At 44.7% G+C, this 132,466-nt stretch overlaps 4 protein-coding genes, 4 long non-coding RNA genes and 2 pseudogenes across 39 annotated transcripts in view; 2 read left to right on the forward strand and 8 right to left on the reverse strand.

The window, feature by feature from the left end:
- LOC147823223 (uncharacterized) overlaps window positions 1-4,934 on the reverse strand; it is an 11,113-nt gene extending 6,179 nt beyond the window's left edge. The window contains exons 1-4 of one of the 12 annotated variants that reach the window (XM_087193800.1): window positions 4,729-4,934; window positions 4,566-4,614; window positions 3,570-3,745; window positions 1-56 (exon numbers count right to left, since the gene is read on the reverse strand). The exon at window positions 1-56 is cut by the window's left edge and continues 52 nt beyond it. The gene's annotated coding sequence lies outside the window, so the exon portion shown is untranslated. The other 11 variants (XM_087193795.1, XM_087193794.1, XM_087193793.1 and 8 more) reach the window with 11 other exon arrangements.
- A 7,743-nt stretch (window positions 4,935-12,677) lies between these two features.
- Window positions 12,678-28,582, reverse strand: LOC147823224 (uncharacterized). Of its 4 annotated transcripts, XM_087193806.1 has the most exons (6): window positions 26,832-28,582; window positions 20,803-21,018; window positions 19,222-20,688; window positions 17,757-17,975; window positions 15,533-15,656; window positions 12,678-13,461 (listed from the first exon to the last, which is right to left on the reverse strand). In XM_087193806.1, the coding sequence occupies exons 5-6, from the start codon at window positions 15,604-15,606 to the stop codon at window positions 12,813-12,815; spliced, it is 723 nt and encodes a 240-aa protein (XP_087049932.1). In that variant the 5' UTR covers window positions 15,607-15,656; window positions 17,757-17,975; window positions 19,222-20,688; window positions 20,803-21,018; window positions 26,832-28,582; the 3' UTR covers window positions 12,678-12,812. The 4 variants fall into 4 exon arrangements, with proteins under 4 accessions (XP_087049932.1, XP_087049933.1, XP_087049930.1 ...); XM_087193804.1 differs by lacking the exon at window positions 17,757-17,975 and having other exon boundaries at window positions 12,681-13,461; window positions 19,644-20,688; window positions 26,832-27,320; XM_087193805.1 differs by lacking the exons at window positions 17,757-17,975; window positions 26,832-28,582 and adding an exon at window positions 24,148-25,433 and having other exon boundaries at window positions 12,681-13,461; window positions 19,644-20,688.
- A 185-nt stretch (window positions 28,583-28,767) lies between these two features.
- On the reverse strand, window positions 28,768-43,045 carry LOC147823225 (uncharacterized). 7 transcript variants are annotated; one of them, XM_087193785.1, is made up of 7 exons: window positions 42,667-43,045; window positions 36,638-36,853; window positions 36,475-36,523; window positions 35,479-35,654; window positions 31,856-31,963; window positions 31,638-31,761; window positions 28,768-29,547 (listed from the first exon to the last, which is right to left on the reverse strand). In XM_087193785.1, exons 6-7 carry the CDS (start codon window positions 31,709-31,711, stop codon window positions 28,899-28,901), a joined length of 723 nt encoding a protein of 240 aa, XP_087049911.1. In that variant the 5' UTR covers window positions 31,712-31,761; window positions 31,856-31,963; window positions 35,479-35,654; window positions 36,475-36,523; window positions 36,638-36,853; window positions 42,667-43,045; the 3' UTR covers window positions 28,768-28,898. The 7 variants fall into 7 exon arrangements, with proteins under 7 accessions (XP_087049911.1, XP_087049908.1, XP_087049907.1 ...); XM_087193782.1 differs by adding an exon at window positions 33,594-33,812 and having other exon boundaries at window positions 35,479-36,523; XM_087193781.1 differs by adding an exon at window positions 33,422-33,812 and having other exon boundaries at window positions 35,479-36,523.
- A 1,557-nt stretch (window positions 43,046-44,602) lies between these two features.
- Window positions 44,603-51,723, reverse strand: LOC147823226 (uncharacterized). 6 transcript variants are annotated; one of them, XM_087193789.1, is made up of 4 exons: window positions 51,306-51,723; window positions 47,683-47,790; window positions 47,465-47,588; window positions 44,603-45,382 (listed from the first exon to the last, which is right to left on the reverse strand). In XM_087193789.1, exons 3-4 carry the CDS (start codon window positions 47,536-47,538, stop codon window positions 44,734-44,736), a joined length of 723 nt encoding a protein of 240 aa, XP_087049915.1. In that variant the 5' UTR covers window positions 47,539-47,588; window positions 47,683-47,790; window positions 51,306-51,723; the 3' UTR covers window positions 44,603-44,733. The 6 variants fall into 6 exon arrangements, with proteins under 6 accessions (XP_087049915.1, XP_087049916.1, XP_087049914.1 ...); XM_087193790.1 differs by lacking the exon at window positions 51,306-51,723 and adding an exon at window positions 49,421-49,586; XM_087193788.1 differs by lacking the exon at window positions 51,306-51,723 and adding an exon at window positions 49,249-49,573.
- A 2,033-nt stretch (window positions 51,724-53,756) lies between these two features.
- On the forward strand, window positions 53,757-58,833 carry LOC147823227 (uncharacterized). Its single transcript, XR_015444176.1, has 2 exons — window positions 53,757-55,831; window positions 57,658-58,833. It is a non-coding gene; the product is annotated as an uncharacterized LOC147823227 (long non-coding RNA).
- Window positions 53,924-71,344, reverse strand: LOC147823228 (uncharacterized). Its single transcript, XR_015444175.1, has 3 exons — window positions 69,278-71,344; window positions 66,531-66,714; window positions 53,924-58,174 (listed from the first exon to the last, which is right to left on the reverse strand). It is a non-coding gene; the product is annotated as an uncharacterized LOC147823228 (long non-coding RNA).
- Window positions 71,345-72,304: 960 nt separating this feature from the next.
- LOC147823229 (uncharacterized) lies at window positions 72,305-119,794 on the forward strand. Of its 6 annotated transcripts, XR_015444183.1 has the most exons (9): window positions 72,305-72,397; window positions 72,509-72,581; window positions 74,181-74,257; window positions 75,832-75,951; window positions 92,101-94,146; window positions 96,914-97,073; window positions 98,920-98,978; window positions 118,123-118,206; window positions 119,314-119,794. It is a non-coding gene; the product is annotated as an uncharacterized LOC147823229 (long non-coding RNA). The 6 variants fall into 6 exon arrangements; XR_015444182.1 differs by having other exon boundaries at window positions 118,123-119,794; XR_015444180.1 differs by lacking the exon at window positions 96,914-97,073 and having other exon boundaries at window positions 118,921-119,794.
- On the reverse strand, window positions 86,462-90,494 carry LOC147823230 (uncharacterized). The gene is made up of 2 exons (XR_015444184.1): window positions 90,261-90,494; window positions 86,462-90,215 (listed from the first exon to the last, which is right to left on the reverse strand). It is a non-coding gene; the product is annotated as an uncharacterized LOC147823230 (long non-coding RNA).
- Window positions 100,590-102,282, reverse strand: LOC147823231 (ubiquitin-conjugating enzyme E2 L3 pseudogene; annotated as a pseudogene). The gene has a single exon (XR_015444177.1). The product of XR_015444177.1 is annotated as a ubiquitin-conjugating enzyme E2 L3 pseudogene (transcript).
- Window positions 108,148-112,719, reverse strand: LOC147823232 (testis-expressed protein 2 pseudogene; annotated as a pseudogene).
- Window positions 119,795-132,466: the final 12,672 nt, after the last annotated feature.

Below are 132,466 nucleotides of genomic sequence, written 5' to 3' on the forward strand. Positions count from 1 at the left end.
ACGTTCAATCCTCAGAGTCCAGTAACAGATGTAAAATTGTGATCCCCGTCTTACTGCTGAGGAGAAAGAGCACAAAGAGATGCAGGACATATGCAAGTTCAATAAGCGACATAGACATAAATGGCAGTGCAGACTCCAGAGCCCTCACACACAGTGCTTCCTGCCCATCTTGCTACACGATGGGATTTATTCACATCAAGAGAACCAACAAGGGCGGGAGGTGTCGCTCAGGGTACAGCACTTGTATAGCACGCACAAGGCCCTAGGTCCCATCTGCAGTGACACAAAAGAAGAGTGTCAACGTGCAGATGACTCCCATCAATTACAATAATGCCTACCCATGACCTTTTCTGTGTCCTCTGAAAATGAAGCCTGAGTGACAGAAGCAGATGGAAACATGTGGAACCCTTGGTTCCTTGCCTCCTCTTGGCTTGAATAAAAACATCTTCAAGGTCAACTCTTTCATCCAAAAAGATGAAAAGAGAAATTTGAGCAAGGGTGTGGAGACATGGGCATCCTTGTGCACTGCTGTGGGAATTGTACAGGGATTCCTGGAAAACTTGACCTAGGAATCCACATGTGAGTCAGCAATGCTACTTCTGGGCATGCGCGAAGAAGAGGTCAAGGCTGGGTCTTGAGAACATGTTTCCATAGCGATGATCATGGCATTATGCACAGTCATTCAAAGGGGAAACAACCCAAATGTCCACTGATGGATGGGAGGATAAGCACATGTGGCCTCGACACAGCACACAAAGGGAGAAAACTCTGCCAATGCTACAACCTGCATGAACCCTGAAGACATCGTGCTGAGTGAGGTAAGCCATCAAAAGGCAAATACTGCAGGTTGCACTTATACAAGACACCTATAGGAGGCAGATTTCCTAGAAACAGAAAGTAGAATATGCATGCCAGGAGCTGGGAGGAGAGTGAATGGGAGGAAGTGGAGATGGAGTTTCAGTTGTGGAACACAAAAGAGTTCTAGAAACGGATGGGAATGATGAAATATACTGAGTGCTCCTGATCTCAACATGTCAAAAAGACTGAGACGATAAACTTCATGCCATGTATATTTTTCCATGGCAGAAAAGTCTCACTGGAGAAGGCTACAGTGGAAACTGCCTCCAGGGTCTTCACACTCAACTCTGTGCCCAACCCTGTTCTCCTGATCATTTTATCAGTGCATGTTCATACCATCCGGTGTTTCCATTCCCTGTGGGGAGCTGGTACGTGTGCGCAGTACACCTTAGTTCTTCTCTAGCCTCTTTTCCTCCCCTCCTCCCACCCCCCCACCCCCGATCTCCTGATCCCCATCCCTTTCCGTACATGTTTGCGGTACATGAGCTTTCCATTCCTTGTGCAGACATGGTCCGTGCACCTCACACCTCTTCATTCCCTTTCCATCCCCTTTCCCTCCTCTGCCTCGCCCCTCCCTCCATCTCCTGATCCTCCCCTCTTTGAGAAAGCTCTGGGATTGCTGAGTGGCTCCTTGCCTCCTTCCTGGGAATACTCACTTGCTTCCCTTCCTTGGCTGCTTCTTCAAGCACCACCTATATCTCACGGTGGGATGAGTCCCTCCTCACCACACCCGTCCTTCCTGTCTGCATTTCCCATGCAACCTTTTATCTCAGCCCGTGGCTTGCATTGTGTCCCCCAAAGAGACACATCAAAGTCACAGCCCCAGACCTTTAGAATAAGACTGAACATAGAGCCAGGGTCTTTACAGAGGTCCTCGAGCTCAAGGGAGGTGTAGAGGGGGCCTGAATCCAATGTGGCGGTGTCCTCAGAAGATGGGGACAGGACCTGTAGAGGAAGCTATGTGCAGCGCTGCTATGATGTGCACAAACCTTCCTGGGCATTGGGAAGAAGAGTAGCTCGCGTGGCCCGCCTCAAGGAAGATTCACGCTGGAAGGAAATGGAGACACGTAAGTGACACATGCAGATGGGCGAAACCGGCCTGAGAGGCAGCTGCACACACAGCCTGCAGGAGAGAAGATGCAGAGAGGATGCCACATGGGGCGGGGGTGGGGGACAGATAATCTTTGAGGAAAAATTGTCCTAATTTCACCCTAAGGAGGAGTCTGAGGCCTAGAAATGGGAGGAGGGGAGGTCACTGCGTGTGGAGACTTGCCCTGAATGCTGGGTGGCTCCTAGGGTGGGGCAGTGAAGAAAGGGAGAGGCAGGAGCAGCCACAGAAGCCTGTCCTAGAGAGCACTGAGGGGGCAGGAGTGGGTCATGGGAGGGGCGTGGCTGTAAGAGGAGGGCAGGGCCAGGGCTGCTGCAGGTGACAGCAGGAGCCAAGCTGATGGCCAAGCCGTCCGGGCAGGTGCATATCCCAGGCAGTCCTCTTATCAGCCAGCTCATCCTGAATAAGTTATAAGGAAGGGACAGTGTAAGTGGTACCCTGGCACCCTGAGTGGGTTTAAGTGACTGTGAGCATTTCTGTAGCGATCACATTAGGCACTGCCCTTGAGGTTGTGGGCACACTTGCTCACAGTGAGGAAGAAAGATCCATTACTCCAGGGCTTAGGGAGTGACAACACATCATGCACTTGATGGCCTCCCTGGGTAAACAGACAAGAATCTCCATGGCTGTTTGCAGGCTTGGGCAGATGCATGGAAAGATCTGGAAGGACAGCCCCTGGCAACCTGAAGGGGTCTCTGTGAGGGGCAGGGGGGTCTGGGGTGACGAGGCCTTGTCCCGTTCACAGTGTGTCTTTGTGCACCATTTATTTATGCTCACGAGTAAGGTTTCCATGGAGGAGGCCGAGAAAGACAGAGACACAGAGACAGACTCAGAGACTGAGAGAGACCCAGGGAGACAGAGACAAAGGCATGCACAGAACCTGAAAGACAGAAATTGGGAGGATGGACCGAGCCAGAGAGAGAGAGAGAGACAAAGGACAGGTGGAGAGAAAGGCACACACAGAGGCTGACAGAGGCAGAGAGGGGCAGAGGGAAGGGTGGGAGGGTATATATTTCCAGGAAAGCTGTTCCAAACCCTTTGCTACGTAAAAATCTCAGCTGCAGAAGACTGCGTGGAAATGGCTCCACTTCTGTGCAAACTAAGGAAAGGATACATGGCACAGGTGTCTGTAAAAGCACAGAAGAGACAAAGGGTCTATATGTGCAGACAACAAACATCACCTCTGGGATGTGGGACAGCGGATGGGGACACAGGTGGGGTCAACATCCTCTTGGTCCCAGGCCACGGCTAATGAAGAGGACATTCCATTCAGTGAAAGAAGCGAGGCAGCAAAGGTCCGGTCCTGGATGACTCCCCTTCTGGGGTCCCTGGAGAGGTAACTCCAGAGACAGACAGGAGAAGATGGTGCCCAGGGCCTGAGGACAGGGAGGAGGGGGAGGTGGCAGTTCATGGCCACCGTGTTTCCCATGGGGACAGTGAGAGAGTCTGGACATGGATGGTGATGACAGTCCCGTCTGCATGGCAACACACTAGGTGTCACTGAGCTGTACACTGAGAACTGGTTAGAAAGGCACATTTGATGCTTCGGGCCATTTCCCACAGTGAAGAGTCCATAAACATGAAGGACAGAGCATCCACTCACCAGCGTGCTGTCTTGCGGGACCCGGTGACAGGACGAGATGATGGCCTGCTCCCTGGGCCACCAGGGCTGACAGGCAGGGCTGCTCGCAGGGTCCTCACAGGCTCCTCTCGCTGGCGTCTTGGTCCAGGAACCAGGAGCTCACACGCACAGGATGGGCCTGCCTCTCAGCTCCAAGCCTTTCTGCGGCAGTTTCCATGGTCACCACACTCCACCCCTCCCCCATCCATCCAGTCCTGTGCTGCCAGCTCATCAGCACAATGACGCCCGTCATCCAGGTTGGCCCTGGCACTCACTGTGTGCCCTGTCTCTCTGCCATCATCCGGGTACAGCATATTCACCCATGGGTTATCAAGATCCATGTGACTGATTCTGACCAGTTTCCTCTCCCTTTATTTTTCGACCCTCCAAAGCAGGCCCTAACCCACCTCATGTGGAGACAAGGAAGGACAGTCTTAACAAAACCATGGCCCTGCTGGGGATTTAGCTCAGGGGTGCCGCCCCCTGCCTTGCAAGCACCAGGTCCTGAGTTCAATCCCAGGTACCAAAAAACAAAAACAGTGGCCCTGGATCAATGGGAGGATGAGCAGGAGGAGCCCCCAACTGCATGTGGTTTCCTTGAGAAAGGCCACTGAACACCAGCACACTCAGCCAGATGCTCTTGAACTTGGGCAAATGACCCCTTCCACTTGGGTCTTGAACTACTCTTACAGGAAGGAGGCCACATGGGGAAGACAAGGCAACAACCTGCGGGGCGGGTCCCTCAAGTGTGAAAAAGGGGCCTGCTCAGGGTGGGGACAGGAGTTGAGAAGGACCTTCTGCCAAGACAGGGCTGCCCGAAAGGACCAAAGGCCCAGCAGGCTTTCCTCAGCCGCACATGTCCCCCAGGCATCCAAATCCCAGGACATTCCTATTTGCCAGCCATTGCACAAGGAGGAATGAATCCCTTCCAAGAAGTGAGGGGAGATGTGTACAGAGATTTAAGGAGAAAGTCCATACCATGAGGTCAAGTGCTCCTCCGTATCTGGGCTTTTTCTCCTTCCTGGGCCTAGGGAGAGATAAAAGTGTTCTTGTAGTTAGAAATAACCACATGACTAGGCCTTGCCATTTGTGCATGACTCAAATAATAGCACTCATTCCAGGCCAGATTCTTGATACTCACTGTAGCACCTTCCATGCTTTGCTCTCCTTCAACATCAAATGCAGAGATCATGAGTTTCGAAGTAGAACTTCGAGAAGAGAGCGGCGTAGACTCTTTGCTGTCCGTTAGCACAGAATGGCTGCCAGTGCACATGTATGATAGTTAGTGTCCTCAGGCGGCCCGGTGCTTCCAGCCGATCTTCATCAGAAGTAGAAGTTGTATAACTCATAAGTCAATCTAAATTATGAAAACATGCAAATATCCCAAAAAACAAGCTAATGTTTCAGATGCATCAAAATTGAAATGCGAAGGCTGTGGAAAACATACAAATTCTTAATTTTGTCCGTTAGAGAATATTACACACTTAAGAGATATATATTGATTTTTATGATTTGCTTTGTGTCACTCAGCATAATGACCTGGAGATGAACTCAGATTGTTGCCTGTACCACCTTTGTGTTGTTTTCGCTTACGGCTTGGTATGTCTTATAGAAAACAGAGCTTTTCTGTTTTCTCTTAGTGGTACTGGGGAACAAACCCAGTGACACTCTGCCAGCGAGTTGCTACCTGGCCCCGTTTATTTAGTTTTTCATTTTGACACAGGGACTCCCTAAGTTACCCTGTCGGGCCTTGAAGTTGCCATCCATCCTACTGTGTAGCAGGGATTACAGATATGCACCATAAGCTTCTGACTAATGATCTTTTATCCACTCCCACAGATAAGGACAACTGGTTTTCTCCCATGATTTGGTCTTTACCCAGAGAGCTGCTGTGAACATCCATATGCAGTTTTCGTGTGTGTGCCTGCAAGTCTGGCCTCTGGCTACCTGTCCTGGGTGTGATCATCCTGAAGGCAAGCGTGCCACTGAAGAAGAGGTCTGGTCTGGGGAGCACTGGATCTGACAGAGCTGTATGCTGGGCAGCAGCATGTTCTTTATGGGGAGCCCAGGGAGCTCCTCACCCAAGACGTTGTGCAGCAAAAGTGCCTGGAGTACCAGCAGGTGGCCAACAGTGATCCTGTGCAATATGAGTTCCTGTGGGACCCAGAGCCCATGCTGAAACCAGTAGGATAAAGTCCTGGCCTTGTTGGCCCAGGTTCACAGGACCAACCTGGGTGCTTTCGCACCTCAGCATGTAGAGGCTGCTAGAGGAAGGAGAGAGAGCACCAGCCAAACTTCATTCACAGCTGCTTCCAGTTCAGGGCCTCTCCAAGTTCCGATACCTGGGGTAGTAGTTTCTACCAGACCTAGTCACGGCAGAGTGACAATGTTCACTTGTTGTTCCAAGATGGTATTTCCTTAGTTTGTTCCAAAAGAATGTTAGTTTTCAAAGAATGTAGGTCCTGTAATGAATCTGAAGAGAAACCAGAATGTGTCATCCATGCATTTTTTACTTCTATGAGTAATCCGGCAATGTACAATTTTGGAAGCTTTAATTTTTCTAATATCATTCATTTAGAAGAGCTTTGATACTCTGTCAATGCATGATGTCATTAAGGTTTTTCCTCCAAATTTGGAAACTGAGAGTTTGTTAATGTTTGCATACTTGTTGGCATCTATATCAGTACTGATTGGGTAATTCTGGACTAGCTTAAAATTTCCTTTGCATCCTCAAGGGGTATGGCCTTTGAATAGCCCTTTTCCACCCCAGAACAGTTGCGGCTAAGCCAGCCTTGTCTGAGGGCCAGGGTTTGATTTGTATGGAGATCCTAACTGAGCATGTAACCCTCCCTTGTAACCACACAGCGTGTAAGCCATGCTTCGAGGTTATCTTGGAAAAGGCACACTCGTGCTGTCCCTTCTGTCTCCTCCTGATCACTTTGTGTGCTCAGTACCACTGTGTACAGTCTCCAGTATGAAACTGTGGGAGCCAATTCAAAGGCACTATCCCAATGCATGCTGCTCTGGCTGGCAAGGATTCCACTTGTAGAAATCATGTGGCAAGAATGGGCCTCCCTGCCTAATCCTGGATCTTAGAGGAAAAACTTCCACTGTTTTCTATTGACTTTCGGACGAGGTTGGGTCCGCTTTCCAAAACATAATACCCACGTCCACAACTCAGAGGAGGAGAGGTCTAATTTGGCTCACGGTTTCAGAGGTTTCAGTCCAGGATCTACTGTCTCTAAGATGGAGACATCAGGGCCGAAGGTGTGGGAGAACCAAGCTGCTCACTTCATGGTGGCCAGGAAGCAGAGCACAGGGAAGAGCACCAGTGAGAGATGTCCCCTCCAAAGGGACGCTCCCAGGGACCCGCTGCCCACTGGGCCGACTTCCTAACAGCACGTGTAGCTGTGAACATCCGTGGAGTCATCTGTGCATGGTGTGGGGCCCCCGTGATCCAATCACCAGTCCAGGAGTCTCTTCATCCAGGGAAGTGGACAATTAAGTGGAACTTTCCAGCCCCACCCCTAAGAGTGTAATGAGGGTGGGCCTTCTGCGGTAGCCTTGTCTTCCCCTCCCCTCCCCTCCCCCTTCTCATCCTGCCCCCTCCCGCCACTCTCTTCTCCTCTCCTCTATTTTTTCACACAGGCTCTTGCTACTGGCCTTCATGTCAGCATGGAGCTCGGACTGGCCCAAAACTCTCAGTCACCCTGCCTCAGCCTCCCAAGTTCTGGGGCTACATGCTGCACTGGCACCGCTAAAGCTTCCTTGATGATATTTGTGTGCTGCTGCTGTCCCAGCTCATTCCCTCTTCAGCAGGTTTGTTTCACACATTTCCAATGAGCATTCTCTCTCCCTCTGGTCTCTCTGTTTGTAGTCTCTTCCTGTAGTGCTGTAGGACTCTAGTAACAGGCCCAATGCAGTCTTGTCATTTGTTCCGAACTAACTGAAAATATCATTCTGAGTTGTCCTTAGCAGCTTTTGCACAGAGCAGCTTACGGCCTTCCAACTTCTGTCCCACGGGCTCTGCTAAGCGCTCAGGTTCATCCTTGGCTCTGTGGCCCTTTCCATCTCTTTCCACAGCCTTGCCCACTTCAGCTTTCCTGCACAGCCACTAGCATCCCCTTGACTGCTTCTGACTCCACCCGCACTCTTCCCCATGGCTCTCACTGATGAGGGCGGCACAGCTCCATTTTGAGGGTGTTCTATCACCCTGGTTGCAAAGACCCTTGCAGTGTCCTGGGCCACGAAAAGAACCCTCTCTGGTCTCAGTTAATTTTGAAATCTATTTCCCTGATACTATAAAAGGTCTAAGACTAAAGCCCACGGTCTTCTATCTCAGTATTCTCAGTTGTTCCAAGAATCCAATGACTGATTTCACTGTCAAAGTCAAAATAAAGTCTCAGAGAGGAGCTTACTCCCTGCTCCACAGCTTCTTAAAGATGAAATTAGCACTAGAAATACACCAGGGGCTTTTTTTCATACCTTGTAAATGGTGAGACAACTTGGGAATCATTTATGAAGGACATCTAGTGGACAGGAATCAGAAGGCAGCTAAACATCCTCCAATACATAGACCTTTAGAGCCTGACACGTTGATAGCACACAGGTTGAAAAAGTCTGCACAGGCAAATAAAATGACACTGTCTGGGATGGGGCACAGACAGCAGGATTTTGGGGCTCCCCAGGTCATTAGAGCGTACATCATATAAATTAGGGAAACAGGGTATTCCTGCTCAACCTCTGTTATGTGATACAGATTTTATCTCTAGGACTCACAAGCTCATACACTTCTACCCAGTTTTCTAGTAAATGTTTTCTTTCTAGTCATTGGTAAAATATCATGATGTTCTGGATACCATTTTTCCATGTGGGCATGTGTGTGTGTGTGTGTGTGTGTGTTTGCATGTGTGTCTGAAGAAGACCGTCCTTACCCAGATGTTGTAGAGATGGTCTTATATATTTCCTTCTAAAAGTATCATCAGGGAGCTTATTTTATTCTGTGTGGTTTAAGCTATGGGGCTAAATTTATCTTTTCCTATGGATAATCACTTGGCCTAGCTGTTTAAAAGTTCTATTCCTGGCTGGGCCTTGAGGTGCACGCCTGTAATCCCAGCACTCAGGAGGCTGAAGCAGGAAGATCACCGAGAGTTCGAGGCCAGCCTGGACTACATAGTGAGCTCAGGGCCAGCCTGAACTACAAAGGGAGACCCTGCCACAAAACAAAACAAAACAAAGTGCTATTCTTTTTCCACATTTCAATGCCACGTGGGTCATAGGCCAAGCTGTCCCATGTTGGTAAATCTGTTTCCAGGAACTCTATTCCATCGTCCTCTTTGTGAATCTCTTTGCAATAAAACAGCTTTATTGAGATTTAATTGATAGGGAGGAAATTGCACATACTCAAAATATATTATTCGGTAAGGTTTAAGAAACAATCTTAACCATTTCAAGTATAGAGTTCTACAGAGTCACACTGCTGTGTGACTAGTCTCCGGAATGTTCTAGTGTCACAAAACTGAGTCTATTATCCATTAAAACTCCCCATCCCCCTGCTCCCAGCCCCTGACAACCTCCATGCTACTTGCTGGTTCTGACTTTGATCATTCTAGGTACTTCACACAAGTGGAATCACACAATACATGTGATTTTGTGACTGGTTTATTTCCCTTAGCCTGACGGGCTTGAGGTTCACCCTTGTAGCATGGGACAGGAAATCTTTCCCTTTAAGGATGAAAAATAAGTTACTTATTCATTTCTCCTTGAACATCTAAAATTATGCCACTATACACATGTCTCTTCCTGACAATAGTACAAAGTATCTGAGTAACCACAGCTTTACAGAAAGCTTGATATAATCAAAGTCCTCTCATACTTTTTGCATGACCACCTGGCTTGTCCATTGGTGCTGTTTTACACTTCTAAGTGAGATAAGATCTGCCCATCAAGCTTCATGAGAAACTGCAGTGACCACAAGTCTGTGTTCCCCATAATCCTGTTTCCTTGCTCCTGAACACACAGTTGGAGTCAATAGCCCAGCTATCTGGCTGCTATTAGTCCTCGTTATGTGAGCAGGAATGGCTGCATCCCCCCTCCAGCCAGCCCATAAACCCCCATGAAAAGACGCCAAACGCCTTGGGCTTCCAGACAGGTGCAGATAAGCATGGAGCCCTGGCCACCTCCCTGCTAAGGACTTGTGGCTACAAGATTGAAGGACACTGAGCCACAGCCAGAAGGGACCTCACTTTGGACACAACAGGAGTCAGAAATAACACTACTGTGGGAAGTCATGGCTGTTTCTCCATTTATCAGAGCAACTAATGGTCCCTAAATGAGCATGAAACTCTTGTGGACTTTTGGTTGGAACTGGAGTAGATGGAGGGGACTCACTAAACTTAGAACACAGGCCCGTTTCAGTGATGTACATAGCCTATACCTTTACTTACTGTCTTGTGAGAATTTCAACAAAGAAGATTTACTCCCACTTAAAGTCATATTTATTTTCCAAAAGCTTCTCTGGGGCTAGGGATCTACCTCAGCGGTGGAGTGCTTGCCTAGCATGTGTGAGACCACAGGCTCCATCCCCAGAGCTGAAAGAGTAAGACTGTCACTGATGTATCAGAATGGATAGAGTTTTCTTTGTAATTATTGAAGTATAATTTGTAAATTAAACAATTTAAGTAATTTCGGGTATAAGGTCTGAAGAGTTTTAGTAAATTTTGTAATGGTGGGACCGTGACCACACCCCTGCTACAGAACCTGCTTATCACCCCCTAAATTCCCTAGTGCCTCCCTGTGGTCACGCTCCACTCACTCTCACCACGGGAATCACAACACTGTTTTCTCTCTGTGGCGCTCCTTTTCTAGAAAATTCTTAAACATGGAGTCGTGACTATTTAGTCTTTTCCTGGATAATCATGTTGACAGTAAAAATTGTACTTTCCTTTCTTCCTTTGCATTTCTTTCACTTTAATTTCTTTCTCTTTCTGTTTAGAAGTTACGCTTACACTTTCCCATACATTTACTGAAAAGCTAAAGTTAATGAACGACTCAGAACAGACTCTAGAGACCTTAGCACTTATCAGCCCTCTCCCATCTTAAGCTTTTATATGCAACTCATAGATAGCCATTTAAAATTTCAATCCGGGCTGGTTTACCTTAGCAACAGGCTCATCATTTCAGTTGTTCATCATTTCTTCTTGATCTGGCTCCATTTTGGGTCCAATTGCATTCCTTCCCAAATTGGCTCCTTTGGAAAGCCCTTCATCTGGAGCGGCCTTCATTTTGTCCTCATGCTTGAGCAGTGGCTTAGTAACTAATGGACTCAGACTCAGCACTTGAGCATTAAGTTCATGTCTTTGAAGACATTTCTGTTTTTGTTTTCTCTCACTTTGCTGTTGGTTGAAAGTCTGTGGTCTGTCAGTCTAGTTGTACATCCTCTATCATTCATTTGTTGGTTTTTCTCCTCTGGTTTCCTCCAACAACTTCTCTTTGTACCTGAAAGTCCCTGCGTTTGCTTATGTGTCTATGTATGAGTCTATTTTTATTTAGCCTAGTGGAGACTTCCTATCCTTTCTCAACTTGAGGATTCATGTCTTTCAGGAATGCTGGAAAAACTTAAGCGCACTTCCATGATTGCCTTCTCACCGGCTATTTTTAGTGTACAGAAATTCCATGCACTATTGAATGGGCCTTCTCACTTTATCTTCCCCGCCTCTTACAAACTCTTTATCACTTCATCTATTGCTTTTTCATAATCTGTTTCAGGGTTCATAACTCTGCTTTAGGTTTGTAATCCAAGATTCCCGATTCTCTCAGCACCTGCGTCTATCCAGCTGTGTAACCATAACATAGCAGTTGATACTTTGGGGATCACATGGTTCATGGACATTGTCACTGTCAAATGTCCCCAGGAAGGGGAAGTAAATTCTCCAGCAGACCCTGACTTAAGGTAATGCATGAGACTGTGCAGTTTCTTGAGGTTCGTGATTTTGTCAGGGTCCTCTCAACACACCAGTAACTTCAGTGGCCTGGGTCACGGGCGACATCCAGACCACTGGGTCTCAGCAGGGACACGGTCACCCCTCAGAGGACACTTGGAAATGTCTGCTCATTTGCGTTTTTGCAGTTGGGGGAACGAATGCCACTACTGGCCTCTAGTGGGAAGAGGTTGCGGATGCTCCTAACATCCTCAATGCACAGCCCAGCCTCCCTGTTCCCAAACAACCCATCCCAAAATGTCCACAGTGCCAAGGTTGAGAAAACTTGATCTGCCCTGGAAAAGGAAAAGTGTGGTATGGGTTAATCTGAAAATGGAGTTAAAATCTCCATGGCCTTGTGCTCTGTAGGGAATGATTATTGTAAACACATTTTCTCGCTAGCACTGCCAGACACATAACTCCCCATGCAACCTCTTAGTACCACCAAGAGCTTAACTCCCTATCTCTGCTCCAAGCTTGAACACATTCTGGAATGTAATGTACTCCCTATGAGGCCCACTCTAAGTACGTGTCTTGCTTACCTGCTCCTCCTTGGCAGACCCTACCCCGAACTGATGCATACGCCAAATATGTTTCTTACCTTGAGTTTGACCTTGCTATAGACCAGTCAGTAGGAATGATTTTATGTATGTAACCAATCAACTGCCTGCTCTGCTTCTGTACTAGTTCCTGCTTGCAAATCCTATATAAACTGTAGAGAGACAGAAAGACAGGGCCTGGTTCTCTGAGGAATTATCCAACCAGGCCCATCGATGTAAATAAAGGTTGCTTTCTGCCTCCACGTCCCAGGTGCCTGTTGGTATTTCTCATTTGCTGTTACAAACTCACCAATGGGTGCATCTGGCAGACCTCTAAGCTCTGAGAACGGGTATTTTCTGTGTGCACACAGGAGCCTATTTCCACACTCGGAGCCAACCTGAAGTTGGTCCCTGTCACTGATGTGAGCTGGCACACACCAGCCAGCACACTTCCCTGCCTGTGGATTTTGGCAGCATGTGAACAGGAAGTGTTGGGCGGCAGACTTCCGGAAATGAAACCCTTCAAAGAAGAAATGGACGACAGCACAGAGGAGGCCAGGAACTTGAGACACACGCTGAGAATCAGAGGCAGAGATTTTATTTGTAGCGAGGACAGAGTTGCCTCAGTATGCCAATGAGGTGGCAATTTCCCCACACCCCCAGTGCTCAGGCCTTCCCCCACATCCCATCTCAGCTCTGAGCTTCCCTTAGGGCACATCTGCCGCTGCCATTGACTTGGGCTTTGTGAAGCTCATGGACCCGAACCACAGGATGCCACTGAGGAGGGAAAGAGTGGCAGTGACGATGCCTAGTGGGAACACATAGGGGAAGTGTTTCTTGGTCACAGCCTCTTTGCCCACAATAAGCGCTAATGGGAAATCAAGGGGGTTTTGGCCAGAAATGTCCATGACATAGTTGCAGCTCACAGCCAGAGCCACACAGCAAGAGTTGAGGCAATGAAGGAGGACCAAGCTTCTGTAACAGAGTCGCAGGAATTCTGGGTAGGTGGGCTTCAGCCTGCTGAGCAGGAAGGCCACTGTGCTGAGAATCAGGGCCACTGGCTGTACAAACTTCACCAACCCCATTAGATCTTTCACAAACTCAAACTCAACTGCCTGGGTCCACCCCCTGTGCATGTTAGCCACTACTAGCACATCAACCACTGTGCCAGAGTTGTTTCGCCTGAGAGAATCCTGAGCATCCCAAAGGCCAATGAAGGCAACAAGAGAAACCTGGCTGTTAAGTTCCCACATGCGCCAGGATACACTGCTCACTACGATGATACCCAACACCCAGGCAACGGAACTAAGCAGGAAGGCAGTCAGTGCACAGATGTGCTGCTTCACTCCAGGAAAACTGTAGAGGATGTTGCAGAGGCAGGAAGCCAGAGCAGGAACACCAAGGAAGGGAGAAAAAACAGAACATGAGTCATGGGGAGAGGGGGGTAAATATTTACATGCTGTTGCCCACGTATGAAATTTGTATTTAAAAGTTCTTCAGGGGCCGGGGATTTAGCTCAGTGGTTCTGGCACCTGACTTGCAAGCGCAAGGTCCCGAGTTTGATCCCTGGTAGCAAAAAAAAAACAAAACAAACAGAAAAGTTCTGCATACGTTCTGCTGTCCTAAATATTTTACTTGAGAAGAGAAAGAAGCCTAGCAGCTGTGTGTGGCAGAACACCTGTAATCCCAGCACTGAGGAGGCTAAGGCAGGAGGATCTAGAGTTCAAGGCAAGCTCGGGCTGCATAGTGATTTATAGCTGGTCTCATGTGCATACAGATACCTTGTCTCAAAGAAAGAAAAGAAAGTACAACTGAGAAAGGGAAAGACAGAGGAAGGAAGGAAAGAAGGGATGGAGGGAGAGAGAAGAGAGAAAACAGAGAAACAAGGGGAAGGGAGGGAGGGGAGTGGCAGAGGGGAGGAGAGAGGAGAGGAGAGGAGAGGAGAGGGAAGAGGAGGGAGGGGAGGGAAGAAGGAGGGAAAAAAGCCTAGGAATCCATGACAGCTGTGGGCGAATGAGTTGGTAGGTGATTTTGGAGGACAGTGTGGCAGAATCTTTCAAAAGCAGACATGTTCATGTCTTGTCTATCAATTCCCATCTTGAGAATTCATACTGAAATAAGAGTTTGTACAAATATATGGAGCAATGTTCATTTCAGGGTCCTTTGCAATAGAGAAAATTGGAAGAAACCAAAGTGTTGATAAATAGAGGGGTGTTCAAGTAAATTATGGCATCTTCACCATCATAGTGCAATAGTACATGGCCATTACGAAGAACGAGTTAACCCATATGAAATCTAGGAAGAAAAAATAGTATCCAAAATGAATAAAATGTAAAACCCAAAATGAATAAGAAAATGCATGGTGTGAGCATTTGTGTTAAAGGAAAACCATATCTGCTTTTCTTTATATATACAAGTAGATATGAACACATTTGTTAAAAGTTGAAAAGATGCACACAAAAGGAGTCATTCTAAGGAAATCAGTTTGGTAGAGAGGAGCTTTTCATTCTTATCTACATATATTTCCACAATTTGTTTCTCTATTTGCTTACTGGTTGGTTCGTCTTACAGTAGTGTGGATTGAAACAAGGGCCTCACTCATGGTAGGAAGTGCTCTGCCACTGAGATAAACCCTCAGCCTATCTGTAATGCTTTGTAATGAAAAGCACACATACTTTATAAGGAAAGGTGGCCTGAGCCTGACCTTATGGATCTATATGGGAAGTGTCACACACCACGCCCATTTACCTTTTTAACCCATTGCTTGCTCCAAACTCTACCTATTGGCTTCTTGTGGGTGCAACTTAAAACCATCCTGATGCACCTCATATGCAGCAAATATCTTGTATGAAGCAAAGCATACACTTCACATTTAGATTGGGAACTCAGTTATTTGTCTCCCCTGTCAATTCAAATGCATGGAAGTGTCAGGGGTAATAACAAATTACAGTTGGGGGGCCACCCCTGGGGTTGATTCCCAGAAAGGTGGTGGTAATGTCTGCCCAAGCATGTGGGGGATGTGGGCGCTGCCCGTGCAAATCATTCTAGGGGCCTCCAAAGTCCATCTCCTTCCCATGCAGTCTGCTGTCTCCAACCAGGCCCCAGTAAGCACCAGGCTTCCTTGGGATGTGCTTTCTCATGAGGGGAAGGCAGCTGGCTACTGTGAAAGTTGCCTTGTGAGACAGGGGTGGAAATGATGGCCAGGTTTGAGAATTCACTGTCCAGAGCACTTCCTTGCCAAAGGAGATCTGAGGGAATGGACCACAGGATCAGGCACTTTTGATGGAGAGAGGGCATCAGCAAGGAGAATGCTGCAGTTGTCAGGAAAATGTGCTAGTTTGGGGTGGATCTGGTGATGTCTGTGTAGGGACATGTTTTTCTCAAAGGCCAAGTAAGAGAACTACATGTAACTTCTCTACACATTTACCTAGGGGTGCGGAGGGTCACCGTCCACAACAGAAAGATGGAATGATAACTATCCTTTGCAGAAGTAGGAATCATTCTTCACGAAGAGGAAAATGTCCAACCAATAATGAAAAGTGATGAACCACCTACAGGAAGAGAAGTATTGTTAGGTAAAATTTGAGGTAGTAAACAAGGCCTACAACATCCTTGGCTCCCATAAAATAGTCACTACAGCTTTACCCTGTGTTTTGCATAACACAGGCCCTTGTGTCAGTGCTGTGTGCCTATTGGTACGTTTAATCCTCAGAGTCCAGTAACAGATGTAAAATTGTGATCCCCATGTTACTGCTGAGGAGAAAGAGCACAAAGAGGATTCAGGACATATGCAAGTTCAATAAGTGACATAGGCATAAATGGCAGTGCAGACTCCAGAGCCCTCACACACAGTGCTTCCTGCCCATCTTGCTACACGATGGGATTTATTCACATCAAGAGAACCAACAAGGGCGGGAGGTGTCTCTCAGGGTACAGCACTTGTGTAGCACGCACAAGGCCCTAGGTCCCATCTGCAGTGACACAAAAGAAGAGTGTCAACACGCAGATGACTCCCATCAATTATAATAATGCCTACCCATGACCTTTTCTGTGTCCTCTGAAAATGAAGCCTGAGTGACAGAAGCAGATGGAAACATGTAGAACCCTTGGTTCCTTGCCTCCTCTTGGCTTGAATTAAAACATCTTCAAGGTCAACTCTTTCATCCAAAAAGATGAAAAGAGAAATTTGAGCAAGGGTGTGGAGACACGGGCATCCTTGTGCACCGCTGTGGGAATTGTACAGTGATTCCTGGAAAACTTGACCTAGGAATCCACATGTGAGTCAGCAATGCTACTTCTGGGCATGCTCGAAAAAGAGGTCAAGGCTGGGTCTTGAGAACATGTTTCCATAGCGATGATCATGGCATTATGCACAGTCATTCAAAGGGGAAACAACCCAAATGTCCACTGATGGATGGGAGGATAAACAAATGTGGCCTCGACACAGCACACAAAGGGAGAAAACTCTGCCAATGCTACAACCTGCATGAACCCTGAAGACATCGTGCTGAGTGAGGTAAGCCATCAAAAGGCAAATACTGCAGGTTGCACTTATACAAGACACCTATAGGAGGCAGATTTCCTAGAAACAGAAAGTAGAATGTGCATGCCAGGAGCTGGGAGGAGAGTGAATGGGAGGAAGTGGAGATGGAGTTTCAGTTGTGGACCATAAAAGAGTTCTAGAAACGGATGGGAATGATGAAATATACTGAGTGCTCCTGATCTCAACATGTCAAAAAGACTGGGATGATAAACTTCATGCCATGTATATTTTTCCATGGCAGAAAAAGTTCTCAATTGGAGAATGGATACTTGGATAACTGTAACAGACCGTCCCAAAGTCTACTCAGCCTGGAACTGATGTTCCAGTGCATGTCTGCTGACCATCAATACGTGACAGTCGACTAACTGTCTGCTTCAACATCAGCCTCGGACTCTGAGTTGCCTCTCTAAGCTACTTAGTGCTAGACTAATAAACTGGTTTACTTTCCAACTGGTGTGCCTTCCCAGGTGTCCTTCACTGCAGTCAGCTCCTCAGTAAGGCCCTCGGTCTTACAGCAGTCTCACTGGACTACAGTGGAAACTGCCTCCAGGGTCTTCACACTCAACTCTGTGCCCAACCCTGTTCTCCTGATCATTTTATCAGTGCATGTTCATACCATCCGGTGTTTCCATTCCCTGTGGGGAGCTGGTACGTGTGCGCAGTACACCTTAGTTCTTCTCTAGCCTCTTTTCCTCCCCTCCTCCCACCCCCCCACCCCCGATCTCCTGATCCCCATCCCTTTCCGTACATGTTTGCGGTACATGAGCTTTCCATTCCTTGTGCAGACATGGTCCGTGCACCTCACACCTCTTCATTCCCTTTCCATCCCCTTTCCCTCCTCTGCCTCGCCCCTCCCTCCATCTCCTGATCCTCCCCTCTTTGAGAAAGCTCTGGGATTGCTGAGTGGCTCCTTGCCTCCTTCCTGGGAATACTCACTTGCTTCCCTTCCTTGGCTGCTTCTTCAAGCACCACCTATATCTCACGGTGGGATGAGTCCCTCCTCACCACACCCGTCCTTCCTGTCTGCATTTCCCATGCAACCTTTTATCTCAGCCCGTGGCTTGCATTGTGTCCCCCAAAGAGACACATCAAAGTCACAGCCCCAGACCTTTAGAATAAGACTGAACATAGAGCCAGGGTCTTTACAGAGGTCCTCGAGCTCAAGGGAGGTGTAGAGGGGGCCTGAATCCAATGTGGCGGTGTCCTCAGAAGATGGGGACAGGACCTGTAGAGGAAGCTTTGTGCAGCGCTGCTATGATGTGCACAAACCTTCCTGGGCATTGGGAAGAAGAGTAGCTCGCGTGGCCCGCCTCAAGGAAGATTCATGCTGGAAGGAAATGGAGACACGTAAGTGACACATGCAGATGGGCGAAACCGGCCTGAGAGGCAGCTGCACACACAGCCTGCAGGAGAGAAGATGCAGAGAGGATGCCACATGGGGCGGGGGTGGGGGACAGATAATCTTTGAGGAAAAATTGTCCTAATTTCACCCTAAGGAGGAGTCTGAGGCCTAGAAATGGGAGGAGGGGAGGTCACTGCGTGTGGAGACTTGCCCTGAATGCTGGGTGGCTCCTAGGGTGGGGCAGTGAAGAAAGGAAGAGGCAGGAGCAGCCACAGAAGCCTGTCCTAGAGAGCACTGAGGGGGCAGGAGTGGGTCATGGGAGGGGCGTGGCTGTAAGAGGAGGGCAGGGCCAGGGCTGCTGCAGGTGACAGCAGGAGCCAAGCTGATGGCCAAGCCGTCCGGGCAGGTGCATATCCCAGGCAGTCCTCTTATCAGCCAGCTCATCCTGAATAAGTTATAAGGAAGGGACAGTGTAAGTGGTACCCTGGCACCCTGAGTGGGTTTAAGTGACTGTGAGCATTTCTGTAGCGATCACATTAGGCACTGCCCTTGAGGCTGTGGGCACACTTGCTCACGGTGAGGAAGAAAGATCCATTACTCCAGGGCTTAGGGAGTGACAACACATCATGCACTTGATGGCCTCCCTGGGTAAACAGACAAGAATCTCCATGGCTGTTTGCAGGCTTGGGCAGATGCATGGAAAGATCTGGAAGGACAGCCCCTGGCAACCTGAAGGGGTCTCTGTGAGGGGCAGGGGGGTCTGGGGTGACGAGGCCTTGTCCCATTCACAGGGTGTCTTTGTGCACCATTTATTTATGCTCATGAGTAAGGTTTCCATGGAGGAGGCCGAGAAAGACAGAGACACAGAGACAGGCTCAGAGACTGAGAGAGACCCACGGAGACAGAGACAAAGGCACGCACAGAACCTGAAAGACAGAAATTGGGAGGATGGACCGAGCCAGAGAGAGAGAGAGAGAGAGACAAAGGACAGGTGGAGAGAAAGGCACACACAGAGGCTGACAGAGGCAGAGAGGGGCAGAGGGAAGGGTGGGAGGGTATATATTTCCAGGAAAGCTGTTCCAAACCCTTTGCTACGTAAAAATCTCAGCTGCAGAAGACTGCGTGGAAATGGCTCCACTTCTGTGCAAACTAAGGAAAGGATACATGGCACAGGTGTCTGTAAAAGCACAGAAGAGACAAAGGGTCTATATGTGCAGACAACAAACATCACCTCTGGGATGTGGGACAGCGGATGGGGACACAGGTGGGGTCAACATCCTCTTGGTCCCAGGCCACGGCTAATGAAGAGGACATTCCATTCAGTGAAAGAAGCGAGGCAGCAAAGGTCCGGTCCTGGATGACTCCCCTTCTGGGGTCCCTGGAGAGGTAACTCCAGAGACAGACAGGAGAAGATGGTGCCCAGGGCCTGAGGACAGGGAGGAGGGGGAGGTGGCAGTTCATGGCCACCGTGTTTCCCATGGGGACAGTGAGAGAGTCTGGACATGGATGGTGATGACAGTCCCGTCTGCATGGCAACACACTAGGTGTCACTGAGCTGTACACTGAGAACTGGTTAGAAAGGCACATTTGATGCTTCGGGCCATTTCCCACAGTGAAGAGTCCATAAACATGAAGGACAGAGCATCCACTCACCAGCGTGCTGTCTTGCGGGACCCGGTGACAGGACGAGATGATGGCCTGCTCCCTGGGCCACCAGGGCTGACAGGCAGGGCTGCTCGCAGGGTCCTCACAGGCTCCTCTCGCTGGCGTCTTGGTCCAGGAACCAGGAGCTCACACGCACAGGATGGGCCTGCCTCTCAGCTCCAAGCCTTTCTGCGGCAGTTTCCATGGTCACCACACTCCACCCCTCCCCCATCCATCCAGTCCTGTGCTGCCAGCTCATCAGCACAATGACGCCCGTCGTCCAGGTTGGCCCTGGCACTCACTGTGCGCCCTGTCTCTCTGCCATCATCCGGGTACAGCATATTCACCCATGGGTTATCAAGATCCATGTGACTGATTCTGACCAGTTTCCTCTCCCTTTATTTTTCGACCCTCCAAAGCAGGCCCTAACCCACCTCATGTGGAGACGAGGAAGGACAGTCTTAACAAAACCATGGCCCTGCTGGGGATTTAGCTCAGGGGTGCCGCCCCCTGCCTTGCAAGCACCAGGTCCTGAGTTCAATCCCAGGTACCAAAAAACAAAAACAGTGGCCCTGGATCAATGGGAGGATGAGCAGGAGGAGCCCCCAACTGCATGTGGTTTCCTTGAGAAAGGCCACTGAACACCAGCACACTCAGCCAGATGCTCTTGAACTTGGGCCAATGACCCCTTCCACTTGGGTCTTGAACTACTCTTACAGGAAGGAGGCCACATGGGGAGGACAAGGCAACAACCTGCGGGGCGGGTCCCTCAAGTGTGAAAAAGGGGCCTGCTCAGGGTGGGGACAGGAGTTGAGAAGGACCTTCTGCCAAGACAGGGCTGCCCGAAAGGACCAAAGGCCCAGCAGGCTTTCCTCAGCCGCACATGTCCCCCAGGCATCCAAATCCCAGGACATTCCTATTTGCCAGCCATTGCACAAGGAGGAATGAATCCCTTCCAAGAAGTGAGGGGAGATGTGTACAGAGATTTAAGGAGAAAGTCCATACCATGAGGTCAAGTGCTCCTCCGTATCTGGGCTTTTTCTCCTTCCTGGGCCTAGGGAGAGATAAAAGTGTTCTTGTAGTTAGAAATAACCACATGACTAGGCCTTGCCATTTGTGCATGACTCAAATAATAGCACTCATTCCAGGCCAGATTCTTGATACTCACTGTAGCACCTTCCATGCTTTGCTCTCCTTCAACATCAAATGCAGAGATCATGAGTTTCGAAGTAGAACTTCGAGAAGAGAGCGGCGTAGACTCTTTGCTGTCCGTTAGCACAGAATGGCTGCCAGTGCACATGTATGATAGTTAGTGTCCTCAGGCGGCCCGGTGCTTCCAGCCGATCTTCATCAGAAGTAGAAGTTGTATAACTCATAGGTAAATCTAAATTATGAAAACATGCAAATACCCCAAAAAACAAGCTAATGTTTCAGATGCATCAAAATTGAAATGCGAAGGCTGTAGAAAACATACAAATACTTAATTTTGTCTGTTAGAGAATATTACACACTTAAGAAATATATATTGATTTTTATGATTTGCTTTGTGTCACTCAGCATAATGACCTGGAGATGAACTCAGATTGTTGCCTGTACCACCTTTGTGTTGTTTTCGCTTACGGCTTGGTATGTCTTATAGAAAACAGAGCTTTTCTGTTTTCTCTTAGTGGTACTGGGGAACAAACCCAGTGACACTCTGCCAGCGAGTTGCTACCTGGCCCCGTTTATTTAGTTTTTCATTTTGACACAGGGACTCCCTAAGTTACCCTGTCGGGCCTTGAAGTTGCCATCCATCCTACTGTGTAGCAGGGATTACAGATATGCACCATAAGCTTCTGACTAATGATCTTTTATCCACTCCCACAGATAAGGACAACTGGTTTTCTCCCATGATTTGGTCTTTACCCAGAGAGCTGCTGTGAACATCCATATGCAGTTTTCGTGTGTGTGCCTGCAAGTCTGGCCTCTGGCTACCTGTCCTGGGTGTGATCATCCTGAAGGCAAGCGTGCCACTGAAGAAGAGGTCTGGTCTGGGGAGCACTGGATCTGACAGAGCTGTATGCTGGGCAGCAGCATGTTCTTTATGGGGAGCCCAGGGAGCTCCTCACCCAAGACGTTGTGCAGCAAAAGTGCCTGGAGTACCAGCAGGTGGCCAACAGTGATCCTGTGCAATATGAGTTCCTGTGGGACCCAGAGCCCATGCTGAAACCAGTAGGATAAAGTCCTGGCCTTGTTGGCCCAGGTTCACAGGACCAACCTGGGTGCTTTCGCACCTCAGCATGTAGAGGCTGCTAGAGGAAGGAGAGAGAGCACCAGCCAAACTTCATTCACAGCTGCTTCCAGTTCAGGGCCTCTCCAAGTTCCGATACCTGGGGTAGTAGTTTCTACCAGACCTAGTCACGGCAGAGTGACAATGTTCACTTGTTGTTCCAAGATGGTATTTCCTTAGTTTGTTCCAAAAGAATGTTAGTTTTCAAAGAATGTAGGTCCTGTAATGAATCTGAAGAGAAACCAGAATGTGTCATCCATGCATTTTTTACTTCTATGAGTAATCCGGCAATGTACAATTTTGGAAGCTTTAATTTTTCTAATATCATTCATTTAGAAGAGCTTTGATACTCGGTCAATGCATGATGTCATTAAGGTTTTTTCCTCCTAATTTGGAAACTGAGAGTTTGTTAATGTTTGCATACTTGTTGGCATCTATATCAGTACTGATTGGGTAATTCTGGACTAGCTTAAAATTTCCTTTGCATCCTCAAGGGGTATGGCCTTTGAATAGCCCTTTTCCACCCCAGAACAGTTGTGGCTAAGCCAGCCTTGTCTGAGGGCCAGGGTTTGATTTGTATGGAGATCCTAACTGAGCATGTAACCCTCCCTTGTAACCACACAGTGTGTAAGCCATGCTTCGAGGTTATCTTGGAAAAGGCACACTCGTGCTGTCCCTTCTGTCTCCTCCTGATCACTTTGTGTGCTCAGTACCACTGTGTACAGTCTCCAGTATGAAACTGTGGGAGACAATTCAAAGGCACTATCCCAATGCATGCTGCTCTGGCTGGCAAGGATTCCACTTGTAGAAATCATGTGGCAAGAGTGGGCCTCCCTGCCTAATCCTGGATCTTAGAGGAAAAACTTCCACTGTTTTCTATTGACTTTCGGACGAGGTTGGGTCCGCTTTCCAAAACATAATACCCACGTCCACAACTCAGAGGAGGAGAGGTCTAATTTGGCTCACGGTTTCAGAGGTTTCAGTCCAGGATCTACTGTCTCTAAGATGGAGACATCAGGGCCGAAGGTGTGGGAGAACCAAGCTGCTCACTTCATGGTGGCCAGGAAGCAGAGCACAGGGAAGAGCACCAGTGAGAGATGTCCCCTCCAAAGGGACGCTCCCAGGGACCCGCTGCCCACTGGGCCGACTTCCTAACAGCACGTGTAGCTGTGAACATCCGTGGAGTCATCTGTGCATGGTGTGGGGCCCCCGTGATCCAATCACCAGTCCAGGAGTCTCTTCATCCAGGGAAGTGGACAATTAAGTGGAACTTTCCAGCCCCACCCCTAAGAGTGTAATGAGGGTGGGCCTTCTGCGGTAGCCTTGTCTTCCCCTCCCCTCCCCTCCCCCTTCTCATCCTGCCCCCTCCCGCCACTCTCTTCTCCTCTCCTCTATTTTTTCACACAGGCTCTTGCTACTGGCCTTCATGTCAGCATGGAGCTCAGACTGGCCCAAAACTCTCAGTCACCCTGCCTCAGCCTCCCAAGTTCTGGGGCTACATGCTGCACTGGCACCGCTAAAGCTTCCTTGATGATATTTGTGTGCTGCTGCTGTCCCAGCTCATTCCCTCTTCAGCAGGTTTGTTTCACACATTTCCAATGAGCATTCTCTCTCCCTCTGATCTCTCTGTTTGTAGTCTCTTCCTGTAGTGCTGTAGGACTCTAGTAACAGGCCCAATGCAGTCTTGTCATTTGTTCCGAACTAACTGAAAATATCATTCTGAGTTGTCCTTAGCAGCTTTTGCACAGAGCAGCTTACGGCCTTCCAACTTCTGTCCCACGGGCTCTGCTAAGCGCTCAGGTTCATCCTTGGCTCTGTGGTCCTTTCCATCTCTTCCCACAGCCTTGCCCACTTCAGCTTTTCTGCACAGCCACTAGCATCCCCTTGACTGCTTCTGACTCCACCCGCACTCTTCCCCATGGCTCTCACTGATGAGGGCGGCACAGCTCCATTTTGAGGGTGTTCTATCACCCTGGTTGCAAAGACCCTTGCAGTGTCCTGGGCCACGAAAAGAACCCTCTCTGGCCTCAGTTAATTTTGAAATCTATTTCCCTGATACTATAAAAGGTCTAAGACTAAAGCCCACGGTCTTCTATCTCAGTATTCTCAGTTGTTCCAAGAATCCAATGACTGATTTCACTGTCAAAGTCAAAATAAAGTCTCAGAGAGGAGCTTACTCCCTGCTCCACAGCTTCTTAAAGATGAAATTAGCACTAGAAATACACCAGGGGCTTTTTTTCATACCTTGTAAATGGTGAGACAACTTGGGAATCATTTATGAAGGACATCTAGTGGACAGGAATCAGAAGGCAGCTAAACATCCTCCAATACATAGACCTTTAGAGCCTGACACGTTGACAGCACACAGGTTGAAAAAGTCTGCACAGGCAAATAAAATGACACTGTCTGGGATGGGGCACAGACAGCAGGATTTTGGGGCTCCCCAGGTCATTAGAGCGCACATCATATAAATTCGGGAAACAGGGTACTCCTGCTCAGCCTCTGTTATGTGATACGGATTTTATCTCTAGGACTCACCAGCTCATACACTCCTACCCAGTTTTCTAGTAAATGTTTTCTTTCTAATCATTGGTAAAATATCATGATGTTCTGGATACTATTTTTCCATGTGGGCATGTGTGTGTGTGTATGTGGGTGTGTGTGTGTGTGTGTTTGGGCATGTGTGTCTGAAGAAGACCGTCCTTACCCAGATGTTGTAGAGATGGTCTTATATATTTCCTTCTAAAAGTATCATCAGGGAGCTTATTTTATTCTGCGTGGTTTAAGCTATGGGGATAAATTTATCTTTTCCTGTGGATAATCAATTGGCCTAGCTGTTTAAAAGTTCTATTCCTGGCCGGGCCTTGAGGTGCACGCCTGTAATCCCAGCACTCAGGAGGCTGAGGCAGGAGGATCACCGAGAGTTCGAGGCCAGCCTGGACTACATAGTGAGTTCAGGGCCAGCCTGAACTACAAAGGGAGACCCTGCCACAAAACAAAACAAAACAAAGTGCTATTCTTTTTCCACATTTCAATGCCACATGGGTCATAGGCCAAGCTGTCCCATGTTGGTAAATCTGTTTCCAGGAACTCTATTCCATCGTCCTCTTTGTGAATCTCTTTGCAATGAAACAGCTTTATTGAGATTTAATTGATAGGGAGGAAATTGCACATACTCAAAATATAAAATTTGGTAAGGTTTAAAAAACAATCTTAACCATTTCAAGTATAGAGTTCTACAGAGTCACACTGCTGTGTGACTAGTCTCTGGAATGTTCTAGTGTCACAAAACTGAGTCTATTATCCATTAAAACTCCCCATCCCCCTGCTACCAGCCCCTGACCACCTCCATGCTACTTGCTGGTTCTGACTTTGATCATTCTAGGTACTTCACACAAGTGGAATCACACAATACATGTGATTTTGTGACTGGTTTATTTCCCTTAGCCTGACGGGCTTGAGGTTCACCCTTGTAGCATGGGACAGGAAATCTTTCCCTTTAAGGATGAAAAATAAGTTACTTATTCATTTCTCCTTGAACATCTAAAAGTATGCCACTATAGACGTGTCTCTTCCTGACAATAGTACAAAGTATCTGAGTAACCACAGCTTTACAGAAAGCCTGATATAATCAAAGTCCTCTCATACTTTTTGCATGACCACCTGGCTTGTCCATTGGTGCTCTTTTACACTTCTGAGTGAGATAAGATCTGCCCATCGAGCTTCATGAGAAAATGCAGTGGCCACAAGCCCGTGTTCGCCGTAATCCTGTTTCCTTGCTCCTGAACACAGAGTTGGAGTCAATAGCCCAGCTATCTGGCTGCTATTAGTCCTCGTTATGTGAGCAGGAATGCTGCATCCCCCCTCCAGCCAGCCCATAAACCCCATGAAAAGACGCCAAACTCCTTGGGCTTCCAGACAGGTGCAGATAAGCACGGAGCCCTGGCCACCTCCCTGCTAAGGACTTGTGGCTACAAGATTGAAGGACACTGAGCCACAGCCAGAAGGGACCTCACTTTGGACACAACAGGAGTCAGAAATAACACTACTGTGGGAAGTCATGGCTGTTTCTCCATTTATCAGAGCAACTAATGGTCCCTAAATGAGCATGAAACTCTTGTGGACTTTTGGTTGGAACTGGAGTAGATGGAGGGGACTCACTAAACTTAGAACACAGGCCCGTTTCAGTGATGTACATAGCCTATACCTTTACTTACTGTCTTTCGAGAATTTCAACAAAGAAGATTTACTCCCACTTAAAGTCATATTTATTTTCCAAAAGCTTCTCTGGGGCTAGGGATCTACCTCAGCGGTGGAGTGCTTGCCTAGCATGTATGAGACCACAGGCTCAATCCCCAGAGCTGAAAAAGTAAGACTGTCACTGATGTATCGGAATGGATAGAGTTTTCTTTGTAATTATTGAAGTATAATTTGTAAATTAAACAATTTAAGTAATTTCGGGTATAAGGTCTGAAGAGTTTTAGTAAATTTTGTAATGGTGGGACCGTGACCACACCCCTGCTACAGAACCTGCTTATCACCCCCTAAATTCCCTAGTGCCTCCCTGTGGTCACGCTCCACTCACTCTCACCACGGGAATCACAACACTGTTTTCTCACTGTGGCGCTCCTTTTCTAGAAAATTCTTAAACATGGAGTCATGACTATTTAGTCTTTTCCTGGATAATCATGTTGACAGTAAAAATTGTACTTTCCTTTCTTCCTTTGCAATTCTTTCACTTTAATTTCTTTCTCTTTCTGTTTAGAAGTTACTCTTACACTTTCCCATACATTTACTGAAAAGCTAAAGTTATTGAACGACTCAGAACAGACTCTAGAGACCTTAGCACTTATCAGCCCTCTCCCATCTTAAGCTTTTATATGCAACTCATAGATAGCCATTTAAAATTTCAATCCGGGCTGGTTTACCTTAGCAACAGGCTCATCATTTCATTTGTTCATCATTTCTTCTTGATCTGGCTCCATTTTGGGTCCAATTGCATTCCTTCCCAGATTGGCTCCTTTGGAAAGCCCTTCATCTGGAGCGGCCTTCATTTTGTCCTCATGCTTGAGCAGTGGTGTAGTAACTAATGGACTCAGACTCAGCACTTGACCATTAAGTTCATGTCTTTGAAGACATTTCTGTTTTTGTTTTCTCTCACTTTGCTGTTGGTTGAAAGTCTGTGGTCTGTCAGTCTAGTTGTACATCCTCTATCATTCATTTGTTGGTTTTTCTCCTCTGGTTTCCTCCAACAACTTCTCTTTGTACCTGAAAGTCCCTGCGTTTGCTTATGTGTCTATGTATGAGTCTATTTTTATTTAGCCTAGTGGAGACACACTATCCTTTCTCAACTTGAGGATTCATGTCTTTCAGGAATGCTGGAAAAACTTAAGCGCACTTCCACGATTGCCTTCTCACTGGCTATTTATGTTTACAGAAATTCCATGCACTATTCAATGGGCCTTCTCACTTTATCTTCCCCGCCTCTTACAAACTCTTTATCACTTCATCTATTGCTTTTTCATAATCTGTTTCAGGGTTCATAACTCTGCTTTAGGTTTGTAATCCAAGATTCCCGATTCTCTCAGCACCTGCATCTATCCAGCTGTGTAACCATAACATAGCAGTTGATACTTTGGGGATCACATTGTTCATGGACATTATCACTGTCAAATGTCCCCAGGAAGGGGAAGTAAATTCTCCAACAGACCCTGACTTAAGGTAATGCATGAGACTGTGCAGTTTCTTGAGGTTCGTGATTTTGTCAGGGTCCTCTCAACACACCAGTAACTTCAGTGGCCTGGGTCACGGGCGACATCCAGACCACTGGGTCTCAGCAGGGACACGGTCACCCCTCAGAGGACACTTGGAAATGTCTGCTCATTTGCGTTTTTGCAGTTGGGGGAACGAATGCCACTACTGGCCTCTAATGGGAAGAGGTTGCGGATGCTCCTAACATCCTCAATGCACAGCCCAGCCTCCCTGTTCCCAAACAACCCACCCCAAAATGTCCACAGTGCCAAGGTTGAGAAAACTTGATCTGCCCTGGAAAAGGAAAAGTGTGGTATGGGTTAATCTGAAAATGGAGTTAAAATCTCCATGGCCTTGTGCTCTGTAGGGAATGATTATTGTAAACACATTTTCTCGCTAGCACTGCCAGACACATAACTCCCCATGCAACCTCTTAGTACCACCAAGAGCTTAACTCCCTATCTCTGCTCCAAGCTTGAACACATTCTGGAATGTAATGTACTCCCTATGAGGCCCACTCTAAGTATGTGTCTTGCTTACCTGCTCCTCCTTGGCAGACCCTACCCCGAACTGATGCATACGCCAAATATGTTTCTTACCTTGAGTTTGACCTTGCTATAGACCAGTCAGTAGGAATGATTTTATGTATGTAACCAATCAACTGCCTGCTCTGCTTCTGTACTAGTTCCTGCTTGCAAATCCTATATAAACTGTAGACAGACAGAAAGACAGGGCCTGGTTCTCTGAGGAATTATCCAACCAGGCCCATCGATGTAAATAAAGGTTGCTTTCTGCCTCCATGTCCCGGGTGCCTGTTGGTATTTCTCATTTGCTGTTACAAACTCACCAATGGGTGCATCTGGCAGACCTCTAAGCTCTGAGAACGGGTATTTTCTGTGTGCACACAGGAGCCTATTTCCACACTCGGAGCCAACCTGGAGTTGGTCCCTGTCACTGACGTGAGCTGGCACACACCAGCCAGCACACTTCCCTGCCTGTGGATTTTGGCAGCATGTGAACAGGAAGTGTTGGGCGGCAGACTTCCGGAAATGAAACCCTTCAAAGAAGAAATGGACGACAGCACAGAGGAGGCCAGGACCTTGAGACACATGCTGAGAATCTGAGGCAGAGATTTTATTTGCAGTGAGGACAGAGTTGCCTCAGTATGCCAATGAGCTGGCAATTTCCCCACACCCCCTGTGCTCAGGCCTTCCCACACATCCCATCTCAGCTCTGAGCTTCCCTTAGGGCACATCTGCCACTGCCATTGACTTGGGCTTTGTGAAGCTCATGACCCCGAACCACAGGATGCCACTGAGGAGGGACAGAGTGGCAGTGATGATCCCTAGTGGGAACACATAGGGGAAGTGTTTCTTGGTCACAGCCTCTTTGCCCACAGTAAGCGCTAATGGGAAATCAAGGGGGTTTTGGCCAGAAATGTCCATGACATAGTTGCAGCTCACAGCCAGAGCCACACAGCAAGAGTTGAGGCAAAGAAGGAGGACCAAGCTTCTGTAATAGAGTCGCAGGAATTCGGGGTAGGCGGGCTTCAGCCTGCTGAGTTGGAAGGCCGCTGTGCTGAGAATCAGGGCCACTGGCTGTACAAACTTCACCAACCCCATTAGATCTTTCACAAACTCAAACTCAACTGCCTGGGTCCACCCCCTGTGCATGTTAGCCACTACTAGCACATCAACCACTGTGCCAGAGTTGTTTCGCCTGAGAGAATCCTGAGCATCCCAAAGGCCAATGAAGGCAACAAGAGAAACCTGGCTGTTAAGTTCCCACATGCGCCAGGATACGCTGCTCACTACGATGATACCCAACACCCAGGCCACGGAACTAAACAGGAAGGCAGTCAGGGCACAGATGTGCTGCTTCATTCCAGGAAAACTGTAGAGGATGTTGCAGAGGCAGGAAGCCAGAGCAGGAACACCAAGGAAGGGAGAGAAAACAGAACATGAGTCATGGGGAGAGGGGGTAAATATTTACATGCTGTTGCCCACGTATTAAATTTGTATTTAAAAGTTCTTCAGGGGCCGGGGATTTAGCTCAGTAGTTCCAGTGCCGACCTTGCAAGCAAAAGGTCCTAGTTTGATCCCCAGTAACAAAACAAAAACAAAAACAAAAACAAACAAACAGAAAAGTTCTGCATAGGTACTGCTGTCCTAAATATTTTACATGAGAAGAGAAAGAAGCCTAGCAGCTGTGTGTGGCAGAACACCTGTAATCCCAGCACTGAGGAGGCTGAGGCAGGAGGATCTAGAGTTCAAGGCGAGCTCGGGCTGCATAGTGATTTATAGCTGGTCTCAGGTGCATACAGATACCTTGTCTCAAAGAAAGAAAAGAAAGTACAACTGAGAAAGGGAAAGACAGAGGGAGGAAGGAAAGAAGGGATGGAGGGAGAGAGAAGAGAGAAAACAGAGAAACAAGGGGAAGGGAGGGAGGGGAGTGGCAGAGGGGAGGAGAGAGGAGAGGAGAGGAGAGGAGAGGAGAGGAGAGGGAAGAGGAGGGAGGGGAGGGAAGAAGGAGGGAAAAAAGCCTAGGAATCCATGACAGCTGTGGGCGAATGAGTTGGTAGGTGATTTTGGAGGACAGTGTGGCAGAATCTTTCAAAAGCAGACATGTTCATGTCTTGTCTATCAATTCCCATCTTGAGAATTCATACTGAAATAAGAGTTTGTACAAATATATGGAGCAATGTTCATTTCAGGGTCCTTTGCAATAGAGAAAATTGGAAGTAACCATAGTGTTGATAAATAGAGGGGTGTTCAAGTAAATTATGGCATCTTCAACATCATAGTGCAATAGTACATGGCCATTACGAAGAACGAGTTAACCCATATGAAATCTAGGAAGAAAAAATAGTATCCAAAATGAATAAAATGTAAAACCCAAAATGAATAATAAAATGCATGGTGTGAACATTTGTGTTAAAGGAAAACCATATCTGCTTTTCTTTATATATACAAGTAGATATGAACACATTTGTTAAAAGTTGAAAAGATGCACACAAAAGGAGTCATTCTAAGGAAATCAGTTTGGTAGAGAGGAGCTTTTCATTCTTATCTACATATATTTCCACAATTTGTTTCTCTATTTGCTTACTGGTTGGTTCGTCTTACAGTAGTGTGGATTGAAACAAGGGCCTCACTCATGGTAGGAAGTGCTCTGCCACTGAGATAAACCCTCAGCCTATCTGTAATGCTTTGTAATGAAAAGCACACATACTTTATAAGGAAAGGTGGCCTGAGCCTGACCTTATGGATCTATATGGGAAGTGTCACACACCACGCCCATTTACCTTTTTAACCCATTGCTTGCTCCAAACTCTACCTATTGGCTTCTTGTGGGTGCAACTTAAAACCATCCTGATGCACCTCATATGCAGCAAATATCTTGTATGAAGCAAAGCATACACTTCACATTTAGATTGGGAACTCAGTTATTTGTCTCCCCTGTCAATTCAAATGCATGGAAGTGTCAGGGGTAATAACAAATTGCAGTTGGGGGGCCACCCCTGGGGTTGATTCCCAGAAAGGTGGTGGTAATGTCTGCCCAAGCATGTGGGCGATGTGGGCGCTGCCCATGCAAATCATTCTAGGGGCCTCCAAAGTCCATCTCCTTCCCATGCAGTCTGCTGTCTCCAACCAGGCCCCAGTAAGCACCAGGCTTCCTTGGGATGTGCTTTCTCATGAGGGGAAGGCAGCTGGCTACTGTGAAAGTTGCCTTGTGAGACAGGGGTGGAAATGATGGCCAGGTTTGAGAATTCACTGTCCAGAGCACTTCCTTGCCAAAGGAGATCTGAGGGAATGGACCACAGGATCAGGCACTTTTGATGGAGAGAGGGCATCAGCAAGGAGAATGCTGCAGTTGTCAGGAAAATGTGCTAGTTTGGGGTGGATCTGGTGATGTCTGTGTAGGGACATGTTTTTCTCAAAGGCCAAGTAAGAGAACTACATGTAACTTCTCTACACATTTACCTAGGGGTGCGGAGGGTCACCGTCCACAACAGAAAGATGGAATGATAACTATCCTTTGCAGAAGTAGGAATCATTCTTCACGAAGAGGAAAATGTCCAACCAATAATGAAAAGTGATGAACCACCTACAGGAAGAGAAGTATTGTTAGGTAAAATTTGAGGTAGTAAACAAGGCCTACAACATCCTTGGCTCCCATAAAATAGTCACTACAGCTTTACCCTGTGTTTTGCATAACACAGGCCCTTGTGTCAGTGCTGTGTGCATATGGGTACGTTCAATCCTCAGAGTCCAGTAACAGATGTAAAATTGTGATCCCCGTCTTACTGCTGAGGAGAAAGAGCACAAAGAGATGCAGGACATATGCAAGTTCAATAAGCGACATAGACATAAATGGCAGTGCAGAATCCAGAGCCCTCACACACAGTGCTTCCTGCCCGTCTTGCTACACGATGGGATTTATTCACATCAAGAGAACCAACAAGGGCGGGAGGTGTCGCTCAGGGTACAGCACTTGTATAGCATGCACAAGGCCCTAGGTCCCATCTGCAGTGACACAAAAGAAGAGTGTCAACACGCAGATGACTCCCATCAATTATAATAATGCCTACCCATGACCTTTTCTGTGTCCTCTGAAAATGAAGCCTGAGTGACAGAAGCAGATGGAAACATGTAGAACCCTTGGTTCCTTGCCTCCTCTTGGCTTGAATAAAAACATCTTCAAGGTCAACTCTTTCATCCAAAAAGATGAAAAGAGAGATTTGAGCAAGGGTTTGGAGACATGGGCATCCTTGTGCACTGCTGTGGGAATTGTACAGTGATTCCTGGAAAACTTGACCTAGGAATCCACATGTGAGTCAGCAATGCTACTTCTGGGCATGCTCGAAAAAGAGGTCAAGGCTGGGTCTTGAGAACATGTTTCCATAGCGATGATCATGGCATTATGCACAGTCATTCAAAGGGGAAACAACCCAAATGTCCACTGATGGATGGGAAGATAAACACATGTGGCCTCGACACAGCACACAAAGGGAGAAAACTCTGCCAATGCTACAACCTGTGTGAACCCTGAAGACATCGTGCTGAGTGAGGTAAGCCATCAAAAGGCAAATACTGCAGGGTGCACTTATACAAGACACCTATAGGAGGCAGATTTCCTAGAAACAGAAAGTAGAATGTGCATGCCAGGAGCTGGGAGGAGAGTGAATGGGAGGAGGTGGAGATGGAGTTTCAGTTGCGGACCATAAAAGAGTTCTAGAAACGGATGGGAATGATGAAATATACTGAGTGCTCCTGATCTCAACATGTCAAAAAGACTGAGACGATAAACTTCATGCCATGTATATTTTTCCATGGCAGAAAAGTCTCACTGGAGAAGGCTACAGTGGAAACTGCCTCCAGGGTCTTCACACTCAACTCTGTGCCCAACCCTGTTCTCCTGATCATTTTATCAGTGCATGTTCATACCATCCGGTGTTTCCATTCCCTGTGGGGAGCTGGTACGTGTGCGCAGTACACCTTAGTTCTTCTCTAGCCTCTTTTCCTCCCCTCCTCCCACCCCCCCACCCCCGATCTCCTGATCCCCATCCCTTTCCGTACATGTTTGCGGTACATGAGCTTTCCATTCCTTGTGCAGACATGGTCCGTGCACCTCACACCTCTTCATTCCCTTTCCATCCCCTTTCCCTCCTCTGCCTCGCCCCTCCCTCCATCTCCTGATCCTCCCCTCTTTGAGAAAGCTCTGGGATTGCTGAGTGGCTCCTTGCCTCCTTCCTGGGAATACTCACTTGCTTCCCTTCCTTGGCTGCTTCTTCAAGCACCACCTATATCTCACGGTGGGATGAGTCCCTCCTCACCACACCCGTCCTTCCTGTCTGCATTTCCCATGCAACCTTTTATCTCAGCCCGTGGCTTGCATTGTGTCCCCCAAAGAGACACATCAAGGTCACAGCCCCAGACCTTTAGAATAAGACTGAACATAGAGCCAGGGTCTTTACAGAGGTCCTCGAGCTCAAGGGAGGTGTAGAGGGGGCCTGAATCCAATGTGGCGGTGTCCTCAGAAGATGGGGACAGGACCTGTAGAGGAAGCTTTGTGCAGCACTGCTATGATGTGCACAAACCTTCCTGGGCATTGGGAAGAAGAGTAGCTTGCGTGGCCCGCCTCAAGGAAGATTCATGCTGGAAGGAAATGGAGACACGTAAGTGACAAATGCAGATGGGCGAAACCAGCCTGAGAGGCAGCTGCACACACAGCCTGCAGGAGAGAAGATGCAGAGAGGATGCCACATGGGGCGGGGGTGGGGGGCAGATAATCTTTGAGGAAAAATTGTCCTAATTTCACCCTAAGGAGGAGTCTGAGGCCTAGAAATGGGAGGAGGGGAGGTCACTGCGTGTGGAGACTTGCCCTGAATGCTGGGTGGCTCCTAGGGTGGGGCAGTGAAGAAAGGAAGAGGCAGGAGCAGCCACAGAAGCCTGTCCTAGAGAGCACTGAGGGGGCAGGAGTGGGTCATGGGAGGGGCGTGGCTGTAAGAGGAGGGCAGGGCCAGGGCTGCTGCAGGTGACAGCAGGAGCCAAGCTGATGGCCAAGCCGTCCGGGCAGGTGCATATCCCAGGCAGTCCTCTTATCAGCCAGCTCATCCTGAATAAGTTATAAGGAAGGGACAGTGTAAGTGGTACCCTGGCACCCTGAGTGGGTTTAAGTGACTGTGAGCATTTCTGTAGCGATCACATTAGGCACTGCCCTTGAGGCTGTGGGCACACTTGCTCACGGTGAGGAAGAAAGATCCATTACTCCAGGGCTTAGGGAGTGACAACACATCATGCACTTGATGGCCTCCCTGGGTAAACAGACAAGAATCTCCATGGCTGTTTGCAGGCTTGGGCAGATGCATGGAAAGATCTGGAAGGACAGCCCCTGGCAACCTGAAGGGGTCTCTGTGAGGGGCAGGGGGGTCTGGGGTGACGAGGCCTTGTCCCATTCACAGGGTGTCTTTGTGCACCATTTATTTATGCTCATGAGTAAGGTTTCCATGGAGGAGGCCGAGAAAGACAGAGACACAGAGACAGGCTCAGAGACTGAGAGAGACCCACGGAGACAGAGACAAAGGCACGCACAGAACCTGAAAGACAGAAATTGGGAGGATGGACCGAGCCAGAGAGAGAGAGAGAGAGACAAAGGACAGGTGGAGAGAAAGGCACACACAGAGGCTGACAGAGGCAGAGAGGGGCAGAGGGAAGGGTGGGAGGGTATATATTTCCAGGAAAGCTGTTCCAAACCCTTTGCTACGTAAAAATCTCAGCTGCAGAAGACTGCGTGGAAATGGCTCCACTTCTGTGCAAACTAAGGAAAGGATACATGGCACAGGTGTCTGTAAAAGCACAGAAGAGACAAAGGGTCTATATGTGCAGACAACAAACATCACCTCTGGGATGTGGGACAGCGGATGGGGACACAGGTGGGGTCAACATCCTCTTGGTCCCAGGCCACGGCTAATGAAGAGGACATTCCATTCAGTGAAAGAAGCAAGGCAGCAAAGGTCCGGTCCTGGATGACTCCCCTTCTGGGGTCCCTGGAGAGGTAACTCCAGAGACAGACAGGAGAAGATGGTGCCCAGGGCCTGAGGACAGGGAGGAGGGGGAGGTGGCAGTTCATGGCCACCGTGTTTCCCATGGGGACAGTGAGAGAGTCTGGACATGGATGGTGATGACAGTCCCGTCTGCATGGCAACACACTAGGTGTCACTGAGCTGTACACTGAGAACTGGTTAGAAAGGCACATTTGATGCTTCGGGCCATTTCCCACAGTGAAGAGTCCATAAACATGAAGGACAGAGCATCCACTCACCAGCGTGCTGTCTTGCGGGACCCGGTGACAGGACGAGATGATGGCCTGCTCCCTGGGCCACCAGGGCTGACAGGCAGGGCTGCTCGCAGGGTCCTCACAGGCTCCTCTCGCTGGCGTCTTGGTCCAGGAACCAGGAGCTCACACGCACAGGATGGGCCTGCCTCTCAGCTCCAAGCCTTTCTGCGGCAGTTTCCATGGTCACCACACTCCACCCCTCCCCCATCCATCCAGTCCTGTGCTGCCAGCTCATCAGCACAATGACGCCCGTCGTCCAGGTTGGCCCTGGCACTCACTGTGCGCCCTGTCTCTCTGCCATCATCCGGGTACAGCATATTCACCCATGGGTTATCAAGATCCATGTGACTGATTCTGACCAGTTTCCTCTCCCTTTATTTTTCGACCCTCCAAAGCAGGCCCTAACCCACCTCATGTGGAGACGAGGAAGGACAGTCTTAACAAAACCATGGCCCTGCTGGGGATTTAGCTCAGGGGTGCCGCCCCCTGCCTTGCAAGCACCAGGTCCTGAGTTCAATCCCAGGTACCAAAAAACAAAAACAGTGGCCCTGGATCAATGGGAGGATGAGCAGGAGGAGCCCCCAACTGCATGTGGTTTCCTTGAGAAAGGCCACTGAACACCAGCACACTCAGCCAGATGCTCTTGAACTTGGGCCAATGACCCCTTCCACTTGGGTCTTGAACTACTCTTACAGGAAGGAGGCCACATGGGGAGGACAAGGCAACAACCTGCGGGGCGGGTCCCTCAAGTGTGAAAAAGGGGCCTGCTCAGGGTGGGGACAGGAGTTGAGAAGGACCTTCTGCCAAGACAGGGCTGCCCGAAAGGACCAAAGGCCCAGCAGGCTTTCCTCAGCTGCACATGTCCCCCAGGCATCCAAATCCCAGGACATTCGTATTTGCCAGCCATTGCACAAGGAGGAATGAATCCCTTCCAAGAAGTGAGGGGAGATGTGTACAGAGATTTAAGGAGAAAGTCCATACCATGAGGTCAAGTGCTCCTCCGTATCTGGGCTTTTTCTCCTTCCTGGGCCTAGGGAGAGATAAAAGTGTTCTTGTAGTTAGAAATAACCACATGACTAGGCCTTGCCATTTGTGCATGACTCAAATAATAGCACTCATTCCAGGCCAGATTCTTGATACTCACTGTAGCACCTTCCATGCTTTGCTCTCCTTCAACATCAAATGCAGAGATCATGAGTTTCGAAGTAGAACTTCGAGAAGAGAGCGGCGTAGACTCTTTGCTGTCCGTTAGCACAGAATGGCTGCCAGTGCACATGTATGATAGTTAGTGTCCTCAGGCGGCCCGGTGCTTCCAGCCGATCTTCATCAGAAGTAGAAGTTGTATAACTCATAGGTAAATCTAAATTATGAAAACATGCAAATACCCCAAAAACAAGCTAATGTTTCAGATGCATCAAAATTGAAATGCGAAGGCTGTAGAAAACATACAAATACTTAATTTTGTCTGTTAGAGAATATTACACACTTAAGAAATATATATTGATTTTTATGATTTGCTTTGTGTCACTCAGCATAATGACCTGGAGATGAACTCAGATTGTTGCCTGTACCACCTTTGTGTTGTTTTCGCTTACGGCTTGGTATGTCTTATAGAAAACAGAGCTTTTCTGTTTTCTCTTAGTGGTACTGGGGAACAAACCCAGTGACACTCTGCCAGCGAGTTGCTACCTGGCCCCGTTTATTTAGTTTTTCATTTTGACACAGGGACTCCCTAAGTTACCCTGTCGGGCCTTGAAGTTGCCATCCATCCTACTGTGTAGCAGGGATTACAGATATGCACCATAAGCTTCTGACTAATGATCTTTTATCCACTCCCACAGATAAGGACAACTGGTTTTCTCCCATGATTTGGTCTTTACCCAGAGAGCTGCTGTGAACATCCATATGCAGTTTTCGTGTGTGTGCCTGCAAGTCTGGCCTCTGGCTACCTGTCCTGGGTGTGATCATCCTGAAGGCAAGCGTGCCACTGAAGAAGAGGTCTGGTCTGGGGAGCACTGGATCTGACAGAGCTGTATGCTGGGCAGCAGCATGTTCTTTATGGGGAGCCCAGGGAGCTCCTCACCCAAGACGTTGTGCAGCAAAAGTGCCTGGAGTACCAGCAGGTGGCCAACAGTGATCCTGTGCAATATGAGTTCCTGTGGGACCCAGAGCCCATGCTGAAACCAGTAGGATAAAGTCCTGGCCTTGTTGGCCCAGGTTCACAGGACCAACCTGGGTGCTTTCGCACCTCAGCATGTAGAGGCTGCTAGAGGAAGGAGAGAGAGCACCAGCCAAACTTCATTCACAGCTGCTTCCAGTTCAGGGCCTCTCCAAGTTCCGATACCTGGGGTAGTAGTTTCTACCAGACCTAGTCACGGCAGAGTGACAATGTTCACTTGTTGTTCCAAGATGGTATTTCCTTAGTTTGTTCCAAAAGAATGTTAGTTTTCAAAGAATGTAGGTCCTGTAATGAATCTGAAGAGAAACCAGAATGTGTCATCCATGCATTTTTTACTTCTATGAGTAATCCGGCAATGTACAATTTTGGAAGCTTTAATTTTTCTAATATCATTCATTTAGAAGAGCTTTGATACTCGGTCAATGCATGATGTCATTAAGGTTTTTTCCTCCTAATTTGGAAACTGAGAGTTTGTTAATGTTTGCATACTTGTTGGCATCTATATCAGTACTGATTGGGTAATTCTGGACTAGCTTAAAATTTCCTTCGCATCCTCAAGGGGTATGGCCTTTGAATAGCCCTTTTCCACCCCAGAACAGTTGTGGCTAAGCCAGCCTTGTCTGAGGGCCAGGGTTTGATTTGTATGGAGATCCTAACTGAGCATGTAACCCTCCCTTGTAACCACACAGTGTGTAAGCCATGCTTCGAGGTTATCTTGGAAAAGGCACACTCGTGCTGTCCCTTCTGTCTCCTCCTGATCACTTTGTGTGCTCAGTACCACTGTGTACAGTCTCCAGTATGAAACTGTGGGAGACAATTCAAAGGCACTATCCCAATGCATGCTGCTCTGGCTGGCAAGGATTCCACTTGTAGAAATCATGTGGCAAGAGTGGGCCTCCCTGCCTAATCCTGGATCTTAGAGGAAAAACTTCCACTGTTTTCTATTGACTTTCGGACGAGGTTGGGTCCGCTTTCCAAAACATAATACCCACGTCCACAACTCAGAGGAGGAGAGGTCTAATTTGGCTCACGGTTTCAGAGGTTTCAGTCCAGGATCTACTGTCTCTAAGATGGAGACATCAGGGCCGAAGGTGTGGGAGAACCAAGCTGCTCACTTCATGGTGGCCAGGAAGCAGAGCACAGGGAAGAGCACCAGTGAGAGATGTCCCCTCCAAAGGGACGCTCCCAGGGACCCGCTGCCCACTGGGCCGACTTCCTAACAGCACGTGTAGCTGTGAACATCCGTGGAGTCATCTGTGCATGGTGTGGGGCCCCCGTGATCCAATCACCAGTCCAGGAGTCTCTTCATCCAGGGAAGTGGACAATTAAGTGGAACTTTCCAGCCCCACCCCTAAGAGTGTAATGAGGGTGGGCCTTCTGCGGTAGCCTTGTCTTCCCCTCCCCTCCCCTCCCCCTTCTCATCCTGCCCCCTCCCGCCACTCTCTTCTCCTCTCCTCTATTTTTTCACACAGGCTCTTGCTACTGGCCTTCATGTCAGCATGGAGCTCGGACTGGCCCAAAACTCTCAGTCACCCTGCCTCAGCCTCCCAAGTTCTGGGGCTACATGCTGCACTGGCACCGCTAAAGCTTCCTTGATGATATTTGTGTGCTGCTGCTGTCCCAGCTCATTCCCTCTTCAGCAGGTTTGTTTAACACATTTCCAATGAGCATTCTCTCTCCCTCTGATCTCTCTGTTTGTAGTCTCTTCCTGTAGTGCTGTAGGACTCTAGTAACAGGCCCAATGCAGTCTTGTCATTTGTTCCGAACTAACTGAAAATATCATTCTGAGTTGTCCTTAGCAGCTTTTGCACAGAGCAGCTTACGGCCTTCCAACTTCTGTCCCACGGGCTCTGCTAAGCGCTCAGGTTCATCCTTGGCTCTGTGGTCCTTTCCATCTCTTCCCACAGCCTTGCCCACTTCAGCTTTTCTGCACAGCCACTAGCATCCCCTTGACTGCTTCTGACTCCACCCGCACTCTTCCCCATGGCTCTCACTGATGAGGGCGGCACAGCTCCATTTTGAGGGTGTTCTATCACCCTGGTTGCAAAGACCCTTGCAGTGTCCTGGGCCACGAAAAGAACCCTCTCTGGCCTCAGTTACTTTTGAAATCTCTTTCCCTGATACTATAAAAGGTCTAAGACTAAAGCCCACAGTCTTCTATCTCAGTATTCTCAGTTGTTCCAAGAATCCAATGACTGACTTCACTGTCAAAGTCAAAATAAAGTCTCAGAGAGGAGCTTACTCCCTGCTCCACAGCTTCTTAAAGATGAAATTAGCACTAGAAATACACCAGGGGCTTTTTTTCATACCTTGTAAATGGTGAGACAACTTGGGAATCATTTATGAAGGACATCTAGTGGACAGGAATCAGAAGGCAGCTAAACATCCTCCAATACATAGACCTTTAGAGCCTGACACGTTGACAGCACACAGGTTGAAAAAGTCTGCACAGGCAAATAAAATGACACTGTCTGGGATGGGGCACAGACAGCAGGATTTTGGGGCTCCCCAGGTCATTAGAGCGCACATCATATAAATTCGGGAAACAGGGTACTCCTGCTCAGCCTCTGTTATGTGATACGGATTTTATCTCTAGGACTCACCAGCTCATACACTCCTACCCAGTTTTCTAGTAAATGTTTTCTTTCTAATCATTGGTAAAATATCATGATGTTCTGGATACTATTTTTCCATGTGGGCATGTGTGTGTGTGTATGTGGGTGTGTGTGTGTGTGTGTTTGGGCATGTGTGTCTGAAGAAGACCGTCCTTACCCAGATGTTGTAGAGATGGTCTTATATATTTCCTTCTAAAAGTATCATCAGGGAGCTTATTTTATTCTGCGTGGTTTAAGCTATGGGGATAAATTTATCTTTTCCTGTGGATAATCAATTGGCCTAGCTGTTTAAAAGTTCTATTCCTGGCCGGGCCTTGAGGTGCACACCTGTAATGCCAGCACTCAGGAGGCTGAGGCAGGAGGATCACCGAGAGTTCGAGGCCAGCCTGGACTACATAGTGAGTTCAGGGCCAGCCTGAACTACAAAGGGAGACCCTGCCACAAAACAAAACAAAACAAAGTGCTATTCTTTTTCCACATTTCAATGCCACATGGGTCATAGGCCAAGCTGTCCCATGTTGGTAAATCTGTTTCCAGGAACTCTATTCCATCGTCCTCTTTGTGAATCTCTTTGCAATGAAACAGCTTTATTGAGATTTAATTGATAGGGAGGAAATTGCACATACTCAAAATATAAAATTTGGTAAGGTTTAAAAAACAATCTTAACCATTTCAAGTATAGAGTTCTACAGAGTCACACTGCTGTGTGACTAGTCTCTGGAATGTTCTAGTGTCACAAAACTGAGTCTATTATCCATTAAAACTCCCCATCCCCCTGCTACCAGCCCCTGACCACCTCCATGCTACTTGCTGGTTCTGACTTTGATCATTCTAGGTACTTCACACAAGTGGAATCACACAATACACGTGATTTTGTGACTGGTTTATTTCCCTTAGCCTGACGGGCTTGAGGTTCACCCTTGTAGCATGTGACAGGAAATCTTTCCCTTTAAGGATGAAAAATAAGTTACTTATTCATTTCTCCTTGAACATCTAAAAGTATGCCGCTATAGACGTGTCTCTTCCTGACAATAGTACAAAGTATCTGAGTAACCACAGCTTTACAGAAAGCCTGATATAATCAAAGTCCTCTCATACTTTTTGCATGACCACCTGGCTTGTCCATTGGTGCTCTTTTACACTTCTGAGTGAGATAAGATCTGCCCATCGAGCTTCATGAGAAACTGCAGTGGCCACAAGCCCGTGTTCGCCGTAATCCTGTTTCCTTGCTCCTGAACACAGAGTTGGAGTCAATAGCCCAGCTATCTGGCTGCTATTAGTCCTCGTTATGTGAGCAGGAATGCTGCATCCCCCCTCCAGCCAGCCCATAAACCCCCATGAAAAGACGCCAAACTCCTTGGGCTTCCAGACAGGTGCAGATAAGCACGGAGCCCTGGCCGCCTCCCTGCTAAGGACTTGTGGCTACAAGATTGAAGGACACTGAGCCACAGCCAGAAGGGACCTCACTTTGGACACAACAGGAGTCAGAAATAACACTACTGTGGGAAGTCACGGCTGTTTCTCCATTTATCAGAGCAACTAATGGTCCCTAAATGAGCATGAAACTCTTGTGGGGTTTTGGTTGGAACTGGAGTAGATGGAGGGGACTCACTAAACTTAGAACACAGGCCCGTTTCAGTGATGTACATAGCCTATACCTTTACTTACTGTCTTTCGAGAATTTCAACAAAGAAGATTTACTCCCACTTAAAGTCATATTTATTTTCCAAAAGCTTCTCTGGGGCTAGGGATCTACCTCAGCGGTGGAGTGCTTGCCTAGCATGTATGAGACCACAGGCTCCATCCCCAGAGCTGAAAAAGTAAGACTGTCACTGATGTATCGGAATGGATAGAGTTTTCTTTGTAATTATTGAAGTATAATTTGTAAATTAAACAATTTAAGTAATTTCGGGTATAAGGTCTGAAGAGTTTTAGTAAATTTTGTAATGGTGGGACCGTGACCACACCCCTGCTACAGAACCTGCTTATCACCCCCTAAATTCCCTAGTGCCTCCCTGTGGTCACGCTCCACTCACTCTCACCACGGGAATCACAACACTGTTTTCTCTCTGTGGCGCTCCTTTTCTAGAAAATTCTTAAACATGGAGTCATGACTATTTAGTCTTTTCCTGGATAATCATGTTGACAGTAAAAATTGTACTTTCCTTTCTTCCTTTGCAATTCTTTCACTTTAATTTCTTTCTCTTTCTGTTTAGAAGTTACGCTTACACTTTCCCATACATTTACTGAAAAGCTAAAGTTAATGAACGACTCAGAACAGACTCTAGAGACCTTAGCACTTATCAGCCCTCTCCCATCTTAAGCTTTTATATGCAACTCATAGATAGCCATTTAAAATTTCAATCCGGGCTGGTTTACCTTAGCAACAGGCTCATCATTTCATTTGTTCATCATTTCTTCTTGATCTGGCTCCATTTTGGGTCCAATTGCATTCCTTCCCAGATTGGCTCCTTTGGAAAGCCCTTCATCTGGAACAGTCTTCATTTTGTCCTCATGCTTGAGCAGTGGTGTAGTAACTAATGGACTCAGACTCAGCACTTGACCATTAAGTTCATGTCTTTGAAGACATTTCTGTTTTTGTTTTCTCTCACTTTGCTGTTGGTTGAAAGTCTGTGGTCTGTCAGTCTAGTTGTACATCCTCTATCATTCATTTGCTGGTTTTTCTCCTCTGGTTTCCTCCAACAACTTCTCTTTGTACCTGAAAGTCCCTGCGTTTGCTTATGTGTCTATGTATGAGTCTACATTTATTTAGCCTAGTGGAGACTTCCTATCCTTTCTCAACTTGAGGATTCATGTCTTTCAGGAATGCCGGAAAAACTTAAGCGCACTTCCACGATTGCCTTCTCACCGGCTATTTTTAGTTTACAGAAATTCCATGCACTATTCAATGGGCCTTCTCACTTTATCTTCCCCGCCTCTTACAAACTCTTTATCACTTCATCTATTGCTTTTTCATAATCTGTTTCAGGGTTCATAACTCTGCTTTAGGTTGTAATCCAAGATTCCCGATTCTCTCAGCACCTGCATCTATCCAGCTGTGTAACCATAACATAGCAGTTGATACTTTGGGGATCACATGGTTCATGGACATTGTCACTGTCAAATGTCCCCAGGAAGGGGAAGTAAATTCTCCAGCAGACCCTGACTTAAGGTAATGCATGAGACTGTGCAGTTTCTTGAGGTTCGTGATTTTGTCAGGGTCCTCTCAACACACCAGTAACTTCAGTGGCCTGGGTCACGGGCGACATCCAGACCACTGGGTCTCAGCAGGGACACGGTCACCCCTCAGAGGACACTTGGAAATGTCTGCTCATTTGCATTTTTGCAGTTGGGGGAACGAATGCCACTACTGGCCTCTAGTGGGAAGAGGTTGCGGATGCTCCTAACATCCTCAATGCACAGCCCAGCCTCCCTGTTCCCAAACAACCCATCCCAAAATGTCCACAGTGCCAAGGTTGAGAAAACTTGATCTGCCCTGGAAAAGGAAAAGTGTGGTATGGGTTAATCTGAAAATGGAGTTAAAATCTCCATGGCCTTGTGCTCTGTAGGGAATGATTATTGTAAACACATTTTCTCGCTAGCACTGCCAGACACATAACTCCCCATGCAACCTCTTAGTACCACCAAGAGCTTAACTCCCTATCTCTGCTCCAAGCTTGAACACATTCTGGAATGTAATGTACTCCCTATGAGGCCCACTCTAAGTATGTGTCTTGCTTACCTGCTCCTCCTTGGCAGACCCTACCCCGAACTGATGCATACGCCAAATATGTTTCTTACCTTGAGTTTGACCTTGCTATAGACCAGTCAGTAGGAATGATTTTATGTATGTAACCAATCAACTGCCTGCTCTGCTTCTGTACTAGTTCCTGCTTGCAAATCCTATATAAACTGTAGACAGACAGAAAGACAGGGCCTGGTTCTCTGAGGAATTATCCAACCAGGCCCATCGATGTAAATAAAGGTTGCTTTCTGCCTCCATGTCCCGGGTGCCTGTTGGTATTTCTCATTTGCTGTTACAAACTCACCAATGGGTGCATCTGGCAGACCTCTAAGCTCTGAGAATGGGTATTTTCTGTGTGCACACAGGAGCCTATTTCCACACTCGGAGCCAACCTGGAGTTGGTCCCTGTCACTGACGTGAGCTGGCACACACCAGCCAGCACACTTCCCTGCCTGTGGATTTTGGCAGCATGTGAACAGGAAGTGTTGGGCGGCAGACTTCCGGAAATGAAACCCTTCAAAGAAGAAATGGACGACAGCACAGAGGAGGCCAGGACCTTGAGACACATGCTGAGAATCTGAGGCAGAGATTTTATTTGCAGTGAGGACAGAGTTGCCTCAGTATGCCAATGAGCTGGCAATTTCCCCACACCCCCTGTGCTCAGGCCTTCCCACACATCCCATCTCAGCTCTGAGCTTCCCTTAGGGCACATCTGCCACTGCCATTGACTTGGGCTTTGTGAAGCTCATGACCCCGAACCACAGGATGCCACTGAGGAGGGACAGAGTGGCAGTGATGATCCCTAGTGGGAACACATAGGGGAAGTGTTTCTTGGTCACAGCCTCTTTGCCCACAGTAAGCGCTAATGGGAAATCAAGGGGGTTTTGGCCAGAAATGTCCATGACATAGTTGCAGCTCACAGCCAGAGCCACACAGCAAGAGTTGAGGCAAAGAAGGAGGACCAAGCTTCTGTAATAGAGTCGCAGGAATTCGGGGTAGGCGGGCTTCAGCCTGCTGAGTTGGAAGGCCGCTGTGCTGAGAATCAGGGCCACTGGCTGTACAAACTTCACCAACCCCATTAGATCTTTCACAAACTCAAACTCAACTGCCTGGGTCCACCCCCTGTGCATGTTAGCCACTACTAGCACATCAACCACTGTGCCAGAGTTGTTTCGCCTGAGAGAATCCTGAGCATCCCAAAGGCCAATGAAGGCAACAAGAGAAACCTGGCTGTTAAGTTCCCACATGCGCCAGGATACGCTGCTCACTACGATGATACCCAACACCCAGGCCACGGAACTAAACAGGAAGGCAGTCAGGGCACAGATGTGCTGCTTCATTCCAGGAAAACTGTAGAGGATGTTGCAGAGGCAGGAAGCCAGAGCAGGAACACCAAGGAAGGGAGAGAAAACAGAACATGAGTCATGGGGAGAGGGGGGTAAATATTTACATGCTGTTGCCCACGTATTAAATTTGTATTTAAAAGTTCTTCAGGGGCCGGGGATTTAGCTCAGTAGTTCCAGTGCCGACCTTGCAAGCAAAAGGTCCCTAGTTTGATCCCCAGTAACAAAACAAAAACAAGAACAAAAACAAACAAACAGAAAAGTTCTGCATAGGTACTGCTGTCCTAAATATTTTACATGAGAAGAGAAAGAAGCCTAGCAGCTGTGTGTGGCAGAACACCTGTAATCCCAGCACTGAGGAGGCTGAGGCAGGAGGATCTAGAGTTCAAGGCGAGCTCGGGCTGCATAGTGATTTATAGCTGGTCTCAGGTGCATACAGATACCTTGTCTCAAAGAAAGAAAAGAAAGTACAACTGAGAAAGGGAAAGACAGAGGGAGGAAGGAAAGAAGGGATGGAGGGAGAGAGAAGAGAGAAAACAGAGAAACAAGGGGAAGGGAGGGAGGGGAGTGGCAGAGGGGAGGAGAGAGGAGAGGAGAGGAGAGGAGAGGGAAGAGGAGGGAGGGGAGGGAAGAAGGAGGGAAAAAAGCCTAGGAATCCATGACAGCTGTGGGCGAATGAGTTGGTAGGTGATTTTGGAGGACAGTGTGGCAGAATCTTTCAAAAGCAGACATGTTCATGTCTTGTCTATCAATTCCCATCTTGAGAATTCATACTGAAATAAGAGTTTGTACAAATATATGGAGCAATGTTCATTTCAGGGTCCTTTGCAATAGAGAAAATTGGAAGTAACCATAGTGTTGATAAATAGAGGGGTGTTCAAGTAAATTATGGCATCTTCAACATCATAGTGCAATAGTACATGGCCATTACGAAGAACGAGTTAACCCATATGAAATCTAGGAAGAAAAAATAGTATCCAAAATGAATAAAATGTAAAACCCAAAATGAATAATAAAATGCATGGTGTGAACATTTGTGTTAAAGGAAAACCATATCTGCTTTTCTTTATATATACAAGTAGATATGAACACATTTGTTAAAAGTTGAAAAGATGCACACAAAAGGAGTCATTCTAAGGAAATCAGTTTGGTAGAGAGGAGCTTTTCATTCTTATCTACATATATTTCCACAATTTGTTTCTCTATTTGCTTACTGGTTGGTTCGTCTTACAGTAGTGTGGATTGAAACAAGGGCCTCACTCATGGTAGGAAGTGCTCTGCCACTGAGATAAACCCTCAGCCTATCTGTAATGCTTTGTAATGAAAAGCACACATACTTTATAAGGAAAGGTGGCCTGAGCCTGACCTTATGGATCTATATGGGAAGTGTCACACACCACGCCCATTTACCTTTTTAACCCATTGCTTGCTCCAAACTCTACCTATTGGCTTCTTGTGGGTGCAACTTAAAACCATCCTGATGCACCTCATATGCAGCAAATATCTTGTATGAAGCAAAGCATACACTTCACATTTAGATTGGGAACTCAGTTATTTGTCTCCCCTGTCAATTCAAATGCATGGAAGTGTCAGGGGTAATAACAAATTGCAGTTGGGGGGCCACCCCTGGGGTTGATTCCCAGAAAGGTGGTGGTAATGTCTGCCCAAGCATGTGGGCGATGTGGGCGCTGCCCATGCAAATCATTCTAGGGGCCTCCAAAGTCCATCTCCTTCCCATGCAGTCTGCTGTCTCCAACCAGGCCCCAGTAAGCACCAGGCTTCCTTGGGATGTGCTTTCTCATGAGGGGAAGGCAGCTGGCTACTGTGAAAGTTGCCTTGTGAGACAGGGGTGGAAATGATGGCCAGGTTTGAGAATTCACTGTCCAGAGCACTTCCTTGCCAAAGGAGATCTGAGGGAATGGACCACAGGATCAGGCACTTTTGATGGAGAGAGGGCATCAGCAAGGAGAATGCTGCAGTTGTCAGGAAAATGTGCTAGTTTGGGGTGGATCTGGTGATGTCTGTGTAGGGACATGTTTTTCTCAAAGGCCAAGTAAGAGAACTACATGTAACTTCTCTACACATTTACCTAGGGGTGCGGAGGGTCACCGTCCACAACAGAAAGATGGAATGATAACTATCCTTTGCAGAAGTAGGAATCATTCTTCACGAAGAGGAAAATGTCCAACCAATAATGAAAAGTGATGAACCACCTACAGGAAGAGAAGTATTGTTAGGTAAAATTTGAGGTAGTAAACAAGGCCTACAAAATCCTTGGCTCCCATAAAATAGTCACTACAGCTTTACCCTGTGTTTTGCATAACACAGGCCCTTGTGTCAGTGCTGTGTGCATATGGGTACGTTCAATCCTCAGAGTCCAGTAACAGATGTAAAATTGTGATCCCCGTCTTACTGCTGAGGAGAAAGAGCACAAAGAGATGCAGGACATATGCAAGTTCAATAAGCGACATAGACATAAATGGCAGTGCAGACTCCAGAGCCCTCACACACAGTGCTTCCTGCCCATCTTGCTACACGATGGGATTTATTCACATCAAGAGAACCAACAAGGGCGGGAGGTGTCGCTCAGGGTACAGCACTTGTATAGCATGCACAAGGCCCTAGGTCCCATCTGCAGTGACACAAAAGAAGAGTGTCAACACGCAGATGACTCCCATCAATTATAATAATGCCTACCCATGACCTTTTCTGTGTCCTCTGAAAATGAAGCCTGAGTGACAGAAGCAGATGGAAACATGTAGAACCCTTGGTTCCTTGCCTCCTCTTGGCTTGAATAAAAACATCTTCAAGGTCAACTCTTTCATCCAAAAAGATGAAAAGAGAGATTTGAGCAAGGGTTTGGAGACATGGGCATCCTTGTGCACTGCTGTGGGAATTGTACAGTGATTCCTGGAAAACTTGACCTAGGAATCCACATGTGAGTCAGCAATGCTACTTCTGGGCATGCTCGAAAAAGAGGTCAAGGCTGGGTCTTGAGAACATGTTTCCATAGCGATGATCATGGCATTATGCACAGTCATTCAAAGGGGAAACAACCCAAATGTCCACTGATGGATGGGAAGATAAACACATGTGGCCTCGACACAGCACACAAAGGGAGAAAACTCTGCCAATGCTACAACCTGTGTGAACCCTGAAGACATCGTGCTGAGTGAGGTAAGCCATCAAAAGGCAAATACTGCAGGGTGCACTTATACAAGACACCTATAGGAGGCAGATTTCCTAGAAACAGAAAGTAGAATGTGCATGCCAGGAGCTGGGAGGAGAGTGAATGGGAGGAGGTGGAGATGGAGTTTCAGTTGCGGACCATAAAAGAGTTCTAGAAACGGATGGGAATGATGAAATATACTGAGTGCTCCTGATCTCAACATGTCAAAAAGACTGAGACGATAAACTTCATGCCATGTATATTTTTCCATGGCAGAAAAGTCTCACTGGAGAAGGCTACAGTGGAAACTGCCTCCAGGGTCTTCACACTCAACTCTGTGCCCAACCCTGTTCTCCTGATCATTTTATCAGTGCATGTTCATACCATCCGGTGTTTCCATTCCCTGTGGGGAGCTGGTACGTGTGCGCAGTACACCTTAGTTCTTCTCTAGCCTCTTTTCCTCCCCTCCTCCCACCCCCCCACCCCCGATCTCCTGATCCCCATCCCTTTCCGTACATGTTTGCGGTACATGAGCTTTCCATTCCTTGTGCAGACATGGTCCGTGCACCTCACACCTCTTCATTCCCTTTCCATCCCCTTTCCCTCCTCTGCCTCGCCCCTCCCTCCATCTCCTGATCCTCCCCTCTTTGAGAAAGCTCTGGGATTGCTGAGTGGCTCCTTGCCTCCTTCCTGGGAATACTCACTTGCTTCCCTTCCTTGGCTGCTTCTTCAAGCACCACCTATATCTCACGGTGGGATGAGTCCCTCCTCACCACACCCGTCCTTCCTGTCTGCATTTCCCATGCAACCTTTTATCTCAGCCCGTGGCTTGCATTGTGTCCCCCAAAGAGACACATCAAGGTCACAGCCCCAGACCTTTAGAATAAGACTGAACATAGAGCCAGGGTCTTTACAGAGGTCCTCGAGCTCAAGGGAGGTGTAGAGGGGGCCTGAATCCAATGTGGCGGTGTCCTCAGAAGATGGGGACAGGACCTGTAGAGGAAGCTTTGTGCAGTGCTGCTATGATGTGCACAAACCTTCCTGGGCATTGGGAAGAAGAGTAGCTTGCGTGGCCCGCCTCAAGGAAGATTCATGCTGGAAGGAAATGGAGACACGTAAGTGACAAATGCAGATGGGCGAAACCGGCCTGAGAGGCAGCTGCACACACAGCCTGCAGGAGAGAAGATGCAGAGAGGATGCCACATGGGGCGGGGGTGGGGGGCAGATAATCTTTGAGGAAAAATTGTCCTAATTTCACCCTAAGGAGGAGTCTGAGGCCTAGAAATGGGAGGAGGGGAGGTCACTGCGTGTGGAGACTTGCCCTGAATGCTGGGTGGCTCCTAGGGTGGGGCAGTGAAGAAAGGAAGAGGCAGGAGCAGCCACAGAAGCCTGTCCTAGAGAGCACTGAGGGGGCAGGAGTGGGTCATGGGAGGGGCGTGGCTGTAAGAGGAGGGCAGGGCCAGGGCTGCTGCAGGTGACAGCAGGAGCCAAGCTGATGGCCAAGCCGTCCGGGCAGGTGCATATCCCAGGCAGTCCTCTTATCAGCCAGCTCATCCTGAATAAGTTATAAGGAAGGGACAGTGTAAGTGGTACCCTGGCACCCTGAGTGGGTTTAAGTGACTGTGAGCATTTCTGTAGCGATCACATTAGGCACTGCCCTTGAGGCTGTGGGCACACTTGCTCACGGTGAGGAAGAAAGATCCATTACTCCAGGGCTTAGGGAGTGACAACACATCATGCACTTGATGGCCTCCCTGGGTAAACAGACAAGAATCTCCATGGCTGTTTGCAGGCTTGGGCAGATGCATGGAAAGATCTGGAAGGACAGCCCCTGGCAACCTGAAGGGGTCTCTGTGAGGGGCAGGGGGGTCTGGGGTGACGAGGCCTTGTCCCATTCACAGGGTGTCTTTGTGCACCATTTATTTATGCTCACGAGTAAGGTTTCCATGGAGGAGGCCGAGAAAGACAGAGACACAGAGACAGGCTCAGAGACTGAGAGAGACCCACGGAGACAGAGACAAAGGCACGCACAGAACCTGAAAGACAGAAATTGGGAGGATGGACCGAGCCAGAGAGAGAGAGAGAGAGACAAAGGACAGGTGGAGAGAAAGGCACACACAGAAGCTGACAGAGGCAGAGAGGGGCAGAGGGAAGGGTGGGAGGGTATATATTTCCAGGAAAGCTGTTCCAAACCCTTTGCTACGTAAAAATCTCAGCTGCAGAAGACTGCGTGGAAATGGCTCCACTTCTGTGCAAACTAAGGAAAGGATACATGGCACAGGTGTCTGTAAAAGCACAGAAGAGACAAAGGGTCTATATGTGCAGACAACAAACATCACCTCTGGGATGTGGGACAGCGGATGGGGACACAGGTGGGGTCAACATCCTCTTGGTCCCAGGCCACGGCTAATGAAGAGGACATTCCATTCAGTGAAAGAAGCGAGGCAGCAAAGGTCCGGTCCTGGATGACTCCCCTTCTGGGGTCCCTGGAGAGGTAACTCCAGAGACAGACAGGAGAAGATGGTGCCCAGGGCCTGAGGACAGGGAGGAGGGGGAGGTGGCAGTTCATGGCCACCGTGTTTCCCATGGGGACAGTGAGAGAGTCTGGACATGGATGGTGATGACAGTCCCGTCTGCATGGCAACACACTAGGTGTCACTGAGCTGTACACTGAGAACTGGTTAGAAAGGCACATTTGATGCTTCGGGCCATTTCCCACAGTGAAGAGTCCATAAACATGAAGGACAGAGCATCCACTCACCAGCGTGCTGTCTTGCGGGACCCGGTGACAGGACGAGATGATGGCCTGCTCCCTGGGCCACCAGGGCTGACAGGCAGGGCTGCTCGCAGGGTCCTCACAGGCTCCTCTCGCTGGCGTCTTGGTCCAGGAACCAGGAGCTCACACGCACAGGATGGGCCTGCCTCTCAGCTCCAAGCCTTTCTGCGGCAGTTTCCATGGTCACCACACTCCACCCCTCCCCCATCCATCCAGTCCTGTGCTGCCAGCTCATCAGCACAATGACGCCCGTCGTCCAGGTTGGCCCTGGCACTCACTGTGCGCCCTGTCTCTCTGCCATCATCCGGGTACAGCATATTCACCCATGGGTTATCAAGATCCATGTGACTGATTCTGACCAGTTTCCTCTCCCTTTATTTTTTGACCCTCCAAAGCAGGCCCTAACCCACCTCATGTGGAGACGAGGAAGGACAGTCTTAACAAAACCATGGCCCTGCTGGGGATTTAGCTCAGGGGTGCCGCCCCCTGCCTTGCAAGCACCAGGTCCTGAGTTCAATCACAGGTACCAAAAAACAAAAACAGTGGCCCTGGATCAATGGGAGGATGAGCAGGAGGAGCCCCCAACTGCATGTGGTTTCCTTGAGAAAGGCCACTGAACACCAGCACACTCAGCCAGATGCTCTTGAACTTGGGCCAATGACCCCTTCCACTTGGGTCTTGAACTACTCTTACAGGAAGGAGGCCACATGGGGAGGACAAGGCAACAACCTGCGGGGCGGGTCCCTCAAGTGTGAAAAAGGGGCCTGCTCAGGGTGGGGACAGGAGTTGAGAAGGACCTTCTGCCAAGACAGGGCTGCCCGAAAGGACCAAAGGCCCAGCAGGCTTTCCTCAGCTGCACATGTCCCCCAGGCATCCAAATCCCAGGACATTCGTATTTGCCAGCCATTGCACAAGGAGGAATGAATCCCTTCCAAGAAGTGAGGGGAGATGTGTACAGAGATTTAAGGAGAAAGTCCATACCATGAGGTCACTCAAGGACAACTGAGTCCCTCTGAAGCACAATCGGGTAAGAGAGGGAATCCAACATTTTCTATCGTCACAATGCCATGGCACACAGCACCTCCACATCACGTTGAACAGGGATGAGGAACAGAAGTCCCAGGTTGGCTAAGCACAGAGTGGATTTCAGCCGGTATGTGATGGCTGTAACCCTCTGTTTCCCCCAAAGAGAGAGAAATTGGACAAATGGGAGGAGAAAGAATGCAGTGAGGAAGGAATGAAAGGAGGAAGCAAGGAAATGCAGGAGGGGGATGGGACTGTGAGGCTCCCAGGGCAGTAGAGCCTTTGGGGATGTGAGGAAGCAGGATACAGTACACGTAGGCCGCACCTGATCCTGCAGTGGCTGAGTGGGCACAGCGTCCTCACAAGCGGGCTTGGAGGACGGAACAGGAGGGTGGAAGGTGGTGAAGGGCATGGGAAGTTGGGAGAGGGACTATAGGGATGGAGGGAGCCTAAACTGGGGGCTTTGAGGTTGTAGGAAAAAGCAGGAGACCAGAAAGGGGCAGCCCGAGAAGCTGCAAGGGGGAAATGAGGTCTGTCTCAGAGCCCTGAGAAAGGGTGGCCCAGGATGCTCTGTTCATTCCTTGACTGCAGCTCAGGGAGATGCATTTCAGACTTCTGGCCTTCTCAATGGCAATTCAAGAAATTATCTTTTAGGGTAGAAAACATACTGGAGACACAGGAATAGCCGTCTGCTGGCTGCAGCCCTGTGTGTGGTGTCAGCATCCAGCTGTGACCTGAAGCCCCAGGACCACCGAAGACCCAGGTGGGCTGCTGAGGTGACAGCGTGCACAGCACTTCTGTGACCCCAACCTGGCTTCCACACACTCACTCACCGCCCAGCAGCACATCTGCAATGACAGGAGAGGACCCGAGACTCAGTCTGCCAGGTCACCTGCTCAGGGCCACACAGCTAGCAAGTGACTGTTGTGGTTTGCTCCAGGCAAGGGGGCACTGTGGTTTTGCAGTAGCGAGTATCACTCTGCATTCTTAGACACCGCAGCGACAGGTGACACCCATGAGCAGCCTCATTATTAGTCGCGTAAAAATTAGTCTTTTGTAAAAAACAGAGATGGCGAAATGGAGGGAAAAGGAAAAGAAGAGGAAGGGAACTAAAGGAGGAGGAGGAAGTGGTGTGTGTGGCTAGGGCACATGGGCTGAGGAGGGACTCAGATGGGCCCCTCCCCAGGGTGGCAGATGCCTCCGCCTCCTCTGGCCAAGCACCTCTTTCTCAGGCCGGGTCCCCCCTCCTCCTCCTCAGGCCGGGTCCCCCCGCCCTCTCCCCCCTCCTCCTCCCCCTCTGGCTGGGCCCCCATCCTCCTCCTCCTCCCGAGGCCCCATCTCCTCTCCCTTCCTCAGGCCCCACCCCCCTCCTCCTCGGGCCCGGTCCCCCTCCCCTTCCTCAGTCCAGGTCCCTCCTCCTCCTCCTCCTCCTGAGGCCCCGTCCCCGCTCCGCCCCCAGACAGGAGCTCAACCCCGCTGGCCGCCGCCATCTTGTGCCCCTCCCGCGCAGGCTTAGCCGGTTTGGCAGCTCTGGGGGTGCGGCTCGGTCTGGTCCCCGCCTCTCCTCCCTGCCTGAAGAGCCAGAGCCGCGGGGCAGCTGCGGCCTCCTGCCTGAGCCCTGAAGCCTCCTCTCTGTGCCTCCCCTCTGCCGCCTTTGTCTGCACCGCGGGGGCCGCCACCCCCGCCCTCCGTGCTGCTGAGAGGCCGCAGGCCTAGCCGAGAGGCTGTGTTCAGACTTGCTGGGGACAGTCCTGGCTGTGTAGCGAGCAGTGCCCGGGAAACTGGGACCAAAGCACCCCGTGGCATTGGCTTGGAGTACTGGAAAGATCACGGAGAGGATTTTAAGCAGTTTGAACCCGATGACTTTTCTTTGAAAAACACTGACCGGATGAGAAGGAGCCAGAAACAGGAACACCCGAGACCGGGCCTTTATTAGGGGACAGCGTGCCTGGCTGTCTCGAAGAAGGGCGAGAGCAGCGGCCCGGGGCTGGCTAGGTGACCTCTTATATGGGCAAGGGGCATAAGGGGGGACGTAGTGGAGGTAGATGTTGGGCTGCAGCCAGAGGTGAGGTTTAAATCCATTGGCGGGTTTGAATTTCTCGGTGGGAAGGACTATAAGCGGGAGAGCTTGGAGGCAGGAAAGTTAGGTTATTGTTTCCCTGAGTGATTTATCATCTTCCGGGAAGAGCCATTTGGGATGTGGGGCTGCCAGAGCCATTGCATCTAGCAGAGAACTCTGTCAAACACTACCTGTGAGGTGTAGGACTGTGGGACCCCAGAGGGACAAAAACCAGGACAACCTGACAAAACCTTTTTGAGCAGCGCCTGTCCATTTTCCTCAAAATTCTTCTCTGCCTGCAAAAGGCATTTGTCGAATGTCCACAGGGAAGACTTTGAAAATAGTGATGTAGGTAGGCAAGTGAGTTAGATATCTTGCAGGTAGTGAGACAGGGCCGCCCTCAAGGAGCCAGCCCTCCAGGAACCGGACCCGAAGGCGCCAACATGGAGAACAATTAAGGCACATTCACTGGTTAGCATTATAGAAAAGCAAAGAGCTACGACTTGCCCTAGAGCTAGGTAACAGCGATTGATAATTCTAACTGGGAAATTCCGTGTATGTGACTTGTTTTCCCATTTGCTCCCCATTTAATCAGTGTTACCTGGGTGACTGTCCTTGTAATCTTATTGGTTGGTCATGGTTTTGTCCCACCTCATGCCCACCTTGTAATTTCGGGTCTTATATTTTTGTCCCACTTTGTACCCGCCTCACCTCATGGCTTTACCATATAAAACACCCTTCAAAAGTGGGATGAGCGGACAACCCACTTTCCGGTCCCCCTTCTGTCTCTCTCAGGCAGAAGCTTGCTTTCTCCCAATAAAGTTTTCCTACTCTTACCCTCCGTGGTTCCTAGAATTCATTCTTCGATTTTAGAGACTACCAACTCGAGTTTCGGATATCTAGCAGGTTTGGGAGTTGCGTCTCTTCCCCTATATCAGTCGGATTCTCTGTAGTTGCCCCTACTGTACCTTTGATATAGGACCTCCAAATGATGTAGGACCTCCCAGTGATAGAGAGGAAATAACGGAACTCCCAACCTGCTAGCTATCTCATACGCTGAGTTTGTGTTCCCAAAATCCAAGAATGAATTCTGAGGAACAAGAGCGGTTCAGAATAGGACAATTTTCTGTGAGAGAAAGCTCCTGAGAGAGGCAGGAGGGGACCCAGAAAATGGGTTGCCAAGGGAGCCCACTTTACAGAGGAAGTTTTGTAGAGCAAAATCACAAGGTGGATACAACATGGGACAAAACTATGATCAACCAATAAGATTACAAGCATAGCCGCTTGGGTAATATTGATCCAATGGGGAAGCAAGTCACGCGGCAAGTGTACATGGAAAGAACAAGGACTTTTGTTTTGGAAGAGATGAGTCAGAAGGTCCTGGCCACACACCCAGGTGACTGATGCCTGTCTGGACTTACTGGACCAGGTAATAGTAATCATAGTATATCATTTATCCCTCAGGGAGGTATGTAGGCCTAGCCATTCCATCTTCTGGCCTTCAATGAATGCGCCTCCAGCCACAGCTGTGATGTGTTCTTATCTTCTGCACTGACTCCTTTGAGTGCCCAGTCCTGTGTGACTGCCTATGATATTTCTACCTAACCCGGCTGTGTACAATACCTTCAATACAGACAGCAAGCCTTGGGAAACACATAGTAAAGTATTTCATGCTCCAGGCCGGCGCACCAAGTAGGAGCCTGAAATGTTTAAAGAAAAGACAGGTGGCCTTAAAGCTAAGCAGGCTTGTTATAGGGCGGTTCTTCAGAAATGGCTCACCAACAAAAGTATTCCAGGGGCTCCTTGCCTCAAAGAATTGGACCAGAGAAGGCAAAAATGGTGCCAAAAAGTTTATTTGAAAGTGCGGGGCGAAGGGGTGTGGGAGAAACCAGCTCTGCAGAGCAAACTTGGGCCAAAGAGAAAAAGAGGCTAAGAGCAAAAATAAAAGTACAAACTGAGTCTGAGAAACATGTTGCGTGCTATCCTGGAAAGCCACGATAGCGGATTTCCGTGATGGCTGCCCTTTTATGCCGTCCATGTCCCTGGGGGCTCCCGGTTCTACACACCAGGCCCTGGCCTTGTCCTGAAATCTTGTATTTGACAGGTCCCGCTCGCTCGCCCCCTCTCAGGTTGCCACGCCCCATCTCCTATCAGGCTGACAGTGCAGAGCAAGCTGTGTGTTCCTGTAGCAGACATCCCTGCCCAGTACTAGCGGGCTGAGTGGCACCTGCTTCTTGCTTTCCATAATTCGGCGATATAGTTTCATAGCAGGAGTCAGACCGCAGCTCTACCTGACTCAGATGGGCGTGTCAGCTGGCGCACTGGGCGAGTATAGCCCCTCCCTCAATGGCTGCCATGGAAACCTAGGCCTGGTCTGTGAAGTGGCAGGGCTCAGCTGAGTTAGGTGCGGCTGAGGTCAGCGTGACCCCAATTAAAGCCCTTTCCCCTGAATGATGGCTTCGCACTGACCCGATGGGTTGCGTGCTCGTTGCCGCCGGTCCCAGTACCGGTCTGTTCTATCCAAGCAAGGTACACAGTGCTTCCTCCCTGACAGCCCTGGCGGCGCCATCATGCCAGGTGTTGGGCAGTGTTTCACTGGATGCCTTCTCGGCAGACCCTGCTCCCTATTCCTCCCCACCCCCATATTCAATCAACCCCGGGTGTCTTGGGGGCCTTTGCCTTTGCTGCCATCAGCAGCACTGAGCGGGTCCCCAGACCCAGCGTCTTCACTCTGAGTCTCCTTTGCTGTCTGTTCCTGAATTCGCCTTGGGCTGAGGTGGCTCACAGCCAGGACCCAGGAGAGGGCCGGGAACGTGCCCTTCCCGTTCCCTACCAGCTCCTGTAAGAAGGGCGCTCACCGAGATCCCTTCATGGAACAGTTAGGAAGCACATTTACAGGCAACGTTGTCAACCCGAGGCAGGGCCTTAGCTGGCGATGGCAGGAGAGAAACCATGCATGCGTAGGTGATACTGGATGGGCCCGCCCATGGGTTTAGAGCTGGGTGTGCTGCTGGCAGGTGAAGCCCAGTGGGGAGAGGTGGGTCACTGCGGGTGGGGACGGGAATGGTCAATACCCCTCGTCCTCCATTCCCGTTGGCCCTGTCTCTCGCTCGCTTTCTGGTCTGCATGACGTACACTGCGTCTCTGGCAGCCTTTGGGGTGGGTGCTGTGTTTACTCATGGACCCCGAGTCCACACTCCGGACCTGTGTGACTGACTCTGACCCTTCTCCTTTCACTTTATTCATGTTCCTCAGAAATGCTGTCTGACTCACATCGCTCGGACATGCGGACACATTGTAAAAGCAATGGGAATGCACAAACCTGGGCGGTAGCGGAAGTGCCATCCACCTGGATGTCTTTTAGCTGTGAAAGGCGGTTGAAGACCAGCACTGCAGGCCAGATGCTGTGTAACTTGGAAGAAATGACCCTTTCTGGTCGGAACTTCAGTCACACTTGCCGGGAGAAGGTGCACATGGATAAGACAAGGGGAACAGGGAGGAGGCTCCCTCACTGAGAAACTGGCCGCTGAGGTTGGAGACAAGAGCTTCGGATGGAAGCTTCTGTAAGAAGCAAAGGTGCCACGAAGGCCCAGGGTGTCAGCTGGGTGCCACTGTGGTCTAAATGCCACTCGGAAGTCAAACTCCCAGTGGAGTCCAGGGCTTGCAGAGTTTCCATGATGAAGAAATTACTCCAAGCAAATGAGCAGAGGTGTGTACACAGATTTCAGGGCACAGTACAGCCAAGGACCTTATTCCCGCAAACAGAAACTATCTGCAACACAGAAAACGCATTCGGTCAGCCATTTTATACCTGTACAATGGGATATTACACAGCACCTCAAAACTATGATGAGGAATAATTCAGGGAATGGTTCCAAATTTTGCTAAGTAAAAGCAGATTTCAAAAGTCCATGAATAATATAATCTTGTTTCTTTAAAAAAAATGAGGCAGGTGTGGTGGTGCACACCTGTAATCCCAGCAGTTGGGAGGCTGAGGCAGGAAGGTCGCTCTGGGTTCGAGGCCAGCTTGGGATGCATAGCAAGTTCAAGGCCAGCCTGAACTGCACAGTGAGGCCCTGTCTCAACAACAACAACAACAGCAAAAACAAAAAACAAACCAAACAAAACTAACAGAACACAAATGAAACAGGGAGAGATGCAAGGACGAAGAAAAAGGAGAAGGCAGGAATGGAGAAAGGAGAAGAGAGGGGTATGTGGATGCCCGGCCTCACTGTGCACAGAGCCATTGCGGCTGTTATTAAAGTAGGATCCTGAGATCCCCAATGACTGAAAGCAACCTGCTCATCAGTGAATTGTGTTATATTACATTATACTGAGGAATTATGATTTTACATTATTTAAAATTAGCGATGTCTGTACTAACATGGGAAATCTGTCTAAAGGCTAAGTAAAGATATTTCCTTGTCGCTGTCTTTATGTGTAGACTTTAAAATGCAGAACAATACTGTGTCGTTTGTGGAACCTATTTTTGGAGTGAGAGTCCAAGATCCAAGATAAAAATGGTGCACAGTAACTACAGATTAAAAATATTATATCCCAGCCGCTTAGGGAATTAGGACAGGAGGATCCCAAGTTCCAGTCCAGCCAGAGCAACTTAGAGACGTAACAAGGACTTCTCTGAGAGTGAACATAAAAGGCTGGGCGCGTTGCTGATTACAAAGGCCCTGGGTTCAATCCCCAGTACCACACACAAACACATCGGACACAAAGATGGGACACCATTCATGGCTAGTGGATAAACACTTGGATAGTGATTTCTTGGGTGATGGTACTACTATTCTCAGAAAATTTCGTATATGGGCAATCTTGTGTTCATTTGAAGCAAACAGCCCAAATGGCTAATTTCAATCAGTTGAAAAGATTAAAATGAACTGCAGGATAAACACCTTGTTTCACATCCAGGGCAAGGAACGCCACCGCTCAGCTGTCTAAGTCCAGTGGGATAGTAAACTCAGCCCAAAGAAATAACTAGAGGGACAGGGCTGGGGATTTAGCTCAGTGGCGCCGTGCCTGTCTGGAAAGCGCAAGGTCCTGAGTTCGATCCCCAGTACGGAAAAAAAAAAAAATAGAGGGACAAAGTGTAAGGAAAGGAAGATATTTTATTTGTAAAGAGGCAAAGGAGTGTGGGGAGGAGAAGACAGGTAGCTACCTGCCCTGATAAAAAGAATGAGGGAAGGGGGCTCTGGAAAGATGGAGGACCCTGGGCCTTTGTTCTCGGCTGCTTTTATAGGGGGTCAGAGGCCCTTCCCCCACACCTGGAGCTTGGCACGGTTAGATTAGCTTCCGGGCACCTCTGCCTACGTCAGCCTGGTGGTGTGCACGCAGCTTCTGTCTGTGTACTTGTCCTCCACCTACTTTTCAGAGCCTTAACTTCGGGGCGAGCACTGGGTTGGCAAAGTGGCGCCTTATTCACGGTTAGGTTAGAGTCAGTGAGGGGCCCATGGATGTCTATTGTGGTCTATAATTGCATGATGAATATAATGACTCTAGGGTGCATGATGTAGCGACCCTGCAGTGAATGCACATATATGTATATATTTAGCTGTGGGTACATCCTGCCTTAAAGTTTGTCAGTCCACCTCCCCCTTGCTTCCCCTATATTTTAGTGGAGGTGGGGTGGCTTATCATTTGTGCACTTGGCTTTCTCTCTGTGTCCTTCCTGTCAGCTTTTTCTGGTCTCTTGGTGCAAGTCCCAAGGGCATTTGGTGGCTTTCTTTATCTGGTTTTTCCCTTTCTCTATCCCGGTCCTTGACCTGCTTCCCAGGGGAATCTCTAGTGAGGTCTGTTTTTCAATCCTGCTAGTCAGGATTAGCCAGAACAGCTAATGAGGCCCCTGTTCTGTTTTCTTCTGGTTTACAGACATCTGCCCCTACACTCACACACCTTTAAAATCACCAGATTAAAGAAACTAGGTAAAAGACTGCAGATGTCAAAGGGTAGATTAGAAAACAATTGTATACAGGGCATATTTTGATTTATAAATGTGTAGCTTCCCCTTTCCACCATTTCTCTATAAGCATGAAGATTAATGCGAGAGTGTTAATATTGTCCACATCTGAGTATTGCCACAGTAGGGGATTTGTGGCTTTTTCCTACATACTGAGTTTACAATGAATACATACTTATTTTCCCAGAAACAATAACAATTTAATGAATAGTTTGGGCAAGAAACATGTCAAAAATCCACTGCGCCATTAACACCAAGGTTCAGTTTCAGACAAAACACTCTTTAACTGGCTTTGCTGCTAGTGTATGTGAGGTGCTTTTGCTGCTGTATTGTGGAGAAATGGAAGAATACTTTTGAACGTGGTCTGATAAACCACATTTATTGCCGCTTTTTGGGACTAGCTCATTTTTGTGTGCTTTTGCTGCCACCTTGTGGCAGCTTCGTAGAATGCTTTTCACTGTGATTTTTGTTGTTTTTTGTGTTTTTTGCTGCTACCGGGGATCAAACTCAGGACCTTGCGCTAGCAGGAAGGCGCGCTGCCACTGAGCTACATCCTCAGCCCTCAATATGTTCTTTTAAACCACACTTATGGCCTCTGTTTGCGGCTAGCTTATCTTTGTGACCCTTTGCTCCCATCGTGTGGCCACATGATAGAATGCTTTTCAATGAGTTCTTTTTTAAAAACGCAATTTTATTGGTACATTTTAAATATACAATACAATGACATTCATCATTGGAAATGTGTACCTTTACATAATCTATCTGGGTTCTTAGTTTTTCCCCATTCCCTTGCCTTCCCTTCAGCCCCTCCACCCCTCCCTATTTCCAAAGACTGTTTTCCATTTTTCCATTTTCTCATATTCATTCCATTCCCTTCTTTCCTTTCCCCAATTCTGCTCACTTCCCCTTCCCCTTTGGACCTTTTCTTCCTATTTCACAATATCTGTTATGCCTTTTGACCCTTATTTACACTTTGCGTTTCTCACCCCAGAGAAACTATTCGGTATTTACACATGTATGTCCTATTTATTTCACTTAAGAGTATGGCCTCAATGTGCATCCATTTAGCTATAAAGTCTCTAATTTCTCATTCTCTATGGCTGAATAGTACTCGATTTTATAAAAAAAACAAACAAACCACATTTTCTTTATCCAGTCTCCAGTCGACGGGCAATTGTGTTGTTTCAAAGTTTTAGCTCTTACAAACTGTGCTGCTATGAACATGGGTGCACATATATCGCTGTGGTATGATTCTTTTAATTCTTTTGGGAAGATCCCCAGCAGGGGAATAAATGGGTCCTTCAATCCTAGTTCTTTGAGGTATCTCCATACTGATTTCCACAGTGGTTGCACCAGTCTACCCTCCCTTCAACAGTGGAGAACGGTTCCTTTTCCCCCACAGCCCCGCCAGCATTTGTTATCAGTTGATTTCATGATAGCAGCCGTTCGTTTGGGGGTGAGATGGAATCTCAGCGTTGTTTTCATTTGCACCTGTCAAATGACCAGTGATGTTGAACATTTTTTTCATATGTTTATTTCCTATTTCTACTTCTTTGTCTGAGAAATGTCTGTTCATTTCAGATGTCCATTGTTGGATTGGGTCTTTAAATTTGGGAGGTCTGATTGTTTTAAGCTCTTTATGTATTCTAGATAGTAGATCTTTGTCTGAGGAACAGCTGGTAAAATTTTTTTCCCACATCGTGGGTTGTCTCTTCACGCTGTTGGTGGTTTCTCTTGCTGTGCAGAAGCTTTTTAATAAGAAGAGATCCCACTTGTTGATTGTTTTGTGCTAGTTCACAGGCAACTGAGGTTTTGTTCATGAAATCTTTTCCTTCGCCAATATCTTCAAGAGTTCTTCCTAACCTCTCTTCCAGCAAGCTTAGTGTTTCTATTTTAATATAAAATCTTTAATCCATTGTGATTTTAGTTTAGTGCATGGTGAGAGATATAGGTCTAGTTTTAATCTTTGGCAGGTTGAAATCCAGTTTTTCCAACACCATTTACTAATGAGGCTATGTTTCCTCCAATGAGAGTGTTTGGCTCCTTTGTCAAAGATGAGATGGCTGAGTATGTCCGGCGTTGTTTCTGCATCTTCTAATCGGTTCCACTGACCACTGGGTCTGTTTCTTTGCCTGTACCATGCTGTTTTTATCACAGCAGCTTTGTGCTATGGTTTCAACTTGGGGATTGTGATACCCCCTACCCTGTCTTTGTTGCCTAGAATTGATTTTGCTATTGTAGGTATCTTCTTGTTCCAGATGAATTTTTGGATTGTTTTCTCAAGGTCTGTGAAGTATGCTGTTGGAATTTTAATTGGGATTGCATTGGATCTATATAGCAGTTTTGGAAGTATGGCCATTTTCACTATATTGGTTCTTCCTACCCAGGAGTAAGGGATGTCTTTCCATTTTCAGATATCCTCTTCGATCTCTTTTTTTCAGAGTGCTATAGTTTTCAGAGTAGAGGTCTTTGATTTGTTCCATTAGGTTGATTCCTAGGTATTTTGTTTTTTCAGATGCTATTGTGAAGGGAGTTGTTTCTCCAGTTCTTCTTTCAGCGAGTCTGTTGTTCATGCAGAGGAAAGCTATTGATTTTTGTGAGTTCACCTTGTATCCAGCTACTCTACTGAATTTGGTTATTAAGTTTAGAAGTCTTTGGGTGGAGTTCTTGAGTTCTTCTATATAGAGTGTCATGTCATGTGCAAATAATGACAATTTAGCTTCTTTGTTTCCCATCTTTATTGCTTTTATTTCTTTCTCTTGTCTAATTGCTGTGGCTACTGTTTTCAAAACTATGTGGAACGGGAGTGGTGAGAGTGGATATCCTTGTCTTGTTCCTGATTTGAGTGTGAAGAATTTCAGTTTTTGACCATTTAGTATGATATTGGCTGTTGCTTTTTCATAGATGGCTTTTATCGGGTTGAGATAGAAACTGTCTATTCCAATTTTCCATAGGGTTTTTATCATGAATGCGTGCTGGATTTTGTTGAACGCTTTTTCTGCATCTATTGAGATGATCATATGGTTTTCGTCCTTGGCTCTATAAATATAGTGTATCACATTTATTGATTTGCACATGTTGAACCATCATCCCTGCCTCCCTAGGATGAATCCCACTTGGTCAGGGTGTATGATCTTCTTGATGACCCTTTGTATTCTGTTTGCCAGTATCTGGTCGAGGATTTCTGCATCAATGTTCATTAGGGAGATTGGCATGTAGTTCTCTTTTTGGGTTGTGTCTTTCCCTGATTTTGGAATCAAAGTAATACTTGCTTCCAGGAATGAATTTGGAAGCTTTGCTCCCCTTTCAATTTCCTTGATGAGTTTAAGGAGTAATGGCGATAGTTCTCCTTTAAATGTCTTGTAGAATTCAGCAGTGAAGCCATCAGAACCTGGGCTTTTCTTTGTTGGTAATTTTTTCATTACATTTTCAATTTCACTCATTGTAATTGGGGTGCTTAGAATTTCTATATCTTCTTCATTTAACTTTGGTAATTCGTATGTGTCTAAGAATCTGTCCATTTCTTCCGTTTTCCACTTTATTAGAGTACAGGTTCTCAAAGTAGGTATTGATGATGCTTTGGATTTCTGCTGGATCTGTTGTGACTACACCTTTTTCATTCTTGACTGGATGGATTTGAGCCTTTTCTTTCCTTTTTGTGATAAGGTTGGCTACAGGTTTATCGATTTTATTTATTCTTTCAAAAAACCAACTCTTTGATTCATTGATTTTTTTGTATGGTTCTCTTAATCTCCATTGCATTGATTTCTGCTCTGATCTTTATAATTTCCTCTCTTGTACAAGCTTTGGGTTTGTTATGGTCTTTTTCTAGGAGCTTGAGGTTCCGCATTAGGTTATTTATTTGAGTTCTCTCTGTTTTCCTAATATGGGCATTCACTGCTATGAATTTCCCACGTAGAACTGCTTTCATTGTGTCCCATAGATTCCTGTATGTTGTACTGGCATTATCATTTACTTGTAGAAACTGTTTAATTTCCTCTGTGACCCATTGGTTGTTCAGGAGGGCTATTCAATTTCCATGTGTTTGTACGAGTTTTGCGGTTTCTTATGTTATTGACCTCCAATTTAATTGCACTATGGTCTGATAATATACAGGGGGTAACTTCAGTTCTTTCACATTTACTTAGACATGTCCTACGAGCTAGCATGTGGTCTATTTCGGAGAACGACCCGTGTGCAGCTGAAAAGGATGTGTATTCTGATTTTGAGGGATGGAACACTCTGTAAACATCTCTTAAGCCCATTTGTTCAATAGCTTGGTTCAGTTCTAAAATTTCATTGTTAACTTTTTGTCTAGATGATCTGTCTATTTGTGATCATGGGGTATTGAAGTCCCCCACTACAGTTGTATTAGTGCTTATTTGATTTTTCATGTCCATTAATATTTGTTTTGTATAGTTGGGGGGCATTCTATTTGGTGCATATATATTTATGTTTGTCATCTCTTCCTCTTGGATTGTTCCCTTCACAAGGATGTAGGGACCATCTTTGTCTCTCTTAGTTAGTTTTGGTTTGAAATCTACTTTGTCTGCAAATAAAATTGCTACCCCTGCTTTTTTCTGAGTTCCGGTGGCATGGAGAACTGTTTTCCATCCTTTTACTTTCAGTCTATGTATTTCTTTTTGAGTTAGGTGTGTTTCTTGTATACAGCATATTGTTGGATTTTGCTTCTTAATCCATTCTGTCAATCTATTTCTTTTGAGTGGTGAATTGAGACCATTAACATTGATAGTTATAATTCATAGATATTGATTCATCCTTGTCATGATGTTTTACTATTGTTGGCTCTTTTATTTCTTGGGGTTATTTTTCCCCCTTTCCCTTTTGTTTCTTACCTTTCCTGGTGGCTTCCCTCTGTTGGGCCTCATGGAGCTGTGATCTTCATTGTCTTTTTCTAGTGTATTGCTTAGGATTGTTTGGAGTGCTGGTTTGGTGTTCATGAAATATCTCAGGTGTTCTTTGTCGTGAAAGTATCTAATTTCCCCATCGATTCTGAAAGATAATTTTGCAGGATACAACAGTCTAGGTTGGCAGTTATTTTCTTTTAGGGCTTGAGACACTTGACTCCAGGCTCTCCTTGATTTGAGGGTTTGTGTTGAAAACTCTGCCGTGATTCTGATGGGCTTTCCTTTATAGGTGATTTGTTTCTTTTCTCTAGCTGCTTGTAGGATTTTGTTCTTCTGTTGGGTTTCTGGGATCTTGATTATTATGTGTCTAGGCATAGAATTTTTTTGATCATGGCTAGTTGGAGTTCTGTATGCCTCACTTATCTGTATGTCCAATTCTCCACCTCTGTCTGAGAAGTTTTCTACTATTACTTCTGTGAACAGTTATTTTATGTCAATTGTATTTTCTCCTGTTTTTTCGTGGACTCCTATCAGTCTTATGTTATTCTTCCTTGCATCATCTAGCAGCTGCTGGATTGATTTCTCGTGGTCCCTTACTATTTCTAAGAAATCTCTGTTTTCATGGTCCTTCACCGCAATCGTGTCTTCTATATCTGATATTCTGTCTTTAGATTCTCTTAGTCTGCTCTGCATGCTTTCAATGGAGTTTTTGATCTCCTGAATATCTGTTTGAATCTGTTTCATGGTTTCATGTTTCATTTCTTTCTTATGCTGGGCATTCATGGCTTCCAGCATGTTTCTGAGCTCATCTTTTTTTTTTTTTTTTTTTTAATCTGTTTCTGTTCTAGAGCCTCTAATCATGTCTTTCACTCTGCTCACCATCTCTGTAGTTATCTGGGAGATTATTTTGGCTTTGAATTTTTCTAGAGCCTCATTCATCTGTTTTGTTACTTCCTGTGCTATCAGTTCAGGGTGTCCAGGAGGTTGATTATCAGACTTTTGCGCCTCGTTTTCCCCAGAAATTGCCTTTTGTGGGGTGAAAGTCTGAGTTTGTGACTTGCTTAAATGTCTTCTCATTGTTGTTTTTGGTACTGTCAGTTATAAGTCAATGAGTCTCAGTAAGCCATTCACAGACCCATGAGGTTCAGGCAGAGTTCTGGCTGCAAGTCCCAAATTGAGCTCCCTGTCCTCCTGCAGGGTTGAACTCTGCAAGGTTCTATTACAGTTTCCAGCTGTCTTTCCTCTGAAAATAGTGCAGGTTCAAATGGGAGGTGATGGTCCCTCCAACTTACCAAGTACAGTGGTCTGGGGCAAGCCGGAGGAAGCAGGGCGCAGCCACCCACGTCTGACCGCAAGGCCAAACTGGCTGTCCGTGGTGGGCCTGCCTGGGGTGCGGGGGGGTCCTCAGGGTCTCCTGGATGCAAGAGGGCAGGGCAAGCCAGAGGGAGCAGGGGACAGCCACCCGTGCAGACATTTCTGTAGAAAAATGAAGGCACTCAGCTTTAATACACTTGGTATCATTCTAAAAAATAGAAATTATGTAAATGATATTCAATTGTTGGCTTTCTATGCCTGGGAATCTATTTTTCTGTAAAGTTAAATGATTTCACATGGGTTTGTTTAGCTATTTCCATTGCACAAGAGAAACACATCTTAAAAAGACAGTTTCTGTGCTCACTGCTTCATTTTTTCTCCAAAGCCGAATGAAACATTTGCTCATGGGAAAGCACTGTGCTACTACTGGGAATCGTAGGATTAATTGGACTCAGTTACTCCCTACAGAATTTTAACATACGAGTCTTATAACAAGAATGATGGGAGCTTCTATGATCCAAAGGAGAGGTCAAAAGAACATACTTTTGGAGGAAGTAAGAAGTCCCCAGAAAAGCTTTTCTGTCTAACATATCATTTAAACCTTCTGGAAACTTTAAGTCCTTCAGTGGAGGTTTTAGTTCATTCTAGATAGTGGGGCAGGTAAGCAGGCCCTAGAGGACACTGAAATGATTTTCTCAGATTGTAAACCCGAAGCCTGTCATGGAAAACTGTTAAATGTTACTTGCTCATCATGGGTAATCCAGAGAGTCATTCTCATCTCTGACAGAAATGGAAGAATTTCTCTACTTTCCTTCAATGTGGTTGAACTCCACACAAACCCAGTATTTTATATGTCATCTCCAAGGAGTTTTTGAGCAATAGGCATAATAATTCTTTCGATTCATTAATAAAAACTTAGTGGGTGTTACACTGCTGTGATTAGCAAAGAAAATACTCACTTCCAGTGAATGGGAAATTGCTTTTCATTCCTGGTAACAGGAAGACAACCAGGGTCTTTATACTGAGCTACGTATTTATCCCCTTTTTATGTTATGCTTTTGAGACAGGGTCACATTAAGTCTCTACATTGCCCAGACAGCAGTAGAACCTAGTATCCTCCTGTTTCAGCCTCCCAGAATGCTGGGATTACAAGAACTCACCACCCCTTCCCACTTTAAAAATGATTTTCAATAGGCTATCTCGAGTGTAATTTCAAGAGCAGTAAGTTAAGGATGAAACCTTTGATGAAGGAGAAATGGATAATCATGGGAGATGGAATGGAAAAACTGCTCTTTACTACATACATATATCCCAGGCACTTGGCCCTATTTTTCATATACTTTACACCCTTGCTGTTGTCCTAGAAGATAGGATCTATCAAAGCAAATAGATTCACAGCTTCAGAGAGCTTCCGATTTTGTCCCCTTTCACATATCTCATACATTAGCATTGGAACTAGATCACATTATTGAGTTCATCTAGAGCTCACTGTTTCACTTTTCCCACCTGGAATCAAACTTCTTTTTTTTTCCATTAATTTTATTGGTAGATTTTCATTATACAATATGCTCACATTCATTATTGGGAATTTGTAGCTTTACAGAATCTATCTTGGTTCTTATTTTCCCCCTTCCCCTGCCCTCCATTCACCCCCTCCACCCCTTCCTCTTTACAAAGACTCTGTTTCCAGTTTTTCCTTTTCTCATATTTATTCCTTTCCCTTCTTTCCTTTCCCCTACCCCTCCCACTTCCCCTTCCCCTTTGGACCTCTTCTTCCTGTTTCACATTGTCTACTATGCATTTTGATCCTCATTTACATTTTCAGTTTCTCACACTAGAGAAACTACTTGGTATTTACACATGTGTGTCCTATTTATTTCACTTTAGAGTATGGCCTCAATGTGCATCCACTTAGCTATAAATGTCTCTAGTTTCTCATTCTTTATGGCTGAGTAGTACTCCATTTTATAAAAAAAGCACATTTTCTTTATCCAGTCTCCAGTTGATGGGTAATTGGGCTGCTTCCAAGTTCTACCTATTTCAAACTCTGCCTCTATGAGCATGGGTGCACATATATCGCTGTGGTATGATTCTTTTAATTCTTTTGGTAAGATACCCAATAGGGGAAGTGGAAGGGGTAGGGGAAAGGAAAGAAGGGAATGGAATTAACATGATAAAATGAAAAAATGGAAAGAAAGTCTTTGTAAATAGGGAGGGGGGGAGGGGTTGAAGGGAGGGCAGGGGAATGGGGGAAAAAAATAAGAACCAAGAGAGATTATGTAAAGGTACAAATTTCCAAGGATGAATGTCATGATATTGTATATCTAAACTGTACCAATACAATTAATTTTTAAAAACTGTGTTACAATAGATTTTAAACAGCTCTTCAATGATAATAAGTTATACTTGTAATAAATATGATGATGGTTTTATAATGAAATACAATATTGCAAAGGATACAAAAAGCCACAATTGAGGAAAGAAAATGATGTGCAACAGGAGGTAATCAAGAACAAATGAATCCTTGTAAGCACAAGGTCCCGAGTTCGATCCCCAGTACCAAAAAAAAAAAAAAAAAAAAAAAGAACAAATCAAACAATTGTTTGCTTATCTCAGAGAGCCAATCTGAAGAAATAAGACTTAATACCTGTGAGCAATACATGTGGGAATGGCCTTTCATATCCAGGACACATCAAAAAATGATAAAGACGGGCCAGGGATTTACCTCAGTGGTGCTGCTGCCTGCCTCGTAAGCGCAAGGTCCCGAGTTCGATCTCTAGTACCAAACCAAAAAGAGAGAGAGAGACAGAGAGAGATGGTTCTGTGAATAGCTGTATGATAAGGAGCTAGGGAGTTTAGATGAAACTGTCGAATTGCAAAATGACAGCAAAACTGGCAGAATAGTTCTGTAATGATTAAATAAACTGAATCAATTATGAAAAGTAATTCCCACAAGTACTTCAAGCCCTGTTGGCTTCATTGGAGAATTGTAACAAACATTGGAAAAAATAAAAACCCAATACAGAACCCTAGGGCACAGAAATATTTGGGACAATCTGTACTATTGCTAGGATAATACTAGGGCATCCTTCTTATCACTCACCCTGCTCATATGACAGGGCTGGGTTTACCTCCATTTGGTGTGAAATCCTGCTTCACTATCAGCCTATTCCATAGCATGGATTTGAACAGACTCTCCTTTCCCTTGGAGCAGCCCAAGGAGAGCAAAACAAGGGGCACCTTAAAGAAATAAAAAGTCCGACTCTGCTCATGTCTGTCCGTATCCCTTATTCACTCCAGGGTGAGAGTTTTCAGTTGAAGTTGCCACTGAGAGCACTTTTACCATAGCCTTAAGGACTGTATTAAATTCTGGCGATTCTAGGACAATACGAATTGATCAAAATATATACTTCAATTTATTTCCCATTCCCTAGTCAAATTCAGCAGCAACACTTTGAGACCCTCAATAGTTTAAAAACCTCTGTGAGTGTGTTTGCCTTTGGTACTCTTCTCATAAACTCTAAAAAATAAAATAGTTCGGGCTGGGGATTTAGCTCAGTGGTTTCGCCACCTGCTGCGCAAGTGCAAGGACCCGAGTTCGATCCCTGGTACCAAAAAATAAAATAAAATAGTTCAATAATGAAGAAATGTATCTCCAGGAGTCTGTAGGTCTAATGGAATTATTCTGTGGTAATTTGATGTCTTTGCAGTTTAAGGAATAAAACTCAGTAATAAACATAGAATGTTTTTCATATTTATTTGGGGAAATAGAGTTAATAAGGGACCAACATGAGCAGTTTGCTATTTGTCAGAATGACTGGTGATGAAAACTAGTGCTTTCTTCCCGTACCTGCTGTTACTAATCCCACAAGTTCTGGGAATGCAAGTGTTGTAAGGATGAACAGTCACTCACTCTCAATGAAAATGAAGATTATACAGAAATTCAACAAAGGAGCTATTCATATAATACAAGGTTCCCTTTAGGGTACTCAGTGAACACCAAAGGCTGGGGATACGGGTTGGTTTACACCAGGAAGCTATTTGTCTTCTTGGGCCCTAGATGGTGTTCTAGAATTTTGGTTACTAGTGCTCCCCCAGGATGGAAACAAAAACAAACAAATAAGCATTAGGAAAGTTGATTCACTTTAATGATAATAGTATACTTGATAAAATGCACATGATCAATAAGCTTGGGAAAATGGATTTTGCAATCATGTCATAATCAGAATGGAATTTTTAAAGAGTTATTTAAAGCATTATGTGTTTTATGAATTAGCAAACATGATATATCACTGGATTTGTTTTGGTTTGTTTTTGTTTTTGGTACTGGTGATCGAACTCGGGAACTTGCGCTTACAAGGCAGGCGCCAGAACCACTGAGCTAAATCTCCAGCCCTTATATCAGTGGATTTTGACAATTAACAATAGAAAAGCAGTTCTTTGTCTAAGGATTTGAGTATATTAGTCACAAATTCATTTTGTGATTTTAATTAATCAACTTTCTCTTTGATAATGCATTAAATATGGACTCCTATCCTTTCAGGTTAGGATACAACTGCAATTTATTTGTAGTAAAAGTTTGGGCCTACTGTTTATTGGGAGAGCACAGAGTTTTGCATTATTTTTGATTTGGGGTTATTGTATCAATTTATAGAAGTATGATTTATGGGGGAAAAATCATATGTGAAATCGAGCAATGTAATACATCAATCATATGTTCCAGATTGTTGTATATTTTATTTGTTATTTAAGTACACTGCTATATAGCTGATGACTTTATAAGTTTTTGAAGGTCATTTTAAACTGTGGTGAGTACATGCACTGTGGCAGGCTCAAAGAATCATGATATGCTTAATTTACAATGAAGCATTCATTTCATTTCCAGAGTCCTTGATCAGATGAGATCACATTAATTGAAATGGCAGAGGAGAAAGGGAACTTCAGATTGAAATCCACAAGTGCTACTATTGGAAAGTTACCATAACATGGCAGGTACTACATAAATATTCTTTGGGTTAACCAATTGCACAGTCAAGGTATACACAATAAGTATGCAATTAATTATGCCAATTTCAATTGATAACAACTATATTTTATGTGATATAATAATTTAAAACTTTAAATATGTATAACTTGTTTAACATTTAAAATGAAAATTTTATAACCAGTAAATACTTGATGTCCTATTTTCACATTAAAATACGCTTCTTTGAAAAGTCATGAATGTTTTTATACATTTCTAAGTAATTGGCTATGAAAGGGTATTTTTTTGTTTTGTACCGGGGATGGGACTCGGGACCTCGCATTTGCGAGGCAGGCGGCAGCATCGCAGAGCTAAATCCCCGGCCCTTATCAAAGGGTTTTAATACGTAAACGTCAATTGCTTGACATTCAAGACCATATAAGACACACATCATAGCTTCAAGATTGAAAGGTTCATGAAGATTTTGAAGAACGAAATGTATCATTTAAAGAATAATTTGCAGAAGGTATGAGGTAGAAAAGGTAGAAGGCTACTTGATTAAGCACTCATCCCATACTAAATAGGGAGTTGGCAACGGGTCAGCTTCTAGCAACTCAAGTAAGACTCCAACCCTAATAGAAGTTACTCAGGCGTCTCAGCTCCAGGACATATCTGGTATAAATGGTATTCACATTCCTAGGTCGAAGCGCCGACCAGTTGCCATTCCCTACTCCCACCAGCAGGGGCACCGTTTGGCCTCCAGGCCAGGGCTCTTCTGGCCCCCCGGAAATTCTCAGTTCCCTTCCGGTATTATTTCCGTTCCTAAGGGAGAACTTCCGGGAGCGACAGAAGTAAAGGTTACCCAGCTAGAAACTGAGTCAGGTTTGTCCACCTATGGAATTCTTACTTTATTCTCAGTTCGGAAAGAAATTTCGTTGGGTCTCGAATTCTGTTACCAGTTTCATTGTTTTCTTTTCCTTTCTGCGCGGAAAGGATCCTTCTGCGTTATTACCGGTTTCCTGGATTCTGGGGAAGGCGCCATCGTGGAAGAACCGTTCCCGGACAGGTAACGTGTCTTCACTTTTCAGAGGGCTTTGATGTTTATGCTGCACTCATATTCTTTATATTTCATGGAGATTCCAAATACATATCGAGCTAGTAAAATATTTTAGAGGGCCGGGGATTTAGCTCAGTGGTTACGCCGCCTGCCTTGCAAGCGCAAGGGTCCGAGTTCGATCCCCGGTACCAAAAAAAAAGTTAGCTTCTCAGTAGATGGCCAGGCATGGTGGCACACTCCTGTAATCCCAGCTACTGGGGATGCTGAGGCAGGAGGGTCGCAAGTACTATGCAAGGCTGGGCAATTAATTTAGTGAGACCCAGTCTTTAAAGAGGAGGAAGGGACTCGGGATGTAGAGTTGAGCCTGTGGAGGCCCAAGGTTCAACCTCCAGTATCGACAAAATGTTCAATATCTGTTTCGTCAACACACAATTTTTCCCTTGTTATAAATAAAAAGGTATTTTATTTGATTGACACTAGCGACAAAACCAAGCAGGGGCAAAAAAAAAGAGTGCACATGAAAATAACGAAGCCAAAAATACCTTTAAAAATCGAGATAAATGATAGATATGCATTAAAACAGCGTAAACACATTCACAGGCAAAACATGGGTGTTGTTATCGTTCTTGATCCTATGCTAATGTTGAAGAGGATGGGAACTTGTTAAAATTCTTGCTGATAAAATGAAGTGACTCTTGTGTTACCTATAACAAAATGTTTTATGCCTACAGTCCTACATTTATAGAATATGAAATAATGTCTTGCTTTGGAAAACACGTTCTATTGCTGAAATGACTCATAGAAAAAGAGTGTACGTCACAACCAATTCAGGGACAAGAAAGTGAATGTGAGTGAAAATAACTAGAATGTATACGGATAGATACTTAATATAAGTACTTTTGATAGTCAATTATGAAATGATACATTCTTTGACAAAATATCTTGATAAAATGCATATATAAAATGCATATATAATATAGAATAATAAGTTAACTGACATTTAGTAGAAATATACTATATACTTAGTGGAAATTAAACAAGAAAGGACTTTCATATGGTGACAGTAAAGTTGGGAAGGAGTAGGCAGTGATCCTTTTTTGTTACTTTATGAATGTATATGAAACTTCATAACAAAAGGACTCTCTTTATTTGTCCTCTCTTCTCAAATATTTTTTAAGTATTCTTGCTTGAAATCAAGTAAGTTGACTCAGTCTAATTCACTTTGCCTATCAATTGTCTTAGGTATATGTTTTTCTCTGATTGCAAAAAACGTTAAGTTTACAGTTTGAGAAATGGTGCAAATTATATATTTTTCGTCTAAAATAATATGGATCACTTTTTACTTCAAAGACCCAGCCTTTCAAAATGAAATAATAGGAAAAAGTCTGTGTACTCATCCATATAATTTTCCTGTTCACGCTCTTGTTCCCTTTAGGTAGTTTTCCATCAAGGATTTGTTCCCTTCGGTCTGAAGAATGTCTTGTATGATTATGTGTTACTGTGTGGATGGGAACAGATATTCTCCAGTTTGTTTCATCTCTCTGTCAGTCCGGAAGGATGCAGTTGGAGTTAACGAATTCTGTGTTGACTTTTTATTCTTTATTTCAGTATTGGAAAGTTGCTGATCCATTTGCACCATTTTGCCACGGATTGGTTGAAAATGTAACTGCCAGATTCCAGTGTCAGTAAGTAACGTACTTTATTTTTCCTAAGCTTTTCATGGGTGTACAATTGTATACATCACTAATACTTGTATTTCACACAGAAATTCAATATATACCTTTGATACACAACGAAAGTACAGTAGCTATTTAGTCAATTCAATTTTTAATGTATTTGTAGAAAGAAAACTTTGCAACAGCAAAAAAACCTAAAATGACAAGTCTCATGAAAAAATGTTTTGCAAAAGCCAAAATACACAATTTTTATTTCTTAGTCAAATACAAACAAATGTCTTTTTTTTTTTCCTTTGATTTTGTGAAACAGGCTCTCGCTATGTATTTCAGGCTGCCCTTGAACTTGTAGCCCAGGCTGGCCTCAAACTTATGGTGATCCTCCTGCCTCAGCCTCCTGAGTGCTGGGGTTACAGGAGTGAGCCACCACACCTGGCTCCACAAATGTCTTCATACATCAGTAAAATAAGCGATGCATTTTCCCAAGCAAAATAGTTTATTTCAATTGTTAATTTGAGGCAAATTTTGACATGCATGAGAACTTGTATGAGAACAGATAAAATTTTGGTCAAACAAAATGAAGGGATGCATGCTAAAAGCAAAATATTTTCTATCTACGGTAATTATATAATATTCATTAGCACTCAAGTGTGGCAAATACATCCTAATTTGAATTGATTTATCTAGATAGTACATATTTTAATAATTGTTATTAGGCAATATGTATATACTTGTGTGAAAATCAAAATATATGTATATGTATAAGCTTAGTATATGTGACAGTTTCGGTATTTCAGATATTTACAAAATGATAGAATACTTAACCAATCATAGATCAAACAATTCAGAAAATAAGTGAAAACAAGAACGATATATTTCTGGTTTTCTATAGCAAGGGATATGGCCATTATCTTCTATGTTTGGCAGGGATGCAATAATCTTCAGGGAAGTTGGAAAACTAGCAGGAAAAATGGAAGGCTTTGGGGGCACCCTGGTAGTATGTTTTTGGCATGGTGAAGCTAGTCCTAGCCCAGCTAGAGGTGGAACATTTTACATGACTGACCAGGGGAGCATATTTGGTCCCCTCCACTTGGTCCTGAGTTAGAAACAGGGGCCACAATGAAGTGTTGGCAGTCCTCACTGTTTGAGCCTGGTTACTGTAGAATTTGTGGTTTGGCTTCAGTGGCTTTCTTGCTGCATAAGCTGCTGTTATTTATGGTCTGTTGATTCTCGGTTTCTGTGTTGTTTCTTACAGTAGATACAAAAATAATTGTACATAGAAAATTAATATATTTAATGTGATTGATAAATATAACATTTTAAATAAATAGCTTTTCTGTTTATCATGATACCAAATTACTGAGAGAGAAAAATGGTACTGGGTTTGGGGAAATTAAATTGGTGTCTTTAAGCAAATTTTAAATTTTTCCTACGAATTATAAATAGTAATTTTCCTTCTAGGGTTATAGTCAACAAAGCTACTCACAAGTATGCATAAAGTTTTGGTTAATAAATGGTGAAACGTCTGTCTTGGGGGGGGGGATTTTTGTTGGTTTGTTTTTTTGAGACAGGATCTTGCTTTGCAGGGCAGGCTGGCCTTGAACTCACTGTGTAGCCCACACTGGCCTCAAACTCATGTCAATCCTCCTGCCTCAGCCTCCCGAGTTCCAGGATGATAAGCATGAGGCACCATGCCCAGGTGAAAGGTCTGTTTTTCAGTAAATATTGTTGTGTTCATACAGTGAGACTATAGCTCTTACATACTAGCAGAACCTATGTTCGATTAATATTACTGATGAAGAAAAACATTTTATTTCACATGTATGTGTATGTATAGAAACACATCACATATGTCAGTGAAGCCAGGGCCTCACTTGTGCTGGACAAGTGCTCTACCACTGAGCTGTATCCCTCGCCCTTCCGTGTTTGAAGTAAGCATTCATCTTGGATAGTTGTCTTCCTGTGCCTAACTTTTTAAGATATAAAATTGTCTTTAAAGGCAAATAATCTTCTGAAGAGTGGATCATACTTATTTTTCTTTGTTTAATGTATTTCTGTGAAATGTTTTCATCGATTGCCCAGTTCCCAGTATGTACTAGGTATGGATTATGTGGTGGAGGTACATTACTGAGGTAGAGCCTAGTGGAAAACAAACAAGTAAATATGGCATATGCTATAGCATTGAAGTTTTGTAGTCATTTTTAAAGGTACAGTAGTAGCTGGGCACGGTAGCATACTCTTATAATCCCAGCACAGGGAGGCTGAGGCAGGAAGTTCAAGTCCCACCTGGGGAGTTTAGTGAGACCTTGTTTCAAAATAACAATAAAAAAGGACTGGGACCCGGCCGGGGATTTAGCTCAGCAGCACAGTGCCTGCCTGGCAAGTGCGAGGTCCTGAGTTCAATCCCCGGTACCAAACAAACAAACAAACAAAAAGACTGTGTATGAAGCTCAGTGTGACAGTCCTGTGTTCAATCCCTGGTACAAAATAAATGAGCTACATTAGTAACTAAAATACTGCTTATATCTCTTTGTGTTATGATTACTCGTTGCTCTAGTGATTGGCATATAAATCCTTTATTTTTTTTGGTCTCCTTAGAGTTAAGAAAATATCAATTTATGTAAATGCAGCTTCACAATAAGAAAATTCCATTTCCCTTTTTTGTAGTCTTTTTTTCCTATATATTATGTAGGCATTTTATTGAGAATTTTATATTGATGATTCCTTTGTACCTTTCATATTTAGTGAGACAGTTGTATATAGTTAAATGTGAGTGATTTTGCAGGTCAGGTTTTATATATGAAATACTAAGCAATTTTTAATTACAAATGTCAGTTTTTATGCACTGTGTGTGTGTGTGTGTGTGTGTTTGTGTCCGGTGTGGGGTTAAGCCCAGGCCTTCACACTGACCCCTTTCTCTGGCCTCCTTATATGTTTTGAGCTAAGGTCTCACTAAATTGCCTAGGCTTGGCTAGAACCTGCTGTCCTCCTGCCTCAGCCTCTCAGGGTGCTGGAATTACAGGCGTTCACCACCGAAGCTGGCTGTCAGTTGTCTTTTAATGTTCTAGCTTTCACCTGAATTTTTCCTTGACATACTGTTTACATAGTACTATGTGGTTTGATTTCCACATTTAAAAATTTTTCTAAATTCTCTGTTGTTGATTTCTAATTTCAGTTGGCTGTGTCGAAGAACATACTTTGTTTTATTTCATTTTGTTTAACATATTGAAATCTCTTCCATGGCCTAGTATGTGGTTTACGCTGGAAATGTTCTAGGTATACCTGCAAAGCATGTATTTTCTACAGTTACTGGGTGAAATATTTGTGGAGGTCTGCTAGGCCTACTTGATTTATAATGTTCATATCTTGGGTAAGCGTTTTAAAAATTTCTGCCTAGATGTTTTATCCCTTTTTGAAAGTGCGATAGCTATGTGCGATGATTGGTGTGTAATCATTTCACGGTGCATGCAAATATCAGGTGTTGTACACTTTAAATATATGCAGATGTATTTGTCAGTTATACCCCAGTAACACTGGATAGAAATGTTAATAAAGGGACTTATTGAGCTTTCCAAATGTTATGTTTGAATTGTCTTTTTTCCTCTTAGTTTGGTTAAATTTTGCTTGAAGTATTTTGGAGCTCTGTTGTTAGTGTATATCAGTTTATAATTTTTATGTCTTTGTGATAAGTTGACTGTATTTATTCTCATAAACACTTAACATTTTCTAGAAAAAGTTATCAATTTGTCTGATATTAAAATAGTCATTCCATTTTTCTTATGTTTGATTTCCTATATGTTTTATCCATTCTTTTATTTTTAGTATATTTGCATCTTGAATCTAAAGTGTCACATATGCAGAGCAGATATTTGTATCTTATCTTTTATTTAGTCTAAAATTCTTTTCCTTTCCTTGAATTGCTTAATCCGTTCACATTTAATGTTATTCCTGATGGTGGATTTATGTCCGCCAGTTTGTTTTCTATACGGCTCAGGACTATTTTTGCTTTGTGCTCCTCATTTACTAACTGCCTTTCATTAAATACATTTTGTTTCCATTTTAGTGTCTTCCATAATTTTTACCATGCTTTTGTGTAATTAGAGATTTCTGTCTCTGATTTACCATATAAACCTTAATGTATCATAAAATGCCTCAGATGTACACTAAATCTATACATCTATTCAGTTCATCCATGTATATCCAGTAAGATACAGAACAGTGCCATGGTACTCCCTCACTTTGCTATTTTTTTTATATATTTCGTTTATGTATGTTACAAGCAAAAGTACCTTGCCACACATATTTCTGTGTAAATCTCGTGTCGATTGAAGAATGTAGGAAAGTGAAATACGTTTATAGATTTTATATATTATTTCATATAAAAATTCTTATCCATTCTTTTTAGTTCTCTTTTTGGTACCGGGGATCAAACCCGGGACCTTGTGCTTGCGAAGCAGGCGGCGGCACCGCTGAGCTAAATCCCCGGCCCTTTACCCATTCTTTTTCATTGCCTTTCTCACTGTGAATTTGTGTTACTTGCTCATTTTTTGTTTGTTTGCAGTGCTGGGACTTGAACCCAGGGCTGAATGCATTCTAGGAACACCCTCTACCACAGTGCTACGTGCTTTCATCCCTATCTGTTTTTATTTTCGATTTTTATTTTGACACATGGTATTGCTAGGTTACTAAGATTCCTTGAATGTCCCGGAACTTGTGATCCTCCTGCCTCAACCTCTTGTGTAGCTAGAATTACAGGTGTGTGCCACCATGCGATTTTAATTTTCTGTTCCTCTGTAGTTTTATTCATAACACCCTTCTCCACGTTTTTATTGCCAAACATTTGTTATTTTATATGACTTTAACACAGTTTTATAGTTGTGCAGATGTCTTGTTAAGAAAGTAGCCTCATACGCCAGTGTACTTCACTTGCTCAATACCTACATAATTACTTTAGTGGAAACCGTTGCTTTAGCAATACAGATTCTAATTGCTATTTGGTGTCTCTCCTTTCCTGATAAGGCACTTCCTTTTAAATTCTTGTAAGCAGGATTTGTAACAGCCTTTCCTTTTTTTTTTTTTTTTTTTTGGTACTGGGGATTGAACTCAGGACCTTGCGCTTGTGAGGCAGGCACGGTGCCACTGAGCTATATCCCAACCTCAGTCTTTCAATTTTAATTTATCTGCAAATATCTTAATTTGGCTTAATTGTGAAGATAAATGGGCTAGATAAAGGAAGGTGGGTTGATAGTTTTTCTTTCAACTTTTTGAATATGTTTCCCGTTTCCATTTAGCAGTGTTTCTCATGAAAAATCAAGTGATGTTACACTTTATGTCCACTTAGATACGATTCAGTTCTTGGTTTTTGCTTTTAATATTTTCTCTTAAGCTTTGGCTTTCAACTTTTTAGCTCTGATATCTCTTGATGTTGATCTCCCAGCATTTATCACCCTTGAAGATTAATGAGCTATTTGGTTATAGAGGTCAATGTGCTTTCATCTCATGTGGGGAGGTTCCAGCTATTATTCCTTTGCATATATTTTTCTCTCTTGCTCTCTCTGTCTTCTGCCATTGTGCATATGTTGGTGTTCTTTTGGGTTTTCTTTAGATTTTCAAGATTTTTTGAGACAAATTCTCACTCTGTAGTTCAGGCTGGCCTTGAACCCACAGGGATCTAGCCTCCTGCCTCAGCCTCCCTGAGGGTGGGATCACAGGTGTGTGCCCCCATGCCTGGCTGGTGTTCGTGGTAATGTCCCTCCTTCTTCTGAGGCTCTGTGCATGTTTCCTTATTCTTTTCTTCATCTCTCATAATCCCTACTGGTTACCTTCAAATTTGCACACACATGTACAGACACAGACGCGCGCACACACTCCTTTACCCTATAAAAGGGATCTTATTTTATGTTTAATTTTGAGCTAGTCACGGATTCTTAGATCAGAGGGTTCTCCCTATTACCATAGTCTTTCTTTCTAATTAAAGTCCAGATTTGGTTTTATATGCTATTTTCTATTCAGTGAGTCAGTGGCGTCATCTATTCTTTTTAAGTTTATTGATACTTTTTAATTTGTGAAATTTTAACTGACACCTAGAAACTTAGAAATCATACATATTAATGAAGACCATGTGATAATTTGATGTATGTGTGGATTGTGTAAGGTTCACATCGGGCTAAGTGTATCTGTCTCAGTCATCAGTCATTTATTCATGGCGAGAACATTCAAAATACTTGCGTCTAGCATTTGAAATGTAAGCATAGTTTCCTTCAGTTCTGTGGATATATTCATAATGGCTGTTGTGAAATCTTTTCCTTTTCCTGCTAGTACAAGTGTGTGGTTTCCCTCACAGGCAGTCTCCGCTTGCCTTTTACCCCTTATATATGTCACATTTTCCCTTTACTTTGCATGTCTCAGGGTTGTGTGTTGTTGTGAAAAACTGTACATATTAGAGAGCATAATGCAGCAAATCAGAATGCTGATCCCCAAACAGCCTGTTTTTGTTTTGTTTTGTTGCAGCTTGAGTAGTTCTATGATTTGTTTCCATTGCAAGGTGCAGATTTTGATACCTGACATTCTGTGTTCCATTCTGTGTTCCTGCCTTCCTAGGGATCCTCCTCCTCCTCCTTTGGTCAGCAGGAGACACTTACTGGTCAAAGGTTGTACTCAAGTTACTGCAGCCGAAAGATGTTCACGATTAGACCTTTGAATCGATTTATGTCTTGCATTCTGCTTTCATGCCACTTGTCTCAAAGTTTAGCTTCTGCATTGAAATGAATAGACTGAGTGTGTATTTTGAAGCTTGGCTTTATAGGAGTCACCCAGTGTCAGAATAGCTCTGTCCTTCATCAGCCAGTAATTGTTCAGAGATTATGTGTAAGCACCTTGAGACTTGAATGCTCTCCGCCTTGCTGATGAATCTGTTTGTAATCTGGGAAGGCTTTCAAGTCTCCCTGCACGCTGTACTCTATAGCTCTTATGTGGATGCAACCTGGACAATGCAGACAGCCTTCCGGACCCCAGAAGTAAGTATGATCCAAAAGGACCCCTCTTGGCTATTTTTTCCTGTGGTTCTCTCTCTTAAATTTCTGGCTGCTTTGCCATCTGTCTTGTTGATACTGCTACCGTGGAGCTACCTTTCCTAATAGCACACCGCCAATATCTCCATCATTGTTGAAGCCCGCAGACAGGGAATCTTCAGGTTCTGTCACAGAGTCAGCATGCTCAGGCCGAGCTGTGAAATACCAGCAGTTGCAGCCTGGATGTTCCCCTGGGTAAAATCTCAGCACTACGAACTGCTTCGTCTGCCCAACAAACCAGACAGGGGAAGGACATCAGCAGGGCCTGGGAGTAGCAGACCTTTGTTCCTGACGTGGGGCCCTTGGCCCACCAGGGGAAACTGGTTGAGGGACACGTACCCCAGTCGTCCTGACTGTGCTTCCCAGGAACAGAGCTTCTTTAGCGGGCAGCGTGTAGGGGTTAGTGACTGACAGCCCACCTGTCCTTGCGTAGTGAAATTGGAGCCAAACACCAGGTGCTGGGAGGACAGAGAGTTATTATCTGTTTGCCACACTTCCCTCCTGTGGAGATTCTGTACCGCCTCACCTCTCTGGGGCCAGAGTGCATGAGAGCAGATCACAGCACAGCTCAAATGCCGAAGACTCTTGCTATTTATCCCAAGATTTGGCAGAGTCCACTGAATGTTTTGTCATTTGCTGTGCCCTTAGACTTCCTTGCAGATGTTTAAGTGTTTCTAACTTCATTTGCCCACTGAAATGATTGTTTTGTAGGAGATCGTATTCACGCAGCTCCACACACATCCATTACTAATGTGCCTTTTCAGGTGCATTTCGAGTAAGAAACTCAGATAGTCAGACTGTGCTCTGGTGAAACAGTGGCAGCTACGAGTACGTTTACAGGAAGTACAATCATGCCGTTAGCACTTCTGCGAGGCGGTTTTGTTTCTTACTCCAACTGGGAGAGCAGGTCAGTATACATAATTACAGACTTGGTGCTATTCCTTTTTTATTAGTACAGTTTTGGAGGACATATAGATTGGACTAATCACCCGGAGTTGCTACATGTACATAACACGTCTTAGTTCTCTGTTTTCCCCATCGCCTTCTTCTCCCACCTCTCTCCTCTTCTTCCATCTCTTGGTACCGCTACCTTTTGCAAAAGATCCATGTCCCCGCTTCCTGTTGTCTGTTATTTTGCCCTTTAATTTATTTATATCTGGGATTCTCATACGTGAGAAATCATGCAATATCTAATGTATCTGATTTATTTCACTTCACATTATGGTTTCAAGATACATCAAATTTCCTACAGATGAGTCAACATTAACCTTTTTATGGCAGAGAAGCATTCCATTGTGTAAAAAGATGACATTTTCTTTATCCATTCGTCTGTTGATGGACATATAGGCCTCTTCCAAGATTTAGCTATTATTTGTTCTGCTTCTCTGTTTGGAAATCAGTATGGTGTGCATGTAACCCTGCGATATGATGCCTTTAGCTCTTTTGGAAAGATAGCTAGAAGAGGAAGAGCTGGATCAAATGCAATTTCTAATTTTAGTTGTTTGAGAAATCTCCACATTGATTTCCAAAATTGGTGTACAAGTCTTGATGACAGCCATTTTTTCCGGGGTAAGATGGAAAATCATTGTTGTTTTAATTGGCATTTCTCTAAGGCCAGATATGTCGAACGTTCTTTCATACATTTATTGTCCGTTTGTACGTCTTCTGAAAAGTATCTGTTCGTTTCAGTGGCCTGTTTTTGGATTTGGTCTTTGAGTTTGGGTTGTCTAATGCTTTTTGAGTTCTTTATATATTCTAGACATTAGTCCTCTGTCTGAGGAATAGCTGTGGCAACTTTTTCCAGTGATGTAAATTGTCTCTACATTCTGTTAATTTTTTTCTTTGCTTTGCAGCAGCTTTTTAATTTTATATGATCCAATTGGTTGATTATTAATGTTATTTCTTGAGCAGTTGGGGTTATATTCAGAAAGTTACCTATTTTATCTTCCAATTAACTGTTTCTGTTTCACTACATAGATCTTTGATCCAGTTTGACTTTATTATAGTACATGGTGAGAGATATTGGTCTAAGTTCAGTCTTCTGCATGTGACTAGCCAGTTTTCCCAGCATCATTTTTTAAAAAGAGGATATCTTTCCTCCAGTGTATGTTTTTGGTGTCTTTGTCAAAGATCAAAAAGTTGAATGCCCTGGGGTTGTTTCTGCACCCTCTATTCTGTTCCCTTGATTCTCATGTCTGTTTTTGTGCCAGTACCATGCACGTTTATCAGTGTAGCTTTGTAATATAATTTGAAGTCTGGGATTGTGATACCTCCTGCTTTACTCTTGTTGCCCAGGATTGTTTGCTATTCTGGGTCTTTTCCGGTTCCGCATGAATTTTAGGATTGTTTTCTCTAGTCCTGGGAGGAATGGTGTTGATATTTTGATTGTGATTGCATGAAATCTGTATATCAGTTTTGGAAATGTGGCCATTTTGACAATATTGGTTCTTCTATCCAGGAACAAAGGCTGTCTTTCCATTTTCTGGTGTCCTCTTAGATCCCTCCCCCCCTTTTTCAGATTACTGTAGTTTTTGTTGTAGAGGACTTTCATTTATTTGGTTAGGTTAATACCAATTTCATTTTTCTTGACACTGGTGTGAAAGTGATTGTTTTCCTCATTTCTTACTTGTTGAGTTCATTACTGTTGTACAAGATTGCTATTGATTTCCTTGTGTTGACTTTGTTTTCTACTTCACTACTTAATTTAGTTATTAATTCCTGAAATCTTTTGATGGAAATTTTTGGGTCTTCTTTGTAGAGGATCATGTCGCCACAGATAATGGTGATTTAACTCCTTCCTTTCCTACACGTATCACGATTGTTTTCTGTCAGTTGCCTGAGTGCTCTGGGTCATATTTTGAGTAATACATTGAACAAGAGTGGTGATAGTAAGGGCTGGGGATTTAGCTCAGTGGTTCTGCCACTTGCCTCGCAAGCACAAGGTCCCAAGTTTGATCCCCAGTACCAAAAAAAAAAAAAAAAAAAAAAAGAGTGGTGATAGTAGACATCTTTCTCTTGTCTCTGATTTTAGAGATAAAGCTTTCAGTTTTTCCCTATTTAATATGATGGTAGCCGTAGGTTTGTAATAAATAGCTTTTATCACGTTGAAATAAAGCCTTTATGTATTTTCTTCAAGGTTTTCATGATGAATGGATTTTGGGTTTTGTCAAAAGCTTTTTTTGCACCTATTGAGAAGATTATGTGATTTTTTTTTCCTTGTTTCTTTTGGACATACTTGTCTTTTCCAGACTGTAGAGAGAGAGCTTTCAGTTTTTCTCCATGTAGTATGATGTCACCAGTAGGTGTGTCATAAATGACTTTTCTTAGATTGAGATAAAGGCCTTCTCTACTTATTTTCTTCAAGGTTTTTATCCTGAAAAGGTGCTGGATTTTGTCAAAGGCTTTTTCTGTATCTATCAAGGTGATCATCTGTATTTTGTCCTTGCTTCTGTGTATGTGATGTATTACATTTGTTGATTTGAATATGTTGAACCAACCTTGCATCCCAGGGATGAAGCCTACCTTGTCATAATATGTGATCTTTTTGATGATTTGTTACATTCTGTTTGCCAGTGTTTTGTTGAGGATTTTTTTCCTCCCATGTCCTGTTTAGAAATTGGCCTGTAGTTCTCTTTTCTGGTTGAATCTTTGTCTGGTTTGGAGTCAGGTTAATGCTAGCTTTCAGGAGTGACTTTGGGAGTACTGGTGCCCTTTCAGTTTCATTAAAGAATTTGAGGAGTATTGGCATTAGATCTTTCTTGAAGTTTCAGAATGTGGGCTTTTCTTCCTTGATGGTTTTTTTTTTTTTTCATTACTGCTTCAATTTCATTATATGTTTTTTGATTTTCTCAGGTTTTTTTTTTTTTTTCTTGGTTCAAGTTTGGTAATTTGTATTTATATAGGCATGTACCCATTGCTTCTAGATTCTCAAATTTATTGGAGTACAGGTTTTCAGAGTACTTACTATTAATCTTCTGGATTTTGGTGATGTCTATCTCTTTTACTTCTAATTGCATTGATTTAGGTCTTTATTTTTTCTAGTATGTTCTCTAAGGCTTTGTCCATTTTGTTTATTCTTTTTAATAACCAGCTATTCAATCCATTAATTCTTTGGGTTTTTTAAGTCTCATTAATTATTTAGTCTTCATTAATTATCGCTCTGATGTTTATAAATTCCCTCCATGTACTAGCTTTGGATTTGGATTTTTCTTGATTTGCTAGGACCTTGAGGTGCATCATTGAGGTATTTATTTGGACTCATCCTGTTTTTGTGATGTAGACATTCCCAGCTATAAATGTCCTTCTTGGCCTGCTTTCATTGTGTCCCATAGGTTCTAATGTGTTGTGCTAGCATTAGCATTTGATTGTGGAAATGTCTGACTTCTTCTTTGATTTCTTCTATCACCCATTGATTGCTCATGAGTACTTTATGTAATTTGCATGTGTTTGCATAATTTCCGTGGTTTCTTCTGCCACTGATTTCTAGTTTCACTGCACTATGAAATGATAATTCACCTGGGATGACTTCACTTATTTTGCATTTATTGACATGATACTTGTGGGCTAGCATGTGGTCTATTTTGGAGGAAGTTTACATTCTGCTGAGAAAAGTGTGTATTCTGTTGTTGACTAGAACCCTCTGTAGATACTTATTCAGTTCATGTCTTCAAAGCATTGTTTCAGCTCTGATATTTCCTTGTTGTTCTTTTGTCTAGTTGATCTGTGTGTATGAGACAGTGGGATGTTGAGGTCCCCTGCTATAATTGTGTTGACATTTATCCCAATGTTTATGTTCATTAACATTTGTTTAACGCAGTTGCATACGCTGATGCTCAGTGCGTATATTACTTAGAATTGTTATATCTTCCTTTTGGATTGGTCCCTTAACCAATATGCCATGACCTTCTTTGCCTTTCCTGATCAGTTTTTGGCTTGAAGTCCACTTTGTCTGAGAATAGGAGAGCTAGTTCTGCCCGTTTGGGGGTTCCAATCACATGGAATATTGTTTTGTATCCATTGATTTTTGGTCTATGAATGTCCTTTTGGAGTAAATGTGTTTCTTGTATACATTATACTGTTATTTTTTTAATCTGTTCTTCCGATCTGTGACTTTTTTTTCCCAGTACCGGGGATCAAACTCAGGACCTTGCACTTGCCAGGCAGGCGCGGTGCCAGTGAGCTAAGTCGCTGGCCCCAATCTGTGACTTTTGATTAGAGAGTTGATACCATTCACAGGGAGAATTATTCCCGAAAACTACTGACTTATTCCTCTCATTGCATTATTTTCCTGTTGATGATTCCCTTTTCTTTTATGCTCTGCTTAAAGGCTTAGCTTGCATAATGTATTCATTCTATTATACTTTTTGACATTGTTGGCTTCCTTGTCCCTTCCCAGGACAGTCTTGACAATTTTTTGTGATGTTGGTTAGGTGGCCATGAATTTGTTCAGGTGCTTTATGTCATATAAAGGCCTTATTTGTCCTCCAATTTCAAAAGATAGTTTTGCCAGTTATATCAGTCTTTGAGTTGGAAGGTGTTTTCTTTTAGGGCTTGAAACACTTCAATCCAAGCTCTACTGGCATTTAAACTTTTTTTGAGAAGTCTGCTGTTATTTTAATTGCTTTACCTTTGTAAGTGATTCATTGCTTTTCTCTAAAAGATTTTAAAATTCTGTCCTGTGTTGGACCTTGGGATTTCGAATATGATGTGTTGTGAAGAAGTTTTGTTTCCTGATCATGACTGTTTCCAGTTAGATATGCCCGAGTTATCTGTATGTGGAATCCTTTCCCTGTATTTGGCAAGTTTTCTGCTGTTATTTCTGTAAGCAAGTTTTTTAAAATGCCGTTTGTGCTGTCTTCTAATTTTCACTCGTCCTAGTTAATCTTAGATTAGTTTACTTTGTGTCATCTAGCACCCGTTGGCTGCCTTTTCATGGTCTTTTTCTTTGTGTTTTTAAGGTATCTCTGACACTAACGTCACTGGCATCAACTTAATCTTCCAGTTTTGAAGCCCTGTCCTCACACTGCTGCCTCTGTTCCTCATCATTTTGATAGACTTTTAATTCTATGGATTTCTGTTTGGTATGTTTTCATGGGCTGCAATTCTTTGCTAAACTGGTCATTCGTGTTTTTATCTTTTTGTTTAGCTGAGCTAGCTGTCATCCGTGAACCTACTGATCGTTTTGTTTGTAAAGTCTATGTCTGTTCAGTTATATGTTATGTCAGCTGACCGTGCACCTTATTGATCTGGGTTGTTGTTGGGTTTTTTTGGTTTTTTTTTTTGTACCGGGGATCGAAATTGGGTCCTTTTCGCCTGCACAGCAGGCAGCGAAACCACTGAGCTAAATCCCCAGGCATGATCTGTTTTTTTAATTGCTTCTTTTAACATTTTGCATATTTCATCTGTGTGGCTTTTGATTTCCTCCCCACCAGTGCTCCATGGATCAGCTGTGGGGGATTTGGGAGCTTTTGGAGGCATTTTCTTGCCTTGTTTTCTTTCTTTCTTTTTTTTTGGAACCAGGGATCGAACTCAGGACCTTGCACTTGCAAGGCAGGCGCGGTGCCACTGAGCTAAATCCCTGGCCCTGTTGCCTTGTTTTCACATGTTTCTTTATGTGTGTGCATGATGCTTGGTGGTCAGCTACACTGGAAAGACTTGGTTGCTCATATGGTGCTCTCTTTAGTGTCTGCTTTTCAGTGGTGCAGTGTGGGCACAGCTAACTTTAGGCCCTTTCCTCTGTCCCAAGATCCAGCACCCTTTGTTAATTTGTAAGGGCAGGGTGCAGTGTAATTTGCTCAGCACCCAGTTCTGCTGAAATGGACCACAGTATTGTAAATGACACAAAGTCAACCCAGCTATTGGTATGCAGAGGAAACCAATTAATAGCAAGGACTATGCCACCCTAGAAATAGTGTTGAATTCAGGGACAACAATAAAGTCAGACACAATCTGGATACTGGCATAGCACAAGAACCAATAATATACCACATTAACTATTGACAAGTGATCTGTAATTGTAGTATAATCACAAAGACAAACCCAATACTGACACATACAGTCAATATTTACTAAATGCAACAACTATGCCACCCCTAACGATAGAAAACCATTCAACAGTCATAACACAGAGTTAACCAAATATCTAAAACTTTAAAAGGCTTAACTGTTATGCTAAAAAAGATAGAGGGGTGAGGAATGGGAGAAAAAATGAAGTTTTGAAAAGAAAGATAAGGAGGAGATAAAAGTGAGATTAATAGAAATTAATTGAAGTAGACAAAAATTACAGAAAAGAACAGCAAAAGGCAGCAAAAAGAAAAAACCCCAGCAAAATGAAGAAGAAAAAATTAAAAGGAAAAAAATGATCCAAAACTCCAAAGAACCAAAGGAAAAATATGAGTCAAAAAAACGTCTTGCTTTTGAATGAGTTTTTCCTTTCCAGGGTCTGTAGTCTTTGAATCCAGCAGATATGGTGGAGGTATAGTGAGTCACGCTAAGAATGATTATTTTGTTTCTACATCCTTGTGTGTGTGTGTGTGTGTGTGTGTGTGTGAATCCTGCTCCCTGACCCCCTTTCCTGCTGTGTGCAGGTGGTCAGTGCATCCGCACCGAGACTCTAGCCGTTCTTGCAGCTCCCAGCTCGCGTGTTCCTCTGTGCACTCTCTGTCATGGTTTCTCTGACTAGCTGTATGGCCTATGGGTTTGTGAAATGCCCTGCTCCCTGCTTCACAGGTCTCTCTCTCTCTCTCTCTCTCTCTCTCTCTCTCTCTCTCTGTGCACACCAGGAAGTGGCAGTGACCCAAGCTGGGCCATCCCCTTGCTCACATTGGTAGACGTGGAGAGCAAAGAGACCACTGAGTACTGTGTTGCTGTAGGCAGCAGGGTGGGGGTTCACGCAGTTTCCTGGACTTAAGGCCAGCACTTCCAGACCAGGCTGCCTCAGAGAGCCACACATGCCATGCCTGGCTTCTCACCACAGTGGGCAGGGCTCTCGTGTCCCCAATGATAGGTCTCCCACCACCTCAGCAGCTATTATGTATAGTAGCTGCCCTCTTCCTATCGTGCCTTGCCCCCTCCCCTGTGTGACGTCATGCCAAGATGGTTGCTCCCACCAAAGAATAAACCCTTCTTCCCAGCATGCCCCTGGTCCCGCCTAGAGAGTAACCTAATACTCGCTCACCTCCTACCACCTAGTGACCTCATGGGCTCCTCCATTCCCTAGCCACTACCCCACTCAACCCCACCTCTGCCCCTACAAGCCCCACCCCAGTCTCTATAAAAGACTCTCCCTGCCCCGGCCATATTGCTTTTGTCTCTCCTTTGTTCCGAGACAGCGTGGCACATCTATTCCCCTAATAAAGGCTTGCTGTGGCCTGGTCTGGTCTTGGTCTTCGGCCCTTTTACCTGACATTTCTGGTGCCGTGACTCAGATGGTAGATGGTCCATTAATGGACGATCCCCCGCAGGACGGGGTTGCTTGACCTTTTGGCCATCTCCAACGGACCTATCTGCCATTGCCAGGGCCCTCCGGGGCTTTCTACCTTTGCCATTGCTGGCGCTACACATCCACACCGGTCACCAGTCTCTGGGTGAGTAGGGAGTTCAGCGTCCCTCTCGTCGGGTTCTCTGTCTTGTTCTCTCCCCCTCTGGAGACTTCTCAGAAATCCAAGCGCTTGGTCAGAGAAACCCCCACGGCCTCTGGGCCCAGGACTGTGCCCCTGGGAGACGTCCCATCAGCTCGCCTCCTCTCTTTCTCTCCCTTTGGGAGACTCACTCGGAGATTGTCAAAGGAGACAAGGACGTTTCTCCCCTTTGTCTTTCTCCCCAGGGGCAGCCTCCTCCTCACCCGCTCTAATCAGGGGGCCCAACAATCCAAAGCCCGCCCCTCAACGCCTCCAGGCTACCTTCTGGCACAACCCAAAGCCCGCCCCTCAACGCCTCCAGGCTACCTTCTGGCACAACTCAAACCCCGTGGATTGTTGGGACGAGATTTTAAGCCAAAAAGACTTGTTTTCTATTACAATCAGGTTTGACCTCAGTATAAATTAGATAATGGGTTTCCAGGGCCCAAAAATGGCACTTTCAATTTTGACATACTGTGTGATTTACACAACTTCGGTCAACGCAATGGCAAATGGTCAGAAATCCCCTACATACAAGCCTTTCCTAACTATGCTCTTAACCCTCCCTCTGTCAAATAGTCCTAGCCTGAGCCGATCACTCACCGCTCATACCTCCCCCACTTTATAACTCTGTTGATAGGAAAAAGTTTTTAAGTTTAACAGATTAGCTATTAAAGTAGTTGTGGAAGCAAACTAGGTAGTGTATCCCTTTAAAAACTTGCCTTAGCCCATTGCTTCTGCTGTTTAAAGTGAAGGTTATATAGCTCCTTTGATCTGTAGCTCCACTGTAGATAACATCCTAACTAAAGAACGAAGTGGGAATCCTTGAACAAACTTGTGAGACATGTGCCTTAACTGTCATGTGTTTAGGGCTGTAATCAGTGACAGAAACCACCTGTGTCTAACCATTAAACAGGAATTGGAACTTTATTTACTTAACAAAGACCACTAGGGATGAGATAATGATGGACAAAAGTATAAAATGTTTATAGTGAGTCGGAGACAAAATATTTAAAAAGCTATAAGTAAAAGACATATTTTTGATATAAAAGGATTTTATGTTTGTCTTGTTAGCAGGACAAGACCAAAAGGCCTAGGTACATAAAGAAGGTGTGTGGAAGAGATTTATAAAGGAAATATATATGTTTACTTGTTGGTTTCAAGTTTGTTATAAAAGGTTTACAGGAATAGAGGTTTCATTCCTTCTGATTTTAATTCTACAAGAGATCTCTGTTAATTGACTTACAAAAGGTTTTAAATAGTCTTATTTATAATTATAAACCTAAAATTATAAAGAGATTATAATTCCATTGGGCTAAATATATTTGAATGCACTCTAGTTTTAGAAATTGTCTTATATCTTTGTTTTTTGTCCAGTCGTACAGCTGTTTTGTTTATAGATAAAGGTTATTAAGTTCAAGGCATGCTCCCCTTGGTGAACAAAGGAGCGGCCGCATGGAAATATTATCCAGTCTTTGTTCACTAGGGGGACCTCAACAGTTTTCATCTTACAACAGACTGACCCGATAGTTTTCATAGCCTTATAAAAGACTTACAGGAATAAATATTATTTAAATATATTATTATACTGTTTATATCAATTGTCATCAAAGGGATAAATTCTAAATATGTTATTTGGTATGCTTACACTGGTCATTTTCAGAGGACTAAATATCCTGTAAAAAAACAACAACAAGGTTTTATTTTTTCTAGTGTACTAAATGTATTTGTACTTTCTGACTGTACAGGTTTTCTAATATTTGTTAATGATAACATATATGGGCTATTTTCTTTAGATGGTATCCTATCAAAAGATTATTTATTTATTTATTTAAAGGTAATAATTTAGGTAAAAACTTTTGGTGTTTTTAAAAAATGAGCACGTTTAACAATGGCTATTTTATATCAAGATGGACATTTAAATGTGTTACAAAGGTAAAGTCATCATAATTGTCATGTTAAAATATTATTTGTGGCTCTTTTTCTGTTAATATTCTACAGGAATTCAACTACTAAAAAACAACCATGACTGATAACAGTAACAGTTCTCTATATTTTAAATTCCAAAATGCTTGCTATTCAGGTAAAACTATAATAGTTAAGTTCATTATTCTTGTTACAATGCTAACACTATTGACCTTCTCTTCTGGGTGTTCAACAACTAAAGTTTGGAGACCAGAACTAAAAGGTAACTGGGCTATGAGGACAGCCAATATTTTGGCTCTGGCCCCTCAAGGTCAACAAAGTTCCAGGACATGAGGGAACCTTCTCCACAGGGTCCTACATCTTTGGTAAGTCACTCAACCTCCTAAACTGGGAGATTGCTGGACACCAGAGGACAATGTACTCTGTGCCAAAGGAGGGTCACCAAGAAAAATATCTCCAATGCTTTCACTGAAAGCAACTTGGTCAAGCAAGGCCATGACCCATCCAGATGGCTGACACTGACAGAAAAGCAGAGAGGCACTATGCATGGTTCCAAAGTAATGGCCTGGGGAGACTTAACTGACCTTAATAGATAACAAGAGGTTCATATTGATTGACACAGGTCTCACTTTAACTTGGTCTTAAACACCCAGCAGAAAAAATAACCAAAAGAGGCATAAAACAATGACATAATAATAAAGCTAGACTTCAGAAAAATTAAGACATAGCCCACCCATTAAAATCTTTTGGTTCACTCATGACACAGCCATTTCAAAAAGACAAAACTTTGGGTACTAAATAGAAGCAAAAATCATTAATTAGCTACAAGTGTGTACAGATTTGCTCAGTTACATACACCTTTTATATTCAAAAAAAAAAAGGATTATAAAGATTATATAAATTGTGTTTATCACTTTTCCACTCATTCTCTAAGAGCAAGGTCATGACACATGGGCCCTTAGATCAGGAGCTATGATCTCTTCCATAACAGTCTCTTACTTCTATAACAAATGAGCCCCTAAACATCCAGCTGTCTCTGTAAAACCTATGTAAATGAATAAAATAATTACATGTCAAATGAAAAAAATTAAAACTCAATGGGCCAGATAGATATGCCCCCCAAGGTACTAATCAATGGTGGGGTACATTTGGTTCCTGGAGTTCATGGCTCCCCTGGCTATTACCACTCTTGGGACCCCTCAGTATTATCTGTTTAATTCTCTGTTTTGGACTGTGCCTGGTTCGCTGTTTCCAAAATTTCTTGCAGGAACGATTGAGGGCATTCACCAATCAGACAGTCACAGAGTTCATCATGGCAGGGTACCAGCCAGTACAACAAAAGGAAGAGGTCCCCACTTGCCACGGGCCTCATCAGATCCAGGTCTAGCCGTGATCTTCGTCCCTTGTCAGCAGGAAGCAGCTCCAGAAGAAGAGACCTTCATCCAACTATCATAAAACAAAAGCCTGGAATGATAGGTCTCCCACCACCTCAGCAGCTATTATGTATAGTAGCTGCCCTCTTCCTAGGGTGCCTTGCCCCCTCCCCTGTGTGACATCATGCCAAGATGGTTGCTCCCACCAAAGAATAAACCCTTCTTCCCAGCATGCCCCTGGTCCCGCCTAGAGAGTAACCTAATACTCGCTCACCTCCTACCACCTAGTGACATCACGGGCTCCTCCATTCCCTAGCCACTACCCCACTCAATCCCACCTCTGCCCCTACAAGCCCCACCCGAGTCTCTATAAAAGACTCTCCCTGCCCCGGCCATATTGCTTTTGTCTCTCCTTTGTTCAGAGACAGCCCGGCAGATCTATTCCCCTAACAAAGACTTGTTGTGGCCTGGTCTGGTCTTGGCCTTCGGCCCTTTTACCTGACACCCAACCTGAGCTTAAATTTCTCAGGGGCTCTACTGGCCTGCACCCTGTTGACCACTGCCTCTCCCGGTCATTTCCCACCCAGTCCCGTGCCAGGGTGGCACCAGAAACCATGGAGTAAAGCTGCTCTGCAGTTGCTCTGTGACCCAATCCCAAACAATTAACTCCTTCCTAAAATGGCTCCCGATTAAACCCTCTGAGACATGGCAGGCGCTGCACTGGACTTCCTTCCTAACTCTGGTCTGTCTCGTGGAAGGAGTCATTTCAGAGTAAAACACCATGTTGTTTTTGCAGTTTACAACAGCCATGGGCTCCTCTTGGGACCAGGACTGGCAGTCTGGTTTGCTGTCTTGCCCGGCCACTGGACTTACCATGCGTCGATGGAGACAGGGTCCCCTCCCTCAGAGCCAAGGTGAGCCTTCTGGATTGCCTTATTCCTTTCTCTGCACTGTGGCCCACCTCTCTAGCTTCCCTTTAGTCTTTGGTCTTCCTGTCAGCTCCCTCCGAGTTCCTAGATTCACCTGTGCCCTTCTCTCCGCCACTTTGTTGCTCTCCAGCTGTCAACTCCAGGTCCCAGAGAGGTCGCACTTTGCTCCTGGTCTCCACTGTCTTTGATATGTGCTCTCATTCCTTTCTTTAACACTGGCAGAATTGGCCTAAAACAAAATGTTTAGGATAGTTTTTGGCTATGGGGAAAAGGTGGATATTGTAATGGGAGGCAGTAAAGCATTCACCTTCCTTATTATTTTAGAAGTCTTAGAATGTTTCATTTTCTACCTGGGTGGTTTTTAGTCAGTTGGATTATCCTTGGCTAACCACGTGGGTCTGATTAGTTGGTATTTTTTCACTGTTCTGTATTGTATTATGTGTTGAGGTATTAATATAGGTCATGTAAATATAATATACATTATCTAGAAAAGTAAGGGAATGATATCTGAACTTTTGATGTATTTTGTGTGCATGCATGTGTCATTTGTGTGTGTGCACAAACATGTTTTCTGAGGAGGGGACAGGAGAATGTGATTTGGGACGTGTAGGTATTGGATCCCAAAGGCATTGGGCTTTGCTAGTGTTCTCTTTCCAGGGGGCATACACTTGTTCCCTTCAGTAATAGTGTATATACTACGTGTGTATTTCAAATATGTAAGTTGCTAGTCAAATATATTTTGAGAGGTAGCTTCTTTTAAATGTATCATTGCATACCCTTTTGTGTACCGATTGTTTTCAAATAGTAACAGTTTTGTAGTTGTTTATAGGGTCAGATTATATTTTGCTTTCTGCGTGTAGTACTCTATTGCATAAGTATTCCATCATATAGGTATTGACCCAGTGTGTTGCTTTTAATTGTATCCCGTTTGGGGCTACTTTGGATACAAGTTTTATGCACATGGAGATACCTGTATCTGTTGAAAATATGCACGCATTTTTCTTAGGAACATACCTAAGAGCAGACTTGCTTAGTTACAAGTTAGACAGAGAAACTATAAGTTTTAATAGTTACTTGAGGTTTTACCATTATTAAGGATCTGGATATTGGTTACTAAAATGAGTACTTTTTTACACTAAATCGATCAGAGAATATTTTTTCTAAAGGTGAATGAAAGAGTTTCGGAAATTCTTAGAATTTCATCCACGGAGTACTGAGTGCAGACAGTAAACAAATTGAAGTGGGCAGTAGAAGGCCAACGAAAGAAATGTTTTCATTGTCCTAGACTGAATATTAGTTGTGAAGTAGAATGAGTGCATCTCCATGCAGCAAAGAGGGGACCTTGGAACTAATTTACTTCATGTAACGTAATTGCTGAGTAAGAATTGGTGCTGTAATGTCATTACATCGTGTTTCTTTATTGTTCACTTTTGCGAGCAAATTGGTTAATGTAATATTTTCATATCTTTTTGTGCATTGCATTAGATTCGCAAAAGAGTGATTTTACTATCATTTGTAATTTGACTACTGGCACTAGATCCCACCATTTAGAGATTCAATAAAAGGAAAATAGTGGCAGTCACAGAAAGCACGTTTATCAGAAGAATACTATATTTTGTTTTTTTAGTAAATAAATATGACCCACTCTCAGCATCAAAGGGTACTTCAGTTATCAGGAAAGCATTGTGAGATCAAATTCCACATAGCTACAGTCTTAAAGCTACAGTCACTCAGCTTTGCTTAAGCGACATCCGAATGAAGTTATGAGGTCAGAATGCCTAAGCACTGGTTGCCGCAGACCAGCTGCAGTCGATGTCGATGCAGGGTAGGAAGGGGAGATGTCCTGGGCCGGCAATGAGAAAAGAACCTTCTCAAGCAATGTTCAGGTTCCCTCTGATAAGTCTCGGGGTCTGATTTATTTTTATATCTTTAAGCAATAGCTGGGAGGCATTGGGCGGAACATGTTTACATTTTAGTTGCCTTAGCAGTTTCTATTGAAGTAAAGGTTATTTTTTGTTAAACAAAGTACAATTCCTCTAAGCTGTTTCATTTCATTGAACATCACGAATACATATTTAAAAATTACAATTGTCCCCTTATTTACCCACACCTAAACAGAACAGAAAGTAACTTAATCAAAATCTTTGTATCAGCGGGGGTACAAGCAAGATTTAATCAACTAAGCGTCAAACTTGTGGTCACCAGCTGGCCCTTGAGAAACTGCACAATGGTTAATATAGTTTGCTATTAGCTCTCTATTTTTCTATACCTCTATTCATCTTAACTAAATGTCATTTGTGTTCATAGTCCATGAGCAGGAGATATTTACAGCACTTTGAGAAATACTGAGTAACTTGCCTCCTTAATGCATTTACCTGTCTTAACGTTCTTTCTGTTTCCCATTTTCCACTATTTCTTCCATCTAAAGTCTGTCCTTTCAATCTCTTCATAAGACCCCTTTAGTAAAAAGAATGTCAGCAATAAGAGGGGGAGTCATAGTAGTGGGGGAAACAGAGGGGGTTTTAGGAGAGGTTTTTTTAGAAGTGGATGTGGCAATAGAACTAAGAGAAACTGGAATTTGGGACTTGTGAGCCAGATCAGATTTCAATGTATCATTACCAATTTGTCTCATGGAGAGTGTTGTTAGTCACAAACACAATGACTCCTATGATCAGAGTAACAATTATAAACATTATGGCAAGAAAAAATAAAACATGAGGGTATGATGTGTTCCACCCTTTCTTTCCCCCAGCTGGAACTTTGTCAAGCAGCAATGGAGGTTGGTTGGGCTTCGCCAACTGGTAATATTGAGAGTAGCACTGTTACTGAGATGGGTATTACTGAAGAAGAACGAAACCGATGATAAGAGGAGGCACTAATTTCTGAGTGCTCACTGTGTCTCAGGTGCCATGGTAAGAACTTAAGGGACAATTCAGTTTAATTTTCACAAATACTAGCAGATGGATATTGAATATTTTAATGAGGCTACTGGGGTTTAAGAAGTGCATAATTGGCTGTGAAAAATCAGGGAACTGAGAATCAGGTCATGACGTTTTCTTTTTTCTGTGGTTCTGGGGACTGAACTCAGGGCCTTTGCACTAAGGTACATCTCCAGCCTTCTTTTAACATCTTTTTAAATTTTGAGACAGGGTCTTGCTGGGTCACCAAGTTGCCCAGGCTGGTTGAACTGCAATTCCAGGTTTTTCTCTTTACACCTTCATTGTAGAGGCTGTTCACGGATGGACTTTTTTCTCTTGTGAAAAAAATGCATAAGTATGTTATGGCTTAAAGTCCTGATAGTTGTGTAGAATTTTATTCTCCCTTTCCTTCATTCTTTATTCTTCCTTCCCCTTTGGCTTGTCTCTTCTTCTGCCTTTTTCTTTATTGCCATCATAATAATTGGTGTATATGAATGATGAAATATGTTTATTCTCTACAGTGAGATTTGCCTACACTATCATTTAAAAATGGGAATAATTTAAAACTTCAAATAAAATTAACTTTTTGCTCTGGTGTTATGGCAGCTATAGCATGATTCTCTCTCAGGGTATTGTGATGAGCCTCAAACTGGCCAAGAGAGAGATTAAAACCTAAAATCAGTATAGAAGTCTATTTGGAAAAAGAATGTTTCTCTTTAAGTTAGGAAAAGAAATCATGAGAACTGATATGAACAAAGGTTTCCCTTTAAAACTATTATTTTTTAATGCAAAGGTATGAAAATTTGAGGTGCATTTTCTCAATTCAGGTGTGTATTACATATACATGATAAATATATGTAGATAGTCATACATTATTATAATACTATACATTAAATTATGTAGCATACATATGATGGTATGTGTTTGTATATATGTGTGTGTGTGCACTTGTGTTGTTCCATAGTTGTAATTTTAGAAATGAATGAGAGAATTGATAAGGGAAAAGAAATGTCCAGAGGGCTATCTGGAAATAACTAAAATATATATATTACATAGAAATATTGCCATTGCAGATGTTACGTAAATGCTATTTTTGCAGCTAAAACTCTTACTTCAGGAACAATTTTGTAATTTCCTATTATTGAAAATATCATTTTATCCCTGGTGCAAATGTCTAATAAGTGTATCCAGTTTCCTATGTTTGTCTTTGTTCTATATGTAAAATCTCATTTATAGAACATCTGCTCTTTCCAAGTATTGCTTTATAAGGATAAATAAAGCTCAGCTTTTTCTCTCGGGTTCATAATGTAGTGGGAGAGTGAAAAGGTAAACAAATGGTATCCACAGAGTAGGACACGATTGCAAGCACTGAGAAAAGGGTGCACAGCGCCTTGGAAATGCAGAGCAAGAGCAGTGGCAAGGGTGCCCGGGGCCTATGGTCTGTTCCTGACACTCACAGTGGTGCAGGATCACGTGAGTACACCCACCAGGGTGCCACGGAGGAAACCCATATGAAGTGCTCTTTAAAAATGAGGTGATGATAAAAACACAACAATGAAATACTTTGAAATTTAAAATTGTAAAGCAGAAAATTTCTGATTGACACTCAGTTAAGTTTTTGAAAGTTATACTTCTTTTAGTACTCCATAGGATAGAATTTCTCATATTTTCTTTTCCTGCACAGAATGTTTGTAGATGTAAATTTTCTATGTTTAAGTGGCTCAGGTTCAAACTTCAATATTAATATAATCCTCATCTAGGCATATTTTAGAATAAAGTTACATTTCAATTCAGTGATTTTTGATTGTCCAAATGTTGATATTAGTGTTCTCTCTTTTAGGCTGAATCTAGCAGAGTGCTGGAAGCCAAAGTGACAAACATTTCACTAAGGAATGCTTTGTAAGTAGTAAATTATTCATTGAAGCTTTATTGTAGCTTACTTTTCACACATATACAAATTTTATAGAGAGAGAGATAGGTAGAAAATGAGATATACTTTAAAAGATATATCTCGTCTATCTTCACCCATTTCTACATTGTTGGCTTTTTGCTTCAATCTTTTAAAACACCCCATCAACCACAATGTAAACAATCCCAAACACAGAAAGTATTAATGTAACCACTTACTGGAATCTTCAACAGAGTCTAGGCTTATACTGTCCCGTCATCTCCATATGGCCATCAGAGGTGCAGTATAACCTCTAAGACCATCACTTAAAGATGAGAAAATGGTGACAAAGCATAAATATACCAATGTAGTGGACTTAGTTTTTTGAGTTTTTCTCAACTGATAAATTTATTCCTGAGAATTCTTCATTATCTTATTATCTCTTTGTTACTTTAGAGATTTTTAGTTATTTCATTGATAGAGATAACGTATATAACCCAGTCCACCCTTAGCAGTACCCATTTGTAACCTCTCTAAATTAGAGTCCCCCGTCAAAGCCCAGCCATCTCATCCCAACTGGCCACATGCAAACAAACTCAAAGACTAATTTTTCTTCATGTTCCTTCTGTCAAGAACCAAATATTTGCAAATCATCCTATTTTTCCAAATCCACGAATAATCACAGACTCCTTTGTGTGCCTTGTGATTTCATCTGCCCTAAGTTAACTAGCCATGAAATTCTTGGACTTCTACCCTCTAGTTGTCTCATACCTTTATCTCTTCTCCGTTCTCACTACTACAAGCTCAGACTTTGAAGTCTTAGGCTTTTCTCGCTGAGGCCCTCATCGCCTCTGGCAAGTCCTCATGAATTAATCTCTGTACTAGATATTCTTTGAATGAAACAAGCTGATTCCTTCTCCTGTGTTCTTGCTCCTTCTTTCTGGACTAATGTTACTCATTGTCTTGTTTGTGAACATACACTCAAACTTTCTCAATTGAAGTGTCTCTGAGTTGTTTTGTAGTCCTTACTCCCCATGCCTACTCTTATCTGGTATAAAGAGTACGCCTGTTGATTGTGTCAGATACACTTGTGCCAAAGTCATGCATGGGAAATCTGCTGTATGTGCTCTGGATGACTCACCTCAACTTTGACCTCATTAGTAGATGTCACTGACTCTCACATTGTGATTTCCACATGAGCAGCCTAAGCACTTCAGAAAATGATAGAAATGCCAATTCTCAAGCCACACGAATAAATGACTGCATCAGAAACTGGAGGTTTATGTTTTAAGAGGACCCTGAGGTTATTCTGATGCCAGGTAACTTTGAGAAACATGTGAATACATCCTTTCTCATTCTCTGCACTTTCACAGCAAATTTGAAAATCTGTAATTGTGGCACTTACCATATTATACTTTAACATTTTAGTTATTTTATTAAGCAGTTTCTTCTTCATTTGTAAGTGGTGAACACCAAGGAATATTTAGTGCATATCAATAATCCTTGCAATCCCTTTATATTCACCACCATCCTGACCTGCCAGAATTGGCCTGCTTTCAATATACTTCACCAGCCTTGGGAGGAATGAGCATTCCGTAAAGTCACTGTTATTGTGATTCAAGTTTTCCTCACAGGTCAGAAGGGAATATCATGAGCATGAGTCTGAATTTCTTTGGCTCAGAACACTTGCTGACTTCTCCTGTAATGTCTAACTCTTACCTCCAGGCACGATGGCAAAGATGGATTGATCTTCACAAGATGCACTCATATTGTATGGAAATCCTTCAGCCTTTCGACATTGGCTGCAACTCACCACGGATTCATCTACTTCATCTGACATGTGAAGAATGGATGATCTATCATTGCATGGAAGTGTTGCTTCCGGTAATCCTTTTGTAGTGATAAGGTCCAGGAACGCACACTCTGCTCTCACTACCTTTGGCATCTGCTGAACATGCCCATAATTGGGAGGACTTACCTTATTTCCCATGTCAGTCATGGGCTTGTGTCCATTTTTGTCCAGACGCTTAATGCAAAGCCGTGGCCCTATAGCCCATTATGGCCCCAACTGGAGACTTAGGAGAAATCCACTCCAGCAAAGACATGAACAAGTAATGATGATGTGCTAGTCTTCAGGTGCGGGGCAGTGTGAAACTTTCCAGGGTATTGCCTGTGTTCATATCACGTCTAGGCTTTTGCAGTCCTCTGACAATAGGTTCACACTGTAGCATATGAAGTAGACACCCAAGAGTGCCTAAAGGATCTTGAGGCTCATAAGATTCCCAGATTGTTCTTGGGGTGGATATTAAACAGTCCATCTAGCAAGGTGAATGGCAAGTGCAGTGCTGTGTTTAGGATGCATTGGGCCATTTTCATCTCAAAGAACTGAAATTTGCACACTCTGGTGAGGCTGCCACAGTGATTGTACTTGTAGGCCTTCATCGCTATGAACACGCATCCACCAACTTAGCCCATGCTTAGAGCCAAGAGTATGGATGTGCCATTTGGTAAGGAAGGGTGGACACAGAGCAATGCCCAAGAAATTCTTACGCCTTTTGTACTGTAGCTACTTAGACTCTCCTGCATGCTTCGTTCTCATTTGTATGTGCTATTTGAGGAGGTCCTGAGGACCACAGGCAGGGTATTTCATTGGACGTGGCTTTTTTTACAGGTGACTAGATCACTTTTGATTAAGAAAACTGTAGAAAGTTAGTAACTGCCACAAGTGAACGCCAGGTGGTGGCACTTGTCAATTTTCCACAGAGTCCTGCTTTGCAGGGTGTCTGAATGCACTGCTCGGGGTCTCTGCTCACACTTGGTGGAATCATTTGTGGCAGATTTTAGTCCACACAGGTCACTTTTCCCCATATTTCTTTGTAAACTCTTCAGCCTTCTTACAGAGTTTTTTACGGTCCTTAGAGTATTCTTCAGCTAGGTCAGCCCAGAGCGGGTGCTCGGGCTCGGGGTCGTTCACCAGTGCTATGAGGGACTGGATTACTTGGTCGGTCTCGGTCGCTGGCTTCCAGTTCTCAGCACTAATTACTGGCAGGCAAACCTGTCCTTTTTCATCAATGTTTGGGTGATAGATCTTTGTTTTCAATGTGATCTTCGGTGGTTTGAATGGGTACTCTGCTGGAAAGTTGATTTTGATTCTAAAGGCCCCCTTATCATATGGAGGGTTGTCAGGAACAATAAGCCGCTGCCAAGTCAATAAATTAGCTTCATGAACCTGGATGTTACGGAAGTTTTTCATTCCACATTTGCGGATCTCTTCAAGCTCCTTCATCAGCCTCCTGCTGGCCGCCATCTCGGATCTGGTGCTGCTCTCATTGGATGTTTTTAGTGAGTTCTGTACTCAGGCCAGATGAGTTTATATTGCACATTAGTGTAAACTCTTGTTGAGTGAGTAGTTTAAGATTGTTCCTCTGGATGAGGTCATTGTGAAGGAAGAGATAGGAAAATCTCAGCATCCTTCATAAACATTCATCTAAAAATGTCCTGACCTACATTTGATCCGTGGTAACTGTGGTATGTGGCTTGATTGCCTTGAATGATTCTCTCTGACATATCAGTCATGGTCTGGGTGGTATTTTGGTCCTACATCTTGGCACCAAAAGAGGCCCTAAGACCCTTAGCAGCCAGGATGGGGGACTGAGAAGAAACCTGCTCCAGGACCCACACAGGCTGGTAAGGAAGATGTGCCTGTCTTTGGGGGCAAAGTATTGCTCCTCATGTCAGGTTGTTGAAACTATTGCATTGCACTGAAGAGGTGCGCGTTATATGTGGGAAAGTACGAATGCTGGCCTTGGACCCCCATGTACATTCCCTGCCACTGAATGCTGGGCCGTCTGCCTCCCAGATGTCTCAAGGCCTCCTAGATGTGAAGCAGGATACACTGACATAAGAAACAGATAGGTGCCTTTCTGAGAAAGCAGGACACTGATTCCCACCACACCACTTTGAATACCTTTTTATCTTCTGAACATATCCCTATATGGAAGGCCTTCCCTCCTATTACACATCAGTCATGCACACAGTGGCACTTTTGTCAGACTTACTGGCACCAGGAAGGGCCCTGTAGCTATTTCCCAGCCAGGGTTGGTAACTAAGGAAAAAGCCACCCCAGGAAGGCACAGACTGCTAATGACGATATGCCAGTCTCCAGAGGCAGGGTACTGTGAAACTATACATGGTCTTGGCCTGTGGTCATGACATGTCTGGATGTTTGTAATTCCCGCCATAAGTTTGCCCTATAGCATAGAAACTGGGTAGTGGCAAGCACAATCTCCAGAAGAGGAGGATGAAGTGACAGTGTGGCATATCCTGGTCAGGATCACAATAGGGTGAAGTGCAGCATCTTGACTATTCATTTCTGTGGAAGGCTGCACCAGCCATCCACTTCGCATTGCCTTTCTGGTTCTGAAACAATACCTGCTTAGTACTTGGACTTCCCATTGAGGGGAGCTCTTAGTGCCTCCAGTATGCCTCTGCTCATTTGATTTGGGGAATCCATTTCAAAGTGCATGAAGAATGATTCAAAGGGCAATTTGGATAGATGGTATGTAGGGTGCTATGAATAGAAGCCATTGTGTCTACTTGATTCTAATGAGGTGCTGAGTAGCCCCACTTCCCGGGAGCTCTAAACCCAGCATTACTACAGTGGGGATTCTCAGCTGCCAGGGACCATGCACAAAACAACATAGCCCCAGCTTGTAGCTAAGGAAAGATGTTCCATGTGCTGTGGGGCAGATGAAGAGCCTGGGTACATGAGGCTCTCGTGCTTTTTTGCCTAGAGCAGCTTGATTTTTCTGCATGTATCACATGTACACAGTTATTACATATGGGGAAACTGTGCCTACTGCAAGAGGCCATGTGTAAAATTTGACTGAAGGTTGTCAGGGAGTGTCACTGCTCAGGCCCAACAGGAGTCGATTGCCCTTCAAGACAGAGTCTTGGGGCCTAGGGCGTTGCCTGGGTTCCTGCTGGGGTGGGGCGAAGGCCTTTGTCATGGAGGCGATTGCCTCTTCTCTTCCTCCTCACGTCCACTCCTCTGACACCATCCTGCCCTGCCCTCTCTGGGCCTAAGAGCAACCATAGAGTCTGGCCCAGCCCCCTAGGCAGACCCCTCCTGGAAAATACTGAGCCTGGGTATACTGCCTTGGTGCTTTTGTGGCCAGAGTCCCACGGGGCCGTGATAGAGGAAGACCTGCTCGTGGGGGGCCGCAGAGTTGGAACACGGAGCCCTTGGTGCTGTGACGACACCAGGCTGGGTTTCCTACGATCGTTCCTGTCTCCTGCCAGAGTAGGGTGTAGGAGCTCTCCCACAGGTGTTGCAGGTTCGCAACAGAGCTCACGACAGGTGACCCATCGCACTTGACAAAGAAATCCTCTGTCTGTCCTGGTGTGCCGGGAGTTGTGATTGCTCAGCATGATTCATTCCGTCAGGTGCGAATTTTGCCATTGCCTATAAGGTATGAAGAGAGCAGAGGCTTATTCTTTGCTGGGCACTCGGCATGGAGTTGGCCGTCCACCACGCTGTGGGCTGGTTACCACAGATTTGGGCCCTGGCCGTGCTGACCACTCATGCGTGAAGAGGAAATCCACTGCAAGTGACCCTGTGCAGACACTGCAGTTGATTTCTGGTTTGGAAATCCTGGGTACGCTGGGTTCAGTAGGCTGCTCTTATTTTAGAATTGCAACTGGACTTGAATTGATGTGGGCATGTGGATTTCTGCTCCTTCCCACAATGGGGGATCCCAGCTGGCAATGTGCCGGTCATTTGTTGACCTGAAGGGGGAATGCTGCGCCTCGAACCGCCAGTTGGATTCCCATACTCTGAGTGGGGGTTTGTCTGTCAACTTCTCACTTGGCTTTTGTTGTCGACCTCTCTGATGTGAACACCCTAGTCTCTCGAGTCCTACCCTGTGTGAGAAAGGGACTGGGGAGATTGTGTAAAGGCAGGCGCGTGTCAGCCATCAACACACTCATCCACATTGACTCCCTTTGGTATATGCTGTGCCTGTCCGTGTTTGGGAACCATGCTCTTCTTTGCTCTTCAGTCATGCTCTTGCTGCCTATTTGGTTTGGCTTCTTGGTGCCAATAGAGGCCCTGAAACCACATGCTGGCATACAGCCCACCGGCTCCTATGTCATTCCCTGACACTCAGTGGGGGTCCTCTCCCTGGCAATGGAAGGTTTGTCCCGCACCATCCCTGTTGTGAGGACACACATCTAGCAAGAGATCCCAATGTGAGAAATGGGCAGTTCCCTCTCTGGCAAGGCAGGACGCTGATTTCCAAACACACCCCTCTGAATACCTCTTTGTCTGCTGAGTATGTCCGTATTTGGCAGGCCTTCCCTTCTTCTGCACATCAGTCGTGGGCCCGTTGGCATTTTTGCCTGACTCCTTGGCACCAGGACAGACCCTGTAGGTGTTTTGCAGCCTGGGTTGGGGCCTAAGAAGAAAAGCACCCTGGAGAAGCAGAGGCTTAGAACAAAGATGTGCCAGTCTCCACTGGCTGGCTGTTGTGGATCGGTTCCCGGTCTTGTCCTGTGAGCATCACATGTATAGATGTTGAGAATCCATGCCATATGCTTGGCCTGTAGCATAGGAACTGAATCCTGGGAGGCACAATTTGCAGAATAGAAAGCATGTTATCTCTTCGTTTCTTCTGAAGCGTGCATCATGCATTACCTTCTTGGCTGTATTGTGGCTGTAAAACACCTTCTTTTATTTATGGGGGCTTCACATTGTTTGGAGATCTTTGTGCCTATTATTTCTTTTGTTTTGATTTGCTGGCCTTATCTCAATGAATAGGATGAACATTCTGAAGGGCTATTTCGTGGTTTCTCTTTAGGATATTATGGATAGAGTACAGAGCGTTTCTGGCTTCTAATGAGCTGCCAAGTGTGTGGCTTCAGTCAGCTGTGCAGGTAAGAATTTCTACTCTGGGCCTCTGAGGTGTGAGGGTGCACACACCAATGGGGCCCCTGCTGACTGCCAAGGGAAGAAGTGTGCCATGTGGTTTGGACCTGAAGAAGAGCCTACTGTTCATGAGGCTCACTTGCTGTTTTGCCTACAAATGTTTTGTTCTCCTACATGCATCACATGCATATTGTTCCTTTGTATGGGAAGAAGTTACCTAGCCCGAGTCCAGGTGTAGCATTTTACTGGAAGTTGTTGGTGTCACTGCTCAGGCGCAACAGGATTCAGTTGCCCTTCAAGACAGAGTCTTGGGTCCTAGGGTGTTGCCCAGGTTCCTGCTGTCATGGGGCGAAGGACTTTGTCATGGAGGCGATGCCCTCTTCTCTTCCTCCTCACGTCCACTCATTTAACAGCATTCTGCCCTCCTTCAGCTTCACAGCAGGGATGGAGTCTGGCCCAGTGCCCTAGGCGGACCCCTCCTGGAAAGTACTGTGGCTGGGTATAGTGATCGGCGCTTTTGTGGCCACAGTCCCACAGGGCTGTGAGAGAGGAAGGCTTGTCACGGGGGCCTTGGAGTTGGAACGCGGAGCCATTGCTGCTGTGAGGACAGCGGGCTGGGTTTTCTAGGGTTATTGCTGTCTCCTCCCAGAGTTCAGTGTGCCAACTCTTCCACGGCTGTTGCAGGTTCTGAACAGCACTCATAGCAGGTAACCCATTGCTCTTGACAAAGGAGTCTTCTTTCCTGGTGGGCAGGGAGTTGGAATCAGCACGATTTAACGCATTACTTCTCCACTGCAACTTCGGGTTGATGGATAAGTTCCCGACATTGTCTATAAGCCGTGAGGGAAGAGCGGCTCATTCTCTCCTGGCACCAGCCCTAGGGTTGGCACTCCAGAATCCTGTGCATTCATTTTCCACTGATTCACCCACTTCACTTCCTGACCTTCCATTTCAAGGGGGGAACCCACCGCAAGTGCCCCCGTTCCTAATTGCAGTTGACTTCGGGGTTGTGAATCACTGGAGTCCACTGTGTAATACGGTGCTCTTATTTTAGGATTGCCTCTTGACCTTGAGTGAATGTTGGCGCATGGGGTTCTGCTACTCATTGGAGGCGGCTGACCCCCTCTTGCGTTGGTTCCAATGAACCGGCCACTTTTTTTGTTAGGGTGAGAATGTTGGGCCTGGAACCCCACTACCTTTTTCTGCCCCCGAGCAGGAGGTTCCATGTCAGCTCCTCAATGCAGCTTTTGGGCCATTCCTTCCTGATGTGAACACGCTTGTCTCTCAAGTCCAGCCATGTGTAATAGAAGGGGTCAGTGCCTTGCTGGGAAGGCGGGAAGGACAGTGCCAGCACCAAAGACATTCATTCTGCATTGACTACCTTCGGTGTATGCTGCGCCTGTGCATATTTGAATGCCATTTCTAGTTTTGCCCTTCAGTCATGGCCTCACTGGTATTTTGGTCTGCCTTCTTGGTAATAATGAAGGTCCTATAGCTGCTTTGCAGCCAGCGCTTTGCAGTGGCAGCTGGATTCCCCTAAGGGGAGCTCTCTTTGCCCAAAATATTTTTATGTTTAATGTTTGTTTAAAATACAATGCTCTGACTGAATATCTGGACATCTAAATATTTCTCTGCAGTAACTACTTTCTTTTTCTGTATGTTCACTCTCCAGACGCTGACTTGTAAATTTTCCTTGATGTTTGTACTCAATCTTAGTGGTCAGGTCTTCTCTTTTGTGTCCCTTGGGGGCCAGATTCCTGAAGGTTTCCTTTCCCACAGCTCTGTAACGAGTCTCCTGTGAACGATCCAGCAGGGCCCATTCCTCAAGGTCGCGTTCAGAGACTCCCTTTCTGGTTCAGCATCTCTGGGGACACTCTACAGTGCTCCAGGCCTGTGTGGGCGACACCGTGACACAGACTGCCTCTTCTGCAGTCTCCCTAGCAGCTCCAGGAGGTTTTAACATGGCAGAATTTTGTTTACTAGTGCTTGGATTGACTTGTGGCGTGTTGGCCATTGCCTTCAGTTGGAGGGTGCAGCGCAGCACTTTTTTTGCTGTGAAGCACCTTCTGGTCTAGTCCTTGGGCTTTGCCTCAAGTGGCCTAAAGAACTCAGGCTCGCAAGACTCCCAGAGTATTTCCTGGGCCATGGTGAGCAGCCCACTGCTCACTGTGCCTGAATGGCCCGTGAAATGCAGCTTCTGGAAGGAATAGGATCCATTCTTTCCAGTGACCCAGCCTGTGTGCAGCTCGGTCAGGTCTGAACAGCAGCATGCAAGCACCATGTTGGCCCCTTGTTAGCACCATGGGAAAGAAGCTGCCATTCGGTATGAGGCCGATGATGAGCCTGTGACCATAAGGCTCTCATGCTCCTTTTACCATAGCTTCAGGAATGCTCCTGGCTGTGTACGTCCACGTTGCCACTTTGATGGGAGGCAAACTTTAGCCTTGACTCAAAAGCAGGCAGCAGTTGAGCAGTTCTGTTTTGGCCATCGGAAAAGGAAACTGCCCACAAAACTTTCCCAAATCAGTTAGATGAACAAAGCATTTCCCTTCCTATATGAAGCTTCCTAGAGCACACAGGAAATCTGGGTCTTTAGGCCCAACCCATCTGGACTAGGGAAGAACAATCAGTCCTTGTGTGAAGTATTTGTTATTGTCACATATGCTCCTGTCTCAGGAAAACAATGAGGATTAGTTAGAAGCAAGATGATTGTACCTCATTGGTAAAAGGCTTTGGATAGTTTGATCTCATGGCTTTGCCTACTGTTCACATAAATCCCACTGTCTCCACCCCAGCTGAAAGTTGTTTTTGTGTGTTCTATGGCAATTGCTTCCAAAATGCATAATTTAAAATGAAGAAAAGTAAGTTGCTATGCCTCTTTACCACCAATGACGTGGGTCACAGAATTCCACTCCCCACACATGTAATCACATTGACATGCTTGGAGCATGGAGGGCTGCAATCACATGTACAAAGTAGAGTGAAAAAATGTTCCATTGTGCACCAGCTGCCAGAGGAAAAGCTTTGGAGGAGTCCAGGAGGCGAGGGGAAGTCTTTCAGTTGTACAGCTTCCCTCTGGATGTGCTGTTTGCTGCCACAGAAACTGGTAGACCTTTAAAAAGCCACAATGTGAATCACGTGTAACTTCTGGGTCCACCATGATGATTCTTCAGTCTCCTTTGCCAAGTCCAAGCTTTGCAGCAAGCAGTCCAGACACCTGTCATCGGATGCAGGGAATGACACCTCACAGTGGAATGGGCACCAGCAGGCAGAGGGCAGAAGCCGTCTTAAGAGACAATACTGTGGCACTTTTTCCAAGTAAAGGCCAGTGCCACAGCACAAATGGTGTCCAGGAACTCCATATGTTGAGCTAGGTCTCATAATACAGGGAACATCCCATCATCACCCATTACAGCCGATCAGCAGCCTCCACAGGTGGGTCCTTCAGGAGACAGGAAGTAGAGCGAGGGTCCGTGGCCAAGTGCATTATAGGGATATAAACATCGTCCATGTTTGGCATGACAAAAACTTTCTGAAACTCTTGCTGCAGTTTCCTCTCTATCCAGTCTGTCACATGAACTAAAGTCACTTCTCTCCAAGTTTTGGGCGAGCTTTCAGCTCCGCATGTGGTGGCTTCCAGAAGCCATACCATAGGCGGTCAGTTGGAGGTGGAGGAATGTTGACCACCAGGGTTCCTCGACATTCTTGTACTTCAACAGTTAGCAGCAGGGGCGTATTGGAGACTTCTTCAATCTTCTTTTTAATGAACTCTGTCTCTGTTGCTTTTTGGAAATACTTTGATTTGGTAATTTTATCAACAAATCTCATAATTTTACTTGTTTGATGACCTCCAACATACCCTTCAGCCCCTGGGAGCAGCTGTTTGTCTCCTGCACTGGGCTCTGGTGTATCATCTTCATCAGAGGAGCCGGCACTGGAGGATTCCTCATCACTGTCAGCAAGACAGTACGCCCGGAGCCTGCAACCTTCTTTGCCAATTTCTCCAACCTTCCGGGCTTCAACAAGCGGCTCTTTACCTAGTTTGGTCAAATTCATTTTGGTCTCAAGAGTCATCAGAAAGGATCCATTGTAGGACATTTCCAAGTCAATCCAGAGACCTTTATTTTGCTGAGTTTCATCTGGATTTTCTTTGACACCAGATCGGACCAGTACTTCTCTCCTAAGAAGTCCCAAAATATCCTTCCAAGCAAGGCATTCACCCAAGCTTCCTGTTCTTCCTCCTCAGAAGGTGGAGCCTCTGGTAACTTTTTCCCAGTGGTGGGGCTGCTCTCCACACTCTGCATGGGGCTCCTGTGGGGGCTTTGGCTTTCCTGGGGCACACACCTGCCCATGTACACACTGTAGTCTAGCAGCATCTTCTGCCGCACGCTGCCCACCAGCTCCTTTTGCTTTGGCTGTGTCATGATCTCCTCCACACTACCTTTGCTGCTGCTGTGGCTGTGAGTCAGGTGCCCAGAAGGACTGCTGTGTCCGCTGTGGGTGGGCAGAGGGCCTGGTTTACTTCCAGAGACACCAGGTGGCTTCTTGAGGTCTGATTTCAGCTTAGATGCCAAAATAAATCTTCTAAACCACTCCTCTTTTTCTCGGCCTGTTCTCCCAAACAGATACAGTATCTGATCTCGGTGGACAGATTTCATTCCCTCTTGAGGGTGGGGTGGCTTCTTAGGGTCCTCGCTTCCCAGCTCTCTCTCAGCTGGTGGCTTCTCTTCAGAGGTCTCCTTATCAGTCTGAGCCTTAGACATAAAGTCTTGTCGACTAAGCTCAATACAAATGGGGTACTTTTTGTTCCAGATTCGTTTTCGAGCCAAACTTTCAGGTACAAGATAAATCTTGCTGTCAGAAAGGTCATAGATTTTCTGGCTGATGTAGGTGACGTCTGGCTTCATTTCATTGTAGCTCGCCCTCCTGGATATGTTTTTATTGGGCTTTGAAAGCCTTAAGGTTCCACCCTCAAGTCGAACAAAGATTGAGTGTGTCAAAGTCGCATGGTAAGTTTCTGGATCATAGTTGTAAATCTCATTCATCCATCCCTTTAGTATTTCAGGTTCTTTAATGTCCAAAGATCTCATATTCCAGTGTTGCAGATGTTTATGTGACTTGTGATATTTATGAGCACTTGGTGGTGTAAAAAACCAAATCATGCAAACTGCAGTCATGAATCCAAGGCCAACTCCCAGACAGAGTCCGCTCACATAGTGGGGGAGGGGGAGGATGAGGTACGCATAGACACACGTTATAAAGAAGCCCAACGTCTTCATGGGTAATTCTGGGTGCTGCGTGGCCAAGTCCTCTTCCTCTTCACTGTCAAGAATCGTGCCATCCTCCATGAGCACCTCTGGCCTCAGAGGGACATTGGGGGGCTTATCAACTCTACCCTCACCCTCTGTTTCCAGGTCAAAGTCTTGCGTGTACAGTTCACAAAACTCTTCATCTTCTTTGCTCACTAAGGCAGACAAAGAGCATTTCTCTAGGACAAGAGAGCTTGTCTTCATGCCTAAATCCTTTAGGCTGCTTGCCTGGGAAACTTTAGTTTCCACCTCTTTCACAGGCTCTTCGGTGGACTTTGGGTGGTTACTCCTGGGGACATTGGAGTCACTGCTAGAGCCATCCCCCTCAGAGTCACACTCCTCTTCCTTGATGCTATAGTTGTTATTGCTTTCCAAATGCCCGTTCAAGCTGGACAGGTTGGAGAGTTCTGAAGCACTTGAAGATAAGGCTTTGGGCCTGTGGCTGACACTTTCTTCCCCTATAATTTTACTAAGGAGCTGAAAAGGCTCATATATGACTTCTGAAAGGCATCCTTTAGTGTCTTCAATTTTTGCCTCCATTTCGGGCACTTTAAAAAAGGAGCGAGTATCAGAGGGAGAAGTCAGAGGGGAAGAAGGTGCAGTTTTAGAATCTCCACCTGTATTTCGTGGCTGTGTGAACTGCTTGAACAGGTGTAAATTCAGTTTGGAGTCAGCTGGCTTATAGAACACAGTATCCGACTCCTGCCTGGAAGTGTCGGTAGACAGAGACTTGACTAACGTCTTCATCAAGTGCCTGTGCCTCGGGGGGTATGGGGTTTCTTTTGGCTCCACCTCAATTGACAGGGACTTCACCAGGCTCCTGAAGGGCTTAGCGCTGGAGAGAGCAGAGGATGAGGCACTGGAGGAGAGGATAGGAGACTTGGAAGGAGAGGACAATGGGGAAGAGGAACTGGTTTTCTACTCAGAAAGGGATGACACACTGGGAGAGCTAGCTAAGGGCCCTGATGATGACCCTGGAGACAGAGCCAATGGCACTGCACTTAATACTTGAGCTGCTGGAGGAGGGGATTCCAACAGCTTTACAGTGTTCTCGGAGACGGGCAAAATAGCAGGGGCCTGGGATACGGACAGTCCATCTGCCACAATGGGTGAGGCAGCAGGGCCTGCAGGGTCATGGCCACCCTGGGGTTCAAGATGGAGGCCTTCCTTGGCTTCAAGCCCTGTTACAATGCTTTGGTCATCCAGCCCCTCCTCAAGGTATTCCCTGAACTCTTCTTCTTCCTCCTCCTCCTCCCCGGATGCTGAGAAGTGAATAGCAATGGTGTCTTGGGACACAGGCCTCTGCACGTGCACTTTGGGGGCTGATGGTTTTGGCATGTCAATGGTTTTCTCGGCATGGCAACCATTCAGACTTGTCATTTCCAGCTTCACAAGGGCTCAGGCTCTCAGACTCGCTGGGTGCTTCATCGTACAGCGGCTCGGGCTCGAGCTCAAGCTCCAGCTCGGGCTCCGGCCACGGTTCTGCAGCCCGCCCGCCCCCGGGCACCGGCCGCCCCATCCCCCACGTTGCCACTTTGAAGTTGCTCACAGCATAAAGTTTTCCTGTACACACGAACACACATGTATATAATATATCTGTGCCAAATGAACGCACGCATAGATCCCTGCTGATGTGAGGATGGGCTCCTAGGAGTATGGAGCTGGATCACAGAAAGTGCGCAGTTGTCTGTGAAGGAATCTGAGCTACAATACATACACTTCTAGCTACCGTGAACTTACAGAGTAAAGTACATTAGCAGATAGTTAGCCTGGTATGTAAATGAGCTAAAGTTCGCTGCTGAGTATTAGCACTAAGGATTTCTTGCGTTACTTTTTTACTAGCAGGCTGATCCAAATTAATTCGAAAGACCATCAGTGTCAGACTCAAATGTTTGTGTATTCAGTTGTTTTAAGCATAGCCCCAATAAGCATATTTCAGGCAATTGCAGCTCACCTGTTTTTCATACCTTGTGAAACTATGCTCAGCATGTGCTATGCATAATGAGATAATCCCCAGGGCTGAGAATGCCCAAAGCTGATGTTGTCCTTTGAAGATCTCTGATGCAGAGACTCTGCCCTGCGACTGAGTGACATTATCTGAACCTGTGGCCCCTCCCCCACCCCCTTTCTCGCTACCCTCCAGGTGTGACTGTGCCCACTTCTGCGGCCGCGCAGCCTCTGGGTAGTCTCTAGTCTCGTGCTGTGCACAATTTCCCCCGCATGCCAACCTGTCAGTGCGCCATCCAAATAAATTTGTGTTTGCAAACTTGCTGTGGTTTTATCTTTTTCCTTCATCAAAATGTAGTCCCCCTCACCTGCTCTGTTGAGGCTTAAAGAAAGTGAGGTGTCACAGTGGCACGCAGCATAGAGGATGCAAAAGATTATTCAGGGATGAGGCTTAGTTCAGTCCACCGAGAGGCCCAGAGGAGCTATTTCTCATCCGAGAGCATCCAGCCATCAGGGAGACTCTGGGAGAAGAAAAGGCCACTGAGCAGAGAACTCTCAGGCTTCTATTTAGAATATCAGTGAAAGAGAAAAATGCAGCAGAAAAGCAGTTTGGACACGGTGCTGCCTCAAGGCAAGGCAGTTTTTCTTGGGGAAAGGGGAAGGACAAGGGACAGACTCCACATGCTTCAATAACCTAAACTTCTTGTTGTTTACCCATTCACTCCTCACAGCCTGTGTGCTTTTGCCCCACAGTTTAGCCATTCACTCCTCAGCCAAGTCTCCCACAGGTTAGCAGTTGCAAAAGGAATTCTGAATCTGGCTGTAGTACAGACTACTGCATCTTCTGGAAAAGCATGGCATCTTTTACTGGTCAGTGGGCAGATGTCCAGATGTCCTCTGGAGTTGCTCACCACCCCGCTCCGTCTGGACAATTGAACCCACTTGGTAAGAGATGAAATTTGGATGTCTGGCTTTAATAGTTTGTTCGGGTGAATACAAGAGGTGCTAAGAGTCAAGAAGGGATGCCTTAATTAGATTCTTTAAGACTCAGAGCCCGAGGCAGTTTATGTGAGGTGTGACACCAGAAAGCATTGGAAAGAGGCAAAACCAATCTCAGGGTACATTATCAAAGTCACTGCTGTGTGTTCCATTCTACCAGAGAAGCAGAAACAATGACCACCCTAAAAACAGGATCTTTTAGTATTTACGTATTTGCTCCCTTCCCCCATTGAGCATCATTCCTGGCTGTACTTCCCTCATGTTTCTGGTCTGTGGCCAGACAAGGGCCTAGCATGCTTCCAAGGTTATCAGAAGAGATCTCAGAGCAAATGCAGAAAGCTGTGTGCTTGAGGTTGGGTCTTGCAAGTGCAAGCTGAGTCTAGATTTGCAAGGAACTGTCCATCTCGCCTGCGGCTGAGATCACAGGCAGGCTGAGGAGGTATGATCCAGCTACCAAAGGCACCTCCTTCCTTAAAGGTTCAGCCAAGGGCTTCCCCCAAACTTCACTGTTGGTTTCTTCTTGAAAGAGTGGTCACCTTCGTGTCTGTATTCACCATTTGTTTTCAACGCACCATGAGCCAATTTCAAACTCAATGAAGCTGAGTTGCTGTTTGGCTATTGTATTGGTGCTAGCCAAATCAGGCAGTTACTTAGTTCTATGTTTGGGAGTTGGTACACACGTGCACTTACATCAAGGGGCTGAATGGAGTAACTGGAGGGTGTGGGGGGGGGAGAATAAAATGTAAAAAGAAAATCAATTTGAAGGACCTTTTGCTGATTTGATAACTTTTAAGCAACTCATAAAGATGAAAAGGTAATAAACATTTTCCTTTTTGTTACATATTGTGCATGCTGTTATTCAGAAATATTGAAGTGAACAAAATTAAATAGATTTAAAACATTGTGTAAAATCAAACAAAGATTTTTAAGGGACATGATTAGAAATAACTGTTCCCAGCCCAGTCTCCCACCTCAGCCTCCCTAGTGCTGGGATTGCAGGCATGTGCCACCACATCTGGCTTCAATTCTATTTTGAAAGGTTATGGACATCTTTGTTTAAATGCCATTCTGAACTTGATCTCACTGTTAAATCTCCAGAAAGTTTGTCAAGGGTATTAAGAAAAAAAGTTCTTCTGAATAGATGCAAATGTAAAGGACAAAGTCACCAAACCTAGACACAAGACTGTAGAGTGGGACACACTGATTATGGGAGATCTGTTCAAGTCACCAGGAGCCATATTATGGTTTGAATGCTCGTCTTCCAGAATTCACATAATGGAAACCTAGTATGAATGTTATATGTTAATGGTACTGTATTTGGAAGTTGTACCTTCGGGAGGTGATTGGATCATAAGGCTGCTGTCATCATGAAAGGATTAATTCATTTATGGACTGATAGATTAATGATTATCAAGGAAGTGGCTCTGTCATACGTGGGCGCTCTCTCTGGTATGATTAGTCTTGTTCATCATGAGATACTCTACAGCAGTCCCCACCAGCAGGAAGGCCCTCACCTGGTGAGGCCCCTCAACTTTAGTCCTCAGTCTCCAGAACCATGATCTGAAACAACTCATATTCTTTATGAATTACTCATCTACAACAACAGAAGATGGGCAAAGACGAAGCACAAAGGGGTTTGAAGTTACAATGAAAGATATTCTTTTTGGCAGAACCGGGGAAGTGTGATTGTGGATGATGAACCTAAGGATTTGGGTTTGGAGGCAGGGTGATGAGTCAGGAAATCATGAACACATTCTAGGGAAGAATGGAGGGAACTGCTAACATCAGGTGACCGTGGGGGAACTGGTGAGGTGCATATACATAAAACAAACTGTGCAGTGGAATAAATGAAAGGAAGTTTTCATTGACTGAATATGAGGAGGAATCAAGAGTGATTCTCAGTTGTTCAGTTTTCTGAGCCAGCACCTTGTTTAACTATCCCCAATAAATTGGAAGTGGTATTTTAAGTGTTGGGTCAATTCACTGTGCATAAATCTCTGCCAAAATAATTACGGGTTTAGAATAGTGCTGTCTTACCAAAGCATCTTCCTTCCACCATGATAGTTCCTCGGTATATATGAAATAAGACAATATTTTATGAAAAGTTTTATAAATCACATCTCTCATTATTGTACTACCTCCCTCTGGGGGACCTGGCCAGGAGTGAATGATTAAACTGTGAGACAAAAGCGCATAGGCTCTATGAGGACTTAACAATTAAAAAGAGGGGCAAAAGCACACACATAATTAAACTGCAGGGCAAAAAGCATGTAGGCTTTGTGAGAAGTAAATCATTAAACTGTGGAGCGAAACACATCGGCTGTGTAACAGCAAATGTTATGCTATGTTTACTTTACAATAAAAAGGAAATACATAGCAGAAGTACAGAGCCTCACTCGCGGGTAGGACTGTCTTCAGCGGCCTTGCAGCTTGTCAGGAAGTTGGTCCTCTCCCTGGGCCAGCAGGGCTGACAGACACAGCTCCTCCCAGAATCCTCACTGTTTTCCACCACTTGCATCATGGTCTACACAGCCTGAAGGTCCAGTGTAGATGAAGGGTCTGGATCTCCATGCCATGTCCTTCTCTGGTTTCCCTGGTCACAATATTCAACCCCTACCCCAGTCCTATCTGCCAAGCTCTGAGCTGCTAGCTCGACAGCGCCATGACACCAGTTTTTCTTGCTGACCACGATAAGCAACCGGATGTGATTCAGTCTGACGGCCCCTGAACACCCATCTATCAGGACAGATCCCGTTTAATTCAGGGGAAATGACCCATTCTGGTTGGGTCTGGAATCAGGCTTGTTTGAAGATGGCACACGTGAGGAAGACAAGGGAGACAAGGAGACCGTCATTGTGAGAAACTGGCCTGCTAAAGTTGGGGACAGTCCTTCACATGGAGCTTCCGTAAGAAACACAGCTCCGGAAAGCGCTAAAGGGTGTCAGCTTGTCAGTACTTAGGACTAAATGGCACGCCGCAGTCAGAATACCTGGGGAGTCCTTTGTTTACGGCATTTCAGCATGAGAAATTCATGCCAAGAAAGACAAATTGCAATTATGTTGTTACACCCAGCGAGAGAGAACCAACCAGAGACCGATATTAAATCCACACAGGAGTTTATTACCGGCCAGGACCCAAGCCGAGCATCGGACTCGAGCTCCGACTCGGGGGAGACAAACATGTTTTATACACCTTTGAGGCCAACAGTTTCTAGGCCCCCCTATGGGATAGAACTAGTAAAGCAAGCAAAAGGTACAGAAGCGGAACGTCCTGCTGTTAGAACATTTGTAAAACAACAGTTGATTAATTGTTATTTCTAAAGAGACTTTCTAAGGGGAGGAGGTTTTTAAGCTTCCTCCTTCTGAGTTTATCTAAAGGGCAGGCAGGTGGGTCAAGCAGCAATATGGAGTGAGTCTGTCTTGCTAACAGGGTCCTTCAGTGTCTGGGACAAAGAAACATCCCAACAATACATTTACAAAACGCATTAAGTACAATATTTGGTATCTGTACAACTAAAAAATACTCTGACCACTAAGTGAGAAAAGAGCTCCCAATTTTGCTAAGTAAAAAGACAGATTTCAAAGCCACATGATTGATATAATTCCATTTCCTTTTTTAAAAGAAAGAAAAGGAAAAGGGGGAGGTGGAAGGAGAAAGAAGGAGGAAAAGGAAGATGGAGGCAGTGAAGGGTGGAGGATGGAGGAAAGCTTATGTGGCCATGGGCTCACAGGGCAGCAGCGCCTGTGTGGATGTGATTAAGGCCGGGTCCCGAGGTGGGGCACGATCCTGGAGTGTCTGGTGAGCCCAGTGTCCTCACAAGGGGGCTTGTAAGAGGGAGCCGGAGGGTCTAAGTCGGTGCAGGAGAGGGGACCTTGATGAGTCCTGGCTGTGCGGCTCAAGGAAGAGGCCACTGCAGGGGACAAGCAAGGGGCAGCCCGTAGAAGCTAGACAAGAACGAAATAAATTCTGTTTCAGAGCTCTGAGAAACGGTGGCCGTGCCTGCTGACCCGTTGACTTCATCTCAGTGAGACTGAATTCACACTTCTGCCTTTCTAAATGGTAATGGGATGAAATAATATCATTATAAGCAACTCAGTTTGTGTGCCTGTATGGGGTGTGAGTGACAAACAATTATATTTGATCTTAATTGTCCTGCAAAACGTTTGCCCTTTTTTCTGGATTAAATATTGCTGTCCTTTAAATGAGAAGTAGTAGCAGAGGCACAGGAGTTTCCCTCCGTTTTCCATGCCCCTTCCTGGGGCGTCAGCATCCACTGTGGTCCGGGAGCCCGTCCCCCGCAGGCACGAGGAGGTACTCTGATCACAGCGTGCGCGCCACTTCTCTGCCCCAGACCTGGCTTCCAAGCTCAGTCACGCGCTCACCACAGAGCAGCTCATCTGCTATGACAGGAGAGGACACGGGGCCCAGAGAGGCCGGCTCACATGCCCAGGGCCACACAGCTAGGAAGTGACAGGGGTGGCTTTGCACCAGGCAAGTTGGCTCTGGCTTTTGGAGCACTGAGTGCCTCTGTGTGTTAGTAGACACCGCAGTGGCAGGTGGCACCCAAGAACAGCCCTGATCCCACTCCTCCCCGCGTCCACTCTTGGCCCTGTGTCCCCGCAGTGGCTTCCCTGAGCAGGGGGAGCCTGATCCGCTCCCTGCGACTGGGTTCGGCCCTGTGCTGTGCTTTGGCCATGGAAGGTTAGCAGGTGTGAAATGACCACAGCCAGGACAAGAGCTCTCTGACCGGGCTCGCGCTCTGGTGCCCTCCAGGGACATGGCCAGGCCAGACTGGCGCTCCTAGGAGGCAGGTGAGGGGCATGTGGGCCAGAGCCCTGTCTGCATCAGCCGCTGATCTGCAAACTCAAGAGGTAAGTAAACACTTGGCACTGCATAGTGCTGAGATTTTGGGGGGTTTTGTTAGGCAGCTTTCTTGGCTTAATGACTAACAGATACATCCTGTGCCTTTGACTTTTCTGACTACACACAGCTTGACCTTAACCAGCCTGGCAAGTTACAGACAGATAATAGTAAGGTTTACTCAAGTTTTTAAAGACTCTGCAACAGTTTGAAGACATTCTCATTTTTTCATCTTTTTTTCTTTCCTCTCTGTCTCTGTCTCTCTGTCTGTCTCTCTGTCTCTCCTCGCTCTCTCTCTTCTTTCAGCTCACAGTAGAGGTTTCAGTTCATACTCGGCTGGCTCCGAGGCAGGGTGCCGTAGCAGGGCAGCATCACAGAAGAGAAACTGCTCGTGTGTGGGACTGCATAACTCTGTAATCATAAAACCTCCTAGCCCCAACTGTGATTGAATGTGAGTTAATGGATAAAGATGCTTGTTAGTTTTGGGCCACTAGATAAAAATCTGTAACAGACCTAAAGTCCCAAAGTAAACTACTCAACTCCTTGTTTGCCTGGAACTGATGTTCCGGACACCACAATCTATAGAACAAGCTGCAAATGTCTGCTGACCATCAATACGTGACAGTCGACCACTAACTTTGTCCCCTTTTCTTTAATTCTATATGATAACTTCCCCCTCAACCCCCTATAAGAACAGCCTCGGACTCTGAGCCAGTTGCCTCTCTAAGCTACTTTGCTTTGGGAGTGCCGTCTGGCCAGACTAATAAAGGTCTGTTTTACTTTCCAACTTGTCCGGTGTGTTCCTTCCCGGGTGTTCTTCGCTGCAGTCAGCTCCTTGGAGCGTTTGGTAAGGCCCTCGGTCTTACACATGGTGTGGCAGCCAAAAGCCAGGGAAGCAACAGAAGCAGCACTGAAGCAAGCCTACATTTCCCTTTTATCCCATCCAGGCTAGAAGCCTTTTGAATTCTATCACCCACACCCAGAACTATGCTAATTCCAATCAGTGAACTAGTTTAGTGCTACAGGCCTGGAATCCCAGTATCACACACCCTAGATCCAGCCAGCTGTGTAAAGCCCCACCTATGAGCCCACAAGGCTTTGTGGAGCTGTCTAGATATAAGCCATAACATTTCATCATAATGGTTTTAGTTTTCCATAGAATTAGTATAAATGAGTGGCATTCTTGCATAAAACGTTAATATGTTTGGTCTCTAAACACTGTTCCATTTTCAAGAAAATCTAAATGATTTAAGTGCACCAGACTCCCTATTGTCATCCAAAGCAAACTTTTACTAAAGAATTGCAAGTATTTTCTCCCAATCTATTCCTTGTCAATTGAACATTGACAGGATGACAGTGTTACCAGTGTTACTTAATGAGTAAGATTCTCTCTAGGATCCTGCCATTTAAACCAATAAAAAGGGGCAGTAGGCAGGGAGGAACTTAGCATCTGCTAACCTTGCAGGTGAATTGGTTTGTGTCTGTTCTTGGTTTCCACCCCATCTACAAGACAGCAGCCCAGCCCTCAGAGAAGCCAGCAGCAGCCTGGCCCTCAACTCATGCAGGACAAGCCTATGGAATGTCCTCTGTGTGCCACGTGTCTTTCACATGGTCCTGCTTTTTGGCACAGCTGCATGCCCTAGGCTACACTCTGACCCAAGCTAGACCTATCCAACCCTTTCCCAGGAGACTGGGAATTGGAGATGTGTGTGACCCGTGTATCTGAACTGGAGAATGTCCATGATCTATGCCTGCTGCCAACGATCATGGATAAGAAACGAAAACAGAAAAATACTCATTGATGGAGATACATTCAACTTCTCAGATTCTAGTAATAATTCCAGAACGCTTCCAGTAAATTGTGTGTTCTTTGTGTGCTTCCGGGTTTGGCTTAGGCCAGGGTTTCTCAATTTAGTGCTGCTGACACGTTGGCTGGATCATTCTTTTGTAGTCGGGGCTGTCCTCTGCACCGCGGTTGTTTCCCAGTATCCTTGACCCCCAACCACTAGAGGCTGGTTCGACACAGCCCATGAAGTGTGAAAAGCTGTCTTCTGACATTGCCAGATGTCCTAAGTGGGGACAGCGTTGACTGAGAGCAGACTAACTTAGTTGGCTTTCTCTCACCTGGAATTTAGCAGGGTAACATCACCCATGTGTCCTAATGTTTCTGGGAGACGTGCCACATTTTATCTGACCATTTCAGTGGGTTTAGTCCAAAGTCACCTGACAGTAAAGAAGAAAGGGCATGGTGCAAGGGCCTGGGAGAAGTCAGCTCTTTATTCTGTGGCAGATGAGAAGCAGAGAGGGCAGAACCAGGGGTAAGCCTGCACCCTCCCAGATCATACTACCAATGCCCCTGCTCCATCCAGGGCCCATCTCCTAGCACCCCCTCAGCTGTGAACTCATCCATGGACTGAGCCTTTGAGAAGTAGAGCCCCTACCCCATGACCCAATCAAGGTCCAAGCACATGAGACTTCCATGGGACATTTTAGAGCAAAACAGTAACAACAATTGTTCCTGATAGGAGTGCAGAGGGCAGTGATTCTCAAGGCAGAACAAAGGTATTGCCCTGCATTGGGCAAGGTCCTGCACAATGTCCGGGGGACACTTACAATGGTACCATTTGTCCACAAGTCAGTAGGTTTTGGAAAACTGTGTAGCCACAGAAAACCAGTAGATGGATTCCTTATGGCCTCCTGTAGCATCCATTAGCTTCCTGCCAGCCTCCTTTCTTGGGGCTCCTTTGTTGGTCCAGCTGGAGGCCTGGTGTGTGGGGCGAGGAGAGTGACCTCGCAGAACTATGCGACCTCAGTCACACACACTCTTTGTGACTTCACCCCCAATTCCCAGCCCCTGCTCTACAAGAGCCAGGCCTTCTTCCATCTTCCCAGTAGTTCAGCCAGTCATGTCCCATAATGCCCTGCAGCCCCTTCTGCCTACAGTGCCACTTAATCCAAGTGGCAGGTAAAATAAGGAAAAATACACATTTAATTAGTTGTATTGTTAGAGAATTATATCGTCATTGTCCAATGTGTTCATAAGTTACAGTATTCATGGACCATCATTTCCAAGTTTGAAGATTATTCAAGTTATCAGTTCTCAGATTATCAGGTTGCCTTCTGTGTCTCCCAAAAGTGTTTTACCTCTTCTCTGCCTTCACTGGACAGCATTTCCACTTTTAGAAAAAGAAATATTGTGAACCATGCCGTGCATAAAAACCCAGCTCGATCTCTACCCTAGAATCTTCTGGACAAGCAAGATATGAGTGAATTTTCCAGGATATGAAAGAAAGGATGCTTGGGTCACATTGTTCACAATAAAGAGAAAAACAAAGCAAGCAAATATATAGGAATGAAGAACGTATCTATGAATACGTATCACAGACCGTGTAGCAGGAGCAGTGGTCGAGGCAGCAAACGTCAACCTGTGTTGAATGTGTCATGTGTGTTGAGAAATGTGGTGGGTAAGCACTGAATGCTCTGTGTGGCCACAGTCAGAGGAGGACAGCATTTCTGCTCCCGTCTCAGAGGTAGGGACCTGAGGGGTAGAGTGGAGTAACCAGCCGCGAGCGCACTGGCACTGGCTATCCAGGGAAACCAGCTGCACCCTGCCCGGATCAGAGACCCTTGGCAGTGCATACAACAGGAGGGATATGCGGCCCTGATTCCTAGAGGGTAGGGTCAGGGATGCTGCTGAACGGCCTGCAGAGCCCCAGCATAAAGGTCCCCCCACCAAAAAAGTGCCTGGCCCCAACTCTCAATAGCACCAAGCATGAGAGGGCTGCTTGTGGCCAGGGCACAAGTGAGATGTCTGTATGGTCGTTTACTATTTCATTTTCCACAGTGGCAAAGCTAGAATTTAAGCACAGCTGGTTTGCTCCCATGACCATGGTGTATCAATAATCACATTGGAATTCCTTTCAGTTATTAAAGAATCTGAATTGGAGCTACAGGAACTCACAGGAAAATGTCATGTGTGTGTCTATCATATACAGTATGAAGTGCACAATTATCTGTGCAGTGATTTCATTTCTACCAAAAATGTGTGGGAAAATAAAAGCAAAACAATTCATTCATTCATTCATTTATTCATTCATTCATGAATTTATTTATTTCACTGCAACACTGGGAATCGAACGTAGGGCCACTCTAGCGCTGAGCTATATCCCTAGTCCTTTCTATTTTTCATTTGGACAGAGCATCTCACTAAGTTGCCTAGGCTGACCTCAAACTTCTGAATGTCCAGTCTCAGCTTCCCTGGTAACTGAGATTCCAGGTATGCAAGTCTGAGCCTGGAAAAACAAAAGAATTTTGTCCCTAGCAGTTGATGGTGGACATATCCGTAAGATGGTATTAAATGGCACCGTGTGTGTGTTCAAGTCAATGTCATGCATTTTTCTTATTTAATTAAGAAATAAAAATAATTTTTGTCATGTAAAGGCAGTTGTATTGAAGTACATGTACATTGAAATGGCTAAGCCAAGGTAGTTATGCACATTACTGCACATTCTTAGCATATTTTTGAGAAGAACAATTAAAATCCACTCTGATAGCAATTTTCAGGAATAATTCTTATCCCTGTAGTCAACACGTTGTGCAATAGATCTCCGCAGCTTATTTCTTGCAAGAAAAATTTTGTGGCTTTTGACCAACGTCTCCCCTATCCAAAACCTGTGGTAACCACTATTTTCCTCTCTATTTCTATGAGTTCCACATATTTAGATTCTACCTGTACATGAGATTATGTGGTATTTGTCTTTCTGTATCTGGCTTATATCTCCAAGTAGCATAATGTCCTCTTGGAGTGTCCAAGTTACAGCAAATGGGAGAACTTCCAACACTTTGAAAATGTCTAGTTTATTAGTGCATATTAGTTATACAGAATAGTGGGTTGTGCTAGGCATATTCCCACACACATAACATCTTTTGATTATTTTTATCCTCATTACTCGTTACTCTTCTTACCATTCCTTCCTCCCCTCTTTTATTGGATTCTTCTTCTCTCTCCCATCTAGTTTTATGCGCCCCCCTCTTTCCCCCCCCCCTGCCTCTCTCCCTCCCTCTTTCAGATAAGCTGTGTGCGGGACTGTGTGTGTGTTCGCAACTCCTCCATGTTGTTCACAGCAAAAACAGTAGCTACCGAACCTGCTCCAGTCCCAGGGGAAGATGGAATTTTGCATAGTTGTTCCACCTTCCTAGGTTGATTTCTTGGTTTAATGTGACGGAAAGCAAAATCTTTATAGGGTGAAATGCCTAATGAAAAAATGAGTAAATCCTGCATTCACTAAGAGCGGTGCATTTCATGCATGATGGGGTGGTCCGGGCCTGTAATCCCAGTGCTCTGGGAGGCTGAGGCAGGGGGATCACAAAATGGAGCCTAGGTTGGGCAACTTGGTGAAACTCTGTCTCAAAATAAAGAAAATGTAAATAAAACATGCTGGGGATGTAGTTCACTGGGCAAACCCTGGGTTCAATTTCCTTTTCCATACATATGCAGTGCTGCAAAACTGACTCACATGGTGCCTTTCACTGTGTGAAGTTCATATCCCAAAGGAAAGCACTAAAACACATATTAATCCCTAATGAGTGTTGTGCTTCCTGAAATAATTACTGCAACCTGTACTGATGTATGCAAGTTATATGCATCAAGAAATAGGATGGCTTTATTGAGGGGTAGGGATATAGATAAATGAACAGATGCATGAAGAAGAAAATGTATTTGTTCCTTGGTATCCACAAGCAGTGGTTTCTAGGATTCCCCCAAGGACACAAAAATCCCAAGACACTCATCCCTTCTATCAAATGACGTAGTATTTGCGTATAGCCTGTACATATTCTCTGCTCCTTGTGGTGTAGAGAAACTGATAGAGTGGAAATGCTATTAAACAGTTGTGATACTGTACTGATTGAAATAATCAGAGAAGAAAAGGAAGACATGTTTGGTACAGTTCCCCCCGAGACTTTCAATCTGCAGTTGGTCGGATCCCTGGATGCACAAGGCTGACTAGAGCTAAATGTGAATAAGATCTAGGTGGTGATTGGGTGTTCAACCAAAATTTTTCAATTTTGTTGACTATTTGAAAGATTTCATAAAATAATCAGAAGAATATACAGAAAAGAACAAAAAATGTGTACATAAGATCAGTTCAAAATCAAAGCTGAGTAAAGATGAGGAGGTATTGGCGGTGTAAAATATTAACTGTGGTGAAATTACAAATAGTTTTTATTTACTTTTACATCCCCGATGCATTGAACAAAGTCTTTTTCTGTTTAAAAAATCTATATCCGCAGGCTATTTTGTAGTGTCCCATCCCCCCGACTAGGCTGCTGCATCTCCCTGCTGTGTCCCCTGGTCATGACTGTGACACTGAGCACCTGCTGGGCCCCATAGTCCTCTCATCCCAGCTCTCATGTCTACCCGCGCTGCGCTGGCCTCTCAGATGAAGACCACACGTGCTGAGGGCCCGCTCACTCTGCTTCTCCTGCCTCAGCCTCCTGGCCGGCTCCATCCCTGCCATCCATCACCTGCCACCTCTCATGACGACCTCTACTGGCCTTTAGTTCTGGTCAGTTATCTTTTCCAGAAACTAAAGAAGGGAAATTTACATTTTACCTCATACTACCTTATACCCTTTGGATGACAAAATGAGAAAAAGGAAAACCCTAAATAAGAAATTACAAAATAAGTGAGAACTGTATTTTTAGCAACACAAGAGGGCTGCATTTCCTAATTTATCCAGAGCACAGAATCAAGAGTTACAAAACTAAAAGGAAGGTGAAGAACTGAATAGAAAACTGTTGCACTACCCCAGAGGGAAGGAGGAAGTGTAAATTAACAATCTCAGCCAGGTATTGAAGCACATGCCTGTAATCCTAGTACTCTAGGAGGCTGACCCAGGAGGCTTGCAAATTCAGGACCACCCTGGGCATTTAATGATTAAGGAGATCCTCAATAAAAAATAATTAAAAAAATAGGTCAGGTCATCAATTTCAGTGAGAATTCCTAAGGTTCAGTTACCAACACTGAAAAAAAGGTCTCACAAACAATGAAAAAATGCCAACCACAGTAAAAAGATACAATTTCTACCTTCCAAATAGGCAAGGAATCAATTAAAAAGTTGAATGGTACCTGGTGTTCTTGATAGTGGGGGATTCAGAAATGATTACTAAAGCATTATTTGAAAGGTATAAAGCAATGAAACTTTCTGAGACATAATTGGACAATATCTATTAAATTTATAAATGTATGCAGCCATTGAACCAGACCTTATTTGAGTTTCATATTCAACAAACATTTATATAATTTTACCAAGATTAGTATATATGAACATGTTATGATAGTAAAGCAGATGAATTAGAGGAGAATGGAGAAAATTCTTACTTCAGTCAACATATCTGAACAAAATACAAGCTATTTTTAGAAATAAAGAAGCTTGATTGTTGGTCAACAAAACAAGAGTCAAGTATCCGCATGAAGTCCAAACGTATCCCTCAAATAGCAAATGCAAAGCTTTTTCAGGAAAGAAGCCAAGTCTTAAAAGCCTAACTACAAGAATTATTTCTTCTGTAGGACCCAGTGTGTCCCACACTCCTGCATGTTACTAACGGCCAAAAAGAATCTACAGAGACCTGCTCCAGTCCCAGGTGGAAGCAGGAAATTTTGGGAAGTTGTTCCACCTTCCTAGGTTAGTTTGTCGTCTTAGCGTGATCAGAGTGAAATGTTAATGATGAAAAGGCAAGTGAAAAAATGAGTAAAACCCACATCCGTCAGAGTGGTGCGTTTCATGTGGCGTGTGGTGGTGCAGGCCTGTGATCCCAGCACTCTTGGGAATCACAAGTTGGCCTTGGGAATCACAAGTTGGAGCCCAGCTTGGGCAACTTACTGACTTCGTACAATAAATATGAATTAAATGGGTCGGGGATGGAGTGCAGTGGGCAGGCTGTGGTTTACATCTCCAGTAGCTCATGTCCAGAAGAAAAGCACTGGAGGCACTAGTTCATCCTGGGTTAGCTTCACGCTTGCTGGAGTCATGGGGAGAGGTGCACTGATGCCTGCCATTTAGTACAAATCGAAGAATAATTTGGATTTCTAAATGGATAGAGAGAGATAGGCAAAGGAACAGATATGTGGAAAAGGAAATACATGCATCCCTTGGTATGCACATGAAATTATTCCAGGATTCTGCAAGTGTCACAAATATCCCATGACGTTCAGTCCCTTGGATCAAATAACACAGTATTGCATATAACCTGTGCCAATGGTCTGCTCTGCTTTAAATCATCTCTAGATGGCTTATAATACCTAATACGGCTTAAGTGCTATAAGACAGTTGCACTGTATTGATTAAAAAGAATCAGAGCAAACAATCAGTGCATGTGTGCTATATTTTTGCAAACATTTCAATCCGCAGTTAGCTGGATCCCTGGAGGCAGAGGGCTGTCTGGAGAGGAAAATGTGAATGATAAGATCTAGATATAGGTATTTGGCTCTTTTCTGTAAAAATTTTTCAACTTTGTTGAAAATTGTAAAGATTTCCCACTGAAATGGGAGAATATAGAGCAAGGATGAAGGACAAGCTAATATGTACATTGGATGAGTCCCCCTGGAAAAGTACAAGCTGAACAAATGTGAGGAGGGATTGGGCTAAGGAATTAACTGTGCTGAAATTACAAGTGGACTTCATTTACGTATTCATAGTCCACGTATTGATCAAGTTTCTTTTTCTTAAAAAACCAGTACCCTCGCGCTGGCTTTCTAGTGTCACCTCCCTGCCCAGGCAGCAGCAGCATCTCCCTGGGGTGTCCCCTGGGCATGGCTGTGACTTTGAGCACCGGCTGCCCCCAGAGTTCTCTCATCACAGCTCTCACCTCTGTCCTCATTGGCATCACCAGTTTGGGCAACTTATAAAGGCCCTGCCTAAAGAGAAAAAAATCACAGTGCTGGGATGTCAGTGCAAAGTCCCTGTGCTCATTCTCCAGTACAAAGGAAGACTTAATCTTGTGAGCAATGGCAGAATTGATAATAAAAAAAATAATCAAATATGACTTTTGACCTTTCAGGCTGGCACAAATTTGATGCAAAAGTTGAATGGCACCTGGTGTTCTTGAGGTGGGAATGGAAATGATTACTTAATGCATTGATGGAAAGCTATAAAATGATGAGTTTCTGAAAGCCAAGTAGGAAATATCTATTAAACTTACAAATGCACGAGGAAGGCATTGGAATGTATACATGCCAATATTCATACAATTGTGGCAAGATCATTATATGTAAACATTTTAAAACTGAAGTGGATAAAGAGAAAGAAAAGGATCAAACAAACACCTAAAGGGAATAAGATAAGGTAACATAGCCAAACGCCTAGCTCCTTGTGTAAATAAAGAAGACCGATTGTAGGTAAATAAAGCAAGAATCAAGTATCAGAACAAGATCCCAGGGTGGCGCTCACATAGCAGAAAAGTAGACTTTGTACTGAAAGAAAAACGCCACTGTGAATTGGATGACACCCTTGCCAAGAATTCAGAATCTGGAGTCAACGGTAAAGTGAAACTATGTGCTGGTGTACTTTCTTCTTACTTTTGGTTGCTATATATTTGATTTAATAAGCATGTATTGATTTTTAGTGTCAAAAATTATACAGGATATGCTTTTTTTTGTACCAGGGATCGAATTCGAGACCTTCCGCTTGCGAGGCAGGAGCCAGAACCACTTAGCTAAATCCCCGGCCCAGGATATGCTAAATCAATAAGTCAAGAACCGGTCTGTACTTTCACTCTACATTCAAAAGCATTCTTCCATGTGTCCACAGGATGGCACCAAAGCACATTAAATACTGGAGAAGCAAGAGAAAAATCTGTAGTTTACTTTGAAAAGCACTTTTCCATTTGTCCACAAGATGGCGGCAAGGTGCGTCAACTAGAGTAGTAGCAAGGAAAAAACGAAGCAAATCTGTACTTTGTTTATATTTTGAAACATTATTCCATTTCTCTACAAGATGGCAGCAAAAATCCATCTCATACAGAAGCAAAACCAGTGTCAGTGGTCTGAAATCGAACACTGCTCTTAATGGCACAGTTGCTTTTGTACGTGTGACTTGTACACATTTTCACCAGATCGTTATGGTTTCTGATAAAATATAAGTATGAATAAAGAATAAGTAAATATACATAAATATATAAAATAAATATATAATATATATGATATTATGTATTATATCATATGTATATTATATAATACATGATATATACAATATATCATGTATTATATATTGTGTACATTATATGTTATATATAATATAATACATATACATATAAATAAAATATAAATATAAATTCATTGTAAACTTGGTAAGTAAGAGATAACCCAAGTCACACACTGTGGCAATACTCAGATGTGGACAACACTAACCACCTGGCATTAATCTATGCTTAGAGATATGTGATAGAAAGGAGAAGCTACACCTTTGTAAATCAAAATGTACCCTGCCTCAGTTCTCTTTTTTTCCCATTAACTTTATTGGTACATTTCAGGTATAAAATACAGTTACAGTCATCATTGGGATCTTGTACCATCACATGAGTCTCTTGGTTCTTATTTTTTTCCCCATTCCCCTGCCCTCCCTCCTTCACCCCTCCACCCTTCCCTATTTGCAAAGACTTTGTTTCCATTTTTTCCTTTTCTCATATTTTTTCTTTTCCCTTTTTTCCTTTCCCCTACTCCTCCCACTTCCCCTGCTCCTTTAGACCTTTTCTTCCTATTACACAATATCAATTATACACTTTTTAAATTACAATATCAAGATCTAGAAGACATTACCACAGATTTTACAGAATTTAAAAGGATATAGAAAGCATATTACAAAAATCTTTTTTGAAATAAATTTGACAACTTCTAAGAAGTACCTTGGAAGACAAATCAATGAAACTAACTCTGGAGGAAATATAAAATTTGACTAGCACCTATTAATGAAAGTATATTCCTAGCTTGAAAACCTACCTATATGACAACAGCAGGCTCATATACATTTTAACTGGTAAGTTATATCAAACAATTAAAGCATTAAAAAGAAGGAACACTTCTCCCCTCATTTTAGGAAATCAACGTTGTGCTAATCCTAAAACTGGATAAAGATAATAGAAGAAAAAGTACGAACATAGATAGAAATTTGTTTAACAAAACAAACTCTTAGAAGTCAGATCTGGCAGGATGTAGAAAGTGGTTTTGTTATCAGGATGGCAGTGTTGGTTCAGCATTGGAAGATCCACCCCAAAAAGTCATCATTTTGACAGAGGAAAGGAGAAAGCCATATGATCCTGTCACTAGTTGGAGAAAGAGTATTGGACTAAATTCTACAGCTGTTCATGGTAAAAGCATATATCAGGAGACTAGAAGTAGAACAGAACCTTCTCAACAGATCAAAGACATGTACTCCATACTTCCAGCGAGAACACCTTCTATGAATGGAGAAGATACAATGCTTTCTCCTTAAGGTGGGGAACAAGGGCAGATATGCTTACTCTTTATCTGTCCATTAAACTTTGAAACCTAGGCCCAACCAAAAGAGTCTGGCAATAAAATGACACAATTAGGATAGGATTGGCAAGGAAGAAGTAAAATCTTTATATGTAGATGAAATGATCATCTACAGAGAAAATACTAAGAAATCTCTAGGAGCCCTAGAACTTGTATTTGAATTTAGCAGGATTAGAAAAGACAAGGTATATATAAAAATTCAGATCTATGTATACTTCCTATAAATGAAGAATTGGATATTGAAATTTAAAAGTTATGTACAAGTACAAAGGACCTAGAAAAGTAAAAAGAAAGAAAAAAAAAAACAGTGTTGGAAGACGTTAGTACCTAATTTTAGACTTCTTCTAAAGCTACAGTAATCAAGGCAGTGTTGGTGTAAGGACAGACATATAGATCATTGGAATAAAACAGAGAATCTAGAAATACAGCCACATATATATGGTCCACTGACTTTTGAAAGATTATTTAACATTAGCATTTTATAGAATATAAACTCAATTCAAGAGCCGAGGAAGAGATAGTGTTTTCAGCAAATGGCACTAGAACACCTGGTATCTGTATATAAAAAGTTAACCTCAACCCTTTATTCCATACATGAAAACAACTTGAAGGGATCTATGAACCTAAATATGAAAGCCTAAAAGTATAAAACTTTAAGAAGAAATTATAAGGGAAAATGTTTATGAATTTAGGGTAGGCAAGAACTACCTAGGATACAAAAAACATGATGTATAAAAGAAAAAAATTGATAAATGAGATTCCATCAAAATTTAGAACTTTAAATGACATCATTAAAATGAAAAGTAGTCCTTAAACAGACCATATTTCCAATGCATATAACCTATGACCAGCTCATTAATAGACAACCCAATTAAAAAGTAGACAGAAGAAGATGATAAATAGCCAGTACAGCACGAGGAAAGGTGTGCAACTCTAGAATCAGAAAAATACTAATCAGTACAATAACAAGATTGAATTATACACTCATTAGGGAGATGAAGTCAAAAGTTTTAAAAGCCTTGTCATGACTTTTTCTTTTGGTTGGATTCTCCCCCTTTGCGTTTAATTTGTCACGCCCAGTGGATTCATTCTGCTGGGTTTCCTGGGTTGTGATCCTCATTGTCTTTTCCTAGGGTATTTTCTAAAATTTTTTGGAGTGCCGGTTTGGTATTCATGAAGTTCCTGGGGTGCTCTTTATCATCAAAGTATCTTATTTCTCCATCAATTTTGAAAGATAGTTTTGCAGGGTACATCAATCTGGGTTGGAGGCTGTTTTCCTTTAGGGCTTGAAATACATCACTCCAAGCTCTTCTTGCCTTGAGGGTTTGCATTGAGAAGTCTGCTGTGATTCTGATGGGCTTTCGTTTGTATGTGATTTGTTTCTTTTCTCTCACTGCCTGTAGAATATTATTCTTCTGTTGGATTTCTGGAATCCTAACTATTATATACCTATGTGTAGGGTTTTTTGATTAAGGCTAGCTGGAGTCCTATATGCCTCAGATATCTTTATGTCAAGTTCTTTTCCCCTCCTTGGGATGTTTTCTGCCATCACTTCTGTGAAGAGTTTTTTTATGTCATCTGCACTCTCTCCTCTTTCTTCATTGACTCCAATCAGTCTTATGTTATTCTTCTTTGCATCGTCTAGCAGCTGCTGGATTGATTTTCTCATGTTCCCTTACAATTTTAAGCAATTTCTCTTTTTCCTCCTCACTAATTGCAATCTTATCTTCTATATTTGCAATTCTATCCTCACATTGGTTCATTCTCTGTCAGACTTTTTCGATGGAGTTTTTAATCTCTTGGAAATCTGTTTGTATGTGTTTTTTATGGATTCCATTTGTTTTCCATGTTTGGGATTCCATCATGTTCCTCTGATCCTCTATTTTTTTATCTGTGTCCTCTCTAGATTTATTTAATCATGTCTTG

Source organism: Heterocephalus glaber, unplaced genomic scaffold (genome assembly GCF_053883595.1).
Source record: "Heterocephalus glaber isolate CG9 unplaced genomic scaffold, H.glaber_assembly_v1.0 deba00001595, whole genome shotgun sequence".
NCBI lineage: Eukaryota > Metazoa > Chordata > Mammalia > Rodentia > Bathyergidae > Heterocephalus > Heterocephalus glaber.

What these genes read in the sequence shown, in the direction of transcription:
- LOC147823224 (XM_087193806.1), bottom strand. Translation starts at nt 15,606, where the DNA reads ATGATTCCTACTTCTGCAAAGGATAGTTATCATTCCATCTTTCTGTTG. An exon ending in GTGACCCTCCGCACCCCTAG is followed by an intron (nt 13,462 to 15,532) that starts GTAAATGTGTAG and finishes CATCCTCTACAG; the next exon opens with TTTTCCTGGAGTGAAGCAGC.
- LOC147823225 (XM_087193780.1), bottom strand. Translation starts at nt 31,711, where the DNA reads ATGATTCCTACTTCTGCAAAGGATAGTTATCATTCCATCTTTCTGTTG. An exon ending in GTGACCCTCCGCACCCCTAG is followed by an intron (nt 29,548 to 31,637) that starts GTAAATGTGTAG and finishes CATCCTCTACAG; the next exon opens with TTTTCCTGGAATGAAGCAGC.
- LOC147823226 (XM_087193789.1), bottom strand. Translation starts at nt 47,538, where the DNA reads ATGATTCCTACTTCTGCAAAGGATAGTTATCATTCCATCTTTCTGTTG. An exon ending in GTGACCCTCCGCACCCCTAG is followed by an intron (nt 45,383 to 47,464) that starts GTAAATGTGTAG and finishes CATCCTCTACAG; the next exon opens with TTTTCCTGGAATGAAGCAGC.